This window comes from Bubalus kerabau, chromosome 5, assembly GCF_029407905.1.
Source record: "Bubalus kerabau isolate K-KA32 ecotype Philippines breed swamp buffalo chromosome 5, PCC_UOA_SB_1v2, whole genome shotgun sequence".
Lineage (NCBI taxonomy): Eukaryota > Metazoa > Chordata > Mammalia > Artiodactyla > Bovidae > Bubalus > Bubalus kerabau.
The window spans coordinates 114233966-114341236 of record NC_073628.1 but is presented as its reverse complement, the minus strand read 5'-3'; the positions used below and the strand labels follow the sequence as shown (position 1 = coordinate 114341236).

The window sequence follows — 107271 nt, the reverse complement described above, 5'->3', positions numbered from 1 at the left end:
AGCAAGATGGTGGAGGAGTAGGTGAACGTGGAGTACATCTCTCTCCATGGATACATCAGGAATATACCTTCAGACACAGAAGTACATGCAGAACACCAGCTGAGAACAGACAGCAGTACCTGACCAGCAGAAGAGAATATATAGAACCATGCAAAACTCGGTAGGACTAAAGAACTAGGGGGAAAAACAGGAGTGTTAGTAGGACCGGACCTGCCCTTGGTGGGTGGGGGAGCTGAAGCAGGCGTCAGATCCCCACATCAGGGCAATTGTCTGAGTCAGAGGAGAAATATTTAAGGCTGAGAGTGAAACAACTGATCTGTGGCAGCCTAAATGGAATGAGAATCAGACAGTCCTTGCCGCAGCCATGCATACCCTGGACAGGTATGCAGGTTCCTTGGAAGGCGCAGCGGCTGGGAGCTGGAGTTTAGGGATTGTGGAGCAATCCCAGGCTGAGGGCTGCTGTTGACTGCAGAGAGATGGATCGAGAGGATGAGAGGGAGGAGACTGTGGTGGGAAATGCCTGTGGAGGAAAGCCAGGCAGCCATGGAAGCAAGGTGATACTACTGAGTCACATGTAGGGGGTGGAGCTATCACCATAGCCTCTCTCTCCCCGCACACTAGCTTCAGGCAGCTGAACAACAGAGAGGCTGGCCCATCAAAGGCCTGACGCACTGAACTACAGAGTAGGGTGCCAGCCAGGGGGCGCCCTCTAGGTGCCTGATGTGCTGAACAACAGAGAAGGACTCCAGGCAAGGGAGCCCTCTAAGTGCCTGAATGGGTGGAGCTACAGAGAAAGACTGATCAAAGAGGTCTTCTGATTGCCAGCTGCAAGAGGCTCAAAAAGAGACTGACAGGGCCATAACTCCTGTGGCAGAGGGAATCCGTGTCCCTTCACACTTGGAACTGCCAGGGTCCCCGCAAGCCAAGCAGCTGCGTCACCTTCATCTCAACTCTCACTGGGGCAGAGCTGCCATGGGCAAAAATAGTGGTGTCTATGTGCGCCGGGTCGCTTCTGTCATGTCCGGACTTTTTGCGACCCTATAGACAAGCGCGGGTGGCTGCGACGGCATACAAGCACGGCCGAAAGGAGCTACCCCACGTCCGAGGTCAGTGGCGGTGGCCGAGAGTGCCAGGCTGCAACAGCGCAGCAGCAGCTGAGAGGAGCTACCCCACGTCTGAGGTCAGGGGCAGCGGCCACGAGGAGCTACCCGACGTCCAAGGAGCGGTGGCTGCGCGGGTGCAGGAGGGCCTAGAGAAGCTATTCCACGTTCAAGGTCAGGAGGGGCAGCGGTGAGGAGATACCCCTCGTCCAAGGTAAGGAGCAGTGGCTGCACTTTGCTTGAGCAGCCATGAAGAGATACCCCACATCCAAGGTAAGAGAAACCCAATTAAGACGGTAGGTGTTGCAAGCGGGCATCAGAGGGCAGACACACTGAAACCATAATCACAGAAAATGGACCACAGACTCTTGTCTAACTCAGTGAAACTAAGCCATGCCCTGTGGGGCCACCCAAGACAGGTGGGTCATGGTGGAGAGGTCTGACAGAATGTGGCCCACTGGAGAAGGGAATGGCAAACCACTTCAGTATTCTTGCCTTGAGAACCCCATGAACAGTATGAAAAGGCAAAATGATAGAATACTGAAAGAGGAACTCCCCAGGTCAGTAGGTGCCCAATATGCTACTGGAGATCAGTGGAGAAATAACTCCAGAAAGAATGAAGGGATGGAGCCAAAGCAAAAAGAATACCCAGCTGTGGATGTGACTGGTGATAGAAGCAAGGTCTGATGCTATAAAGAGCAATATTGCATAGGAACCTGGAATGTTAGGTCCATGAATCAGGGCAAATTGGAAGTGGTCAAAGGAGATGACAAGAGTGAACATCGACATTGTAGGAATCAGCGAACTAAAATGGACTGGAATGGGTGAATTTAACTCAGATGAGCATTATATCTACTACTGCGGGCAGGAATCCCTCAGAAGAAATGGAGTAGCCATCATGGTCAACAAAAGAGTCCGAAATGCAATACTTGGATGCAATCTCAAAAACGGCAGAATGATCTCTGTTCATTTCCCAGGCAAACCATTCAATATCACAGTAATCCAAGTCTATGCCCCAACCAGTAACGCTGAAGAAGCTGAAGTTGAACGGTTCTATGAAGACCCACAAGACCTTTTAGAACTAACACTCAAAAAAGATGTCCTTTTCATTATAGGGGACTGGAATGCAAAAGTAGGAAGTCAAGAAACATCTGGAGTAACAGGCACATTTGGCCTTGGAATATGGAATGAAGCAGGGCAAAGGCTAATAGAGTTTTGCCAAGAGAATGCACTGGTTATAGCAAACACCCTCTTCCAACAACACAAGAGAAGACTCTACACATGGACATCACCAGATAGTCAACACTGAAATCAGATTGATTATATTCTTTGCAGCCAAATATGGAGAAGCTCTATACAGTCAACAAAAACAAGACCAGGAGCTGACTGTGGTTCAGATCATGAACTCCTTATTGCCAAATTCAGACTGAAATTGAAGAAAGTAAGGAAAGCCACTAGACCATTCAGGTATGACCTAAATCAAATCCCTTATGATTATACAGTGGAAGTGAGAAATAGATTTAAGGGACTAGATCTGATAGAGTGCCTGATGAACTATGGACGGAGGTTCGTGACATTGTACAGGAGACAGGGATCAAGACCATCCCCATGGAAAAGAAATGCAAAAAAGCAAAATGGCTGTCTGGGGAGGCCTTACAAATAGCTGTGAAAAGAAGAGAAGCGACAAGCAAAGGAGAAAAGGACAGATATAAACATCTGAATGCAGAGTTCCAAAGAATAGCAAGAAGAGATAAGAAAGCCTTCCTCAGTGATCAGTGCAAAGAAATAGAGGAAAACAACAGAATGGGAAAGACTAGATATCTCTTCAAGAAATTTAGAGATACCAGGGGGACATTTCATGCAAAGATGGGCTCGATAAAGGACAGAAATGGTATGGACCTAACAGAAGCAGAAGATATTAAGAAGAGGTGGCAAGAATCCACAGAAGAACTGTAGAAAAAAGATCATCACGACCAAGATAATCACGATGGTGTGATCACTGACCTAGAGCCAGACATCCTGGAATGTGAAGTCAAGTGGGCCTTAGAAAAAGCTTCGCTACGAACAAAGCTAGTGGAGGTCATGGAATTCCAGTTGAGCCCTTTCAAATCCTGAAAGATGATGCTGTGAAAGTGCTGCACTCAATATGCCAGCAAATTTGGAAAACTCAGCAGTGGCCACAGGACTGGAAAAGGTCAGTTTTCCTTCCAATCCCAAAGAAAGGCAATGCCAAAGAATGCTCAAACTACCGCACAATTGCACTCATCTCACACGCTAGTAAAGTAATGCTCAAAATTCTCCTAGCCAGGCTTCAGCAATACATGAACTGTGAACTTCCAGATGTTCAAGCTGGTTTTAGAAAAGGCAGAGGAACCAGAGATCAAATTGCCATCTGCTGGATCATTGAAAAAGCAAGGAAGTTCCAGAAAAACATCTATTTCTGCTTTATTGACTATGCCAAAGCCTTTGACTGTGTGGATCACAATAAACTGGAAAATTCTTCAAGAGATGGGAATACCAGACCACCTGACCTATCTCTTGAGAAACCTATATGCAGGTCAGGAAGCAACAGTTAGAACTGGACATGGAACAACAGACTGGTTCCAAATAGGAAAAGGAGTATGTCAAGGCTATATATTGTCACCCTGCTTATTTAACTTCTATGCAGAGTACATCATGAGAAACACTGGTCTGGAAGAAGCACAAGCTGGAATCAAGATTGCAGGGAGAAATATCAATAACCTCAGATATGCAGATGACACCACCCTTATGGCAGAAAGTGAAGAGGAACTCAAAAGCCTCTTGATGAAAGTGAAAGAGGAGAGAGAAAAAGTTGGCTTAAAGCTCAGCATTCAGAAAACGAAGATCATGGCTTCTGGTCCCATCACTTCATGGGAAATAGATGGGGAAACAGTGGAAACAGTGTCAGACTTTATTTTTTTGGGCTTCGAAATCACTGCAGGTAATGACTGCAGCCATGAAATTAAAAGACGCTTACTCCTTGGAAGGAAAGTTATGACCAACCTAGATAGTATATTCAAAAGCAGAGACATTACTTTGCCAACAAAATCTGTCTAGTCAAGGCTATGGTTTTTCCTGTGGTCATGTATGGATGTGAGAGTTGGAATGTGAAGAGAGCTGAGTGCCGAAGAATTGATTCTTTTGAACTGTGGTGTTGGAGAAGACTCTTGAGAGTCCCTTGGCTTGCAAGGACATCCAACCAGTCCATTGTGAAGGAGATCAGCCCTGGGATTTCTTTGGAAGGAACGATGCTAAAGCTGAAACTCCAGTACTTTGGCCACCTCATGCGAAGTGTTGACTCATTGGAAAAAACTCTGAGGCTGGGAGGGTTTGGGGGCAGGAGGAGAAGGGGACGACAGAGGATGAGATGGCTGGATGGCATCACTGACTGGATGGACGTGAGTCTGAGTGAACTCTGGGAGTTGGTGATGGACAGGGAGGCCTAGTGTGCTGCGATTCATGGGGTCGCAAAGAGTCGGACACGACTGAGTGACTGAACTGAACTGAACTGAGACTGTGGTCTGCCAGACTTCTCTGTCAAGAGTTGGTGGTGGGCGGTAGGGGGGTGGGGGAGACGTTCTCCAGGCAAGAACACTGGAGCACATTGGCCAATATTGGTTGCCATACCCTTCTAGAGCACTATATTTCCTGTGCCCTAGCCACCAACTCCCCTGAGTACCTGGTGCTGCCAGAACCCCTGCTACTCAATCAGCTGCATCACCTCCACACCTGGCCCTCACAGGGGCAAACCCAAGTCCTCCAGGGCAGCCTCAGGAGCAAACTTCATTGGAGGACCCACACGTATAGGTGGAAGTAAAACCACAGTTGAAACCCAGGGGTAGTGTGGCTAAGGAAGAAGGTCCAAAACCTTCCCACCACTGTACAAGCTGCAGATTAAATCCACACAATCAACTAGGCAGACTGTCTATGGAATATATAAAAGATCATTGAGAACTCCTACAAAAGAAAATGCAGTAGTTCTGATAGCTGTGAACTTTGGAGGCAAGAACACACAGGAGTAGGACCAGATTAGAATCTGAGCTGCTCCCACAACAGGTCCAGAGATCAGCACAGTATTGGAGGGCATCCTAGGAAGTTAAGGTGGACTGTGACTCCCAGCGAGGGAAAGGACTCTGACAGCAACGACTCAAGAAAAACATTTATTATTCTTACGTTTTGACTTGTTCTGTGGATTCTTCTGGATGTTTTTCCTCCCCCCGCCCCGCTATTGTAGTTGTCAGTTTTATTGGCACTATGAAATTTAATTAAGATTTTGAGCTTTTTTTTTTCCTTGGTCACATTTTTTATTGTTTTTATAAACCTCTGCCTCTACGCTGGGCTTTTGCAGTTCTGTGGAGTTTTCCTTTATTTATTTATTTTTTCTTTTCTTTTTTTAATTTTAATTTTTTAAATCTATTATTATCTTTTCTGCATTTATTCCTTTGTTTGCTTTTCCTACAGTTCTTTGCCCCTTGAAGTTAATCTTTAATGTATATAAATATTCTTCTACCTCTATTTAACTTAGCATATCTATCTTTCTTTCCTTTCCTCTCAACATATTTGTTAGTTTTATTTTCATTACTTTATTCCCTACTTGGAACCTTGCTTTATTTTTGTGTTCCAGTTTGTGCTTTAATTAGTTTTGTTTTGGTAGATATAATTTTGGTTTCCTTTGTTCGCTGGGTTAATCTATTGTACTTTATTTTTGTTGGACTGATTTGATTTTGCTTATGTGTGTATATGTGTATATTTGGTCACAATTTTTATTGTTGTTATAAACCTCTGCCTCTATATTGGGCTTTTGCAATTCTCTGGGGTTTTCCTTTTCTTCCCCTGTTTTCTTTCTTCTTCCTTTTTTTTTTTCTTCCCCTTTTCTCTTTTATATAATTTTAATTTTTTTAAACCTATTATATTTTTTCTCCATTTATTCCCCTTTTGCCTTTCAGACTGTTCATTTCCCCTTGCAGTAATCTTTAATGTATATAAATCTTCTTCATCTACCTCTATTTAACTTTGCATATCTATTCTTTCTTTCTTTCTTTTCTTTTTTTTTCCTTTCCTCTCAAAATATTTGTTAGTTTTGTTTCATTGCTTTATTCCCCACTTGGCACCTTGCTTTAATTTTGTTTCCAGTTTGTGCGTTAGTTTTGTTCCTAACTGGTAAGTAATTTTTGATTTCCTTTGTTCCCTGGTTCAGTCTTTTGTACTTTATTTTTGTTGGATTCTTTTGACTTTGCTCATAGGTATATGAAAGTGAAAGTGAAGTCACTCAGTCGTGTCCGACTCTTTGCGACCCCATGGACTGTAGCCTATGAGGCTCCTCAGTTCATGGAATTTTCCAGGCAAGAGTACTGGAGTGGGTTGCCATTTCCTTCTCCATGGGATCTTCCTGACCTAGGGATCGAACCCAGGTCTCCCGCATTGTGGGCAGACACTTTACTGTCTGAGTCACCAGGGAAGTCCTCTCTAGGTATATATGTATATGTATATATTCCATTATTTTAATTATTATTTGCCTGATTTTTTAACTGCCATTTGTCTGGGGTTCATCTTTGGCTTCTTGTTTTGGGATATTTATTTTAATCTCACTTAATGCCATAACAAACCATGTATGGAATCTTCACTCCTGACCAGAGATCAAGCCCTGAGCCTTTGGAGTGGGAACACTGACTCCAAGACCCTAGACTGCCAAAGAACTAACCCACAGTTCACTTCAGTCGCTCAGTCGTGTCTGACTCTTTGCGACCCCATGAATTGCAGCATACCAGGACTCCCCTGTCCATCACCAACTCCCGAAGTTTACCCAAACTCATGTCCATCGAGTCGGTGATGCCATCCAGCCATCTCATCCTCTGTTGTCCCCTTCTCCTCCTGCCCCCAATCCCTCCCAGCATCAGGGTCTTTTCTAATGAGTCAACTCTTCGCATGAGGTGGCCAAAGTATTGGAGTTTCAAAGTTATGACAAACTTAGATAGCATATTAAAAAGCAGAGACATTACTTTGCCAACAAAGGTCCATCTAGTCAAGGCTATGGTTTTTCCAGTGGTCATGTATGGATGTGAGAGTTGGACTGTGAAGAACTAAACCCTAGGGAGTATCAAATAGTGAGAACTCACACAAAGTAAACCACTTGAATATAAGACCTGGCATCACCCAACCACCAGTAGCACCCTGTGCAGGATGCCTCAACTAAATAACAAAGAAAACAAAAATACAAACCTAATCATCAGCAGAAAGGATTACCACCTCACTCAGCCTTGCCCAGGAAAAACAAATAAAAAAGCTCAGCACAAGTCTCACCCTATACCAAGCTTATACAAACCACTGGACCAACCTCAGAAGGGCAGAAACCAAAAGGAATAAAGAATTCAACCTTGAAGCCTGGGAAAAGATACCTCAAACACAATAAATTTTATATATATATATATATATATATATATATATATATATAATGAAAAGGCAGAGAAATACAACACAAATGAAGGAACAAACTAGAAACACAGAAGTCCAAATTAATGAAGAGGAAATAGGCAAACTACCTAAAAAAGAATTCAGAATAATGATAGTAAAGATGAACAAAAACCTTGCAACAAAATGGAGAAAATGCAAGAATCAGTTAACAAAGATCTAGAAGAATTAAAGAATAAACTTACAGGAACAAACAGTACAGTTACTAAAATTAAAAATACTCTAGAAGGAATCAATAGCAGACTATCTGAAGCAGAAGAATGAATTAGTGAGCTGGAAGATAAAATGGTAGAAATAACTTCTGAAGAGCAGAATAAAGTAAAAAGAATGAAAAGAACTGAGGATAGTCTCAGAGACCTCTGGGACAGTATCAAACATACCAACATTTGAATGATAGGGGTCCCAAAAGAAGAAGAGAAAAAGAAAGGATATGAGAAATTTTTTGAAGAGATTGTAGTTGAAAATTTTCCCAACATGGAAAAGGAAATAGTCAATCAAGTCCAAGAGGCACAAAGAGTCCCATACAGGATAAACCCAAGGAGAAACACGCCAAGACACATACTAATCAAACTAACAAAGACTAAGCAGAAAGAATGTTAAAAGCAGCAAGGGAGAAGCAACAAGTAACATACAAGGGAAACCCCATATGCTTAACAGCTGATCTTTCAGCAGAAACTGCAGGCCAGAACGGAACGGCAGGATATATTTAAAGTACTGAAAGAGAAAAACTTAAAACCAAGATTACTATACCCAGCAAGGATCTCATTCAAAATTAATGGAGGAATAAAAAGATTTTTAGACAAGCAAAAGTTAAGAGAATTCAGTAGCGTCAAACCAGCTTTTCAACAAATGTTAGAGGGACGTATATAGTCAAGAAATACAAGAGAAGAAAAAGATCTACAAATTCAACCCCAAACAACTAAGAAAATGGCAACAGGAACATAGGTATCAATAATTAAATGTAAATGGATTAAATGTTCCAACCAAAAGACAGACTTGTTGAATGGATACAAAAACAAGACCCATATATATGCTTTCTACAAGAAACCCACTTCAGACCTAAGGACAGATATAGAATGAAAGTGAGAGGATGGAAAAATATAGTGCATGCAAATGGGAAGCAAAAGAAAGCTGGAGTAGCAATCCTCATATCAGACAAAATAGACCTTAAAGAATATTACAAGAGATAAAGAAGGACAATACATAATTATCAAGGGGTCAATCCAAGAGGAAGACATAACAATTGTAAATATCTATGCATCCAACATAGGAGCACCTCAATACATAAGACAAATACTAACAGACTTAAAAGGAGAAATTGACAGAATAATAGTAGGAGACTTTAACACCCCACTCACACCAATGGACAGATCATCAAAACACAAAATTAATAAGGAAACACAAGTCTTAAATGATGCATTAGATGAGATGGATCTCATTGATATCTTTAGGACATTCCATCCAAATGCAGAAGAATAAACCTTCTTCTCAAGTGCACTTGGAGCATTCTCCAGGATAGACTACATCTTGGGTCACAAATCACACCTCAGTAAATTTAAGAAAATTGAAATCATATCAAGCATCTTCTCTGAGCACAGCACTATGAGACTAGATATCAATTACAAGAAAAAAACTGTAAGAAACACGAACACATGGAGATTAAACAACACATTTCTAAATAACCAACAGGTTATTGAAGAAATCAAAAGGGAAATAAAAAAATTTCTAGAAACAAATGACTATGAAAACACGATAACTCAAAACCTATGGGATGCAGCAAAAGCAGTTCTAAGAGGGAAGTTTATAACAATACAATCCTACCTCAAGAAACAGGAAAAACATTCAATAGACAACCTAACTTTACACCTAAAACAACTGGAAAAAGAAGAACAAACAACACCCAAAATTAGTAGAAGGAAAGAAACCTTAAAGATCTGAGCAGAAATAAATGAAAAGAAATGAAAGAAACAATAGTAAAGATTAATAAAACTAAAAACTCGTTCTTTGAGAAGGTAAACAAAATTGACAAACCTTTAGCCAGACTCATCAAGAAAAAAAGAGAGAAGAATCAAATCAACAAAGTTAGAAATAAAAAAGGAGAGGTTACAACAGACAATGAAGAAATTCAAAGGATTGTAAGAGACTATTATGAACAACAATATGGCAATAAAATGGATAACCTGGAAGAAACAGATGGATTCTTAAAAAAGTTCAATCTTCCAAGACTGAACCAGGAAGAAATAGAAATTATGAGCAACCCAATTACAAGCACTGAAATTGAAGCTGTGATCAAAACCTCCCAAAAAACAAAAGCCCAGGATCAGATAGCTTCACAGGAGAATTCTATCAAACATTTATAGAAGAGCTAATGCCTATCCTTCTAAAACTCTTCCAAAAATTTGCAGAGGAAGGAACACTTCCAAACTCATTCTAAAGGCCACCCTCACCCTGATACCAAAACCAGACAAAGACAACACACAAAAAGAAAACTACAGGCCAATATCACTGATAAACATAGATACAAAAATCCTCAACAAAATTTTGGCAAACAGAATTCAGCAACACATCAAAAAGCTCATACTCCATGATCAAGTTGGGTTTATTCCAGGGATGCAAGGACTTTTCAATATACACAAATCAATCAATGTGATATATCATATTAACAAATTGAAAGATAAAAACTATGTGATAATCTCAATAGATGCAGAAAAAGCCTTTGACAAATTCAGCACCAATTTATGATTAAAATATTCAAAAAATGGGCATAGAAGGAACCTAGCTCAACATAGTAAAGGCCATATATGATAAGCCTACAGCAAATATTATTCTCAATGGTGAAAAAGTGAAAGCATTCCCCCTAAGATCAGGAACAAGACAAGGGTGTCCACTTTCACCACTATTATTCAACATAGTTCTGTAAGTCCTAGCTACAGCAATCAGAGAACAAAAAGAAATAAAAGGAATCCAGATCAGAAAAGAAGTAAAGCTCTCACTGTTTGCAGATGATGTGATATATAGAAAACCCTAAAGATAGTATCAGAAAATTACTAGAGCTAATCAATGAATTTAGCAAAGTTGCAGGAAAATCAATACACAGAAATCACTTGCACTTCTATATACAATGAAAAATCAGAAAGAGAAATTAAGGAATCAATCCCATTTACCATTGTAACAAAAAGAATTAAATATTAAGGAGTAAACTTACCTAAGGAGACAAAAGAACTGTGCACAGAAAATTATAAGACACTAATGAAAGAAATAAAAAACAACATAAACAGATGGGGAAATATTCCATGTTCCTGGGTAGGAAGAATCAATATTGTGAAAATGACTATACTACCAAATGTAACCTACAAAGTCAATGCAATCCCTATCAGATTACCAGTAGCATTTTTCACAGAACTAGAACAAAAAATTTCACAATTCATATGGAAACACAAAACACCCAGAATAGCCAAAGCAGTCTTGAGAAAGAAGAATGGAGCTGGAGGAATCAACCTTCCTGACTTCAGATTATACTACAAAGCTACAGTCATCAAGACAGTATGGTACTGGCACAAAAACAGAAATGTAGACCAATGGAATAAGATAGAAAGCCCTGAAATAAACCCATGCACCTATGGGTACCTTATTTTTGATGGAGGAGGCAAGAATATACAATGGGGCAAAGACAGCCTCTTCAGTAAATGGTGCTGGGAAAACTGGAGAACTACATGTAAAAGAATGAAATTAAAACACTTCCTAACACCATACACAGAAATAAACTCAAAATGGATTAAAGACCTAAATGTAAGACCAGAAACTATAAAACTCTTAGAGGAAAACAGAGGCAGAACACCAGACATAAATCAAAGCAAGATCCTCTATGACTCACCTCCTAGAGTAACAGAAATAAAAACAAAAGTAAACAGGTGGGACCTGATTAAACCTAAAAGCTTTTTCACAGCAAGGGAAACTATAAGCAAGGTGAGAAGACAACCATCAGAATGGGAGAAAATAATAGCAAATGAAACAACTGACAGAGGATTAATTTCCAAAATATACAAGCAGCTCATACAGCTCAATACCAGAAAAACAAACAACCCAATCAAAAAGTGGGAAAAAGACCTAAACAGACATTTCTCCTAGGAAGACATACAGATGGCTAACAAACACATGGAAAGATGCTCAATATCACTCATTAGAGAAATGCAAATCAAATCTACAAAGATATCACCTCATTCTGGTCAGAATGGCCATCATCAAAAAGTCTACAAACAATAAATGCTGGAGAGGGTGCAGAGAAGAGGGAATGCTCTTGTACTGATTGTGGGAATGTAAATTGATACAACCACTATGGAAGACAGTTTGGAAATTCCTTAAACAACTAGGAATAAAACCACCATATGACCCAGCAATCCCACTCCTACGCATATACCCTGAGGAAATAAAAATTGAAAAAGGCACATGTATCCCATTGTTCATTGCAGCACTATTTACAATAGCTAGAACATGGAAGCAGCCTAGATGTCCATTGACAGATGAATGGATAAAGAAGTCGTGGTACATATACACAATAGAATATTACTCAGCCGTAAAAAGGAATGCATTTGAGTCAGTTCTAATGAGGTGGATGAATCTAGAACCTATTATACAGAGTGAAGTGAGTCAGAAAGAGAAAAATAAATATCATATTCTAATATACATGGATTCTAGAAAAATGGTCCTGAAGAATTTATTTATAGAGCAGCAATGGAGAAACAGACATAGAGAATAGACTTATGGGCATGGGGAGAGGGGAGCAGAGGGTGAGATCTATGGAAAGAGTAACATTTAAACTTACATTACCATATGTAAAACAGATAGCCAGAGAGAATTTGCTGTATAGCTCAGGAAACTCAAACAGGGGCTCTGGATCATCCCAGAGCGGTGGAATGGGGAGGGAGATGGGAGGGACGTTCAAAAGAGAGGGGATATATGTATATCTATGGTTGATTTATATTGAGGTTTGACAGAAAGCAACAAAATTCTGTAAAACAATTATCCTTCAATAAAAAATATATTAAAAAAAAAGAGAACTGGGTTTTGGCAGTGGAGGGGAATGTGACTGGGACAGAAGATAAAGTTTTCTGCATATTCAGACAACCAAAAGATGTCAGGTATGCAGTTTTATACTTTTCTGGTGCTCAGAGGGGAGGTGTGGCCTAGAGATAGAGGTTTGGAAGTCATTTGCATGGAGGTGACCATGAAGCCTACAGTGTTGCTGAGACTGTCTGTTAGAGCATGTAGAGAAAGAAGGGAAGAGAGTTTGTGAAAGTCGCTCAGTTGTATCCGACTCTTTGTGACTCCATGGACTATACAGTCCATGGAATTCTCCAGGCCACAATACTGGAGTGGGTAGCCTTTCCCTTCTCTAGGGAATCTTCCCAACCCAGGGATTGAACTTAGGTTTCCTGCATTGCAGGTGGATTCTTTACCAGCTGAGCCACCAGGGAAGCCCCAAAATACTGGAGTGGGTAGCCTATTCCTTCTCCAGTGGACATTCCCAATCCAGGAATTGAACTGGGATCTACTGCATTGCTGGCGGATCCTTTTCCAACTGAGCTACCAGGGAAGCTACCATGGAAAAGAGAGAAAGGAAGAGTTTAGACTGATCTTAAAAATCCTTCCTTTCAGTAGAATTATAGACTATTTTGTGACTATGCTTTGACCACTAACATAGACTTAGAGGTAGTTTGGTGCTTTAATGTAAATCACAAGTGTTTATAAGGAAGGCTATATTGCACAGTGGATAAAAGACCATTCTCTTGATGGAGGGCTTGTGTCTAGGACTCCATTTCCAGCTGTTTGACTAGAGGCTAGACTAATCTTTTTCCTTTTCTCATGTAAAAAAATTAGGGTAATTTTTTTTTCCCCCTACTGTGCATGGTGCATAGTTCACGTCAGGGTCAAGTGAGATAATGTATATGAAAGTGCTTTGCAAGTTGTTATTTCCATAATAGATTACAAGGTTGCCTGGTAGCAATGTATTCAAATTCATTTCAGCATTGAAGCAAAATTTATATTTTTTCAGCCTGTAACCAGGCTGGGGCTTCCCAGGTGGCACTAGTGGTAAAGAACCTGCCTGCCAATGCAGGAGAAGTAAGAGACTTGGGTTCGATCCCTGGGTCTGGAAGAACCCCTGGAGGAGGGCATGGCAACCCACTCCAGTATTCTTGCCTGGAAACTCCCATGTATAGAGGAGCCTGGCAGGCTGTAGTCCGTAGGGTTGCACAGAGTCGGACATGACTCAAGTGACTTAGCACACATCTTGGGCTGACTTGAAGCAAAAGAATTGCTTGATTTTTTTAAAATTTATTTTTTATTGACGTATTTTTGAATTATAATGTGTTAATTACTGCTATACAGCAAAGTGACTCAGTTAGATATAATATATATATATATATATATATATATATACACATACACATATACATATGCACACATTCTTTTTCATATTCTTTTCCATGAAGCCATGAAATTAAAAGACGCTTACTCCTTGGAAGGAAAGTTATGACCAACCTAGATAGCATATTCAAAAGCAGAGACATTACTTTGCCAACAAAGGTTCATCTAGTCAAGGCTGTGGTTTTTCCTGTGGTCATGTATGGATGTGAGAGTTCGACTGTGAAGAAGGCTGAGCGCCAAAGAATTGATGCTTTTGAACTGTGGTATTGGAGAAGACTCTTGAGAGTTCCTTGGGCTGCAAGGAGATCCAACCAGTCCATTCTGAAGGAGATCAGCCCTTGGATTTCTTTGGAAGGAATGATGCTAAAGCTGAAACTTCAGTACTTTGGCCACCTCATGCGAAGACTTGACTAATTGGAAAAGACTCTGATGCTGGGAGGGATTGGGGGCAAGAGGAGAAGGGGACTACGGAGGATGAGATGGCTGGATGGCATCACTGACTCGATGGAGGTAAGTCTGAGTGAACTCCGGGAGTTGGTGATGGACAGGGAGGCCTGGCGTGCTGCAATTCATGGGGTCACAAAGAGTCAGACACGACTGAGTGACTGATCTGATCTAATCTGATCTGATTGAATATAGTTCCCTATGCTATACAGTTGGAAGAATTGCTTGATTTTTAAAGAGTATCTCTCAAATATTTCAACATTTGATTTTATCTGAAGCCATTGTACTCTTTTATACAGAACAATGGACAAAGTGATGAGGGCCCGATGATCTGATATACCTCAGACATACAGAGCCAGACAGGATCCAGAGGACACCTAAATTGATCCAGAGGGTCAAAAGAGTCCTTTGTGAGGGATGATAAAAGAATTAGGGCTTTTCATTCTGGGAAGACCCAGGCTGAGAGGGGAATATAATTGAAATTTATAAAATAATGAAAATCATAGGATAAAAATATGAACTTATGAAATCCCAGAGCACAAGAACTAGGGACAACTTTATATTTTAAAGAAATAGTTTTAGGGCGAAGTAAAAATAGCACTTCCTTCCACAGAAATAGTGAGTATATGGAACTTCATACTTTAAAGGTTGGCCAGGACCAAACCAACAAGTATAAGAGAAAGACATATTGTTGGATGGTAGAGTCATAGGAGATTATAAAATGAAATTAAAACCATTGGGTAAATCTTTCTAATTTTGGAGGATGACAACATGGAGACTGGCCATTAAGCTTTCCTGTCCCTATCTGGCATTTTGTCCAAATCAGGGTTCCTGAGTGAATATGCCAGAAAGGACAGAGTTCAGAGGGCATGGCTGCAAGTTTTACCTCCTTGACCTTAGGGACTTACTTCTTTATAATGTACCCTGGTTTCCTCAAGTGGGGAAAAAAAAGAGGTAATGTCAGCATTAAAACCTGCCTGACTATTGTGAGAGATTCAAATGAAAGCCTGTTTCTGGAAGTGCTTATTTATTTATTTTAAAATATTTATCTATTTGACTGTTTCAGGTCTTAGCCACAGTATGCAGAATCTTCATTGTGGTTCATGGGCTCTCTAGTTTTGACATGTGGGCTCTCTAGCTGTGGCATGATGGTTCTGGGGCAATTTCATTCTAGTGTGTGTGGGCTCAATAGTTGTGGTGCATGGGCTCAGTTGCTCTGCAGCATGTGGGATCTTAGTTCCTTGACCTGGGATCAAACCTGCATCTCCTGCATTGCAAGGTGGATTCTTAACCACTGGACCACTAGGGAGGTCCCTGGAAGTGGTTTATAGTTGATAAGAAGATGTTATCTATATGAACTTAAAAAGTTCTGCTTTTATTGTAGCATTTCTAGTTTTCTGTCCACTAGGTGGGTTGACCTTCATCTTGCCTTGCCTGATCCTGGTTGGCCTCCTTGGGGAGCAATATTTCCCAGTTCAGAGCAAAGGAAAGGACTGAGGGCTGGGAATAATCCCGCATCCTCTCAGGAGGTGGAAAGAATGCAGATATATCTTCTCTCATCCCCCTTTCCTCCCTGGCAAGATGAGGAAGTAAAAGCTAGGGAGAAATTTGCAAGCATCTCTTCTCCTTTATATGTTCTGAGTGATAAAATGTCGCCTAAAAAGCCAGTCTCTGGATAGCTTTGAGGGTTCTTTTGAATCTTGGGAAAACTACAGAAGGCCAATATAGGGGGCAGATGAGAAAAACCACGGGGACTGGTTTCTCATGGTTTCCTGTAGGTTTAGGATTTAACGGATAGAGAAAAATTAGGACTCAAATTTCCTTTAAAGATGGTCATTGCAGTTCACTATGGCTGGAAAGCTGATGGACATCTGGAGGGAGAGAGCACGTCTTGTCTGGAAGGTCATCTGAATTTTGGGTGTGTCCCTTGGGAATCTGACTTAGAGCAGGTAAGGCAACAGCAGGAAGATACACTGATAACAAATAACTTATCTCCTTCATAGCAAATATGGACTGCTTCACCAGGCTTCCAAGCATTCCACCATCCACCCTGCCCTGACCTCATTTCCCATGAGGTATAGTGGGAAGGGAATGGCCCATGAGTCAGGCAGCCCTAGATTTGAATTTTGGCTTCACCACGAATTACCTGAGTGTGCCTTAGTCTCCAATTCACAAAATGGTGATAATAGAAACTCCACTTGTCTCTGAGTTGCAGTGAGGAGCAAGTGGGATTATATTTGTGGAGCACTTAGCATAGTGCCTGGCACATCATAGTCCCTAAATCAATGTCAGCTTTTGTCACTATCCGGTACCCTGGACTCTAAGGAAACCGATCGCTGGAGACTGCAGCTGTGTGAAAGCAGGGGCCAGGAGGCACTTTGCTCACTGTTGTGTCTGCACACACAGTGCCCGAAGAAACACATCTTTTCACTCCAAGAAACTGTCGTTCCCTTCAGTGCAAGTTGTGCCCATTCTGAGCTCAGCTGAAGTCTTGTTTGCTCAGTGAAACCAGCTTATATTGACCTTGCCTCCTGGTACCTCCCATGGCACACAATTCAGCTCTCAGGTAGCCAAGGATTTGCACAGTTGCCTTGTTGCCAGGTGGCTCAGGGGAAAGAATCCACCTGCCAATGCCAGAGGCACCAGAGTTGTGGATTCAATCCCTACATTGGGAAGCTCCTCTAGAGGAGGGCATGGCAACCCACTCTGGTATTCTTGCCTGGAAAATCCCATGGACAGAGGAGCCTGGTGGGCTACAGTCCAAGGGATTGCAAAGAGTTGGACATGACTGAGCATGCATGCACTTGTACTGTATGTGGTAGTGTTATCTTTCAGTGATATTCAGCATTTAGGGGGTTAGAGACCCAGCCTGAGAGTAAATTCCTTAGACTCAGAACCTGCCTCTGATACTCTTTCCCCTGCATGGAACCCAGGGGTGGAAAGTGACCATCGTATCGCAGACCTGAGGGAAACTGTTCTTAGGTGCTCCTTTCGACACATGACACAGTGGGATGCTTTGCAGAAACCTCTCACTCTGAGGTCCTGGGAAACAGAGTCTGTGGCACTTAGAGCTTCCTCATTCCTGGTCTCTTTGAGTTGAAGGGACAGCTGTGCAAAGGATGTTATATTTTTGTTGATTTGTCTCAAAAAACACAAAGCAGCATTCAGAATATCTTTCATAAGACCAACATTCACGTATCAATTGGAGCCACTTTTGTAACATAAGGTGATAGCTTAAAACATTCCCCTTCTTTTCCTTTTGTTCTGAAGCTGCAAAAGCCAGTGCTAGAAGCTGGGAACCAGGCCCACTGAGTTTCTCTCTCCCTTTCTTCTTGGAATAAAGGATCAAGGGTAGTGTCTTTTTGAAGGGAGAGCAGGCATGGGGAAGTGGCACCCACACCTGGATGTTTCCTGCTGTTAGTCTGCTCCAGTCTCAAGTCCACTTTCTGATGTAGATTCCTGGGCACCCTTCTCAGTTCTCATGGAGCCAGGGACCACTGTGACCCACCAGGGACCCCTCCCTGCAAGTCAGCATCAATAACCTATTGAATAACTATTCAATAACCTGTTGAATAGTTCCCTTTTGACTCGAGCTTGTAACATTTCTTATTATTTTTTTTTTCATTTTTTATCCTGTCCTTTTCTTTAAAGGTTATATTTTTAAGTTAAAAATAAGCACAAGGAGACCTTGTGATCCTCTTCTCACTGACCCAGATATTTTAAGTGCTGGAGGACTGACTGCAGCATCTCATCTGGGGATATGGGCTGGCTCTCAGGAGCCAATTAGCTAAAGGTAATAGTAAAATATTAATCCTATTTCCGACACATACGACCCTCTCCTGTTTTCCCTGTACCTGCTGCTGATAAGTCACTTCAGTCATGTCCGACTCTGTGCAACCCCATAGACGGCAGCCCACCAGGCTCCCCCGTCCCTGGGATTCTCCAGGCAAGAACACTGGAGTGGGTTGCCATTTCCTTCTCCAATGCATGAAAGTGAAAAGTGAAAGTGAAGTCACTCAGTCGTGTCCGACTCTTAGCGACCCCATGGACTGCAGCCTACTAGGCTCCTCCATCCATGGGATTTTCCAGGCAAGAGTACTGGAGTGGGTGCCATTCCCTGAACCTATCCAACCCTATTCATTCTTCAGTGTGTTGTAGAAAAAGCCATGGACTTGAGGATAAAAGATTTGCATCAACTCCTGACTTAAAGTTACAAACTGTCTGACCTTGGGCGAGTCATGACGTTGTGTCTGGGAACCTTGGTTTTTTTGCCTGTGAAAGAGGAACATTGATCATGGAGTGAGAATCAGGGGCTTAGGGTCCGGCCTGGTGACTGGGGTACACAGAACAGCCTCCAAAGAAATACTTACCAAACTCCAGAAAGCCCCATTTGAGTAATCCTGGAATCATGAATCCCTCCTATTTTTGGGTTTCTGTGTTATTGAGTCTATCTGCACCATACAAGTTAACAGTTAACTAACAGTGACTTTAAAACATGGCTCTAGTTTCTTCACATTCCCAGTTGGTGGATGGATAGGTTCTTTGCAGAGCTGCGCTGTGCATTTTTCCCCCTTGTGTTGTTGTTACAATAATAGGCACTTAATCCTTGATCATTGACTGATGGAGTACATTACTTTTTCAACTAAATTTGGGTTCTTAGCACAATGCAGGTTATTTTCCTCATCTTTATCCCTCCTTCACTGCTTGCTGCTAATAGTGAGGTAGCAGGAAGTCTTTGAGGCTTTCATTATCTTGTCACTTTGTAGCTTCTCATCAAATATATGCTCTATGTATATTCAAAGATACTGCTGACCTGCCGTGAACACAAAATTGAATTGTTTATCCACTAGGAGGATGGGTTTTCCCCGAATCGGCTTTGTTTTCACACTTAGGCAGGGTTAAGGAGGGTCCATCGAGCTGGAAGTGTGCCTGGTGAGGCTGCCCATTCCCCTGTTCTGACCCCGAGGTTTATAAAGAAGGCCTGAAGCTGACCCTCTTAGGCGATGATAGGCGAGCAGTGAATTTAATAGAAGCCCCAACAGCCTGTGGTCTTTGGATAAGAACACTATTCAGGCTGTAACATCACCTCCATGGATTGCCTCTTATGGGTTGAACTGTGTCCTTCTCCTCTCCCCAAAAGGAATGCTGAAACCCTAGACCTTAATTGGAAATAGAATCTTCATCAGTTCAGCTCAGTCGTTCAGTTGTGCCTGACTCTGCGATCCCGTGGACTGCAGCATGCCAGCATCACCAACTCCTGGAGCTTGCTTAAACTCATGTTCATCGAGTCGGTGATGCCATTAAACCATCTCATCCTCTGTCTTCCCCTTCTCCTCCCGCCTTCAATCTTTCCCAGCATCAAGGTCTTTTCCAATGAGTCAGTTTTTCGCATAAGGTGGCCAAAGTATTGGAGCTTCAGCTTCAGCATCAGTCCTTCCAATGAATATTCAGGACTGATTTCCTTTAGGATCGACTGGTTTGATCTTCTTTCAGTCCAAGGGACTCTCAAGTGTCTTCTCCAGCATCACAGTTCAAAAGCATCAATTTTTTGGTGCTCAGCTTTCTTTATAGTCCAGCTCTCACATCCATACATGACTACTGGAAAAACCATAGCTTTGACTAGATGGACCTTTGCTGGCTAAGTAATGTTTCTGTTTTTTTATATGCTGTCTAGATTTGTCAAAGCTTTTCTTCCAAGGAGCAAGCATCTTTTTATTTCATGGCTGCAGTCACCATCTGCAGTGATTTGGAGCCCAAGAAGATAAAGTCTGTCATAGATATAATCTTCTAGTTATAGATATGATCAAGATGAGGTCATACTGGATTAGTGCATGTGTGCTAAGTTGCTTCAGCCCTTTCTGACTGTTTGTGACTCCATGGACTATAGCCTGCCAGGCTCCTCTGTCCATGGGATTCTTCAGGCAAGAATACTGGAGTGGGTTGCCGTGCCCTCCTCCAGGGGATCTTCCTGACCCAGGGATCGAACCCTCATCTCTTATGTATCCTGCACTGGCAGGAGGGTTCTTTGCCACTAGCGCCACCAGGGAAGCCCATACTGATCACAGTGGACTCTAATCCAGTGACTGATATCTTTTTATTTATTTATTTAGAAATAATTTTCCTTTTTCCTTTTTTTTTGGCCCTGCTGTGTGGCTTGTTTTCAGACTGGGGATTGAACCTAGGCTCTTGGCAATGAAAGCACCTAACCTAAGCACAGAACCACTGGCAGATTCTCCAGTGACTGATGTCTTTATAAGTAGGAGGGACTTGGACACACACAGAGGGAAGACAGTCATGTAAAGATGGAGTCAATCATTGGGGTGATGCAGCCGTAAGCCAAGGGATGCCAAGGATTGCTTAGAGTCATCAGAAGCAAGGACAAGGCAGAAAGGATTTCCCCCATGGGGCCTTCAGAGGGAGCATGGTTTTGCTGATTTTCGACTCCCAGCTCCCTATGAGAGAATAAGGCTCTGTTGTTTGTGGTAATTTGTTATGGCAGCCCTAGGAAATGAATCCACTGCCTGAGAGTCTAAAGAAAATGCAAAAGAGAGGTTCTAATTAGAATCGATTACCCCTCTTCCCTGAAAGGCATTGGTACTAATCCATCATGCCTTCCCTTGTCATTACTTCAGTGCAAGACTCCCAGACCCCCTTCCTTACACATCTTTGTACATCTCCTTATTTGACTCCCATCCTCCTGACTCCCAAACCGTCTCCTATGTCCTCAGCCTCTTCTCTGAATGTCCTATCACCTTTTTGCTTGGATACCTGACTCACTCTTGCGGATGAGGGGACACCCCTCAGGTGTCCCAGGGCCTGATTATGGGATTGGTGTCTGCTTTGCTCCTCATGGCCACTCCCAGACCTATTTGAAAGACAGGCCCTTGAATCTCTAGAAACCTCCGCACTGTAGTCCTCCACCAACCTGCCGGCACCCCCTGATCCAGGGATGCTTCAACCCCTGCCGGCTCACTTCCACCCTCATCTGTCCTCACTCTTGGTGGATGGCCTGCTTAGATCAGTCAGCCCCAGTGCTGACTGCACTCTAAAATTATGCAAGAAGCTTAAAAAAAAAAAGCGCAGGCACCACTCCCCCTCCTCCCAGTCGATTGAACTGGAATCTTTGGGGGTTGGAGGTCTGTGTAGGTTTTAAGAGCTCCCAGTCATTCTAGTATGTGAAGGTTTGAGACCATCAGTAGAGGTGACCCAAGTATTATTCTGGCTTCTCGAGTCCTTAAACTTCCTTACTTTGAACAATCCTTTTCTCCTCTCCGACACCCACCCAGTAACACTGGTGTTTGTCATTACTAGTACCTGTCCCCACTCAAAAATGTTGGTTTCTGGCATTTCACTGTGACTGCCACTTCCTCACTTCCAGCTTACTCCCTTTAGAACCCCAGTGCCAACCATCCTTTGACCTCGCCAGGTCCAGCAGGCCATCATCTCTACCTCTTTCCACTTGTCTGTTATGCCCCCTGGCCTTGCCTTCCACCTCCCCAGTGTGAGTCCATGGCCCAGCTCAACTCTGCTGCCTCTCTACCCTTCTGCTGCCTGCACCTGGTAGACCCCAGGATCTGATAACCCTCTACTCACCCGTTCATGTCTGCATCCAAGCGCCAGATCTCAGAAAGTGACTGAGTGAAAACACACAGCCCCTGACTGGTCTTAATTTTATGAACACAGGACTCAAGTGGATTTGGCAGTACTACCTCGTTTCCTTAGTTCATTCATTTCCCTTTCCTTTGAGAAGCTCTTTTACACCTTCTCTCTCCAGACCAGCTCACGGCAGGAGCCTTTTCACACCTCCAACAGGTCAGTCTTGTTCCTGCCTCACGTGTAATCACAGTGCACTCTGCTTCCATTCTTTCTCCAGATCTTGCCTGGAGCACCCCTCACTGAACTGTCTCTCCTCAGGGAAGTATTCTCGGACTCTTCTGCCTAAAGGAGCCCATCTCAATCCTGACACTCTCTATTCTCCATCGCTTTCTTATTTTCTTCAGGGCACTGACTGCTGTCTGTTTTATTACATGATGGATTGATTTTTGTTTGCTTGTCTGCCTCCCTTATCAGCATGTAGGCTTCATGAAGACAGTTTCCTTCTGGTTTGCCTAGGTCATGGCTAGATCCCCAACACCGGAGACAGAGCCTGGCACACACTAAGCTCTCCAGTGACTGAAGACATGAATGAACGAACGAACAATAACAACAAAAGGATCTTTGTTGTCTGTTTTTTTATTTTGAAAAATTTTTATTGGAGTGTATTTGGTTTACAATGTTGTGTTAGTTTCAGGTGTACAGCAAAGTGAATCAGTTATACACATGCACATATCACTCTTTTTTTAGATTCTTTTCCCATACAGGTCATTATAGAATATTGAATAGAGTTCCCTGTGTTATACAATAGGTTCTTATTAGTTATCTATTTTACACATAGTAGTGTATGCATGTCAATCCCAATCTCCCAATTTACAACCCCCCCCTCCCGCCACCCTGCCCCCATCGCCTGGTAACCATGTTTGTTTTCTCCATCTCTGTGTTGTGTTTTTGAACTGCTGACTTGGGAGGCAGTATAAACAATGAAGAAATGTTTGTAGGCCTGGATTCAAAGTCTGGGTTATCCTTGCTGGCTGTGGGACTTTTGAGCAAACTGCTCATTCTCTGTGAGTTTTAGCTTTCTCATTTGTAAAGAAAGGAGCAGACCTTCTGCGTCAGTGACACATGGAGACATGGGTATCTGGGGAGAGTGGCACGCTGGGAGAAGGCATGGGAACTCCCTGTGCCTTCCTACACACCTCGTTCTGTGCATCTCTCCTATCTGGCTATTACCAAGTTCACCCCCTTCCCCGCAAAAATCAAGGTGGATCATGGACCTAACTGTGAAAGCTGAAACTGTGAAGCTTCTAGAAGAAAACATTGGAGAATATATTCATAACTTTGGGGGCAGGCAAATATTTCTTTCATGAGATCCCCAAAGCACTAACTTTAAAAGAAAGAAAAATTGATACATTGGACTTCATCAAAATTAAAAGTTTCTGCTTATTAAAAGACAGTTAAGAGGGAGGAGGGATAAATTAGGAGCTTGGAATTATATATATTTGTATATATCTGAATCACTTAGCTGTACACCAGAAACTAACACAACATAAGAAATCAACATAGTAAACCACAACATAATAAATACATAGTACATATACAACCTAGGAAATCTCAACTATCATAACGTAGTAAGTCAACTATACTTCGATAAAAAAGACCTTAAAAAAAGACAGTTAAATGAAAAGGCAAGCCATAGACTGGGAGAAAATATTCCTAATAAATATCTCTAACAAAGGACTCAGATCCAGAATTAGAACTCCTATGAATCAATAATAAAAAGAAAAAAAATAAAGCTTAAAATGGGCAAAAAAAAAAAAGAAAGAAATAAGAGCAATAATAGGAACTACTCCTTAAGGCAGCTGCATGGATTGTGTAAAATTAATCTAAATGCTTTTAGCTGTAATAATTTAATATCTATTCACAACAACCCCTGAGGGAGTTACTATTAACCCCATTTTACAGATGAGAAAACTGAGGCCCAGAGCTATTCAATGACTTACCTGATATCAATGGGGCTAGAAAGTGGCAGAGCCAGGACCGCAGCTTGGTAGTATGGCTTTAGAGCCCACACACATAACCCTTGTAATATACTGCTTCTCCTCAAAAACGCTTTGCTTAATCTCTCCTGGGAAGTTTAAGATGTTTTCCCTTCTCATAACTTGGCCTTGGACATGAGTTTGAGCAAACTCCAGGAGATAGTGAAGGACAGGGAAGCCTGGCGGTCTGTAGTTCATGGGGTTCCAAAGACTCGGACATGACTTAGCAACTGAACAACAGCGACTTAGCCTTATGGTGGGTAAACGCTGAGACTGGACTGTCGTTAGAAGTAATTTAATTTAAGGGATGGAGCGTAAACTTCTTTCAAGAGGAAACATTTGTGCATATTGTGGTCTGCTTTCTGTTGTGGTTCACGAACATCTGAGTTGATTCCTTGAATCTGCTAGTGAAACTGTGAAGTTGGTGCCTGTGAGAAACCATGTATTTGGGAACATAGCAGTCATTGCATTTTCTCCTTTTTATTCAGTTGTTTGGTTACATATACACACGTCTATACCGTTTCAATTTACTGGAGATGTCTGAGCCAAGGAAAATGCTAGTTTGTGAAAATATGGGTATACGTTTTGCATATTTTCCTAATGTGTCTCTTTTTCAGTGAGGGAAGTGTGTGGAAAATGAGACTGCTAGATGGTCTTTGGATCAGGGTCACAATAGCCTGAGCAGTAGATGTGTTCTCAAACAAGAAACCTCGTATTTTGAATATTCTTTCCTATCTCTTTTTGCATTGATTCCTTTTCTTCTCATCCTTGAAATTACCTTAGATTTATTTTCCTCTCCTCATCTCTTGTAGCTGACATCACACATATGGCATTTATTTACATCTGCTTTTTACAGATTTCTGTTTGTATCCTTCATTTGTCTAGGTGAGTGATTATTAACAAGATAACAGAGCCTAAACTAATCATAAGACAAGATGGCAAATGCAGGTCATATTTAAGTATTCTTTGCATAAATCTAAGAGGTGTTCTTTGCATATAAAGCAAGAGTATGGTAATTATGGGTGTCTTCACTAGTTATGACAAATCAGGTTATGTATGATCTATTCTTAATATTTGCAGCACAGTGTTGTGAGATGATCTCTGAGAGCCAGAGCCCTAAGTTCTACTGTGTGACCTTGGGCAAGTTATTTAACCTCTCTCATCTCTAATTATTTCTATCTAAAATGATGAGGTGAATCCAAGATCGTTTTAGGTTAAAGTTTTTTGGCCTCTATTTTGTAATTGAAAGTAAGGAACAACATTTATTTTTAAAACGTTATTTTCAAAATATTTCTATAATTAAACTATTTTATCTAAATCAGGTCTTTTTCTCATTTAAGTTTAAAATTGAGAGCTTCACCCATTCCAGAGTAATGAATATATATACACAATATATACTTTCTGATTCATACACACATCTACTTAATACATAGTCTTTATGGTGATGGGACATCTTGAATTTTCTATGATCGTACCAATTAAAAAAAAACAACTCTGTGGTGTTTCCATATACGTAATTTTACATCCAAGTACATCCATATACCTCATTTCATTCTAATTCAGAAACTGTGGCCAGTGAGCACATAGTGACCTTGCCTGTAGTTTAATTATGTAAAATATGTTGGTTGTTTGGTCACTGGTCAATAAGAGCTTATTTCTCAATTTCTGGCTTTGTTGCTGAAAGCAGGGATTGACTGGTCAATTCCAACTCCCCTTTCCTCAGGCGGCATTTTCCCAAATGATTCCTGAGTCACCCCGAGAGGAATAATCTGCGGCAGTATGGGTTACAGCTCTGTCACAGCTCTGTGTGTGCACATGCCATAGAGCCCCCCTCACTGCACCGCACAGCACAGGAAGGTGTGAAGGTGTGACTCCCCTCTGCTCTCCGTCTCAAAGGAGAGGAGGGCCATGTGAGGTCTGGGCTACAATAGTGTTTTACATTTCTCTTTGGCATGGCTTGTCTGCTCCAGATAAGCGCAAGAACATCTTCAGAATTCTTGAGTGTATTTGGAACATGAAGGAAAAAACCCAAATCTATTTAAAATTCAGCAGAGGGCCTCAGAAACAGAAGTGCTCAGGCAAGTTACCGCTTGTCAATAATTTTTACATAACAGAAGCAGTTTTATTGCTTGTTCTGATTATATAAAGACATTTTTTCTTTGAGAAAGATTGAAATACATGTAAAATTATAGAGAATAAAATAAAAATCATCTGGAAGCCCACCACCCTAAGATATCTAATTAACACTTTTGTTAACTTCCACACACTTCTTAAGTATACATGCCATTCACATACAGATACTTTTATATACATGGGATGTAATAAATGCTGTTTATTGTGAAGCCTTTAAAAAAATCACATCCATTCCTGGTCGTTGTCTTTGTATCGCCTCCCCCTCAAACAAAGCAAGTATTATTAACTGCTGGGTATATACCTTTTGTATACTTTTATCTATATAGATACATAGTTATATATAATCACATAGTATAATATATATGCATATATAATGGCATATGGGATAATATTATACTTTTCACTCAATTATATGTCATAGAAACCCCAAACAGAATAACATTATACCTTTTTTATTTTGGCTCATTAATGTTTCATAGAAACCCCTTCAAATCAACCCCTTCAAATCCCTTCAAATTATATCTCTAATTCATTATTTGTCATTAGATACCTGAATATTCTACAACTTAAATGTCTCATAATCCATTAAAAAATCTCTCTATTTATGAGCATTTACTTTTTCAGTTTTCTGCCATTCCAAGCTCGTGATTTTTTTCAGCTCAGGCTCATAATTTTTTAACTTTCTAAAATCTGTGATGCTGTCTACAAGTCTAAATTTTACTTTTTTCACTTGAATTTTTTGGTCAGTTATTAACTTGCTGTCATGATGTTTAGAAAGTCATCATAATATTTAGGTTTCTTTTGGAATTCTCATTTAGATACATGAAAGGGTCTGCGATTTCTTTCTGTAATTCTGTTGTAAAAGAGGTAGTGACCTCTTTTACCCAGACCTTCTCAACATGGTGGTTAGATCATGTTTCCAGCCTCAGGATCTACATACAAATAATTCCGTCTGGAAACTGTTGCTGAAGCAGAAAGGTTCTGGGCAGCTGACGTGGCAACACAGCTTACAGTGTCTGCCAGTTGTGAGGAACAGCAGGCTGTCATGTTGGGATATAGCAGAAGCAGCAGCAGCAACTCCTGATTTAGGGGCAAAAGATGTAAGTACTTACTTTGACCATTAACCAATTAACACAAAGCAAACTCAAACTGAAGAAGGCTAAGAGGGAATACAGTTCCCACTAGAGACCCCTTTAGAAGATTCATTTGAGAAACATTTGGTCTTAACCAGAGTAGAAAGTTTTCAAGCCGGCACATGGTTTTCAGCAGAAGGGGAACTCACAGGGTCTTGTTTGAAAAAAACAAGCTTTAACTGTGGCTAACGTCCCTTTCAAGTCTTAACTCCTCCAAGGACCTGCATACTCTGGCAGGGGCTGTCCCCTGTGGGATAGAGTGCATTGCTAATGTGCAAAAAGGACATGTGATTTCAGCAAAGATAAAAATTTTAGGCAGGTTTGGTTATGGGAAGATCAAAGGAGGCTTAGCACTTACAGTGTTTGAGGGAGGGAGAGAGCCTGTTAAATATTTAAGGTGGATTCAAGCTGGTGAAAGCTAACTTAGAGGCAGTGGTGGAAACTTCTATTCTCAAGCTATATAGATGACCAGGTGCGTGGGGCCTGCCAATCCAATGACAAATGAAACCCTGGCATGGATCCTTTCCTTGAGCTTCTTTTCCTGAGACTGCCACCCTGGAAATCATGTCTGGAGTTCCTGGTATTTTCAGAGTTTCTAAACCATATGTTTATGTGTTGGTGATTTTTTTTTTTTTTCCTGTGGAGATCTTTTACTCTGATGTTCAGCTCTTTATAAAACCTCACAAAGGATCAGCAGTGGCCCACCCTAAGTGTGGTTAACTTACTAACAGGTATTCCTGATGGTTACCTCTATGCTGGGGGCACCTAAGTGAACAAGATGAAAGAGGTCTCTGGTCCAATAATGTTTGCTGCCCAGCAAGAAAAGCAGATGTTATGAGAAGAGGGATGAACAGTGGGTGGGGAGTCAGGAGACCTGAATTCTGGGCAAACCATATGGCACTCTGGGCTGCAGTTTCTGTGCTATAAAATGAATGGGTGGGAGGGATAACTCTGTCAGTAAATGATTCCTTATCTACTGTGAGTTTTCCCCTTTCTGAACAGCTTTTTACCCAGCATTGAATTTGCTCCATGTCTTATTTGGGAATGAGTACTTTATTTATGAAATAGATTTCACATGTCATCATCTAGGCTTTATCAAATTGTGATTTTATTTTTTAAAATAATTTTATTGATTTATTTATTGGCTGTATTGGGTCTTCTTTGCTGCGTGGGCTTTCTCTAGCTGCAGCAAGTGGGGCTACTCTCTAGCTGTGATGTATCCGCTTCTCATGGTGGTGGCTTCTCTTGCCGAGCAGGGGCTCTAGGGTGTGCCGGCTCAGTAGGTGTGGCTCCTGGGCTCTAGAGCAGAGACTCAACAGCTGGGGCACACAGGCTTAGTTGTTCTGTGGCATGTGACGTCTTCCTGGATCAGGGATCAAACCCGTGTTTCCTGCATTGGCAGGCGAATTCTTTACCACTGAGCCACTAGGAAGCCCAAATTGTGATTTTCTGTGACCTAAACCTGAAGGATCCTTTTTGGATGGGTGCACATATGGTATGATATTGGTAGGAGGATAGATTGTTTCTGAAAAAGATGTCTTAAAGGTAGCGATTCCATACAGACTCATCTTAAATATCTATTTCCAAGTGGTTATCGATTGGAACTTTTCTAACTGCTGCTGATTTTCAGGAGCAAAGACGCAAGAGCCTGGCACTAAGGAAAATGAAATTTCTTAAAATAGGTGTGACCCACAGGCTACAGCTTGACAGAAATTAAATTGAATCAAGAATAAGTCAGGCTGTGCTTCCAATAGAATAGGAGAAAAAAAAAAAACTACAAGTGACTGTGTGTTACGTCCTCAGCTTCCCGAAACCCAGCACCATCAGCTCAGTCATTTTTAGCTTTGGAAATTGTGGGCGTCTCATTAACATGTTTTAATAGAATCTGAAGGATAAGATCAATTTATTTAACATAATTAGTATGCATATTTAGCCTTGCCTAGCACCTACCCGGGCATTTATACATCCCTTGCTGCCTCCAGCCTTTCTAAATGGCAGAAGTGTACTTCCTGACCCAAGTAATCTTCTCCTGGGCTATGAGCTCCATCCCTCTATGGCCTCCTAAGGAACCACATCCATCACTCATTTCCCTTGTTCCCCCATCTCTTTAGCTTCTCTTTTACACTGGCTTTCCACTCCACCATAGGGAAAAGCATGTTCAAGTGTCTCCCATTTTATACCAACCAAGCAGCCAGCCAATAAACAACCCTCTTTAATGTTCTACCCCTTTTCTCACCATTCCACGAACCCTATGGAATCCCATGGATACTTTCAAGTTCCTATGTAACTTGATCTCTTACTGTTTTTATTCTCTTTACCTCTTCCTATGTCTTATGCCCTGGTTTCCTTGATGCTGTTCCAATTCCTCCTTCTTAGTCTTCATGAACTTCTCTTTCTTTGCCTTTTACCTTTAATTCTTCATCTTATTTTTTATTTTAAAGTCTGTGCTGTTCCTTGACTATGTCATTCATGTCCATGGTTTTCATTATGACTTGTGTGCTGATAACACATAAATCAAAACATATACAAATCTTCAGGAAAGAAGCAACATATAAACAAATAAATACCACCCACCACACATTTGAATCCCTGCAGACTTTTCTCAGGAGCTTGTGACTCATATTCACTGTCCAAAACAAGTATGTTGGTATATACACTCCCCTGAAAGGGCATTATCTTCCTGTCTAAGTGAATATGGTGAGAGCCATATTCACCAGAGCCTGTCCAGCTGGGCCTCCCCTCCATGCCTTTGAACTTACTGATTCCTCTTCTGGAACCACCCCCACGCCTCAATTCACCCGATTAAGTCCTAATTATCCAATAAGGTTTAATGAGTTTTTTCCTTCCTCCTAGGAAGATTTGGTTGAGTTGGTTGCCCTTCTGTGATCATATAAGAAGCTATGTAACATTTATCACTTTTATCTAAGGTGATTATTTTGTTTGCCTTTCCAGTCGATCGTGAAAACCTAAAAAGCAGAATTATATCCCTATTCCTGTGTCCCTAACGTCTACAACAGCATGAGGCACATACTAGTTATCCAAGAAACTATTGCCGATTGAATGAATGGTGGGCCAATGGCTGCCCGTGGCTCCAGGTTGCTATTTTATCATCTTAGTCAATCCAGTGGGAAGACTTAACAAGCATAAGCTCTGGGAGCATGCTTTGTGGACTTGTCCCTGGACATGTGCTAACTGCCAAATGAATCACTTCAGGCAGGGAGCTGCAGGACTTGTCATGTATGAATTTTGTGTCCATTCTTAGAACAGGGATGGAATCAGTCCTACCCATGCTATATAAACTGAGAGGGGGCAGGGAAGCTCATCATAGAAAAACTAATGGCTTATTACCAGAAGCTGGAGGAAAGGAGGCAGGCAGGCAGTAGTAGCACATGTCCACCACACTGTGTGCAATCTGGATGCTAGGGACAGCTGGGGCTGCCCTCTGCTCCGCATGCTGGCGGAGGCAGCTAGGACAGTCTCCAGTCTCAGCCCTCATCACTGCTGTCTTTATCCACTCAAGCTGCTGTGATGTGGTACCATAGACTGGCTAGCTTATAAACTACAGCAATTTATTTCTCATGGTTTTGGAGGCTGTCAAGCTGAAGGCCAAGGTGCTGGCAGGCTCAGTGTATGGGGAGGGCCTGCTTCCTGGTTCATAGATAGCCATCTTCTCACTTCTCACATCTTCTCACCTGTGTCTTCACAAGGGGCATAGGATCTCTCTGGGGTCTTTTTTAATAAGGACACTAATTCCATTTATGAGGACTCTGCTCTCCTGACCTAATCACCCCTCCTCCAAAGTCTCCACAAATACATCAGTCTGGGGACTAGGTTTCAACATACAAATTTCGGAGGGATACAAAAATTCAGTCTTAGCAACTCTAGTTTTGTATTCTAGGCTCCAACCACACTGAACGTAAAACCTACTGATAATGTGCTAAACGCACAGGTCCTCCTTCATCTCTGAGCCCTTATCATATCCATCCTCTTGCTGGGAACACCTGCTCTCTTGCTCTCCCTTCCCTGCTTCCAGGCTAACAGACTCACATCCTTCCTTCCTGGATGTGAGTCTTCCTTCACGTGGCCTTCACTGAGACATCTTTCTTTGCTGGGAAGACTTCTCTGACCAGGTTTGGCACCTCTGGTGTGTGCTTCATCTGTTTCTTACTGCCATCCTCTCCTAGCACTGATCGCTGGCGTTATTACTACTTGTCTGTTATAAACTCCAAGAGGATAAGGAACAAACTCACCTTGGTTACTTCCTGTGGCCTGCACTTAACACCTAAGACAGTGCGTGGCACACAGTAGGCACTCAGTAAATACATGATAAATGAAGTACTCAGCTCCTCACCCATTTCTTGGTTGTTAAATAGGAATTGGGATTTTTTTGGGTTTCTTCTACATAGTCCTGGGCTTAGCAGCTTTATTAGAGAAACTGTGGAGAGCCAGCTCGTACAGGAGAAAATATTCTTATTACAGTGAATAATGAATCATATGTGTCTAAAATATTATTTACTGAATGAAGGAAATAATTTTTAAAAATGCTCCCAGGGTGAGGCTGTATACCCCAGTCACGTTCATTCAGTGACATCATCCCTCTAATGAATGTCATTTGGACCAGTGCTAGGACATGGTGTCACAGTGTCATGATGTCATGGATCATAGAGAGTATTCATCCTTAGTGAAAAAGGAAGTATTCTTAGGAGGTTTGTACAGAAGCTATGTTGCAGAAGCAATGTTGAGCAAGGCAGTAAGTATTTTCTCAGCATGCAGAGAATCTATAACATCCATATATGGACAGCTCCCAGAAAATAATGAACTTTGGCCATCTCCCTTTTTATGACTACAGACATTTATTCTTAGAAAAGAAACTTCTCAATCAGCTTGTCGTGTCCTTCAGTGTCCTCCAGAAACTGAAGTCTGAGCTTTGTTTTTTGGCATTATAAGCAGCTCCTATGGAAATTGTCCTGGTGTGCTAAATTCAGCATTAGAACAGCACTCCTGGGGATCTTGGCTTTATCTGCAGTCACTTATTCCAGGCCGAGAGAACAAGAATGTGAGTGCCGCTAAAATACGTGTGTGCACTCATGCTGTGCACACATGGGCTATTTCTATATGTGGAACAGTGGGCAGAGGAGTAGAACCAGCAAAGTGGTATGCACCTTTACTGACTGACAAATGAGACAAGGAGGAAATACAGAAGTTAATCTTTGAGTTTCTATTTTTATGAATATATATTCCCATATATATGTCAAGTTCAATGAGCCTATTTACAATGACTGATAACTTTGAAGTTTATGGAATGGGTATTTAAATAACTGCAATTTTGTATTAAATATGCTTGCATGCATGCTAAATTGCTTCAGTTGTGTCTGACTCTTTGCCACCCCACAGACTGTAGCCCACCAGACTCCTCTATCCATGGGATTCTCCAGGCAAGAATACTAGAGTGGATTGCCATGTCCTCCTCCAGAGATCCTCCCAACTCAGGGATCACACCTGTGTCTCATATCTCCTGCATTGGCAGGTGGATTCGTTACCACTAACACCACCTGGGAAGCCCTGTATTAAATATATCACATGGTTTTTACTAACCAGTATGCTTTTCTGAACAAGCCTTGACTAGAAGTCCTGTAATTGATTTTTTGCCACTTGATGACTGACACTGCATGAGTTTGGTGAAATCTCTTACCTTTTCTGGACTCACTTTCATTGCCCCTAAATGGACAAACTCTGCCAATACAACTGGGTGATATAAATAAAGAACCAAGGATGCCTGTCTCGGGGGAAGACAAGCTATGAATGCAGTGGATTATGACGATGAGAGACAGATCAGGAGAAAAATTAAAAGCAATAACCTAAGATTAGATTTGAAGCCAATAATAAAGACCAGCTAAGATAAAAGCTATGAACTACTATGATAAGAGAACCTAAGAACTTACACCCTGAACAGCCCAGAAGGGATCTCTCCTGTTATGATCTTTTACACAACACTGGCAACAAGCACTGGTGAACACTTCCTATGTGCAGGCACCGTGCCAAGTGCTTTTCCTAGCTCGTGCATTCATCTGGCATCAAATATTCATTGAGCACCTCCTACATGCCGTGAACTGTACATTGTTTTACTCATCCTACAACAACCTTGTGAAGATATCTATTATAATACAATCACTTAACAAATAAGAACACTCAGGTTAAGTAACCTATTTGAAGTCTTACAGTTAGTCAGGGGAGGCTCTGGCACTCGAATCCAATTCACACTGCAAAGCCTGAGCCCTTAACCATCATATTGTATGCCGCCATTTAGATGGAAACACCTTTAACAGCAGGTAAGGAACCTGGAATACAGAGAGGCAGAGATTAATGGCAAACCTCTATTTAACAGGCACTGTGGTGTTTTGCCATATTTGATTTCAGTCTATCTGCATCACAGCCCTTTAAGGTACTTTTTCAGTGCAGTTCAGTTCAGTCGCTCAGTCCTGTCTGACTCTTTGCGACCCCATTTCCTGCTGCACTCCAGGCTTCCGTGTCCATCACCAACTCCCGGAGTTTACTCAAACTCATGTCCATTGAGTCGGTGATGCCATCCAACCATCTCATCCCCTGTCGTCCCCTTCTCCTCTCACCTTCAATCTTGTATCAGAGTCTTTCCAAATGAGTCAGTTCTTTGCATCAGATGGCCAAAGTATTGGAGTTTCAGCTTTAACATCAGACCTTCCAATGAATATTCAGGACTGATGGACGGGGAGGCCTGGTGTGCTGCCGTTCATGGGGTCACAAAGAGTTGGACACAACTGAGCAATTGAACTGAACTGAACTGATTTCCTTTAGGATGGACTGGTTGGATCTCCTTGGAGTCCAAGGGACTCTCAAGGGTCTTCTCCAACACCACAGTTCAAAACCATCAATTCTTCAGTGCTCAGCTTTCTTTATAGTCCAACTCTCACATCCAGACATGACTACTGGAAAAACCATAGCCTTGACTAGACGGACATTGTTTGGCAAAGTAATGTCTCTGCTTTTTATTATGCTGTCTAGGTTGGTCATAGCTTTTATTCCAAGGAGCAACTGTCTTTTAACTGCATGGCTGCAGTCACCATCTGCAGTGATTTTGGAGCCCCCCAAAATAAAGTCTGTCACTGTTTTTACTGTTTCCCCATCCATTTGCCATGAAGTGATGGGACCAGATGCTATGATCTTAGTTTTCTGAATGTTGAGTGTTAGGCTAGCTTTTTCACTCTCCACTTTCACTTTCATCAAGAGGCTCTTTAGTTCTTTGCTTTCTGCCATAAGGGTGGTATCATCTGCATATCTGAGGTGATTGATATTTCTCCCGGCAATTTCAGCTTGATTGATTCCAGCTTGTGCTTCATCCAGCCCAGCGTTTCTAATGATGTTCTCTGCATATAAGTTAAATAAGCAGGGTGACAATATACAGCTTTGATGTACTCCTTTCCCTATTTGGAACCAGTCTGTTGTTCCATGTCCAGTTCTAACTGTTGCTTCCTGACCTGAATACAGATTCTCAAGAGGCAGGCCAGGTGGTCTGGTATTCCCATCTCTTGAAGAATTTTCCACAGTTTATTGTGATTCACACAGTCAAAGGTTTTGGCATAGTCAATAAAGCAGAAATAGATGTTTTTCTAGAACTCTCTTGCTTTTTTGATGATCCAGCGGTTTTGGCAATTTGATCTCTGGTTCCTCTGCCTTTTCTAAAACCAGCTTGAACATCTGGAAGTTCATGGTTCACATACTGCTGAAGCCTGGCTTGGAGAATTTTGAGCATTACTTTACTAGCGTGTGAGATGAGTGCCTCTTGAGAAACCTATATGCAGGTCAGGAAGCAACAGTTAGAACTGGACATGGAACAACAGACTGGTTCCAAATAGGAAAAGGAGTTCGTCAAGGCTGTATATTGTCACCCTGTTTATTTAACTTATATGCAGAGTACATCGTGAGAAACGCTGGACTGGAAGAAACACAAGCTGGAATCAAGATTGCCGGGAGAAATATCAATAACCTCAGATATGCAGATGACACTACCCTTATGGCAGAAAGTGAAGAGGAACTACAAAGCCTCTTGATGAAAGTGAAAGTGGAGAGTGAAAAAGTTGGCTTAAAGCTCAACATTCAGAAAACGAAGATCATGGCATCCGGTCCCATCACTGCTTGGGAAATAGATGGGGAAACAGTGGAAACAGTGTCAGACTTTATTTTTCTGGGCTCGAAAATCACTGCAGATAGTGACTGCAGCCATGAAATTAAAAGATGCTTACTCCTTGTAAGGAAAGTTATGACCAACCTACATAGCATATTCAAAAGCAGAGACATTACTTTGCCAACAAAGGTCCGTCTAGTCAAGGCTATGGTTTTTCCTGTGGTCATGTATGGATGTGAGAGTTGGACTGTGAAGAAGGCTGAGCGCCGAAGAATTGATGCTTTTGAACTCTGGTGTTGGAGAAGACTCTTGAGCGTCCCTTGGACTGCAAGGAGATCCAACCAGTCCATTCTGAAGGAGATCAGCCCTGGGATTTCTTTGGAAGGAATGATGCTAAAGCTGAAACTCCAGTACTTTGGCCACTTCATGCGAAGAGTTGACTAATTGGAAAAGACTCTGATGCTGGGAGGGATTGGGGGCAGGAGGAGAAGGGGACGACAGACGATGAGATGGCTGGATGGCATCACTGACTCGATGGACGTGAGTCTCAGTGAACTCCAGGAGTTGGTGATGGACAGGGAGGCCTGGCGTGCTGTGATTCATGGGGTCGCAAAGAGTCGGACACGACTGAGAAACTGATCTGATCTGATCTGATCTGAGTGCAATTGTGTGGTAGTTTGAGCATTCTTTGAGATTGCCTTTCTTTGGTACTTTTTAGACTTTATTTTAAAAATGAGGAGACTGGGACCGATAAAGTTGGAATGATGGTTTTCCAAAGGCACATGGCTGAGAAGTGACGATGTTAAAACTAAATCCAGATTTTAATTCCTATTTCCTTTCTCCTGTGCCTTTGTTACTTCCCAAAGTGATTGAGGGAAGGAAATTGCACAAGGAAACATAAATGGGATTGGGGCTGTGAAACCTGGAGAGAAGAAGAAGGGTAAGTGGCATGACATTTCCCCCTATTTGAAGAGTTTAAGTGATTTTGAGTCACATATGTGTGTTACCATCAAGGAGGAGTATCTTTATTTTTGAAAATATTTATTTATTTGGCTGCATCAACTCTTAGTTGCAGAGGATTAGTAGTTGCAGATTGTGGCCTTAGTTGCCCTGTGGCATGTGGGATCTTAGTTCCCCAACAAGAGATTGAACCCACGTCCCCTGCATTGGAAGGCAGATTTTTAACCACTGGATCACCAGGGAAGCCCAAAGGGAGAATATCTTAACTCTAAAATATTGAGGTGTGTTTCTGTAAGGAGTCTGAGGACTTACCAACTGGAGAACAAACACTTCCTGCCCTAGGTAAAGCAAGAGAGTCACTGGCCGCCTAGGTACCCTATAGAGTCTTATGTAAGAGATAATTTTTATCCATCAGTGGAAAGCTAGGATTGCTTCAGGTCTGGAAGTCAAAGAGCTGTATGCCTTGGCCTGAGTCTCTGGCTTAGACACTGCATCACCTGCATGGATGGATTCCTTCCAGAGATTCTTCCCAGCTCATCAGTTATGTGTCCAAATGTCTGCTCTTGTTCAAACATTTCCATCAAATGGCAGGGAGTGACTCCCGGGGATGCAAGGTATGTGTATGTGAACATGTGTCTGTGTGGGATGTGTGTGTACCTGTCGCGGTGCAAGTATGAAATTTTTTTTGAAGTTTTTCCTGTTTTGTTGTAAAAAGTAATACAGATTTGAGTTTTATTCCATTATATTCCATATTATAATATTTTTGTTTGTTAAAAATTAAGGTAATATTTTAATTTGCTTATAAAATAAAATTAGTGCTGATCCTGTGGCACCCTGACAGTGGCTACAAGTTGTCCAGTGTGAGAAGCATAGGACTGCATTGTCATGAAGTTTCTCATTCTGATGTTCTTACCTTACCCCATTGTTTTATGTCATACATAGTTGTGTAATATAGCCTCTCAATTTTTCCCTGATCTCATGGTTCAGTGGGGACACTGGGTCAAATGTGGAGGAGGAGCTGTGGATTTCAGAGCAGTAATGGATAACCACTTAATTCCTGACTGATGACTGACTGATGACTTGTACCAAACGCTTCCTGAGTACTTCATAGCATTTTCAGGGAAATGGTAACAGTTAACATTTATTGAGCATTTAGTATACGTCACGTTTGTAGTTTTTTAATCTAAAAGTGTACCCTTAAATGATAGCTCTCTGAGAAAGGTTCTGTTATTATTGTTCCCATCTTATAGAGCAAGAAAAGGAGATATAGAATAACTTGCCCAAGTTCACACAGCTAGTAGATAGTGGAGCTGAAATTCACACTCTGCTTTATCCTGCCTATTTCCAGCTGGCTTTGGGGGCTTGGAGGACTCTCCCAGCATATATAGCCTTTTATTTCATTTAGCAGGTGTGTGAGTCATCTTTGCCTGATGGAAGCTTGACTTGGGGTTAAAAGTCAGAGCAGTATCCATCTGCCACCCCACTCATCCAGGTTCAGGGGGCATCGATAAAAAGGGAAGGGTGAGGAGAGGAGAGAGTGAGGCCCCGTCTCCTTCACTTCTAGGGTAAGAGCAACAGTTCCAGGATTGGCACGGGTAGCTCATGCTGCCTGTGCCAGGGTAATTGTCTCTGGCCCTTACACCGGGTTTTCCTGGCACGTGTCCTTGCTGATAATGGAACTGCTGACAGGCATGTGCTGCTATGCCTCTCACCTGCCACCCAACCCTCCTGAAGAAGGAGGTTAAACCCTTGGTTGCCAATCCCTGGCTGAGGCCATGAACTCTGTATCTCTACGGCAGGCTCCAGGGGCTGGCTTTGCTGGAGTCTACAGCTGCTCTGCGCTGAACCTTCCCCTCCCTGCCCCACCCCCGACTCCTTGCTGGAGCCAGAGCTATGAGATGCTAGCTGACTAAAAAGCGCTTCATTGTATCAGATGTTTTTGGAAAGTCTGGGGTCGGCATTATCCAGTCATTCCCCTTTAACTGAAGTTTTACATTTTGAATCATGATTGAATGTTTTTCTTTTGCTGTCGTATTGGAGAGGCCTCTTATGTATTTCTAGGCACCTCACTTAAACAAGGTATGCAGAGAATTTGTGTTTCTGTCTCATTTATGCCCTATATGGCACCCCTTCAACCACTCTTCAGTCAGTTCCCTTAACTCACTGCCTTAACATTCCCTTTTACTTTCCCTAAGAACTCTCTGTCAGAGTTTAGTTCTATACTCAGGCAGGGAAAACTACTGGATACAATCTGCAGCCAAGACTGTTGCTGCTATACATTTCAGAGGTCCATTCATTTATAGGTAAAGTCTTTATTGTGCTCTTGTCACACACCAGATGCTGTGCTAGGCCCAGTGGTCATAGCATGGACAAAACCACAGATGCTCAATATCCTCATGGAGCTTCAAATCCATCTAAGGGTCCAGTAATAGCTGCATTTCCTGCCTACTGGTTCCTCTGAGGACATGTTCCTGTTTAAAGCCCACTCCTGTTTTCCATATTGGCCAATCCAAACCATCACCACATTTCTCAAGTTTATCAATATAAGCTCACTTTGATCTCTAGCAGTCTACTCTGCAGAGAAGTCTCAGTAAATACTCAGTCCCTTTTTGAACAGACTTGTCTCCATCCAAGCCTATCTTCACCACCTTTATCTCTTTCTTGGAGGGAGAAATGCCCTTTCTTTAAGCTAGGCTTAACTTTTACTTCTATACTTCCATATGATCAGCCTCTTTTGAGATTTAGTCCTTCAGTAATTGTATTTCATTTCTGTATCTCCAATCTCCATATGAATCAGCATATAACCTTTTTCATCTTGTCCATGCTAAGCCAGTTCTTCAATTCTGAGTGCTTCATAGTAGTCCTGGCTATTGTCCCCTCTTCTTCATACCCAGGCTTCTCAAAAGAATAATTCTTACTGTCTCCTTTTACTTAATTTCCATTTGCAGCACAAGTGATTTCTGTGTCTAATTCCTCACACCATTGACTATAGTTCCAAGGAAATTGTGTCGTGATCATCAAACCTGCTTATTGGTAAAACCAGTGTAGGGAGAATACTTTCACTGTTGCCTCTTTCAATGTCTCTCCTACATTTGGCATTGTCGATGACTCTCCCATTTCTGAAGCCATCACCTTCCCTGGCTTCTGGGACACCATTCTCTCCTGGCTTTTGGCCCACCTTCATTATTGTCTTTCACAGGCTCCTCTTTCTGTGTGCAGCTTTTCAATATCTACTGCTTCAATGAACTGAAAACTTCTTTAGGGAAAGGATTATGTTATTAATCTCAGTGTCCCCAGTGCAAGTGACAATGCTGGGCATGGAGTGGGTGTTCAACAAAGATTTGTTTTGTGAACGTATGACTTCCAGAATCATCTTTCCAGAAGAGCAGACTGAGCACAGCCAAGCAATCTTGGAAGCTTTGGGGACTCACTGCTCCATTTTAGCAACTTGGGTAAATAATTAATTACTGCTATGACGGTACCACGTTTGGATATAGTATTTATTAAAAGCCATGTTAGTTGATTTTGTCTTTAAAAATAAGTTTATTGTAGGAAAAGTTAGAAAACATGAACAGCCAGAAGAAAAAAATAAAATCATCCATAGACCCATTACCCAGACAAATAATTACCGGTCATCTGTTTGCATAAGGCCTCTCAGTTCGTTTCCTAAATTTTTACTTTCAGTAAAGAAATGGGGTCAAGCCTGGAGAGTATCTCAGCTACTGAGCTGGCCTTTGCAAGGCTCACCAGTCATTAAATCCTAGTGCTCAGGGATTCATGGCAAACCTGACCTGGATCTAGGTGGGTGTTCACATCTAGCAGCACTGTTATGGTGGGAAGAGATTAGCTGCATTATTAGCAGTGATGATGCTTTTGTTAGATAGATGTCAAACTAGGATATTTGCACCTGGCTGAAGCAAGATCCTCTAGTGGTCTGGTATCTGGAGAGGAAGGCAGAGAAAGGAAATTCACAACAATTAGTAATTGACCAGGCTCCAGTTCCAGGGCTGAACTTCCCTGGTGGCTCAGATGGTAAATCGTCTGCCTGCAATGCAGGAGACCTGGGTTTGATCCCTGGGTCAGGAATATCCTTTGGAGAAGGAAATGGCAACCCATTCCAGTACTCTTGCCTGCAAAATCCCATGGACGGAGGAGCCTGGTAGGCTACAGTTCATTGGGTTGCAAAGAGTTGGACACGACTGAGCGAATTCACTTTCACTTTTCTTTCCAGTTCCAGTGGACAGTTGGCGTACAGAATAGAAATTGGGCAAGAGGACAGGACACTTGGGGAAGGGAAAAATGTTAAGACTAAACTGTTTCAGCATATGAGAGCCTATGAGATCATGTGAGGGAACTGCAATCAGGACTTGAGGTGACAAGACCAATTTTAGCCCAACTCCTTTCGGGGATGAGCTGCTAAGGTACTGTCAAACTGAGTGAATTTTGTTAGAAACCAGGAAGACTTGAGCTGCCAGGTTGAAAGACTTAGTAACTGTTGATTTATGGGGCTAGGGAAGGCAGGGACTGATATATCCCAAACCTTTTGGAGTGCTGAAACCCCATACAATCTGTTTCATTTCATGACCCATATAACTGTGGTATGCCATATGTCTATATAAAATAATTAAAGCTAATTAAAATTAATTTTGGTTGGTGAGTATATGAAGAGTTTCATAATAACTCTTGAGATGACTGGAGATGCTTTGGGACGTCACAAAAGGAGCATTTGTAATAATGGGGCTAGATGTTTAACCCAGACGCGTGAGATGAAGGCTAGAAACAGAACGACAATTCTGTGGTTGAAAGAACACTGGAATAGGAGTTAGGAGTTGTATCCACTGCGCCGGGAAAGTGATTATCTGAAAACAACAACAACCTGGTTTTGCAGCACTTGCCCGTTTCTGTGCTGTAAATACCCCCACTGTGGTGGACTTCAAATTATCAACAGTTTTACTGTTGGCTCACATAATTCTTGGATAATTAATAATCACACTTCGGTAAGCCCAATGCAAGACAAGTCCAGTACATCTAGATCATCTTAACTGAGCTTCTAGCTAGCTTTGTGATGTTGACTAAATCACTTTATCTCTCTGGATCTGGTTTTATCACCAACCAAATGAAGTTGCTAAAATAACCTGTAAGGTCTTCCAAAGTTAACATTTCAGTGACAGAGCTGTGACGGAGCAGTGTTATAGGGCAGGGCTGTGCTGTGCTGTGCTTAGTCGCTCAGTCATGTCCAACTCTTTGCGACCCCATGGATTGTAGCCCTCCAGGCCACCTCTGTCCTTGGGGATTCTCCAGACAAGAATACTGGAGTGGGTTGCCATGCCCTCCTCCAGGGAATCTTCCCAACCCAGGGATCTAACCCAGGTCTCTCACATTGCAGGAAGATTCTTTACTGTCTGAGCCACTAGGGAAGCCCAAGAATACTGGAGTGGGTAGCCTAGCCCTTCTCCAGAGGATCTTCTTGACCCAGGAATTGAACTGGGGTCTCCTGCATTGCAGGCAGATGCTTTACCAGCTGAGCTACCAGGGGAGCCCTCGGGGGCAGGGCTAACATGTTATAAGCCAAAAGAGTTATATCAGATCTTCATGAATGTTATTGTGAGATATTGGGACACATAATTTGACATGTGAGTCTGTGTTGTAATCAACCATGTTCTGATTCCTGTGGTTATTGTGTGTGTCCTTTTCCAGTACCTCTTCCCTGGAGGATTAAAAATAACAGTGAGGTTATTAGTGAGCCAAGCCTCAAAGCCCACCAGGGGGGTAAGAAACCACGATAGGAGTCAGAGAATTCTACATTCAGCTGTCATGGCCTCGGAGTCAGTTGAAGGGCTGTGGCAAAAGCTTTTTCTTAAAAAATTAATTAATTAAGTGGGCTCTGTCAGGTCTTAGTTTCAGCGTGTAGGATCTTCCATGTGGCGCAGACTCCCTAGTTGTGGCACTCAGGTCCAGATTGTGTGGCCTCAGTTGCTCCGTGACCTGTGGGATCTTAGTTCCCTAACCAGGAATTGAGCCCTTGTTCCCTGCCTTGCAAGATGGCTTCTTAACCATTGGACCACCATGGAAGTTCTCTGTGTCATAATCTTACAGCTTAGGTACCTTAGCCTATCTGATCATGAGATCAACCATGGACCATTAGTCCAGGCCTTCCCTGGACTAATAAACAGCATGACAGGTTAATTTGCTCAAAGATTTTTGAAGACAAGGACTGTGTCCTTCATATTTATGTGTGTCAAATCCTGACACATAATAAGGACTCAGTAAATGTTTGTTAAAAGAAAGGATAAACATCTGAGCCTTTTTAGAGCAAATTCCGAGTTTGATTTGTATTTTCTCCCAGCTCTATTGAGATGTAATTGATGTATAACACTGTACACATTTAAGGTAGACAGCATGATGATTTGCTAAATTTTAAAATATTAATTCACAAGTAGACATGAGCTTCTTTGTGTTCACCTGAAGAAATTTATTTTTCAAACAAGAGAAATTATTTTCTTGTTGTAATAGAAACTTTTCAGTGCCTTCAATTCAGTATTGAGCATTTAAATTTGCCTTCCATCTGGATAACACAATTGATGCGCAGTCAGAATCCAATGGCGAGAAATTCAAATGAGAAAAACCTAAACCAGGCATTTACTACCCACCAGTGAATACTCTGGGCTTCTCCGGTGGCTCAGAAGGTAAAGAATTGGCCTTCAATGCAGGAGACCTGGGTTCGATCCCTGGGTTGGGAAGATCCCATGAAGAAGGAAATGGCAACCCACTCCAGTATTCTTGCCTGGAGAATCCCATGAACAGAGGGGCTGGGTGGGCTACAGTCCATGGAGTCACAAAGAGTCGGACATGAGTGACCAGCTAACACACACAGTGTGTACTCTGCCTACCTCAGCCAGTAGACTTAGCTCATCTCCTTTGAAATGAAAAGATAACACTTATTTATAAAGCATACATAATTATATATCATTCAGTTCAGTTCAGTCACTTGGTCGTGTCCGACTCTTTGCAACCCCATGAATCACAGCACGCCAGGCCTCCCTGTCCATCACCAACTCCTGGAGTCCACTCAGACTCACGTCCATGGAGTCAGTGATGCTATCCAGGCATCTCATCCTCTGTCGTCCCCTTCTCCTCCTGCCCCCAATCCCTCCCAGCATCAGAGTCTTTTCCAATGAGTCAACTCTTTGCATGAGGTGGCCAAAGTACTGGACTTTCAGCTTTAGCATCATTCCTTCCAAAGAACACCCAGGACGGATCTCCTTTAGAATGGACTGGTTGGATCTCCTTGCAGTCCAAGAGACTCTCAAGAGTCTTCTCCAACACCACAGTTCAAATGCATCAATTCTTCGGTGCTCAGCTTTCGTTATAGTCCAACTCTCACATCCATACATGACCACTGGAAAAACCATAGCCTTGACTAGACGAAGCTTTGTTAGCAAAGTAATGTCTCTGCTTTTGAATATGCTGTCTAGGTTGGTCATAACTTTCCTTCCAAGGAGTAAGCGTCTTTTAATTTCATGGCTGCAGTCCCCATCTGCAGTGATTTTGGAGCCATACCTCATTTTATATCGATTCACTTTATTGTGTTGTTTTACAACCGGAAATCTTGGGCCAAAGCTGCATTGAGCAAGTCTCATGGCACCACCTTCCCAATAGCACTTGCTCACTTTGAGTCTCCACGTCACATTTTGGTAATTCTGGCAATATTTCTCTTGTTTTCTTTTTCATTTTGTACGCTGGCAGTATTTTAGGTTTTTCCATTGTGATCATATTTGTTATGGTGATCTGTGATCAGTGATGTTTGGTATTACTATTGTAATTGTTTTGGCAACTTTTAGCAATAGAGTATTTTACATTTATTTATTTGTTTGTCTTTGGCTGTGTCACCACCTAGTTGTGGGCTCAGTAGTTGTGGGTTTAATTGCCCTGTGGCATGTGGGATCTTAGCCACATGATCTGTGGGATCAACCAGGGATCAAATCTGTGTCCCCTGCATTGGAAGGCAAATTCTTAACTACTGGGTCACCAGAGAAGTCCCCAGGGATTTTAAAATTAAGGTATATACATTAAAAAAAATTGTTATTTATTTACGTTTGGCTGCACTGGGTCTTTTTTGCTGCACGTGGGCTTGCTCTAGTTGCAGCGAGCAGGCTTCTCAATGCAGTGGCTTCTCTTGTTGCAGAGCATGGGCTCTAGGGTGCAGGGTCAGTGGTTGTGGCTCATGGGCTTAGTTGTCCCATGGCCTGTAGGATCTTCCAGACCAGGGATCAAACCTGTGTCCCCTGCATTGGCAGGTGGATTCCCAACCACTGGACCACCATGGAAGTCCTACATTTTTTATATTTTTTTAGACATACAGCTATTGCACACAATAGATGACAGTATCATGTACAACATAACTTTTATATGCACTGGGAAACCAACAGATTCATATGACTCACTATTTCTGTGGTCTGGAATTGAACTCGCAATATCTCTGAAGTCAGCCTGTGGTCCTCATGATGACCCTCCTAAGTTAAGTATTCTTATTCCTCTTTCAGGGGATCTTCCTGACCCAGGGTTCAAACCCATGTCTCCTGAGTCTCCTGCATTGGCAGGCGGATTCCTTACCACTGAGCCACCTGGGAAAACCCACCTTGTTATTCCTCTTTCAGAGAAGAAACAGAGGTTGAGCAATAGAGCGTCCCGTGGCCCAGACAGGAGTTAACAACCCATAGGTGGCACTCTTCTCCCCAGGCCAGGCTGCCTCCGGGCTCTCTGCACTTCCTCTCCTTCGGGTCTCTGTCCTTTGTTTGCTGTGCAGGTTTGGATCTTTCACATGTGCAGGAACCTGGCTCAGCCCACTACCAGGCAAACAGAAGCAGCAGCCTCTGACTGGGTTCTGGGCAAACACACCAAGCCAAGTCTGGACAAAGGAGGGAGCTGGGCTGTACTTTGCCCTCGTGAATCAGCCCATGGAGACTGGGCAGTTGCAAAGGTAGCTGACAGGCTGTAGATCTGAGAGCCGGGTAAGTCTTGGGAGATGTGGCACCTGGACTTTGACAGTGTCTAGGAGGGGAGAAGACACCCCTGGAGCGTGCGAAGGGAAGGTGGCGGCTGTCAGAGCAGGTGTGTGGGGACTCGAGCGCCCTTGTAGGCTTTGTCTTGGCTGTGCTTGCTGTGCTGTCAAATTAGGAAAGGCAATATTGACCTTAGTGGGGCCAGGGAAGGTCATTTATGTGGATGTGTGAGTATGACTTGTCCCTGTGCATGTAATGCTTTCATTTGGAGTATCTTAAGTGCTTTTCATTTGGGGTCCTTAATTGTAACCTGAGCCTTAAGAAGCTGGAATTGGTATCTTGGCCACAGAAATCAACTGGAGTTGACTTTGGCGAAGGGAGTGGGTAATGTGTCTTTGCTGTCAGAGAAGGGCTGTCTAGTGAAAATATCTGGGGATGAGGTGGCAGAGGCTTTCGTCTTCTTTTTTTTTAAATAGATTTCTTTCTTTCTTTTTTTTTTTTTTTTTGCTGTGGACCATTTTTAAAGTTTTTATTTATAAATTTGTTTCAGTGTTGTTCCTGTTTTATGTTTTGTTTTTCTGGCCATAAGGCATGTGGGATCTTAGCTTCCTGACCAGGGATTGAACCCACACCCCCTGCATTGGAAGGTGAAGTCTTAACCACTGGACTACCAGGGAAATCCTGAGGCTTTCTTCTTGTTGAGCTGCCTTGTGTCCAAATGCTTTCAAATCCCATAGGCCCCCTTCAGGAAGGACTCAGGTAGCCTTTCACTGTGTCTGGGGCATTTGGCCTTTGCTGAGATTTGCTGGAAAAGGCTCTCATTACACCTGACTTTTTCAAGGATGTAAGCTGACATGGGAAGGAAGGTGCAAGTTTAGCTGTGATTGTTCTGGACGTAGAAGGCACTTCTGCACCTTGTTCTTCTGGAGCATTCTGCTTACAGCTCTCTGCTCATAGCTGTGGACCCTGGCTCCACGGCATTGGAGCAGAGTGACATCTTGATTTCAACACACACACCCTTTGACCTTTGCTTCTGATATTTATTATTATATTGAGCTGGGAGTTTCAGGAGTGGGAGCAAGTTGTGGATCCGACCCGAACTTTTCAACCTAACGTAGTTCCCAAGGGAGAAGGAGCATGGGGTCTGATGGAGCCGTGTATCCTCCTGACACAGGAGACTCCTGAGCAGCTGTAAGGGGTGATGGGTGCTTTCCTTTGAAGGCAGCTGGGTGCCGGTGCTGCTCTGTGATACAAGCAGAGAAGCTTGGAAGGTAACTCTTTGTCGGGAGCTATATCCCAGTTTGAAGAATAAGTGGGGAAAACCAGTTTGATCCTGGGGAGACTTCCAGGTTTTAAAATCTCCGGGCAGGAAGATTACCGAGACACGGCTCTCTAGTTTGTCACAGAAGCAATCCCAAACCCTGTGTCTCCTCACCTCCACTGGAGGAGGGGCAGGCATGGGCAAGTTATAGAGCATAGTTCTCTAAGACTTTAAGGATTTAGAAAAGATGTCTCTTGAAGCCACTCTAAGCTGCTGCTGCTTCTTTTTAAACATCTATTTATTTGGCCACGTTGGGTCTTGGCTGTGGCACGTGGGATCTTTGTTGCAGGCGCGGGCTCCAGAACAAGCAGGCTTCAGTAGTTCTGGCATGTAGGCTTAGTTTCCCCGAGGCATGTGGGTTCTTTCTGGACTAGGGATCAAGCCTGTGTCCCCTGCATCAGCAGGAGGATTCTTCACCACTGCACCACCAGGGAAGTTCCTAAGCTTCTTTTTATTTAGGAAATCTTTTTAGCTACTCACCCTACACTAATCTCTATCTCTGATGACACTGTTTATTGAACCACTACTGTATCCCAGGCATAGTGTTCAGCACTTTGCATAAGTATCCCTAACGCTGACAGTGACCCTGTCAGCTAATTATTCCTTATTTTATGGGTAAGGAAATTAAGGCTGGAAAAATTTAACTCGCTAATAAGTGGCAAAGTCAAGATTTTTTTTTTAATTGGAAAATAATGTATTTATTTGTTTTTTTTTTTTTTTTTTGGTTTTGCTGGGTCTTTGTTGCTGCATGCCGGCTTTCTCTAGTTTTGGAGCATTTATCATCCATGGGCTTCTCATTGCGGTGGCTTCCCCTGTTGTGGAGCACAGGCTGTAGGTGTACAGGCTTCAGTAGTTCCAACATGTGGGCTCTAAGGCATGTGGGCTTCAGTAGTTGTGGCATAGGGGCTCGTTAGTTGTGGCTCTTGGGCCCTAGAGTACAAGGGCTCCGGTAATTGTGGTGTGTGGACTCAGTAGTTGTAACTCACAGGCTTTAGCTACTCCTCGGTATGTGAGATCCTCCTGGTGTGCTAAGTAACTTCAGTTGTGTCCAACTCTTTGTGATCCAATGGGCTGTATAGCCCACCAGGTTTCTCTGTCCATTGCATTTCCTAGGCAAGAATACTGGCATGGATTGCCATGCCCTTCTCCAGGGGGTCTTCCCGACCCAGGGATTGAACCCGAGTCTCTTTTGTTTCCAGCACTGGCAGGCAGATTCTTATCCACTTTACCACCAGGGAAGCTCCGAGTTAGGATCTGAACTGGGTCTAGCTCTGTCTAAAGCCCACTTTATTTCTAAGACAGCACAGGGCCTCCTGAATGACTGTTTGTTGGTGGAATAGGTGAGCACACATGTCTTTAATTGGAATACTTTGATTGTGTTTTGGAGCTTCATATATTGTTGGTCTTTCTCCCAGGCCTCCGACATCTATTGTTGCTCCAAATATACTTTAAAATTTTTATAACAACCTCAATATAATTGTCTAGCCTGTTATTTATTCCAAGTATCCGCTTGCGGTTTTTTCAGATGTCTCTGTCTCAGTGCCTGTGTGGTTTGTTTTAGACAGAAGATTTTTGAGGACCATGGGTGCTTCTTTCACAAAACCTAATTAAGCATCATGCTTGGATACAGGCCTAAAATGATAATTTGTTTTCTTTTTGTTTTGTCTGACGGAAAGATAAAATAACTACACAGCCGACTCAAAACACTAGAGAAATTCAGAAGATCTAGGATGGAACCTTGGATTCCCCAGTGGCTGCCTCAGCCATCGGGGAGGCCCCCAGCACCATCAAAGGATCCAGACCGAGGGCTTCGGAGAGATAGATACTATCAGCCTATTCCTTACTCTTGGCACAATGGAGAGAGGGTCCATCAAAGGCAAGACATGGGCAGGAGCCCCCAGCCACAGCAGGACCCCAGGGCAGACCACCAGGAGCCTCACTATTCAGCCAGATCTGGGGAATGGCATCCACCTGTGTCCGGGGTTGACTATTACGAAGGCGGTTATCCCAGTCAATTGTATTCAAGGTACGAGTTTAGAGCTTGGACTTGATCCAGCTCTCCCAAATGCTTGTGAACAGATCGTTCTTTTCCGTCTTCCTTGTCCTTTTATTTCTCTTCTTCCTTTTCCTCCTCTTCCTACATTGACTTAGCTAAACCCTTTCCTCTCCCAGCCTAGATTGTGGTGACTGAAAATATAGTTTATTTCCCTTTGTTAGTCCCTAGGGGTGCTTCTTAAGAAGCCATCATAACACAATTGGGTGTTGGGGGCAGAGGAGAGAGTAGAAAGAATGGTGAAATTCAAGACGGCAGATGAGACCCTCTTACTCTGGCATCACAAAAAGCAGGATTTGTAGACTATGGAAAAGCTTTTCCTATGGATGTCTATAAAAAGCTCCTTATCCTCTTTGATGACTCTGACCCAGGGTTAGCACCAAACCCACCAGCAACATAAGAGTCCTAGTGCCTAGAACAGCACCTACAGTGTGATGCCTACACAAAAAATATATACCTTGAGTGAATGATCGGGAACTTAAAAAAATCAGAGAGCAGATAGAAGCTTGGCGTCTCCAAGTTCAGAATGAAAAGGTCTCTGTGAGATAATTCTGGGAGAATCTGAAGTTTCTACTTCTGGCCTTCATATTTTATGGAATGTTGCAAGCCATCTATTTTTCACTTTAGCTTTTTTAGGTGAGATGATATTTTCCTACTTCCAGGTTTAAGGTTGAAATTATGACAGTTATTATAAAGAATTCTGTCCCTATGAAATAGTAAAGAATTATTAATTGATAAAAATAGTGTTGAATTCTTGAAGGAAGGTCTGTTAAGGGTAGAGGCAATAACAGCAAGCAGATTTAAGATGGTCCAGTTTGACTTTTCCATCTCATTTCCATCTATAATATGCATGGGAATTCCAGTGGTGTATTGGGTACTTTACACAGTTAACTTGGGAAGGGGGTTCCTAAGGTGATATCAGGGCAGGGTTTTCTTAGATAATATTTCATGTTGTTGGATGTGTGTATTTGAGGAGTAAGAGGGATCATGAGGAAGGAGAAGAGACACTCGGCTATGGTTTTACTGTAAAAATTGCAGCCTTGTTCTGACACAATGATTCTATTCCTGCTCCGATTCTAGATTTTCGGTTGTAGGATGAACCATAGCTTTAGAGCAGATTCTAGACAGGTGTCACAGTTTTGTCCTCTGGAGGTGTTTTGTCTGTCAAGTCCTTCATTTTTTTCTTTTTCTTTCTTTTTAAATCATTTATTTATTTGACTGTGCCGGGTCTTAGTTGTGGCACTTAGGATATCTGATCTTCGTTGCAGTGTGTGGAATCTCTAGTTGGAGCATGTGGGACTCATTCACTGACCCGGATCAAACCCAGGTTCCCTGCACTAGGGTTGTGAAGTCTTAGCCACCAGACCACCAGGAAAGTTGCTCTCCATTGGTTTTTCTTTTTGCTATGCTTATCCTTGAATGAGTGGCCTTTTTTGTGATTCTTTAGGTGGAGCATTGAGGATCTCTATCAGAGCTATTACTCTCCAGCCCTAAGGGAAGAATATGCTTATGGAAGTTATTACTACCATGGACATCCACAGCAGCTTCAGGAAGAAAGAGGTATGGAATAATCTCTAAGAAGCCTTTGGGATGGTACCACTGGTCTGACAGGGCAGAGGCCAAAAGGGCCATGCTCAGAGCCTCATCCTAGGCCTCCACCCCCACCTGCTTATTTCTTGGTCAGATGCTGCTGCTGCTGCTGCTAAGTCACTTCAGTCGTGTCCGACTCTGTGCGACCCCATAGACGGCAGCCCACCAGGCTGCCCCGTCCCTGGGATTCTCCAGGCAAGAGTACTGAAGTGGGTTGCCATTGCCTTCTCCGCTTGGTCAGATGAGGCCACAGCAAACACACTGCTGCTAGACGTCTTGAGAAGAGATATAAAAGAGTCATTTCTCTTTGTACATGTAGGTGTAGTTGATGGTACTGAAACTATTATTATATTATTAGTGTTATGGATAGTTTGTACTTCATCCATTTTTTTTTCTATTCCTCATTATAACCAAGGTTATAGTCTCTCCCTGGTCAAGTAACAGTGAAGTCAGCTCTTAACAGTGGGGTCATCAAGTGTGTGGCTTGCCTGTAATGAGCCTGAGCATCACAGGGTGGCAGATTTGCACAAAAAGGAATTTATACCCTATACCAACAGTAAGGATTTAGGTATGTGTTAATGGCAGCTTCTGACCTGCTAGTAAAGAGAAAAATCTGTTTCAGTACTGAAAACACATACACACACACATACAAACACACACACACACACACACACACACACACACGATCCCCACTGTTGTACTATCCTATACAGTCATGCTCCTTGGTTCAGAGAAGACTGAGATTCATCTTACAAACTTGTTGGCTTTCACTTACCAACTTTATCCAATTTGACAAATACAGTCAGCCCTCCAAATTTGCAGGTCTGCCTCCAACTGATCATTGAAAATATTTGAAAAAAAGAAAATTCCAAAACTTAAAACTTGAATTTGTTGCTTGTTGGCAACTATTTACATAGCACCTATGTTGTATTTACAACTATTTGCATAGCATTTATATGGTATTATTAGTTTTAGAAGTCATCTAGAGATGATTTGAAGTTTATGGAGGATGTGCATAATTATATGCAAATATTACACCATTTTATTAATATATAAGGGACTTTAACTTTCTCAGGTCCTGAAACCAATCCCCTAAAGCATTCAGAAGGATGACTGTATGTCTTTATACCTGCCATGCTCCACTAACCCAGCTGCACAACTTGCTAGAATCTCCGAACTTTGAGGAGTAGGAAGTGACCTGTCTTCGTTTTGTTTTCTCTGAGGGTGCAGTGCCAAGGCAAGGGAGTCCTTATATCTGGCAGGAAGATCATCGAGATCAAAAGTACCTCAATGATCATCAACATGAAAACCAGAATAGCCCGTTTGGAACAAATAAGGAGACCCAGTTCCAGTAAGTGTGAAAGGAGAGGCTGGTTCAACATGATTCAGCCAAACTCAGACTACGTTTGGCAAACTTGATGTCATCTGGTACTGGTCCCTCATCTTTAGAAGCCTGTCTGCTTTTGTTCTGGCCACAAGGATGGACCTCAGGCTGGCCCGAGCCATCTGTTTGCATGGACCCTGGAAGGAGGGGTTCTTCATTCTGAGCGGCAGTTCCCCAAACCTGCCTAAGTCCCCAAACCTGTGAGGTTACTTGAGGTCCATCTTGAAGGAAGGCCTTAATTCTATGTTGGCCTTGGAATAGATGTGGCCTTGCAGAAGTTCTCATGATTGCATGCTGCCTGGGGATGGGGTGCTTCTCCTCTGCTCATTCCTGTGCCCTAAGAATGGTCTCTCCCCTGGGATGAGAAGAGCAGGGAAGAGCATTTTGTACATGTACCTGTCTGGTACCCTTAGGCCTTTCCCCTGCCTGAAACTCACCAACCTGCCTGCTCTGATTTAAGTCATTCTGGGATGTCAGGCCACAGAGATCCAGCCTTCTCTGCAGAGTTAGGGGCTACTTCTAGGAACTGTGCTATGAACCCCGGGCGTTCCTGTTTTTCTGGTTTAATAGACTGTGGCAGCACAAGGGAGGACAAGGCTTTTCCCTGCGGCACACGGGCCAACCCGACACCTGCCCACACTTTGCGGCAGAGCAGCCTCCAGTACAGAGCAGCTCAGCCTTGCTGGCCTGCCCTGGATCCCCTCTCACATGCTCCTGTCATCTTGCTGCAGATCTAAGAGTCGGAATCCTTATAAAGACAGTCCTGCTTCTAACTCTGGACAGGAGAGGCCCGGGGACCTGTTCATGGAGAGTCCGCTAACTGGGGCACAGAAAAACAAGGTAAGCTGAAGTGACACAGGGCAGGTGGCCTGTGAGAGTGCATCACAGCTGACATCATCAGCAGTGGCAGGGCAGGGCCCTGGGGGTGGGGGTCCCTAGTGCCAGCAGTCTAAGGGGTACCATTCCTCCCCTCTTGGCAGAGCCTCCATGCCCATGTCCTCCTTTCCCTGATTCCTGTTTCAGTCTTCTGGGTCTGGGGCCCTTATTGAGCCCTTTTGCATTTTTTTTTTTGCCAAGTTAGCTGTCAGGAAATATCACCCAAGTCACTCCAAGGTGGGAAAGAAAAGAAGTGTTACTGGTACCCCAGTGGACTAGCAATTTGGTTTACTCAGGAAGTGGGAAGTTGCTAGCATCTTTTAATTTGGGTATGAAAAGCAGAATTTGAAACCTTTCTTGACTCTTCCATTTCTCTCTTCTGAAATCTTACTGGGTGTACCAGTTGGGCTATGAAATGGAGCTCTTGAATTTGTTAAACTTTCAATTTTGGAATAACTTTAGATTTATGGAAAAGTTACAAGAGACAAGGTCTTAATTTTTGACAGTCTTGTATTAATCTTCTATCCCTGATTAGATTTGTATGATTATGGGGGAACAGTTTCTTCTGTATACCTAATACTTGACAGGGCCGGGCACCTATTAGGACTAACAGTAACAACAACACAATAACAGCGGTCATATATGAGTACAGTACTTTACAGTGTGGACAAAGAGCTTTTGTATCTGTTGTTTGTATCTGTTTTACAATCCTCCCAGAATATAAGTTCTGTGAATTTCTTTTTAAAAAAATATTTATTTATTTGGCTGTACTAGGTCTTAGTTGTGGCATGCATCTTCATTGCAACATGCAGGATTTTTTTTAGTTGCAGCATGTGGAATCTTTTAGTTGTGGTGTGCAAATTTTCAGCTGCATAATGTTGGATCTAGTTCCCTGACCAGGGATTGAACCTGGGCCCCCTGTATTGGGAGCACAGAGTCTTAGCCCCTGAACCACCAGAGAAGTCCTTTTGTACCTGTATCCTTAGGGAAAGCATTGCACCTGGAGCATAATAAGTGCTCATTAAACAGTTGGTGAATGAATGCAAGAGGTAAGTACTTGAACTATATAGGGTAGGTATGATTATCTACATTATAAATGAAGGTACTGAGCTTAGAGAGTCTACATCACTTGTTCAAGGTCACAGAGCCTGGTATTAACAAAGCTGGAATTTGAATTAAAACCCCCTGACCCCAGGACCTGCACTCTACCCACAGCCAAAATGAATCCTTTAGCGAGAATTCTCAGTTGAATGATCCCTTCTTTTCCTTTCAATATGTCCACATTCATTAGATTTATTTGAAAGTTTGAATTTTGTTGCTTTGAAGAAACACTTTGGAGGACTGTCTCTCTGAAAGTGCCTCTGATTCTTCCCATGTGTTCTTGTTGTTTTTAACTTCCAGCCATCACTGATGGAGGAGTCCAACCTTCTCTGGCAGCATGAGTCTGGTCTCACCTCCAGCAGCTACGAGCTCAGTCAGTACATGGCAGATGCTTCCGAGCTCTGTGACCCCATGACTTCAGCCGTCTGGAGCCCAGTTCAGGCTGGTGGGTACTGACGTGATTAAAGGAGTTGGCTGAGTCTGATGAGAAGAGGGCTGGGTGGCACATTTCTTGGAAGGTCAACTTTACCTGGTATTTCCAAGAGTAGATCCCTTGTCTGCCTCATTTGCATATGTAGGTCCCCTGGCAGAGTGGCTAGCTTTGGCTCCATTCCCCATCTTTTCTTTGGTACTGAAGAATGCATCATAGCTGATTCTTGGAAAGGAACATGGCCCATGGCCATCATCAGGTTGGGAGAGGAGGCCCTCAGAGGTACTGTAAGTAACAAGGGAAGAAAGTAAAGACTAGAGTCAGTTCGGGAAAGTCAAGGCAGGCCACAAAGGTCTGGATGTAGGAGATTTGCCCTGAGTACTGGGGCTATGAGAGCCAGTCCCCAACCTGTCACCCTTAGGAGAGTCTAGCCCTGGCACATTATCATTTGGACTAAACCATCAATTCCTTGCATTATATTCTTCTTTTTTCTTTTTAAAATTAATTTTTTATTGGAGTATAGTTGATTTACAATGTTGTTATTTTCCGCTGTACAGCAAAGTGAATCAGCCATATATATATACATATATCCCCTCTTTTTTGGATTTCCTTCCCATTTAGGTCGCCGTACAGCACTGAGTTGAGTTTCCTGTGCTATGCAGTTGTTTCTCTTAGTTTTCTATTTTATACCTGATAGTGTATAGATGGAAATCCCAATCTATCCATTTATCCCATGCTCCTTTCCCCACTTGGTGTCCATACTATGTCTGTGTCTCTCTTTCTGCTTTGCAAATAGGTTCATCTGTACCATTTTTCTAGATTCTACATATATGCCTTCATATATGATGTTTCTTTTTCTCTTTCTGACTTATTTCACTCTGCAAGAAAGTCTCTAGGTCCATCCGCATCTCTGCAAATGGCACAATTTTGTTCCTTTTTATGGCTGAGTAATATTCCATTGTGTATATGTGCCATATCTTCTTTATCCATTCCTCTGTCAATGAACATTTAGGTTGCTTCCATGTCTGGGCTATTGTAAATAGTGCTGCAATAAACATCAGGGTGCATGTATCTTTTGGAATTATGGTTTTCTCCAGGTATATGCCCATGAGTGGGGTTGCTGGGTCATATGGTAGTTCTATTTTTAGTTTTTTAAGGAACCTCTACACTGTTCTCCATAGTGACTGAACCAATCCACTTTCCTACAAACATTATAAGAGGGTTCCCATTTCTTCACACTCTCTCCAGCATTTTTTGTTTGTAGGTTTTTTGATAATGGCCATTCAGACCAGTGTGAGGTGATATCTCATTGTAGTTTTGATTTGCATTTTTCTAGTAATTAGTGATGTTGAGCATTTTTCATGTGCCTCTTGGCCATCTGTATGTTTTCTTTGGAGAAATGTCTATTTAGGTCTTTTGTTCATTTTTTTGATTGGATTATTTGTTATTTTGATATTGAGCTACATGAGCTGTTTATATATTTTGGAGATTAGTCCCTTGTGTGTTGCTTCATTTGCAAATATTTTCTCCCATTCTGTTATTTTTTTTGGTCTTGTTTATGGTTTCCTTTGCTGTGCAAAAACTTTTAAGTTTAATTAGGTCCCACTTGTTTACTTTTGTTTTTATTTTCATTATTCTAGGAGATGGGTCAAAAGATCTTGCTGTGATTTACATCAGAGTGTTCTGCCTGTTTTCATCTAAAAGTTTTATAGTGTCAGCCATACATTTAGGTCTTTAACCCATTTTCTGTTTATTTTTGTGTATATAGTGTTAGGGAGTGTTCTAATTTCATTCTTTTACATGGGTTGTTCAGTTTTCCCAGCATCACTATTGAAGATGTTATCTTTTCTCCATTACCAAATATTGGGTAACCATAGATGTGTGGGTTTATTGCTGGGTTTTTTACCCCATTCCATTGATCTATATTTCTGTGTTTGTGCCAGTACCATGCTGTCTTATTACTGTAGCTTTGTAGTATAGTCTAAAGTTAGGAAGTCTGGTTCTTCCAGCTCTGCTTTTCTTTCTCAAGACTGTTTTGGCTATTCAGGGTCTTTTGTGCTTCCACACAAATTATAAAATCTTCTGTTCTAATTCTGTGAAAAATGGCATTGGTTATTTTATAGGGATTGCATTGAATCTGTGGATTGCTTTGGGTAGTACAGTCTTTTCACAGTATTGATTCTTCCAGCCCAAGAATATGGTATATCTGTCTATCTCTTTGTGTTGTCTTTGAAATCTTTCGTCAGTATCTTATAGTTTTCTGAGTACAGGTCTTTTGCCTCTTTAGGAAGGTTTATCCCTAGATATTTATTATTTTTGTTGCAATGGTAAATAGAATTGTTTCCTTAATTTCTCTTTCTGATCTTCCAATGTTATCATACAGGAATGTTAAAGATTTCTGTGCATTAATTTTGTATACTGCAACTTTAGCAAATTCATTGATTAGCACCAGTAGTTTTCTGGTGGCCTCTTTAGGATTGTCTATGTTTAGTATCATGTCATTTGCAAACAGGATATTTCTACTTCTTTTCCAATTTGGATTCCTTTTATTTCTTTTCCTTCTCTTTTTGCCATGGCTAGGATTTCTAAAACTATGTTGAATGATAGTGATGAGTGCAGGCATCCTAGTCTTGTTCCTGATCTTAGAGGAAATGCTTTCAGTTTTTCATCATTGAGAATGATATTTACTGTGGGTTTGTCAGGTATGGCCTTTATTATGTTGAAGTAGGTTCCCTCTATGCCCACTTTCTTGAGAATTTTTTTTTTATCATAAATGGGTGTTGAATTTTGTCAAAAGTTTTTTCTGTATCTATTGAGATGGTTGTATGGTTTTTATTCTTTAATTTGTTAATATGGTACATCACATTGATTGATTTGCATATACTGAAGAATCCTTGCATCCCTGGGATAAATCCCACTTGATCATGGTGTATAATCCTTGTAATATGTTGTTGGATTTGGCATTATAGTCTGACATATTCTTAAAGGCCTAAATCTGACTTAGAGCATGTATTTCTTCTAATTATGTAACCCACCCAGAACCTTATCTTGGTCCCAGGTGAAATTTGCAAAGAAATATGTCTGTGGAATATTTCTTACATAAAGCAAAGTAGTGGTAGTAATGCTAACAGTGTCCACCTGTATTGGTTGGTCAGAGGACATCTCAGCAGCTGGTCCCAAGGAACCCATGAAGTTCTATGTCCCTCACATGCCTGTGAGTTTTGGGCCAGGAGGTCAGCTGGTGTGTGTGAGTCCCAGCTCTCCCAGTGATGGACAGACAGCCCTTGTTGAACTGCACAGCATGGAGGTAAACAAGATTCTGTGTCCCCTGAATGTCAGCATGTTACTCCCTGCTTCCCTTGCCTGAGCCCTGGCATCTCCAGGAATAGAGTGCTCCTGGAGGGGCCTGAGCCATGTACCCTGTGGATTGGTGTGTGTGTGTGTGTGTGTGTGTGAAGGAATGTGTGGGGCTCTTCTCTGAAAGAAGTAATACTAGACTGATGTTTTACCTGTGATGCTGTTGGCTCATGTCCAGCAACTAGAGAGCTCATTTTTGTCTTTCTGCTTTCTCCATGAGGCATTGAGCCGCATCCTAGGACCAGCTCTGGGTTCTGATACTGGACTCAACTGAGGCATGGGGCACTGGGGGCACATAGTCTTGAAGACCAAACTTGAGTTTTTTGTTCCAGGTTATTCTGAATGATTCTGAGGAACAAGAAGAGATGAGGACTTTCTCAGGACCACTGATCAGGTAAATCACCATAAAAGTTGCCAAATAAGGGCTTTTGAAATCTATAAAATCTTCCTGCCCAAATCAGCATTTTGGGGATTTGGGCTTGGCTTTCTTGAAAGAAATTATCTGTCTCCATTGGAATGGAATCTTTGTGCTACAAGTTGGAGCCAGATATGGCTTGAGCCATTTTGACAAGCAATTTGAGTGTTGAAAGACAGAAAAAGGTTTAAAAATCTGAAGTCAGTTCTATTTTACAAAGGCTATGTGGTAGGAGGTTTTAATGTTCTGGGTACTTAATAATACTTAAACTGGTAGAAAAGTGGAGCACAGCCTGGGAAATCATAGGCAAGTTGCTCATATGGAAAACATTTTTCTGGAGAGATGTATAACCCAGTCAGCGTGAGTTCCTAGACAGTGTACAAGTCTGCCCTCTGCAGGATTGAGCTAGAACTGCTTTTACATTCCTAGTCATGTTTCTGATAAATACTGAGGATGTTCTTTGTTGTGGAGAGAAGAGTTCAGGCTGGTGTCAGAGGTGAGATAATGCATTCTAAAGCCCTTTAAATATCATCACAACTATACAGATGTGTCCTTATCCTGAAGCTTCATCCACCAAGAAAATCCCCGGGGTATTTTGACAGTTCCTTCAAGTAAAAATGAATTGTCTCCATTTTTACACACAGGGGTAGCAATGTGGCCTAGAGTACCGAGTTGGGTGTTTGGACACCTAGGGTACTGATCCCTATTTGACTGACTTCATTAAATAATCTCAAGCAAATAATAATTCCTGTTTATGGAGCACTTTATATATGCTACACAATTGGCTAATTCCTGTTTGTATGAGGTAGACTTTAAAACAGTGTTTTAATAGAAGTATAGTTGATTTACAATGCTGTGTTAGATTCACGTGTACAGCAAAATGATTCAGTTATGTATAAATCTGTTCCTTTTCAGATTCTTTTCCATTATAGGTTATTATAAGACATTGAGTTAGAGGTAGACTTTTAAAGAAATTTTATTTTGTTTGTTTATTTTAGCTGCACTGGGTCTTCATTGCTCCACACGGGCTTTCTCTAGTTGTGGCGAGCGGGGGCTACTCTGTTGCAGTGCATTGGCTTCTCACTGTGGTGGCTTCTCTCGTTGTGAGCACAGGCTCTAGGCATGCAGGCTTCAGTAGTTGTGGGCACAGGCTCTAGGCATGCAGGCTTCAGTAGTTGTGGGCACAGGCTCTAGGCATGCAGGCTTCAGTAGTTGTGGGCACAGGCTCTAGGCATGCAGGCTTCAGTAGTTGCAGCACACAGGCTCAGTAGCTGCAGAGCCAAGGTCAGTAGTTATGGCACATGAGTTAGTTGCTCCACAGCATGTGGAATCTTACCAGACTAGGGATTGAACCTGTGTCCCTTGTATCGGCAGGTAGATTCTTATCCACTGTACCACCAGGGAAGCCCTGGAGGTAGACATTTTAATCACCCCTGTTTTATCAGAAAGAGCAGAGGCTCAGAGGATAAGCAACTTGTGTAGGCTGAGAAGTTTAGAAGGGAGCTTCCCTGGTGGCTCAGAGGTTAAAGCATCTGCCTGCAACGTGGGAGACCTAGGTTCAATCCCTGGGTCGGGAAGATCCCCTGGAGAAGGAAATGGCAACCCACTCCAGTATTCTTGCCTGGAGAATCCCATGGACGGAGGAGCCTGGTGGGCTACAGTCCACCGGGTTGCAAAGAGTTGGACACGAAGGCTGGATTTAAATCCAGGGTTGTCTGATCTCAAAGTCTGTGCTCGAACCTGCCACCCAAATAGTCATTTCAGGTCTCTGGGCCTCAGTTTCTTCCTCTGCAAAATAGAGACCGTGGATGAGAGAATCTCTGAGGTCCCTTCCTGTTCTATATGGAAACAACTGTCCTGTAACTACAGACTCACTGTCCCCATCCTGGGTTGTCCTGTTTCTACTACTATCTCAGTCCCAGCCCAGGCACCGCCCTCACGCTGTAGGAGGGGCTTGTGGTCCTGCCTGGGGGAGGAGTCTGTCCCTCACTCTTTGCTCCTTGAAATCTTTCCCTAGGGAAGATGTGCACAAGGTGGACATCATGACGTTTTGCCAGCAGAAAGCAGCACAGAGCCACAAATCTGAGACACCGGGGAGCAGAGACTTGGCTCTACTCTGGCAGCTGTTGGTTCTCCTTTGTCGGCAGAATGGGGTCAGTATCACCGCGGCCGGAGGATGGGCAGGTGCAGGCTTGACTGAAATTTAAATTTTCCTGGGAGAGAGAAGATTCGTCTTGGGGCATAATTATAAAAGTTAACATTAAAGAAGCAACAAATGGCCTCAAGAAAAGAAACTGCTGAGGTCAATGCCAGAGTGCAAACGCTGTAACTTTCCCCTGCCCTTCTCCACTGCTGCTGCTGCTGCTGCTGCTAAGTCGTTTCAGTCGTGTCCGACTATGTGCGACCCCCATACACGGCAGCCCACCAGGCTCCCCCTTCCCTGGGATTCTCCAGGCAAGAACACTGGAGTGGGTTGCCATTTCCTTCTCCAATGCAGGAAAGTGAAAAGTGAAAGTGAAGTCGCTCAGTCGTGTCCGACTCTTAGCGACCCCATGGACTGCCGCCTACCAGGCTCCTCTCCCCATGGGATTTTCCAGGCAAGAGTACTGGAGTGGGGTGCCATTGCCTTCTCCACTAGCCTCTGGTTATTGCTCAGTTCTTGGGTTACCGCACCAAGCATATAATACACCTATGAGAGTGTGCATATTTCTGGTCATCTTTGTGGCTCCTGACAGGCAGAAAATAGCCATGAGAATGAAGGTGGAGTTTCAACTACCACAATGCAAAAGGGACTGTCTTGTGTTTACATGTGGGTCTCCTCCTGAAGCGGGCGGGTGCTCTGGTGCCCCGCCTTCTGCAGTCTTGGGTACCAGCATGGCGACGAATGGGAATGGGATTCTCTTTGCCTTGCAGTCCATGGTGGGGTCTGACATCGCTGAGCTGCTGATGCAGGACTGCAAGAAGCTGGAGAAGTACAAGCGGCAGCCGCCTGTCGCCAATCTCATCAACCTGACGGATGAGGACTGGCCAGTGCTGAGCTCGGGGACCCGGGACCTGCTCACCGGGGAGATTCCTCCCAGCGTGGAGACGCCTGCGCAGATCGTGGAGAAATTCACTAAGTTGCTCTACTATGGAAGGAAGAAGGCAAGTGCCGCGCCCACTCCTGCTTAAAATAGTCCGGGCAGCCCTATAGCTCACCCCTCCCCAATGATATGAGTGACATATACTTATTTTATAACAGTAAGTTCAGAAAGGTACAAAGGAAAAAAAAAACCATCTAAAGTCCTACCATTAAAAGATAATACCTGTTAACATTTTGGTATATGTACTTCTAGTATTTTCTATGCATATGTATCAATATTAAAAGTTAAATTACATATACAAGTTTTCTTTTTTTTTCCCTTAAGACTATATGGTGAAACCCTCTCATGGCATTAAACTGTGCCACTAAAAACTAGATTATATTCTATTATATGAATGTATCGTATTTTATGCACAATTCACTGCTGTTGACTGTATAGGCCATGTAACTTTTGCCATTCTCTGTTAACTCAGTGGGTAAAGAATCCACCTGCAATGCAGGAGACCAGGGTTACACCCCTGGGTGGGGAAGATCCTCCGAAGAAGGAAATGGCAACCCACTCTAGTATTCTTGCCTGGAAAATCCCATGGACAGAGGAGCCTGGTGGGCTACAGTCCATGGGGCTGCAAGAGCCAGACACGACTTATCCGCTGAACCACCACCACCGTAATTATACAATTCAAAAATCTTGTTATATAAATCTTTGGATGATCTTTTTATTATTTTTTAAGATAGATTCCTAGAAGTGGAACTACTGGGTTAAAGAATATGTACTTTTAAAAGGCTCTTCACTAAATTAGTTTCCAGGAAGTTTGTTTACAAATGATACCTCCATCAACTATATCTAAAATATACATGTCAATACTGAATACTTTAATTCCACTGATGAAGTGATGTCTTCTGTATTTTTTGATATGTAAGTTAGACTTTGACATTTTTATGTTATTTATTAAATTTTAAATAGAAGTATATTTGACAAATGAAATGGCAAGATGAAGTGTACAATGTGATTTGATACATGGTGTGAAAGGATTCCCCTCACTGAGTTATTAACATATACATCACCTCACACATGTCCTTATTATTTTATACCCTAATTTTGAAGTTGAGCTCACATTTTACAAAAGTCTGAAGTGAAGTGAAGTGAAAGTCACTCAGTTGTGTCCGACTCTTTGCTACCCTCCATGGACTGTAGCTCACCAGCCTCCTCTATCCATGGGATTTCCCAGGCAAGAATACTGGATTGAGTTGCATTTCAGTAAACTTAAATATTTGCATAAATGGTTGAAATCAATTCGAATCAATTAAAAATCAAAAGATAAAAGGGATATAATGGGAGAAATAATGCTGTTCCCTGCTCCCTCCCAGCCACAAGATTTTTCCTCTCTGAAATATATGGAGGTATTTCCTCCATATATAATTATTTCCTCCCTCTTTGCCCTCATAGCATATTACATATCATGTCTTCACCTTCCTTTTGTCATTTAATAAAATCTTATAGGAAACACTCAATATTGGCATTGGTAAATTTTTTTTCCGTAAAGGAACAGATAGTAAATATTTTAGGCTTTGCTCAGGGACAGAGGAGCCTAGTGGGCTGCCGTCTATGGGGTCAAACAGAGTCGGACACGACTGAAGCGACTTAGCAGCAGCAGCAGCAGCTACTTAGTTCTGCTGTTATTGTGTGAAAACAGCCATGGATAATCTGAAAATAAATGGGTGTGGCTGTGTTTCAATAAAATTTTATTTATGGATGTAGAAATTTGAATATATCACTTTCATGTGTAATGAAGCATTATTCTTTTTTTTTGATCTTTTTTCAATTATTTAAAAGTGTAAAAACTTTTCGTAGCTTGTAGGATGTACCAAAACAGCAGTGGGCTGAATTGGGTCTTTGGGCCACATTTTGGTGACTCTTGTTTCTTATTAAATACAAATACCTTCCTCATTATTACTTACAGCTACATGGGTTTATATAGGTGAATTATAATCAATTCAATTGAACTTCTGTAGATTGACACTTAGATCATTTCTAGTCTTTTGCAATTACAAATAATGCTGCAATGAATAACATTGTCATTTTGCCCTGGGGAGAGGATATATGTAAGGAAAGTTTGTAGAAGTGGAAGCTTTGGATCAAAGGGTATGTGGTTTGTAATTTTGATAGATATTTACAAACTGACTTTTTAGAGGTTGTACTGATTACTCTACCAATATAGAGAGTGCCTGCTTCCCCCCACTCTCACCAACCCAGTGTGTTTCTTTTTGATATGTGCCAGTGTGAGAGGTGAAAAAAATATATAGTAGTTATTTGCATTTTTCTTATTATAAATGAAGCTGAATATCCTTTAATCTGTGGATATTTTTGTCACAGATTTTCCACATTTTTCTGTGGAGCTTTGATACCCATATATTGATTTGTAGGAGCTCTTTACTTTTTTAGGATTTTCTGTCTGAAATCACTTTTTTGGAGTGATATATAGAAAGGCTTTTCCTGCTTCAAAATTAATTTATGAAAATAAAGTTGAAATACTTTTGTGACTTCACCTTTACCTTTAAATCTTTAATTGTGTGTGTCTTTGTATGTGATGTTATCTTTTAAATGAGAGATAGACATGATACTCAGTGAAAATGGGATCAACTTGTAGCATATATGTGTGTGTGTATAGTCATTATATATTTAATATATATATATTCACTATATAGTAGGCACTGCTATTTCTTGTCTGGAGAATCCCAGGGATGGGGGAGCCTGGTGGGCTGCCATCTACGGGGTCGCATAGAGTCGGACACGACTGAAGTGACATAGCAGCAGCAGCAGCAGCAGCAGCTATTTCACCAGTGATTCACTTACTCAATAAACATTTATGTAGCAGCCACTTCTAAGTCATCAAACCCAGTAGGGGGATACAGAGATAAATCAGTGATGATCTCTTTCTTAAGAATAAGTAATGACTATAACAACAACAATAATAAAAGAAAATATTTGAAAAATACTTTCTATGTGCCAGATACTCACCCATCAGCTTATATGCATTATCTCATTTATCTTCATAGAAACCCTCTAGTTTAGGTTCTATTCTTATTCTACGTATTTACAAATGAGGAAAGTTAGTAATAAAGCAAGGTTTAGATTTAGGAAGCCTGGTACCTGAGCTTGGGCTTGTAACCACCCACAACATCATCTGTCATACTATGACCCAAAGGTAGCAAGGGTAGATAGAGCCCTGTGGGAGTTCAGGGAGATCTGTGAGGAGCTGGACTCCACAATATTTTTAAAATCTTATATTAACATTTGACTAGGGTCTTAATTCTGGCATTGTGCACGATTGATAGCCTCCATATAAGTTTTCAATTCATCACTTATTCTTAAATTATATTTTGGGGGATGCAGATTTTTGACTAAAGTAGTATTCCCCACCAATCAAAATGGTTGTCTGAGGAGGCCTTACAAAGAGCTTAGAAAAGAAGAGAAGCAAAAGGCAAAGGAGAAAGGGAAAGATACACCCAACTGAATACAGACTTCCAAAGAATAGCAAGAGATAAGAAAGCTTACCAGTCTTTAGTAAATCCTCCTAAAAAATACTACTATGAAATAGTTTAATGTACAAAAATATCTATCTTCTTTTCCCCAAAAATAACATTTTCTTTTTTTTTAAGATTTCACCTGGGTTTCTTTTTTTTAAATTGAAGTATAGTTGATATATAATGTTGTGTTAATTTTTGTTGTACAGCAGAGTGATGCAGTTATACATATAGATACACTTTTTTTATTTTTTAAATATTAAAATTTAAATATTTTAATTTTAAAATATTTTTAAATATTTAAAAATTTAAATATTAAAACAATATTTTTAAAATATTGTTTTCTATTATGTTTTATTACAAGATTTTGAATATAGTTCCTGGTGCTATACAGTAGGGACTTGTTTCAAAAAGAGCAATCTTAATGTCATTTTTACTTCTACTATGAGGCTGAATTTCCTAACTGTGATTGTTTAAACTTATTCTCTCTTCAAATATGATAATGTGGAAGATGTTGGGATAATCAAATACATTTTCATTTGGAGGTGGAAATATGTCATTAGTAATCTCCTGTCCAAAAATCAAATTATTTTGGGGACAGTAAGGAAATTGTGTGGTCAGTTACAAAGTTGTGTCTGATTCTTTTGTGACTCCATGGACTATAGTAGCCCACCAGGCTCCCCTGTCCATGGGATTTTTCCAGGCAAGAATACTAGAGTGGGTTGCCATTTCGTCCTCCAGGGGATCTTCCTGACTCAGGGATCAAACCAGCGTCTCCTGTGTCTCCTGCATTGGCAGGTGGCTTCTTTACTATTCAACCTCACATATAAATTAAACTCTTACTAAATAGTTTTGAAAATTAAATGAAGAGATAAATATATGTATGTGTATGTTTTTAAATTTGCAGCTTTTGACCCATGTCACCAAATTAATGGCATCATTACTTTGACATATGAAGTTGACTAGTTAACTAACAAGCACTTGATATTTAGTAAGTAGTTAGTTATGGTGTTAGGAGGGGTAGAATAATGGCTATGTATACTGGCTTAAACATAATAGCAGCCTTTTTCTCTTCATGTGATAGTACTGGGCAGGTGAACAGAAGATGGGGCAGCCCTCCTCCGTAAGTAACCCAAGGGCTCAGCTGTATGAGGCTCTACCATCTTCAACATAGAGTTTCTAAGGCTCCTGGGTATCACTGCATTCCAGCCAGATGGGGAAAAGGCCATGGAGGACCGAGCATGGGGAGTTCTATGGGCCAGACCCAGAGGCTGCATGCATTGCTTCCATTCCCATCTGATAACCTAGAACTCAGTCACACCTCAGTGCCAGGGAGGTGGGAAATACAGTCCAGCTCTTGGCCCAGGAAGGAGAGCATGGATTTGGGTGAGGAACTAGGTGTCTCTGCCACAGTTGTTAATAAACAGTTCCTCTACTATGCCCTGTGAACACCATCTTACAACTCATCTTTAGAGACGCAGTCCTTGGTGTGAAATGCCTCTCATTCTTGGTGCTTAGGCTCATGAAAGTATCATGTGACATTTTCTCAAGAGATAAAGGTAACCATGTTTGTGGGGAGCTAATGAAATCATGTAATAGGGTTCTGATAACATGAAGGTTAGAGAAATGGACAATGGAGAGAGAAATACCTGCCAGCTGAAGCTGGTTCCCTACTCTTTCTTTCTCAGATTCACATGGGAGGCTCTGCGAGTCTTCCTGGAAGCCTGGCCTCTACCTGCTCAGGGGGCAGCGGCGCCCAAGCAGAGTTGCTGGTTGTGTTAGAGGAAGGTGAGCAGAGGTACTGAAGGTGATGTCTGTGTTCTCAGGAAGCCTTGGAGTGGGCCATGAAGAACCATTTGTGGGGCCATGCTTTGTTCCTCTCCAGCAAGATGGACCCAAGGACCCACAGCTGGGTCATGAGTGGGTGAGTCGGGGACTTGCTCAGGGAGAGCCCAATGGAGTGGAGAGACCTCCCCTCCAAATGTGGGGATGAGGGTAGGGAGAAATACAAGACGCACTGAAGAGCCCCACCCTCCAATCGTCTTTCCAATTCTAAGTCGGGTGTAGTATTTCTCTTCTCCAGATCCTTATAACCTAGGCATGGATACATTCTTTTTAGCTGCTGAGTTGAACAAAACATTTTACTGACATTTTCTCAGGGTCAGAGCATTCAGAGATTAAACAGGATTCTGCATTGCAGTAGCCTTCTCTCATTGGAAGAGAGAAGTTCCTAGAACTCCAGAGAGTTCCATCAGTGAGGGGGTGGATCACTTAAGGATGACTGACAGAGCCTTAGGACTGAGAGGTAGTAACTCACTGCTTAGTCCTGCAGCGGGGTGTGGGTGCTGGGAAGTAGGGAGGGATACAGAGAAGCAGGACTGTGAGCTGTGGTAGAAAGGAGTTTATCGGGCTGGAGATTAGATACGGAAGACTTCATCTAATGGGAGATGTCAAGACTGAAGGGATGCCCTCGGTCATAGTTTGCACTGGCATACCAGGACCTGGGTGCCAGGGGGCACTGGGAAGAAGGCTCAAACCAGAATGGGATAGGAATGGAGGCGTGAATACCTAGCCAGGAGTTTAGAACAGGGGCGATGAAACAGTTAAGGAGACTCAGGATCAAATGGAGGTGGTGGGTGTAGCGGGTGCTGGGGTCATCCCTTCAGGCTGCAGTTAGCATCCGCGGGTGGTTGGGGACAGATGTGTGGCAGGATTGGGGTGGGGTGGGGTGGGGGGCCTCCCATAAGGAGCAGGCTGGGGTCAGTCAGTGAGAAGGATGTTAACTCAAAATTTATCTTCTCGTGTTGATTAAAGCCTTGAAGCTACCTTCTCAGCTCATTGTTCTTTAGTCGCTCAGTCATGTCTGACTCCTCTGTCCATGGCATTTCTCAGGCAAGAATACTGGAGTGGGTTGCCATTTCTTTCTCCAGGGGGTCTTCTGACACAGGGATTGAACCTGAGTCTCTTGCATTTGGCAGGCAGATTCTTTGCTGCTGAGCCACCAGGGAAACCTTATCTTTTATTTAAGCAAAGTGAAGTTGCTCAGTCATGTCTGACTCTTTGTGACCCCATGGACCGTAACCTACCAGGCTCCTCCATCCATGGGATTTTTCAGGCAAGAGTACTGGAGTGGGTTGCCATTTCCTTCTCCAGGGGATCTTCCCAACCCAGGGATTGAACCTGGGTCTCCTGCACTGCAGGTAGGCTCTTTACCATCTGAGCCACCAGGGAAGCCATCTTATATTTAAATTGGCCGTAAATCCTGCTGGGCAGAGTTGGATAAGAAGATGGACACCCCCACTTTAAGTTGGGTCTGTGGGGCTCACATCTATCCCACTGCCTGGGAGTCTGTTCTTCACCATGGTCCCTGCTGAGTCTCTTTATTACTCTGACCCTCAGTCTTCCCAGTAAATGGTGACCACCATGTTCTTCATTATGTTCAGGGGCCAGAATAGTGAGGAGCACTGAACTTCTATGAGGAGAAGCACTCCCAGCTCTGGAGGAAGGATGCTTTTAAAGACAGCATTCTGAGGGATAAATTTCCTTTAGGTTTTGGAAGCGAGCATCCCACAACCCTGAGCTGTAGTGTACATCTCTGCTACGGATTTCCGCCTTGGGCCGTTGATGTTTGATGGGGCCCAGTGAATCGTGAAATCTCTCTCTCACTGAGTATGCTTAAATCTCAAATCAGCCATAGAGCTTATTATATCCTTGTTAAGCAGATCCCACGGCTTGTCATCAGCAGGATCATTTCTGGTCCCGGCTCTACGCCTCTTCAGTTACTGAAAATGACTATTTAGTACTTGTGAGCAAAGGCACGAGAGACCCGGGTTAGCAAGAAGCCCCCAAAACCAGCACTGAGAACTGTAGGCCAGGCCTGGAGGAGGACTGCCTCGGGACAGTGGGTCTTGAGGGTGGCTGGGGAGGAGGGGTCTGGAAAGAAGAGGTTCAGGTTTACCGTTGGGCTCTCAGGGTTCATTGACTTATGCGTGGCTCATCTCCGTGATGGATGAAGGTCTATAAAAATGGTTTGCTCAAGAGTTAGGGTGTCAGTGCTGAAGTGCAGAAGGTCTCCCCGGGTGGTAAGGTCTGTTTGGGGTGTGTGGTGGGAGGGGTGTCCTAAAGTGGGATGGAGCTGAGCCATAACCGAAAAGCGGAGAGAAACTCAAGTTTCAACAGAAGCCACTGCAAGGCAATGGGTTAAAGGTGCTCTTGATTGGGTCCCCACTGATGGTCGGTCCCCTCTCTCTGCAGCTTCACCAGCACACTGGCGCTCAACGATCCACTGCAGACTCTCTTCCAGCTCATGTCGGGGAGGATCCCACAGGCAGCCACGGTACCCTTTGTAACAGGAGCCCGGCATCCTAAGGGTTTAGTGTGTGGGGACTGCTCAGGGACGAAGTGATGGCTTTAGAGATGACAAATAAAATAACTGTCCCTTAATCACCTCCCATGTGCCTGGCCCTGTGCTAAGTACTGTGATGGATATTATTTCATTTAATGTGTGGAGGTAGGAATTATTATCCCTGTTTTGCAGTCATGAAAACTGAGATGCAAAAGTGTAAAATGACCCAAGATCACAGAGCTAGGGGCAGAGGAGTCAAGATCGGTACAGGTCTGTCTGATTCCGAAGATCTTGCTCTTTCCACAAATCCACAGCTACCTGCTGAGTGAAGAATAGTGAGTGAAGCTGAGGCTGCTCTCCCTGCTTACCACCACCAGGCTTCCTTTCTTCCCCACCACTGCACGGGACCCTTCAAAGAGGGACACTTTAGATTCTACAGGTCGTCAGCGTGAGATGTGGTTCAAGAGAACCCTGAGGCCACCTTGATAGTTTTCCCATTGTAAGAGACTTGATCTTTTTGTCCCAAGGTATTCCTTCCTTATTCTCGAAGTCCAATAATTTTAGTAAGATATATCTTGTTGACCATCTGTGTCGGTTTTTGGGGGAATAGAGCACGCTCTTTTAATATGTGCATCCATCTCTTACAGTTCAGGAAAAATTTCTTGAATTATATCCTTCAGTATTTGTTTTGTTCTCTTATATTGGTTTTCTTTTCAGGAACTCCCTCTATATGTAAAATATAATAGTATATATATATATATATACACACACACATATATATATATATATATGATTCTTTCTTTTCTTCTTTTTTGCTGTGTCCCTCGTGTGTGTCTCTTACTATGTTTTCATCAGTGACTCTTGCTTGCTATGCTCTTTGAAATTTTGTCATTAAAAAATATATATATATTTGTTTATTCGACTATTTCTGGTCTTAGTTGTGGTGCTTGCGTTCTTTGTTGTGGGAATGTGGGCTTCTCTCTGGTTATGGTGTGCGGGCTCCAGAGCACGTAGGCTCAGCAATTGTGGTGTCTAGGCTTATTTGCCCCATGGCATGTGGGATCTTGATTCTCTGACCAGGTATAGAACCCACATTCCCTGCATTGGAAGGTAGATTCTTAACCACTGGACCACCAGGGAAGTCCCCTCCATTTTTGTCTTTATTTCTTTGATTTTCCTGTCCCTTCTCTCCTGAGCTTTGCAGGTCACATTTGCCTCCTCCTGTTCTCCACCATCTCTTTCCTCTGCTCCTATAACTTAGCTTTAGGCCTTTGCTTCATAAAAGAAATTGTTTCATTATTTTACTTACATTCATGATGAAATATTTGGTGACCATTCTTTGTTTTGTGGTATCATTTTTTTTTTGGTGAATATTCTCTCTACCTTCTTCCCTCCTTTTATCTTGATGGTATATTTGTACAAATTCTGTATTTGTTCCTTCACAGGCTTCAAGCCTTCCTTGTACCAGTTATTTACATGAGGTTTGAGCTGGGGAGATGCCAGGGCCATGTTCCAGGCCAGCTGGCATTTCCACACAACCTAGTATTTTCTGTGAGCATCTTTGCTTCTCCCCAGCCAGTGGAGATGGCTGTGGGATCCCCTCTCTCTGCCTCCCGAACCCACCTCTGCTCAATCTCTTTTGGAAGCCTTTTCTTGTATTTAGAGGCTTGGGTTTTTGCTGACATTTAGTTTTAATGAAAACACACTCACATTTTTGCTTTTTTGTCCTTCTTATTGCTTGTGGACAATTTCAAGAAAAGAAAAGAGAAATACTGACTTTCATGCCCCTTTGTCAAACGAACTGGCTATATTAGAACATGGGATGCACCTCACAGTTCTGCCGAATGCCTGTGCTCTGCAGTGAAATCCTACCATGTCACAAAACGCTAAATGCAGGGAGTGATGTAATCAGCATATGGTCCACTGGGTCTCAGTGCACTGGTAGAGTTTGCTAAATGATCCCTGCTTTGGGGTGAGAAAACCAAGGAGCCAGAAGTGATATGACAGTGTGGTATTTGACACCCGTGTTGGAGAGTTTCCTAGCATCATAGCAGCCAGTAGAAGGCTAGACTTTGGTCCTTAGAATAAGAGGTGTAGTGGACGAAGCATGGAGTCTGGAAAACAGAGATGTGGGCTTCTGTCACAGACTTAACCTAGGCTCTGCTCCTCAGAGTCTAGCTGTGTGAAATGGGTCTTGTTACTTAGTCTCAGAGTCTCAGCTTTTCATCTTTGTGGGCATTTTGATGCCTAACAGAGCTATTGTAAAAATTAAAGGAGAGAGAATATCTGAACGTATTAATGACCATACTTGGCCCATTGAAGTTAGTTAATAAGTGTTCTTTCTCTCTCCCCACCTCCATAGACCTGCTTTACAGTGATTTCTGCTCCCCCTGCACCCCCCAAATCACCTGGGGAGGAGACAGAAGAATTGCTTCTAAGTTTTTGTTCTTTTAGCAAGAGCTTTTCTGTTGCTGGTTCCCTTAGTTCCAGCCAGAAAGAGCCTGGCTCACACGTTAAAATGGGGATAATAATAGTACTTAATGCATGTGATTGTTCATAGGAGAAATGCTTAGCACAGGCTGCGGCCCAGGGTCAGAGTGCAATAAGTGAGAACTGCTATTATTTTTGTGATTTATTATCATCATTCCTCTCATTCACACTGCTTTGCCCAGATAAACAAAGAGTATCTATAAAATGGAGCTGGAGAAAGCATCTTTTGTTCTGTGGGATAATTACAAATACAATAGCAAATAATTGTGAATTGTTTTGACCTCAGATCTTAGCTATTACTGTCAATCTCCTGTTCTGTCCATTCTGTGTAACAAATTGGAGGACAGACTGGTCTGCAAATCACCTCCTTTCCTCTGCTGTGCTTCCGTGTGTGCGCGTATTTACACCTACATGTAATTTATAAAGTGCATACCGAGTGCAATTTTATTTTATTGTCAACAGTAATCCCGTCAGGTAGACATTATGATCTCGATTTAAGAAATGAAGAAACAAAGCTTCAAAGGCATTGGGAAACTTGCTCCAGAGGCAGGGCCCCTGTTGAATCCAGAGCCTGTGACATTGTTTTGCTATTTCCTCTGCCCTGAAATTCCCCGTCATTCAGGAGAAGGACGGCCCATCCGTTCCCCTGGGGCTTCCACCCGCGTCCACTTCTCTGACTGCCCTCTACCGCCCCCTCGTGGAGCTCTGCTGCCCCTGCATCGTCACTAGCGACGGTGCTGGCTGGGCGCCTTGGCCTGTTTCTCACTCCTCAAGAGGCGATAGGAATTAGATTTCACAGAGTTGTGCGAAGATTAAAGAAGGTCATGTGTAGAAGAGGACTCGGTAAAAACAGACATTAGCCATTTGGTCAAATATTAAGGAGCTCAGCGTTCCCCTGTTTTCTTACAGGTTAATATGGAGTCCTCTCATGAACCAAGGGTTTGTGATCCTCCTTCTTCCATGGAAATATCAATATTTTTTTAAAAAAATTTTGTCCCCAGCTATTGAGATTAGGGGCATCAGGATGAAATTTGAAAATTAGTGACTAGTAGTGTGATTTTATTTTTATCTACCTCCCAATATTGGAGAAGGAAATGGGAACCCACTCCAGTATTCTTGCCAGGAGAATCCCATGGACAGAGGAGCCTGGCAAGCTACAGTCCATGGGGTTGCAAGAGTCAGACATGACTTAGCGACTAAACCACCAAGGACCACCTCCCAATATTCCTGTGTATGTGTGTATGTAGTGTGTCTGCCTACCCATCCTTCTAAGAATTTTGCTTTTTTAAAAAAAGAAAACTCAGAATCAATGAGTGGCCGCACTTCAGGCAGCCAAATAGGCATTCCTGGCAAATCAGAAAATAGACAACAGCCTTCCTTAACCTATGCTCTGGCCGGGACTGTATTACTCAGCCAATGTTGCATTTTTCTGCTGCTTTTCAGTGCTGTGGGGACAAGCAGTGGGGAGACTGGAGGCCACACTTGGCAGTGATTCTGTCGAATCAGGGTGGGGACCCGGAGCTGTGCCAGCGCACGATTGTCGCCATGGGGGACACCCTGGGTAAGCAGAGACCAGCTCCGTCCCCTCCTCGCCTCTGTCTCCAGGCCAGCTTTAAACACCCCGTGCTTAGACTTAGGTTCCGTGTAGGGCCCGAGTCTATGCCTCAGGCATTCCTTTGACCCAGGAGCCTCAGTGTTTTGGGGACAGAAAATCCAGGGAGAGGAGTGTCCTTGTCTTTCCGTTTCCCAGATTTCTGCTGCGAGCAAGTGCAGGCCAGGCCCCTGAGACTCCGGGGTCCCACCGCTGCAGGAGGCTGCCCTGAGTGGTTGCTTCCTGTGCCCGGGTCAGAGTCCCCAGCGGATGGAGTTAACACCTGGAGCATCTCCCTTACTGTTGTCAGTCCCCCAGTGACCCAGCTCAACCAGATAGGAAATTCTATTTTTGCCTGAGCTCCCCTGGGTAACTGTAGCCTTTATTTCTATCATCTCTTTGTGAATGTGGCCTTTTAAACACTTAGGGGCTGTTGGATGTTGCAGATCAGTGGTTCTCAGATTGGGTCAAGGGACAGAATATTTAGAAAATCATTGCTTTGTGGCACTTCGTGAAGTACTGCTCTGCTAAACTTAAAATAGCTACAGGTAAAGTTGTGCCCAGTCAAATGACAAGTTATTCAGCACCTGAGTAGAAAGAACTAACTTTTGTTGAACCTTCTTGGGTGCCAAGCTAATTACTTTGCCTACTTGAATTAACTCAGTGTTGAACTAATGAAAAAGGTATGGGAGAACACTTAAAAACTGGGAACAATTTGGTAATGAATGTGATTTTTATGAGCACTGGGAAAAGTCTTCTATTCTTTGATTTTTGCAGGGGGAGGCATTAATGCCCCAAGAAGCCTAGTTTAAAAACCGCTGCTTCCAACGGTCTGTTTCTCTGCTCAGGTGTAGGCATTTCTTACCTATTTCTCCCCTTCCAGAAGGACTAAAATGCTTAGAAAAGTCCTCATCAAAAGTCCATTAGGGGGAATGTGAAATAGTGCCTTCTTCTAGCTGGAGAAGTGAAATGTAATGTCGGAGGGCAAAAATGGGGTGGGAGAGGGAGTGGGGTTTGGGGTCTGTGGCTCGTGTCATGGAGAGCTTGTTCTTTTATTCCCGTGAAGCTGTCTGCTCCGACCTCAGAGCCGCTCTCAAGCCCTCTCCCCTCCCACCCGGATGGTGGGTCCCTCCCTTGGTGGGCGTGTTCCCTGACCCAGGCCTGTTCTCCGCCTACAGCTGGGAAGGGGCTGGTGGAGGCTGCTCACTTCTGCTACCTCATGGCCCACGTGCCCTTCGGCTACTACACCGTGAAGACAGACTACTTGGCCTTGCTGGGCAGTAGCCACAGGTATGCCAGTCTTCTGGGGGACAGAGAGTGGGGGGGACGTCTTCCGGGGGATTGGGTTAGCCCTAGCTGGGTTTCATGGCTTCCTTTTTCCATGGTCTCTTGTGAATTTTCAGCTGCTGCTGATGGTTTTTCAGCACAGGTAGGCTCTGGGCTGAGAGATGCCAGGAAGAGTGCAGCATCACACCGCCAGGGGTCCTCAGGCCCAGACCTTGCTCCCGGAAGCTGCGAGCTGGGGCCCGTGGGTTGTATTGTGCCTCTCTGGCCACTCGGTGGCGCCCTGGCTCCATGACCAGAGACTGACTCTTGGAAAATGCTAATACGAGCGCTGTGGCTTGAGGCTCTGCGTTAGGCAGCCGTGGACCTATTCTCAGAACCGGCCTTGGGCAAAATCTGCAAGTGGAAGAAGTTTGTGTTTCGCCCCCACAGCTTACACTGACTTGACATACAAGCTACTCAAAAGTCAGGCCTGTCACATATTCCCTGCTGGCCATAACATTAGACTTCTCACAAAGAAGGACCTTGATAAGCCCCTAGACAGTGAATAAATGGATGAAAAGACCAGGTTGCTCCCTAGCCACCCTCCACATTCTGAATCTTTCTCTTTCTCTGAGTGATAGTTAAGATTTCCTAAGCTCTTACATTGTACTAGCTGTTTTATTTGCACCATTTCCTTTAATCATTACACATGTACCCTGTGAAGAAAGTGTATTTTTAAGCTTCACTTTATAGAGGAGGGAAACTGAGGCACAGAGGGGTGGAGTAACAGGTCTAAGATTGTACAGCTAAAGTGCAGTCAGGTTGGACTTGGAATCCAGACTGTCAGGCTTTTCTTTGTAGAAATGCATCGTCTCACGACCTGTCTGTCAAGGTCACGGTCTCTGATAGCACATAGTTAATTTGTCAAAGAAGCCTGTCTGGGCCAGATGTGACAAATAAGCGAAATGGGTTATGCAGCGTCCCCAACCCTTTTGGCACCAGGGACTGGTTTCGTGGAAGACAATTTTTTCCACAGATTTGGATTGGTGGGGGAAAAAAGAAAACCTTTTATGGTTTCGGTATGATTTAAGTGCGTTATATTTATTGTGCATTCTATTTCTGTTGTATTGCATCAGCTCCACCTCAGATCTCCAGGCGTTAGATCCCGGAGGTTGGAGACCCCTGGGTTAAGGTCCCCCTCCTGTGTACTGTATGAGGATGTTTCTGGAGATCCAGGGGATCTCCAGACCCCTGGGGAAGCCCCAGGGGAAGCCCCAGTGATTATGGTTTCAGCCCCCACGACAGCTGTTTTGGGGCCCGTGCAGACTCTGAGGGCCCCCCAGATCTCATTCACTCAGTCTGCTTTCTCACTGGAATGAGTGTCCAGTGTAGGGACCGTCATTTGATTTTTGGCTCTGCGGTGCTAGCCTCTCTCTGCAGGGCCTTCTTTCTTCAGTGCTCCTGGAGCATCACATGGCTCCCTCTTTCCTGCTCTTCTGCTCAGGCTGGGGTGACCTCTCCCAGACACCCACTCTGGGCTCTCAGGGCACTAAAGCTGGTGCTCAGCATGCTTACGGGGGGGATGCAGTGCCCCTCTGAGCTGGGCATGAGAGCATCTTGCCTTAAGTGACCCTTCAGGAGAGATGGCAGGAACCGCCCCCACTCCCTGAAGTCCCCCTGCTTGGCCCCACCTTCCCCCAGAGCCTTTGGGGGCACAGATTCTCCTACTTCTCTTGGAGCTGCCCCAGGGATCAGCCCAGGACAGAAACTCTGCCGTGAATGGATGCAGCTGGTGTTTGGCTATGTATGAGTGAAATCCGTCCCCCACCTGCCCCGACCTCAACTCTTTTATTGTTATTCCCTGGTTTTAGTCAAGAGTTTTTGAAATTTGCAACAACTGAGGCTATCCAGAGGACGGAAATCTTCGAGTACTGTCAGATGCTGGGCCATCCCCGATCCTTCATCCCTTCTTTCCAGGTAACTGAATGCTCACGAGGCCCTGTCTGCATCTGACGGCTGTGGGCGGCTGGATTCTCAGCCTTGCTCTCTGGCAGGTAGTGGCTGGGCTAAGTCATCCACTGGGCTTCTCCTCATGAGCTGGAGTGTGGGAAGGGTTAGGATTTCTTTCTAGGTCCCCTCAAGGTCTGCGTTTTTAAGACAGGAAAGCAAAACCTGGCAGCAGCCTCTGTGCTGCAGGCTCCTGCCTCCCTCCTGACAAAGGAGAATCGGGCAGGCGCCCCTGGGCCCCGCTCTTGTCTGCAGCTCCTTCCGCTCTTCTGTCTCCAAATGGCTCCATCTTCTTCTTGGCTCCATGGCCATCCTGCCAGGAGCGGCCCCTGGCTGCTCACTGTTCCTACTCTCCTCTGACCTGCCGCTCCCATCTCTCTTGGATGCCTCCATCTTTAACTCTGGAATTCCTCCCTGCTCTGTCCTTCCTTCTTCCTCTCAGGGCTGCAGGTGTGCAGGCAGCATCCATGTCCAGGTTCTAACCTGTCAACCTCTCTACTCGATGCCCTGGTGTCCCCTTTGATCCCCAGAGACTTCTTCAGTGATTGTAGTGAGAGAGTATCTGGTGGCAACAACACACACACACACACACAGACCACCACCACCACCACCACCAAACATAAAACGAAGCCTTGGAGATGAATGGATTACTGTCTATAGGGCAGTGACCCAGTTAGTATCTTCTGTAAGGTTTTACTGAAGACCCATCTTTTCCAGCGCAGCCCTGCCCAATGGGCTCCTTTGTGTCCATGCAGTCTCTTTCTCTTCTGTAGTCATCCCACCTCTCAGCTGTCTTTGGACTGATAGCAGTGAGACCAGCTGTTTTTAGGGAATGAGTTTTGCACACCTGGTGTGGTGCTATGATCCTCTGACTGAGTCATCTCTAATTCTGTGAGGTTCCAAGGAGTTACACGCTATTGGCTCACATCTCTTGGGTACCATTTGCTCTAGGGACTTTACATGGATTATCTCATTGAATCTTTGAAACCACCAAGGGGGAGATCGTAGTATCATCCTCGTATTAGAGTGAGGAAACTGAGGTGCAGAGAGGAGGTGGGGGAACTAGCTTCATGCTCCATACCAGCATAGAGCTGGGGTTTGAACTTGGGTCTGCCTATTCCCAGCCCCTCTGTACTCCATCTGGCTCTGTCCCTCATGCTTCTCTGAGCCCTTACCTGTATCTGTCTGTACTCTCCCTCTTAGGCTTGAAGCCCCTGGCACCGGAGGCATTTTTTTTTCTTCTTTTACCTGTGCCCCTGGTGCCTGGTCCTCTGCCCCCCACACACCAGCCTTCCCAGAGATACAGGCTGCCTGATAAGAAGTGGAGAGGCTGGTGGATTTCCATGGTGACCAGCGCCTAGGGAGACTAAGCTGATGTGCCTTCCACCCTGTTCTCTGCAATGACGGAACTGCAGGCTGGGTTTGGAACTGTGCCTATACACAGATAGAATGCCCTAAATGTTGCAAGGCCCTCTTTAATATTTGGGCCCAGAGTTAGCGGAAGTTGGCAGTCCACTGACTTCCAAGAAGTCTTATCTGCACTTCTCTCTTTCTGGCCCTGCTCCTCTTCGCAGGTGTATAAGCTCCTTTATGCGTCCCGTCTGGCAGATTATGGCCTCACGTCCCAGGCCTTGCATTACTGCGAAGCGATTGGCACAGCCCTCCTGAGCCACGGAGAGAGCAGTCACCCTGTGCTATTAGTGGAACTCATCAAGGTGAGCTTCTCAAAGGGCTCTCTGCAGGTGTGTTATCTTCAGTGTTCAGAGAAAGCTATTGTAAAGCGGCTCAGAGCCCCATTTCATCTTCTTTGAACATGCTATAAAATTGGAGCCCCTGGCTGTCTTTGACCACATATGCATGCCCAGATGTGATAAGCACAGGCCTGACACTGCATAAAGAAGGATGCTATGGGTGGGAGGGGCGGAGGGCGGGAGTGGGTTTGAAATAGGGGGACTGGAAACCAGGCGTGTGCTGTGCAAGGAAGTCATTCTTGCATCTGCCTTTTTGGTACAGTAAAAATGCATGTTATGGCAAACCATTCTAATTATAAAAGCTGGGCTTAGAAAATATATTTTAGTGATTAAAATGGGAAATGATCCTTATTAAAATGCTTTTAAATGCATGGAATATTTTATCACATGTGAGATACATTCAAAAAAGAGAAAACAAAAACATCAACTTTTAGTTCCTGGGAAAGAAAACAATCAGGCAAATAGTTGTTCCAATTAATTGAAGAAAAATCCATTAGCTGAGAGTAAAAAGGCAGCCTACCGTCACTTTTTGCTTTGCTTTAAATGCGGCCCAAGTGTTGGATTCTGTAGCCAGTAAAATCTGTGCTACTGAGTGCCCTTAATGGCACATTTCTGCCAACAGGATGATGGTTGTAGGCAGCTCAGGAGCCAGAAGGGAGGAGTCGGAAAGTGTGGGGACTTTATGATGGGATGTTGTTGTTTGGTCATTGAGTTGTGTCCTACTCTTTGCGACCCCATGGACTGTAGCCCATCAGGCTCCTCTGTCCATGCAATTTCCCAGGCAAGGATACTGGAGTGGGTTGCCATTCTCCCCTCCAGGGGATCTTCCTGACCCCGGGATCAAACCTGCGTCTCCTGCATTGGCAGGCAGATTCTTTACCGCCGAGCCACCAGAAAAGCAATGATTGCATAGTCTTGCAACATAAGCAGTCCTTCGACCGGCAGCATGGGCTTCACCTTGTGGGGGGCTTGTTAGCAATGCTGGATCTCAGGCCCCACAGACTTCTGGGATCGGAATTAGCATTTTAACAAAATCCCAGGTGGTTCCTACCAGCTCTGAAGTTTGAGAAGCGCTGCTCCTGAGAACAGCTTTGCAGAGACATAGAGCAGAGTAGCAGTTTCTCCTCATATTTTATTTAGTATCCAACACCAGGATGGTTTAACTGTTTATGTTGCGATTTGAGGAAGGTATCTGCTGAATTTGCTATTCAGCAGTTCTTTGTAATCTGATTTACAAGTGAGCAAAGGCTTCCTATCTTCTTTTTTCTTACTGCTTCTCCTCATGGTCCATTTCTCCTACTTTTCTCCCTCCTTCTCCCTCTCTTACCATCTGGAAACCGGGCACAGCTGGCAGAGAGACTGAAGCTGTCAGATCCTCTGGTTTTAGAACGCCGCCGCCACCGAGGAGACAGGGACCTGGAGCCGGACTGGCTGGTGCACCTTCGGGGGCATCATAGGGAGTTGCAGGTGAGGGGGGGACGGTCAGCGGGGTGGGCCTCTGCTCCTGTCTTGGCTCCTCTAGACACAGGGTAGGCAGGCACTGACCTCGGCAAGTCCCCAACACCATGGAGGGCTGTGGTGTCCTCTGTCCCCAAGGAAGCACAGCCTGATGGGGGAAGGGGTAGCACTCAGCTTCCACCCACCCCCCACCCCCACCCAGCCCCCTCCGCTAACGCGCTTTCCTCCTGGGTGGAGACATTTTCCTGTGTTCTCCTGTGTGACGGTGGGACCCTCTCCCGAGTCACCCGGCCACCCTTCTCCGAGGTCCCGGAAAATACATGTTATGACCATCAAAGCTCCCGTCTCTCTCTGTGAGGAACAGTGGCTCACCATGGCCCGGTGTCACTTTCATGTAATGTAGGGCAAATGCTGAAAAGACTTCCGGACCTTTCCTTTTTTTTTTTTGTTCTGTCAATTGCAAAAGCGGCTGGTAGTAATTGTCACAGTAATTGGAACAGGGCCTCCTCCATTTCCTTTCTTCCTCTGTCTCTGAGAAAGGGGCAGGTGGATTCATTTTTTTTTTAAGACACATGCGGCCCTTGCTTCCCCCGTGTGCTGTGGGCCCTGGGGCCCGTGGTTTAGTTCCCTCTTCTTGCCCCTTCCTGTGGGAGAGGAGGATGCCCTGGCCTCTGCCTGCTGTCTCCGAGCAGAGTTGGGAGGTAGGAAGACCCGTGGGCTCCCAACCCCTCACAGCCCCCACACTCACCTGAGGCTCCCTTATCACATCAGTGCCGAAGTGTCTTGACTTCATTCAAATCATGTTTCCTTGTTTTCATTTTCCTTTGTGTCACCTAAGAGGATTTTACTTGATCTTAATAGCGAAAGGAAGCAGGAGACGTTGAGGGTCCTCCGTCTGCTCAAGCAGTTATTTCGGAAGCCAGAAAAACTCCAGGTAACTAAACTAATGAACTGAGTGTGTAAATAATCGACTCTTGGGATCTGATTATAGGAGATAACCTAACAAAAAACTTTCCCCCTTCCTTGCGTGGAGTGCCTTCCTCGCCCGTGTCAGTCTGACCTGTGGTCCAGGCTTCTCTCTGCACAGCCCCGCCCGCCACAGCCTTCCCCGACACTACTGTTTCCGCATTGTTAGAGGTTTTGTTTCACATTCAGGCTTTAATCTTGTTGTTGCTGTGTTGTTATATAGTTGCTTCACTTGTGTCAGTACCATCTCCCCAGGTGGATGCGTTTCTTGATGCCTGAGGTGGCGGATCATCTGTATTTCATGTTAGCGGTGGGTACATCGGAAGTGCCTATGGTGTTTGAGCATCAGCTGCCGCACACGTGAAATAGGCTTCAAAGCGTTTTCAACAGATCCCTCCTTTTCCCTTAGGATGCTTCAATTGTTGGGCTGGGCAGACATTATTATCCCAGTTAACTCCATGCTGTTTCCCCAAATAGCACTCACTGGTGGGGTGAGGACGAGGTCTCACGGCTTTGCTTCCAGCTGGTTCCCAGGCTTTTGTACCTCCTTTAGGAATGATTAAGGGGATAGCAAGTATGGGCAGGCCTTGGTCTCTGTTTCCCAGCTTTGCTGCTGTGCCCCAGAATTGGTGAGGGGAGAGGGATGCAGGCGAGCAGGCTGGGTGCTCCTGAGTGGTCACTTCCCCTGGGAAATAGCCGTGTCTCCTGTCACCCTATCAAGCGGGTAGGTCAGCTGACCTTACTAGTCCCATAATTTGGGCCAACCATTGTCCACGTCCACAGTCCACACCTTGGTCTGTCTCGTCAGCAACACAGCGGAGCCAGAAAGAATGTCACCAAGTCCCCTTCCTGGGCCAAAGCTCTTATCTTTCAAAACAAAGCCATCATTTCTGTAGTCTGATTTGGGTTTTACATTGAAACTTTCTAAATTCCAAGTACCCCAGTCCATTAGTAAATCCATAAAAAAGTTTATCTAAAAGCTAAAAAGTGTGGAGTTAGACTAAATGGTAATTTCTGCCATTCCAACCCCCTGGTTTAAAGAGCTCAGAGATCATACAAGCTATAAGGGAGATAGTTTTGAACACTCTAAGTCATAAGCAGTGGGGTGTGTTACAATCGCTGCTGCGTTATACTTGTCACATTGATGGTGCCGCGTCAACTGGCCTGTCCTCGTCACTGCTTTCCAAAGAGCAGGCTTGTTCCTGGTGTTTAGTCCACACAAAGGCCACATTATAGGTCTCACCTCTTCTTCTTTGTCCTGTGTCCCTAGAAAACACTATCTATCAAGATCTTTCTGAACCTCAAGGCAACTCAGAAGCCTATGGTGACCGCTCAGCTCTGTGGCCAACTCTGGAGCAGTCAGGCCCGGCCCAGCTCGGCCCACAGCAGCCCGGCTCCTACCCAACAGGTGGCAATTCCGGGCAGATGGGTGTCCCAGTGCCTCTCTACTCGGTTCCTGAGACCCATCTTCTGGGGACCAGTGGCAGCGTGGCAGTGACAGGGGCTCCTGGAGGAACAGCCTGGGAGGAAGCCCAGCAGATACACCTGCCCCCTGGTAAGAGCTGCCAGCGAGCCTTGGGTGGGCAGGTGTGGAGGGGAGCAGGCAGAGGAGGGCGGTGCGGGGGCCAGTGTGAGGTGTGGGGTGGGAGCTTGTGAAGCCCTGGGTGGTGGGTGTGCATGTGATTGAGGGCTTCCGGGTGTCAGACCTGGGCTGGTAGCTTCGCGTTCATCTGAGGGAGACGGCTCTCTCCCATTCCAGCCCCGCTCTCTGCTGGGACAAACACAGCACAGCCTCCAGCAGCCACTGTGGCCCTCTCTTTGGATTCCATAGTTTCCAGGAGAGAGGCGGTAGAAGGCAAGACAGTGCCCCTGTGCCTCCAGCTGAAGTTTAGGCCAGGTCCTCTTTCTGAAGTCAGCTGTGTCAGGGGCTGCGGGCAGAGGCTCGTGCTTCTGTCCATCAGGTCTTGGACAACAGGGGCCGAGTGTGGGTGAGCACTGCTGAGTGATACCAGGGAAGTGCTGGAAGCCAAACAGAAGGGTCATATCTTAGACCTTCTAAGACAAGGTCCCATCCAAGATGGGAGGCTCACACGTAGGGGAAGCCTGGGAGGATCCCTGTGATCCAGCCTGACGTGGCTCTCATTTCCAGGGTTCCCGTGGAATGATCTTGGTTTGGGGTGGAGGTTGGGTGAGTGGCATGTTCTGGGGTGGCTGGAATTGAGAGGCTTATGCAAATGGACCTCATATTTATTCTGATCCACTGGGGGCTATGTGCCCAGAGCTCCAGCCACTTGGCAATTAGGAAAGCTGACTGTGGATAGAAGGGAAAGACCCAAGTTCACATCCTGATTTCTGTTGTGTTTTGTGCCATAGGAGAGAACTCAGTGTCTCCAGAAACCCTCCAGCATCCTGATGGGCAGAAGGCTGTTTCCAGACCCCAGGTGAGAGGACAGAGTCCCCAGATGACAGCACCCACTCTGAGCTGTGGATTCCCTCCAGTTGCCCCAGTTGCTCAGCCACATGCAGGCACCTCCCTGTGCCCTGCACCAGCCCTTCCTTCCACATCGCCCCTTGTTTCTTTCTACACCAGATCCTGAGAGGTGGAGAGGAGGTTCGTTCTTGTTCATTTCACTCCTGCCAACCTGTGTCTGTGGGGGCAGGACTGGGTTTACCTCTGGTCTCGCACATCAGCCCCCTCCAATGCCCTCTTCTTACTGATGCACTGAACACTTGCTGTGCTCTGCGCCATCAGGGAAGACTCTTGATATTTCTATCTTCAACATTTTTACCTTGCTTTATTTCTGAAAAGGACCTATGGCAGCTGTATCTCTTCTCTTCAGGTCTTGGAGGTAACCATGTCTAGTTAATCATCTATTCAGCTGTTGAATGAATGAATCCCTCCACTAGTAACAGGCATTGCTGGTCCAGATTTAAGATTCTCTCTAGCTTTGCCTGGTTGAAAGTGATGTCATAGAACTATCTTGAGTAGTAACTAAGCTACAGATCTTAAAACATGTTTTTCGCCCTAAATTAGTGCTTTATTGTTATACAAAATCTGAAAAACAAAGAGAAGATGTCATAAAAGTGTCAAACAGCCATCACTCAGAATCTCATAGCCAAATAGTTTATTTTCTTCCTATATTTTCTCTATGTACACATTTCTCATGCTATCTAAAAGCAGAGCCTTCCTATGAAACCTTTTGTAAGTCTCAGTGATGTGAAGGGAAGAAGCAATTACCTCAGTACACATCTTGCTAACAATGCACAAAATGAATCAAGATGAAGCACAGATGCTCAGAGACACGGTTCAAAGCCACGTGAGATGCTGAGTGTAGATTCCAGTAAAGGAGTTTAGTGGGGCCAGTCTTGCTGCTTGGGATACAAGCTCCCTCTAAAATGGCTCCTACAAAACAAACGCTGAATGCTTTTTTCGCTTTCTGACTTTTTTTGGTAAAACTGAAAGTCCTCTTTGGATTTTTTTGTTTGTTAGTGAAAATAGGTACTAATGTCAGTCTTGGTAAAAGCAAAGTTTTATGATACAAACTTTCAAAAAGTGGAGACCGTCTATGTGGGTGTATATATAGATGTGTATATGGACTTCCCAGTGGTGCTAGTGCTAAAGAACGTGCCTGCCAATGCGGGAGACGTAAGAAATGCGTGTTGAATCACTGGGTTGGGAAGATCCCTGGGTTGGGAAGATGCCTGGAGGAGGATATGGCAACCCACTCCAGTATCCTTGCCTGGAAAATTCAATGGACAGAGGAGCCTGGCAGGCTACAGTCCATAGGGTTGCAAAAATTCGGACATGACCAAAGCGACTTAGCCCACGTGTGTAAATATGTATATATATAGACACATACATGTGTTTTTAAATGGTTGAGAACATATGTAGATGAAGCTTTATTTTCTATTTTTAATACTATAAAATGAGATTTTCCATGTCATTCTTAAATATGATTTTTAGTATTGGTGAGATAAATTCACTGTATGGAAACATCATTGCTCATGCATTTATTCATTCACAAATATGGAGATCCTGCAGCGTCCCTGGTCCTGTTATCGAGGCTGTGGATTCATAAGGAACTAGACAAAGCCTACCTTCACAGGGCTTCTGTTCAGTAGCTAGCTAAGTTGCTTCAGTCGTGTCCAACTCTGTGTGACCCCATAGATGGCAGGCCACCAGGCTCCCCCGTCCCTGGGATTCTCCAGGCAAGAACATTGAAGTGGGTTGCCATTTCCTTCTCCAATGCATGAAAGTGAAAAGTGAAAGTGAAGTCGCTCAGTTGTGTCCAACTCTTCGCGACTCCATGGGCTGCAGCCTACCAGGCTCCTCCGCCCATGGATTTTCCAGGCAAGAGTACTGGAGTGGGGTGCCATTGCGAGGCGACTGCAAATACACCACTGTATGCTTGAGGGATGTTCCTTTAGATGGTGTGGGAGGGAGTGAGTCTCTGAGCTCAGCATGGAGGGTGGACATAAGCCAGGTGAATATTTAGGGAACAAGTGTTCAAGGCAGAGGGCATAGCAAGAGCAAAGACCCTGTAATAAGATGACCTGGTACAACTGAGGGAGAGTATGGGCTGTATCTAGAGAGAGGGATGAGGGAACTCCGTGGTGGTCCAGTGGTTAGGACTTTGCACTTTCATTACTGAGGGCTTGGGGTCAGTCCCTGGTTGGGGAACTAAGATCCTGCAAGCTGTTCAGTGTGGTCAAAAAAGTAAAAAAAAAAAAAAAAAAAAAAAAAAAATTGAGGAGAGGGCTAAGAAGCCAGACCAGAGAGACAGAGAAAGGCAGGATCATAGAGGGCCTGGTAGGCCCTGGAAGGAGCTCAGATTTTAATTCGTCTTTACTATTTTTTTAAACGCTTCAAGTGTCTCTCTCTTCCTTTTCTTTTCTACTCTTTCTCCTTATTCCTCCCTTCCCTTCCCTTCAATATGTAAAACACAGACATTCTAATGTATAAGCCCTTGTGTATTTCTTGAATTACTCAGTTAGGAGAGAAATTCCTAGAAGGAAAGTCAGACAGCTTGGGTTTGAATCCTTGCTCTGCCCTTAACTAGCTGTGTGACCTTATACAGGTTGCTTAACTTTGCTGTGTGTTAGTTTTCTCATTTGTTAAATGGGATGATAATAACAGTACCTACTAACAAGATAGTTGTAAGGATTAAATGACTCGCTGTATATAAAATGCTCAGAATACTACTTGGTACACAGTAAGTTCTATACTCATTAGAATAAAAAATGAAACTTTTTCTGTATTTGCCAAAGTCTTTTTTCTAAAGGTTATACCAATTATCTTTTTCTGAGAGTGCAAATTGTAAATACAACACAAAAAGACAAATACCATATGATTCCACTTATACAAGGCGCCTAGAATAGGCAAACTCATAGAGACAGAAAGCGTAGAGGTTCTCAGGGGCCAGAGGGAAGAAGGAAAAATGGGGAGTTAGTGTTAATGGGAACAGAGTTTCTGTTGAGGTTAATGAAAATTTCTGAAAATGGAAAGCGGTGATGGTTATGCAACATCATGAATATTCTAATACACTGAACTGTACACTTTAAGTGGTTAAATGTGTAAATTTTATGAAATGTATTGGGTTGGCCAAAACATTCATTTGGATTTTTCCATAAGATGTTACAGACAAACCTGAGCAAACCTTTTGGGCAACCCGATATATTCTACCACACACACAAAATTAATACAAAGGGATGTTGGTGTATTTTACTCCCCCCGGTACAGTTGCTCACAGTTCATCTTGAGCAAGTCAGCTAGGGAGTGAGGTATAGGATAAATTAGATTTGGTGGTTGTCACCTTCCCTGATTTTTGCTGTTAGGGGTTCCCTGAAGGGTGTTTCCTGGCTCTCTTCGTCTCCAGTGGAAGCATTCCATGCCCCTGCTCCAGGCCTTGGCATAGTTCTGGAAACCCGATGCTCTTGGGGACTCGTAGCACAGTGGCCAAAACCCTGTAGGATTAAGGATAATCTGAAGATGGAGACTGGGCTCTGCTCTTGTCCTGAGACGTTCAGCAAGTTACTCCTCGTGGCAAAATTGTGGTTCCCCTTCAGTCATATTAGATCCTGTAAGGCTGCTGCTGCTGCTGCTGCTGCTAAGTCGCATCAGTCGTGTCCGACTCTGTGCGACCCCATAGATGGCAGCCTACCAGGCTCCCCCATCCCTGGGATTCTCCAGGCAAGAACACTGGAGTGGGTTTCCATTGCCTTTTCCAATGCATGAAAGTGAAGAGTGAAAGTGAAGTCGCTCAGTCGTGTCCGACTCTTAGTGACCCCATGGACTGCAGCCCACCAGGCTCCTCCGTCCATGTAAGGCTATCCCTGCTGATTTATCGAGCAGGTCAGGTGAGGGAGTACATGTAAATGTGCCTTTGTAACCTGTCAAGTGCTATAAAGATGTTACTTCTCTTTTCTCTAATTCCAGGTGCCACTGATTCCCAGAGCTCGAAGTATTTCCGAGAGTTCCACCGTATCAGTCAAGGAGGATGAGGAGGAGTCCTCCGAGAAGGCAGATAAAAAATCTTCTCAAAATACCGTCCAGAGAGAAAAGCTCAGAAACGTGAAGGAGAACACAAAGGTGGAGGGGCCTTTTCTTCCAGATGGTGGTGCAGAGCTGGGGAGCTGGGGGGTCTTTTCTTCCAGATGGTGATGCAGTGCTGGGGAGCCGGGCTCTTGTGGGGTCCCCTCCTCTCCTGTCTCACCACCGTCACGGTGAGGGGGGGTTAATCTCCACCCTACAGACCACAGAATTCCCCCTCTTTTCCAGAGCTCAGGGTTTGGCTGGTTCAGCTGGTTCCGCTCAAAGCCCACCCACAACGCATCCCCCTCTGGAGATGAAGACTCATCCGACAGCCCGGACTCTGAGGTGCCCTCGGATGGAAGGTTGCGGGGGGCTGGGCAGGGAAGCTCCCTCTTCTGTGGCCCCTTCTGAGGAAGTTTCCTCAACTCCAGGAGCGCCTGGAGCTGGCCTCTCCACCCTGGTCTGGATGAAACTGGTTTTGTGATGGGAGGTTGTGGGAGACAGATTGGTCCAGTGAGGGGAGAGGCAGATGACAAAAGGCCTTAAAAGTTAGGATGTAGAATTTTAACTTTCGAGAGCCGGCAGTGACTTGGCTTATTGAGCAGAGGAGTGGTATAAAGAGTGGAGTGTGGTGGAGAGGAGGCCAGCCCTGGTTGAGGGTGGAGGCCGCCATGTGGGTGCTGCAGGAATGCAAGCAGGTAGCATGGACGTGTGGACCATCAGCGCCACCCTCCTTTCTCCACTAAGCAGGAGATGCCCAGGGCAGCGTCTCCACCTCAGCCCAGCCCAAGCCTCTCACTGACACCTTCCCCAGATCCCCAGTCTCTGCTGGGTGCCAGTGCCTTCTCCAGGGACACAGGTATGCCAACCTCCTATCCTCTGGGCCCGCTGTGGTCCTCTCAGCGGTTTCCAGGGTTTGGTGGGGAGCCTTCTGGGAGTGGGGACTCCTCTGTCCTGAGTAGTTGGAACACCCCCCAACTCATTGCTTCCTAGGTGGAGATGAAGTCCGAGGGTCAGCATCTGGTGCAGGGACAGCTGAGGGCCTGGGGAGTGGAGGCTTGTCGGGACCTGAGGTGAGCAGCCCACCTGTGTGTGGACTGAACTTTCATGGGGGCTGGAGGTGCTGCCCCATGAGGGCCTGACTTGTGGAGAGTATGGATAAAGCTTCTGTAGTAGTTTGCTAGGGCTGCCAGAACAAGGTGTCATAGACTGTGCTATTTAAACACCAGACGAGTATCTCCTCACAATTCTGGAGGCTGGAGAGCTGAGATGGAGGTGTCCGCAAAGTAGGTTTCTCCTTGGCTTGTAGATGGCCATGTTCTCCCTGTTATGTGGTCTTTCCCTGGTGTGTGTCTATGTCCAAATTTCCCCTTCTTACAAGAACACCGGTCATAATGGGTTAGGGCCCACTCTAATCACCTTTTTTAAAAAAATTTAATTTCTATTGAGTATGGGGCTTCCCTGGTGGCTCAGATTGTAAAGAATCTGCCTGCAACGCAGGAGAGAAGGGTTTGGTCCCTGGGTCAGGAAGATCCCCTGGAGAAGGGAATGGCCAACCATTCCATTATTCTTGCCTGGATAGCTTTACAATGTTGTATTGGTTTCTGCTGTACAGCAATGTGAATCAGCCATAAGTATACCTATATCTGTTCTTTTTTTGGATTTCCTTCCCGTTTAGGTCACCATGGAGCACCAAATACAGTTCCCTGAGCTGTGCAGTAGTTAATCACCTCTTTAAAGACCCTGTCTCTGAATGCATTCTGAGGTCTCTGGGTTAGGACTTCAAGACAAGAAGTCTGGGGCAGGAACATGAGTTAGCCCACCACTGCTTCCTTATGTGATGTCTAGAGAGTGGCCTTGGGACTTCCCTGGGAGTCCAGTGGTTAAGACTCTGTGGTTCCAGTGCAGGGGGCACAGGTTCAATCCCTGGTTGAGGAACCAAGATCCCACATGTCACAAGGCACAGCCAAAAAGAAAAAAAAATGAAATGAAAAAAGGGAATGTCCTCTTTCCCTGACCCCAGTAGGAGCTAGAGTTCACCAGTATCCCTTGCAAGGATTGTGATAAAGCCTTGATGAATTATCCAGTATGGATTTCATGCCAGTTGCTAGGAAAACAATTTTATTTCTTGGGGCCTGGTTATGGCACTCTTGTAGTATTTTAGGCTTTTCAAGGAATATGAGGTTACTTTTTATGATGCTATTAGTACATTTTTTGTGGCCTTTTCTTCTCACACAGCAGCACCTGAGCCTCTGCAAAGCTCCCTCAGGCTCCGGGGTGGCTGTGCCCACTGGAACTGTTTTTTTGCTCAGGATTCCCTGAGCTGTATCACATTTGCATCTTTCTTTTAAATTTTTTTTAAAAATTTATTTATTATTTGTTTATTTTGACTACGCTGGGTCTTTGCTGCTATGTGAGCTTTTCTCTAGTTGCAGTGAGTAGGGGCTCCTCTCTGGCTGCAGTGCATGGGCTTCTCATCGCAGTGGCTTCCCTTCTTGAAGAGCACAGGCTCTAGGCGTGTAGGGTCAGTCAGTGTGGTGCATAGGCTTAGTTGCTGTGAAATCTTCCTGGAGCAGGGATGGAACCTGTGTCCCCTGCATTGGCAGGTGGGTTCCCATCCACTGCATCACCAGGGACTGCATCTCTTGACCAAAGTTGATTTTCAGGGGAGCCCCTGACAGTCTAGAATCCAGGAAGTGGTGACTAAGAGGATTTCCTATTATTTTCCATCACAGGGTGTTTCCACTGAGCTCTACGTCAATGCTGGTGTTCTGCTTCCCCCACCCTCTGTGAAAGGGAGTGTTCCTCTCTACAACCCATCTCAGGTTCCCCAGGTAAGGAGGTCCTGAGGGAGAGGGGTTCGGAGCATGGTTCTGAGTGAAGGAGACCCTGGTTTATAACTTACTGATAACAACTTACTATGCCTGAGTTCTTCAGCAATGACTAACCTCTGTAAGTCTCCGTTTCTGTATCTGTAAAATAGGGTTAGTAGTAACTACTTCACTGGATAGTTATGAGGATTAAATCAGGCAGTCTGAAAATGCTCAGTCAGTGTCACTATTATTAATATTGCTCTTGACCTTTCATAAGTCTTAAGACTCAAGAGAGACAATTTGTGTCGGTGTTAATTGTGTGGTTGCACCAGAGCAGTGTCCTGAGGGTGAGGGGATCATTGCAAACTTTGGTTGAAACTAAACTCCCTGCTTCTGCATGATCTGAGGCAGACTGCTTGCTCGGACGTGTTATTGGCTTCTCTTCTTCATAAAATCAAATTTCTTTCTCCTTATTTAAGAGGTAAAGGTGTTGTGTGAAAGTGAATAATGAGAATACCACATGGGAAGCCAAATGCTCCTGAAGGGTTCTAGACTTTCAGGATGCCTAAGCTCAATCCAGCCAGTCAGCCCTCAGCAGAGTCATGCTTGAGGTTATAACCTCGTGCTGTGCTTGTCTTTTTCCAGCTCTCCACGGTTACCAGCCTGACCCGGCCAAATCGCCTAGCTCAGCGCCGCTATCCAACCCAGTCATGATGAGAAGGACCACCCATCCCAGGCTGGTCTCCCTGAAGCACAACTGTTATGTTGTTCTTGTTTCTTAATTTCCCAGCCCCTCTGCCATATTTGGGCCCCAAAGAGGGTTCTGCTAGCCAGTTGCTTCCACTGGGTATGGAGGAAGCAAAGAGACAGGGTCTCCCAGGACGCAGCTCAGTTCAATCTCTTAAGATTAGCTTCACAGTGATGGTGGAAATGACTTTATCAGGTGGAAAAGCTGGGTATATCATCAGTCTGGAGGGGAGTGGAATGCCATGGTGGCAGCATTAAGGATGCGGCTGTAGATCCTTGGAAAAATCAGGGCTTAAGAATTCCTCTGCGGGAATCGAAGATAACAGCACTGGACTCTGCAGCAGCAATTACTGGGGGAGAGGCACTCAGAGCAATATTCTAGATTAACTTTGGCTCCTTCCACAGCCTTAGTTACAGACCAATTCATGGCTCGAGTTAGCAAAGGATTTTTGAATCTTGAAAACTCGATCATTGTTTCCTGTCATCATTCTCTCTTGGGTGACATTTCGGCAGTTTCCTTCTTGGTTTTGGTTTGTGCACATTTTTTTTTTTTAATGTGGTTCAGATTAATTATATTTCTCTCACTTTCTTAGCTGGTCCTATTTTTTCACATTCTGGCATCTGGCTATCAAGTTAGATTGCTGTAGGCATCATATTGTCATGGTAACTACCGAACCTAATGATGCAAATGGATGGAACATCAGTGTAATAAAGGACAGAAAATGTTCCCTAAAAATTCACCCCTTGCATAAGAGGAGGATCGAGTGTCTGAGATTGTTAATACTTCCCTTCCTCCCTCAGGCCTTTGCAAATTGATGTTCAGAGGGTCAGAGGAGCCTGAGGGAGGAGGGGGCCCTCTCGGAAATTTCCATTTCTCCTTTCATACCCCCAATAGGAATGACTCTTGCTGTTTGTCAGATTTGTTGAAAATCGCTCCTCACAAAGAACATTTCTTTGCATGTGTAATTGTACATACAGGTTTTGTACTTTAATGTACTACAGTTCTGATGTTGATAGCGATTAAACCAGATAATTTTATAGCAGTTGCTTGTCTCTGGCTGATTTTTGCAGAGGGAGAGTACACACTGCGTGGTCTCTTCCCTGAGGTCTTTCTAATAATGGTTTCATTGGGTGATAAGGTGCAGACAGCTGGAAGAAGCCCTTAATTAATGAAGAATCTAGGGACTGATCCTCTTAACTTGTCTACCATTATTTTTACAATTAAAAAAAAAAAAAGAACAAACCCGCCTCTCATGAAAGTTAGTTACTCCGTTACCTAAATGTTGCACATTCTGTCCTCTAAGAAGTTTGTTCATCTCTCAGATTAAATTAGGAAATGTCTGTTAAGTGTTTTGCCTCTAGAAGGCCCTCAGTGAGTGCTGTTCCTTGTCTTCCTAAAGACCGAAGCCCCTTCAGTTTGGTGTGCTGACACCCAGTGGCAGAACAGTGTCAGTCATTTGTGAGTTTCAGAGGCACCAAATTGTTGAGACTTGATTCCTGGCTCATCCACAGTTCACCTTGTAATCTTGGACAGGGTAATCTAATTGTTCTTGTCTTCAATTCCCTCTTCTATAAAATGAGGATACTAATTACTATTGCAATTATTATAATTACAATAGTAATTATAATAGTACTACCACATAGGACCCTGGAGGAGGGCATGGCAACCCACTCCAGTATTCTTCCTTGGAGAATCTCCATGGACTCCAGGCTCCAGGAGAGGAGCCTGGCAGCCTGCAGTCTATGGGGTCGAAAAGAGCTGGACATGACTAAGCACATGAGGCATCACATACGGCAGAAGAATTGAGTCAATCTCTTAAAAAAGTACCTAGTACATGCTACACATTATATGTGTGTGTTTCTAAAAAATTATCAGTGTACAATCTAATAAGTAAAATCGCCTTAATCTTGTTGCCTACCAGATTAAACTGGATTTTTATTCACTTAAAAATTTTACTGAAGTATAGTTGATTTACAGTGTTGTGTTAATTTCTAGTGTACAGCAGAGTGATTCAGGTATATATATGTGTGTGTGTTTATACACACACCTGGTTTTTCATCTTCTTTTCTGTATAGTTTATCACAGGATATTGAATTCCCTGTGCTGTACTGTAGGGCCTTATTGTCTATCCCTTCTCTGTATGATAGCTTGCATCTGCTAATCCCAAATTTCTAATCCATTTCTCCCCTCCCCCCTCCCCTTGGCAATCACAAGTCTGTTCTCTATGTTTGTGAGTCTGTTTCTCTTTCATAGATAAGTTCATTTGTGTTATATTTAAATTCCACACATCAGTGATATCATATGGTATTTCTTTTTCTGATTTACTTCACTTAGTATGATAATCTCTAGGTCCATCCATGTTGTTCCAAGTGGCATTATTTTGTTCTTTTTTATGGCTGAATCATATTCCATTGTATATATGTACCACATCTTCCTTATTCATTCATTTAGGTTGTTTCTATGTCTTGCTATTGTCAATAGTGAACACTGGGGTGCATGAATCTTTTTGAATTATAGTTTTCTTTGGATATATGCCCAGGATTGCAGGATCATATGGCAACTCTATTTCTAGTTTTTTGAGGAACCTCTATACTGTTTTCCGTAGTGGCTGCATCAACTTACATTCCCATCGACAGTGTAGGAGGATTCCCTTTTCTCCACACCCTTTCTAGTTTTGGTTGTTTGTAGGATTTTTAATGGTGGCCGTGCTGACCTGTATGAAGGTGATACCTCATTGTAGTTTTGATTTGCATTTCTTTAATAATTAGTGATGTTGAGAATCTTTTCATGTGCCTGTAGGCCATCCGTATGAGATTTTTCCTTCTTGATGCAGATATGTAATGGGAAGAATAAATTTAAATTAGTTTTCAATAGGTGTTCTTATGACGAAGCTGGTTTCTCTCCGTGCATCCCGGCTGCAACCAATGTTAGGCCATGTGGCTTAGTGCCCCCAGGAACAATGACACAGGGGAAGTCCTATCTCATAAAAAGAAACACTGTAGAGGAAGAGAGTGAGGACCTAAGAGGAAGGCAAAGATGCCTGTGTTTTTTCACTTCTGCCTCCTGTTGGGATTATTCATGGAAAACCAGTGACTACAGTGTCAACAAAGTAGGCCTTGAGCTTAGTTACTTTCCAGGCAAAGGAAGTAGTGCGTGCAGCAGCGGACACATTTTCTGAGGGGAAGATCAGAGGGTTTTATGCAGTGGAAAGGGAGGAGGCCGTGGCACTTATGCTAATTCATGTTTGGAAGCTTGTACTCCAGCAAAGTCAGAATGCATCCATTCATTGGTGTGTGGTTGGTTAAAACAAGTCCTGCTGTTCATTGGTAAGGAAGGAACCCTCAGTTGAGTGCAGTAAGGGTCTGATGAACTGGGGTCACTCAGAGGTCTTAGTAGTTTATCAGCTTTTATTAGTGGTGGTGATGGTGGTGAGGTTGCTAAAGGTCATGATTGTTTTAGAGCTCTAGCGGTTAAAACCAGTTGTGAAACAAAGCAAATGCAACTGTAAGAACAAGATATTTTTTCCCTCCTATATAGATAAAAGCTTGGGGATATAGAACAGGCTGTGCTAGAAATATGCTGCCAGGAACAGGGAGCCTGAGAACACTGGGGCTTGTGGCCTGTTTCCTCACCTACAGCTCCTGGGAGGCTGCAGGCCTCTGCAGGCCAAGGAGAAGCTGGCTTTCGCTTGGGAGCTGTAGCATCCTGGCCTTGGGGATGACCATGGTCTGAGGCAGAGCCTCCGGGTCCCTGCAACCTGGTGCCCATGGGACTCTTGGAGGCAATGATTGTGCAGCAAAGGTCACAAGGGACCCGTTGTGCCCCAGCAGATGCCAAGTCAGGACTGGATCAGACCAGCCACCTGCAGGGAGAAGGGCTGGCTGTGTCAGCCGCAGACCTTCTTTTTCATTTTGGAGAGAAGAAATAAACAGATCTTTCTCTCTTTTAAAAAAAGACTTACCCAAAGACACTCTTTAAAAGGGAAGAGACTGAGATATTATTAATTGGCAAGTTTGTTTTTGCCCCACACTCCTCAATGGGGTGTGAACTTGGAGGAAGAATAGTTATAGGAAATAAAGGCGCTACATTTTCCTTAAAAAACAGAGTGGTAATGTGCAAATTTGCAATCCTGCTATATACATATAATTTAATATTTATATGGAAACATTTAAACCTAATGTTCAGTAATTTGGAAGAGAATAAACCGTTAAATTCCATTTAAGTGTCTTTATCACATATCACCATTCCTGCCTTCTGTCTAATCCACTTATGTGGCTATAAAACTGCAAACAAGCCTTGCTTCCTCAGTCACCTATACAGCCTCCTCTTTCGCCCTAACTTAAGCTTCAGGTTGTTCAGGATCAAAGCCTCTGCTAGCTTTTTTTTTTCACCCTAGAAATCACCTTTCTCTTTGGTTTCTTCCTCTGAGCTACCAAGAATAGCAGAAGACTGCCTCCACCTCTTTACTAAAATCAGAATATTTTCTTCCCAAGAGAAAATATGTAAAACACTCCTGAGCTTGGAAAGAATAATAGGTGTGTAGTTTGGGTCTCTCCACTCACAGGGGTTTTTTTGTCACTTTCTCCACTAAGAGAGTGAAATGAAAGTGGCCTTTTCCCCTCTTGTTTTTGCCATCTTAAGCTGGAAATTGCATATGGTGTGGTCTGAATATAACAGGATGTTAGGTACTTTGCTGAGTTTGCCTCAAACACAACCCCCAACAGTGCCTTCTCTCATGAGGTACTTAATCCAGGTACCATTCATTCAGATCCTTCAGAAGTGATTTCTTAATGAGATTTAAAGTTATTTTGAATGAGGATTTAGAGCATGTTCAACAATTTTCATTGCAGTCCCACTTAGTAGAGGAGTCTGCTTCCCATACTCTTTCTTTTCATGTATATCTCTAGGTAATGGTACTTCACAGGAACTAGGTCAATAGCAGCGTAACTCAAACTTGACTGACCCATGCAAACTGCTTGTTATTTTAATGTGAGATGCTTTTCTGGTCTTTATCCAACTTAGAGCCGATTCAGTGTCCCATTTTTAAAGAATCTCTAGAGAGGAGGATTCCATGGCTTCTCTTGAGGTTTCAGTGTAGAGTTTCACACTCTCAAACATTAGGAAGGTATTCCTAGTACTTTATACCCAAATTGCTCATGTGGCTCTTTAAGACTCTCAGCTGGTCCTCAGCGGAGATGGAAAACAGCTGCTCACCACCACCTGTGCTTGGAACTCTTCCACGCTTTGGAAACCCATTAAATCATGTCTCAGCTTGTGAAATGAAGGCTCACAAAAAGGGTTTTTTTTGACCAGAGTTGGGGATTAAATCCGCTAAATGTTTGGAATCTTTTGGTAGCTATGATGACCAGACATTCTGCATTGCAATAACAATAGATATGTATTTATTGAGTACTTATGTAATAGGAGTGGAGTGAGCATGCAGCCGTTGGTCTGTAATTCTTATCAGGAGACCTTGAGCGTGGCCAACAGTCAGCCTCCCAGTGGTCCTTGTGGCAGAGAGTGCAGATTAAGGCCTTCTTCCCGGGGCCCTCTAGGCCCTCCAGCCTCTGGGCCGGTGGATGAGCTGGGCAGCCTGGGGACAGGCTGAGGGCGGGGTCTTGAAGAGCTCCAGAGTCCTCACCGTGGCCGGGCACAGGCCTGGAAGCAGCAGCGAACCTTTCCCGCAAACCCACAGTCCATGGAGGCCTCAGCAAGTGGAGTGTACGGACACAGACTTTAAGGTAACAGCTTTAACCGGTTTCTCTCCAAGTTTCAAAAGTTGGTCCAGCTTAGATCAATTGTCACCTGGGAAGTGGCCAGAGGTCAGGGTTAAGTTGTAAGGACATTGTACTTCAGAGTATCTCTCTGGTTGGGGCTGTTCTCAAAGAGGGGCCATTGTGAGCTGGTATTTGCTACAACGTGTATTCCTATTGGTTCTATACAAAGGATTCTCTCCAGTTCAGATGAAAAGCCTGAGGTGCCAGCTGGGCCCTGGGCATCTGGCTCCCACAGTGATGGTGGCTGGGCAGGGTCTGGGGACCTGGCCCTGAGGGTCCTGCCAGTTCACCACCCATCTTCAGCCAGGCCTGGGCACTGGCGGGAGGACCAAGACTGGTGCTGGACGAATTCTCCTGGGTGGATAAGTGGCCCATGCAGGGACCCCTCCTTGTAGCTAAGGCCTGGACCTCAAACCCTGACATTTTGATATTGTTTGGCCTCACTGTGGGTCAGGCACAGTTACTTGCATTTGATAACACTTTGTGTCAGACACTATGCCATACACTCTGTGTGTGTGTATGTATGTGCTTAGTCATGTCCTGTATAGTAGTATTGCAACGCTTTATTAATGGGGAACCTGAAAACTCAAGAGAGAGTTTAAGCAATTTGTCCAAGGTCACTTGGCTCGTAAGGATGGAGCTGGGATTAGACTCCAGGTAGTCTGGCCTCAGAATCTGGGCTTTGAGCTACATTGTCCCTGGACATATATACATTTATTTGTTCACTTATTCATCAAATATTAATTGAATGATGTGTCAGACATTGTATTGCTTTCCCATCAAGAGGGTCTTCTCTCTAAAAATACTCATAGTCTAGTGAGGGAGACAGACACATGAACACAGAAATTGCTGCTTAATGTCAGAACAGTTGTACTTAAAAATATATTCAAAAAACTTAATTACCTTGATATCTTTAATAATAAGGAGTTTCATCTATTTATATAATTTAAGAGCTAATATAATATGTAACATGTTCAAATGGTACCATCTATTGTCGGTTAAGATCAGGGTGAAGTTTACTGCTAGTAGGTAGAATAGTAAATTCAAACTTTTGGGCTCAAGTGTAAAGTGGCATTAAGCTGCAGGGGGCAAGCATGAAGCCTGAAGGAACAAGGGTCGTGGTGCACTATGATGACAAGGACAGGGAACAGTGGCATCGGAAAGGAGGATGGTCTGATTTAGATGTGCCAGACTGCCATCACAGAACACCTGCTTGCTTCCTCCTGCCTTTTCCAGGATCCTGAAGCTGAAACAGACCGACTATTGCAGTGGAACTCTCTTAGGGAAGGGTCCAAGGTGAGGAGTGCATGTGATGTGTGTGTGTGTCTCTTTTTACCTTTTTTTCTAGACTTTTATTTCCTTGTCACAGTTGCTGCCTATCTGGAAGACAGCCCCTCCTTTAAGCATCTTCCAAGTGGCTGATAGTATGTAGATATTCATGGAGTCCTATTTACCAGAATAGGATATGACAGATCCTAGGTCAATAAATCCAGACTTAGGGCTAGAAAACTGTAGCTAGGATGTTATGTTCCCCCAGTGTGGCTTCTTAGAAATCTGGACTTTTAAAAAACTTGTCTCTGAGTTCTAAAAGTCCATTTTGGAACATAGAGGATGATGATCACTGTTTATTTTTCACTGTCCTTGTGTTCTACAATCATGATTTGAGATCACAAGGAGATCTCATTGTCCTGGAGTAGACATAATCTGAGTTGAGGGCTATAAGAATTTATTTCTAATACTTCTCTGAATATTTGGATGAATACTCATGAATTGAGAACAAATCAGAGCCTTACACGTGTGACTTCTTTATGTAATTTTTCAGCTGCTTTTCCTTGAAGACAACAACATACCAGCCCCAACCTCACAGATGGTGTTAGTCATCCTGATAATGCACCTCAGTTAATATCTCAAGTCAGGATCCAGCTACACTTACTTGCTTTGTGCAACAGGTACTTGAACAACAAGCTGTAGATACATTGACGTTTGCTAAATCAAATTAGTTTTTAAATGTACTGGAGTGGCTTGCTATTTGAAGGTAATTGATGTTAAAACCCTAAAATAAAAAAAATGGTTTGCAAAGAAAATGTTCACTTCAAATGAATCACTCAGTTTATAGAGGCTGACTTTGTGGTCTTGGGGGAAGATACCACAGTAGGAGAAGACTTCCAGTTCTAGGCTCACATCTCCCACTAGCTAAACTGGTGATTTTAAGTAAATTAATTGAATCTCTCAGTGTCCCCAAACTTCTCAGCTAAAAACTTGGATTTGCTCATTCAACAAATAAATTAGGACCTCTCATGGAATGGATGGGCTTCCCTTGTGGCTCAGTCAGTAAATAATCTGCCTGCAGTGCAGGAGACCCAGGTTTGATCCCTGGGTCAGGAAGATTCCCTGGAGAAGGAAATGGCAATCCACTCCAATATTGTTGGAAAATCTCATGGACAGAAGAGCCTGGTGGGCTGCAGTCCATTGGGTCTCAAAGAGTCGGGCACGACTGGGCGGCTGACACTTACTTACTTACACTTATGGAATGGATAGGTGAAAAAAAGGACTAGCTCAAAGAGCTCATGGATGGGATGGGAAACCAAGTGAACAAGTATATTTCAAGGTAGCGATTGCTCCAGGAGGTAGCAGTGTGCTGCCGAGGGCCCTGATACTGCCTGCCAGGGAAGGAGGTGACTGGAAGGTTCTCGAGGGGGTAACTATCGATGCAAAGACCATGGACTGGAGAGGTTAGTCAGTTTTCCTGTGTGTAGTGTTCAGTCACTCGGTCATGCTCGACTCTTTGCGACCCCATGGACTGCAGCCCATCAGGCCCCTCTGTCCATGGGATTTTCCAGGCAAGAATACTGGAGTGGGTGGCCACTTTCTCCTCCAGTGATTGAACTTGCAACTTGTGCATCACCTGCATTGGCAGGCGGATGCTTTACCACTAGTGCCGCCTGGGAAGCCTTTAATTAAAGTTTTGATTTCCAGGCTGATGGTCTTTTCCTTTGACTATGAGAACGTAATTTAAAATACAAAGCTGTTTTATTAGTACATCGAGAGTGTGTCTGTAGTAATAAAAACATCAATAATAATAACTAAGATTTTGTGCTAGGTGTTGTTACTTGAGTTCATATGTTTACATTCATTAAATTCTCTTAACATAAAGGAAGCAGGTATTTGGAAGAAATTAAACATGGAGTTCAAATAACTTGGACAGCACTGCACAGCTAACGATGGAGCTCAGAAAGCTAGGTGCTGGGTGCTTCATGTATGTTGTCTTATTTAATCATTAAGATAACTCAAAGCAGGTGGCTTTATTTAGCCTCACTTCACACTTGAGAAAATGCGGGCACAGAGAATTTAGGTAACTTTCCCAAGATCACACAGTATTTTGGGGTGGGGGGCGGGGATTTGAACCTATGCAGTCTGGCCCCAGAGCCTAGACCCTTACCTTCTGTTCACTTAGTTTAAAGTGGTTGAATCTGTCCTGCAAACTTGAGCAGGACCACTGAACGTTATCCCCAGTCTGACACTTCTGTCTCATCAAGGGTGAATCTCTGTTCCTCTGTTTTCCATCTGTAACTGAGGAACACTACTCATGATCTTAAGTGTTTAGGCATATGTCTGTTTTTTTCATTAGACTTGTGACTTTACAGGGCCAGGGCTAATACAACTTACCTTTATATTTCCAGAACCTTTCATAGTGCCTATGTCTAATAAGGGCTCAGTATTCAAAGTAGACCTGAATGAATATTTCCTCGTTATGAGTACTTGAAAACTGTAAGAAAATATTTACAAATTATTTCTGGCCTAGAGGTTGCCATGAAGGATCATCCTATTGTTAGAATTTGACCCATCTCCGGGAAGATCCCCTGGAGAAGAGAAAGGCTACCCACACCAGTGTTCTTTCCTGGAGAATCCTACGAACAGAGGAGCCTGGCAGGCTACAGTCCGTGGGGTCCAAAGAGTTGGACACAACTGAGCAACTAACACTCACTGCATCTTTTGGAGTCGAGACGGGTCTCAGTACATAGGAAACACTCAAAAAAAAAAATCCATAAATAAATGATAGCTTAGTAAGGGAGGCAAGGGGTGCAAATCAGAATTATCACAACTTTTGGGAAACTGTCCGTGGAAGAGGTGATAGAGATCGCTGGGAGGGGGAGCCCAGGCTCCTTGCAGAGACTCCCAGCAGACAGCCTTCATGGCAGCTGATGGAAGGGAGGTACCTGGTTGAGGTCAAGGCGCCTGGTATTCTGCACTGACAGCTCCTCATTTGACCCTCAGGGGTGCTTATTTCTGGCAGAAGCATTATTTGGTTTTAGAAGGCACTTCACCCCCTTTACAACCTGTGTAATTGCTATTGGAATGCTTTGCCCTGGTAGTGTCTTAATTAGGTCAAATTTTATACCAAGGGCTTTACCTTAATGCTACATTTGCAATTCTAAGACCCCACCCCTACTCTTGGCACTGCCAGGAAACACTCACATTTTCTAGATGTGGCAACATCCTGACCCGGAGCTTGTTTTTGCATTCTTGCATGCAAATGCAGCATGGGGTTGGGAGGGGGCGCGGAGGGTGGGTAGGTGGGACGGGAGCCAGGCGAAAGGAGATGTGTGTGTCAGGAGAATCAACTAAATGCTTCTAGAAGGGAAAGCCCATTTCTAAGTTGCCCTGCTCCAAGTGCTGCCTGGATGGAGATTGTTTGGATAATTGCAGGATCTGAGGCTGTTCATGTTTAGTTAAATTATATAGTCTTGCTCTCTGTGGGTTTTACAAAAAGCCACCTTTTTATTATCTGCCTTTCATCAAGCAGAACACACCCCTAGAGTTACACCCTTCCTCTCCCCTCCACGCCACACCAATAATGAGAAGGAAGCCATCTGCCAAGAAAACAAACACAATATAAAAATTACACAAATACATAATCCCCAACCCAGAAGGGAAGGAGCAGCTGCCACCTGGTCCAAACAGAAAACAGCTTAATATTTATACAGAAGAGAAGGTCCCCCAACAGGCCATAATTCCTCTGTGGGGTGGGGGCAGATGAGGGGAAGTCAGGGATGGGAATCACCTCCAAGGTCTGGGTCTAAGTAGGGACACGCTGGGAATCAGTTCATTAAGCTCAGTGTTGCTGTCCCCTGTACAGGGTGCATTCAGGCAGCACCTGGGGAGGCCACCAATCTGTCACTGGAAAGGAATTGGAGGGGGGAGAAAGGAGGTAATTGGAAATGAGGATCGCTGGGGACTTTTCCTCCAGCAGGAAGTGTCGCTAGAGAAATATGGAGCAGGGCCATCCCCAAGGTAAGGTAAACGCGAGGCTTTTACCCTTGGCCTTGGGGAGCGGTGCCTGGGAGAGATGAAAATCTCTGCCATCACATTTCAGACTAGCCTCTTTCCTTACTCCCGATGTGCTCCCGGGTTGGGGGAGAATTTTACTCCCCTCGCCTGAGAAGTGCACTTTCCAACATTTCAGTCAACTCAGGGCTTGCACTGATTTATATATAACTTGTATCTAATTCCTTAATCAAATGCTCTCTGACTGAATAGAAATGCAGTTATTAGAAACTGTGCAGTTGCATGCAAGCAAGGCAATCTTCCGTTTTATTGATAAATCAGAATGTTGAGACAATGCTGACAGTTCTTTCTAAGGAAGAGGCAGTTTACAGAGCTGTGTAAATCAGAAGTGCCCTTAAACTGTGGTTGGGGAGACATGATATGGCAAAATGTCTACCAATAAAGTGGAGGATTACAGCAAATTACCCAGTTTATACATGCAGGCGAAGCTTCGTTTCTCGTGCCATGTTTGAGCACCAGTAAAGCTTGCAAATGTGATGGGAGCCACTATTTCTGCCTCTGTGCAGCTGTTTATCAGCAGCTTTTTAACACATTTTCACATATTAATGAGGTGGCATAGCAGTTCCAGAATTAGAACAGTGGGATACATCTTTGTCCGCCTTATCTGAAGATATGCCTGCTGTCAGCATCACTGCCAGGGTGTGTACCACGGAAGATGGAAGTTTCGGAGGATGAAGAGGGTGCATGTAACCTCTGCTTCCCTGTGCCTCCAACCCCCTCTTCTCTGATTGTACCTACATTGGCCCTGGCACTGCTGTTTTCGGGTCTTGCTGCACTTTGCAGCTCTATCTTTTTGTTTCATTTTTTAAATTTAATTGAAGTATGATGATCATATTACATTAGTTTCCAGTAGAAAGCAGAGATTCAATATTTTCATAATTATAAAATGATCACCATGATCAGTCTAGTTACCACCAGTCACCATACAAAGTTATTTTAATATTATTGAGTGTATTCCCCATGCAGTACATTTACATCCCTGTAACTTATTTATTTTATAACTTGAAGGCCATACCTCTTAATCTCCTTCACCTGTTTTACTCATCTTCATGCCCCCTCAACCATGGCAATCACCGGTTTGTGCTCTGTAAGTCTGCTCCTGTTATATTCTGTTTTCTTTTTTAGATTCCACATACAAGTGAAATCAGATGGTATCAATATTTATCTTTTTCTATGTGATTTAATTTACTTAGCAAAAGGCCATCTAGGTCCATCCAGGCTCTTGCAAATGGCGAGACTTCATTCTTTTTTATGATGAGTGATATTCCATTGCATAACTGTATCTATATCCTGTGTGCTTTATCCAGTCTATTGATACTTAGGTTGCTTTCAAATATTGGCTATTGTAAATAATGGTGTGATGAATATTGTTTCATGATGGCTTGAAAATTCTTCTTTGCTTCTCCATTTTCTAAAATAATCCCTAATGTTTAGTCAGTGGTGGTGGTGGTGGTTTAGTCTCTAAGGCATGTCTGACTTTTGTGGCCCCATGAACTGTAGCCCATCGGTTTCTCTGTCCATGGGATTTCCCAGGCAAGAATACTGGAGTGGGTAGCCATTTCCTTCTCCAGGGGATCTTCCCCACCCAGGGATCAAACCCACATTTCTGGCATTGTAGGCAGCCTCCTGCGTTGCCGGCAGATTCTTTATCACCGAGCCACCAGGGCGGCCCTGTTTAGTAGGTACTCTGTAAATAATGAACAAATGAATGAGCGGGTTGGTGGATGGATGAAAGTCTTTGTTTTCTCAGAGACTAACCTCTGCAGGCAGCCTACCTGTCATGGTTTCAAGGAGCAAAACAGGTGTGAGGCGTGGTTTTCCTTGAATTTGCCTACAAATAGTAAAGTGGCAAATGAGATCTCCGAACTAAGAGCCATCAGAGAATTTACAGAGCATTTAACCTGGAGATTTCCAAACACAGCTGGAGCCAGAACACTGCAAACTTTTCACCAGTTTTGTTGGCCTTTACTTGGCAAAACAAAAAGATCCTAAGCCCCTGCATTTTGGGAGGATGAAGAGGGGAAGTTTAATTAGTCTGTGAGATCCCAAAATCTCGAGCCATGGTTTAACTTATCTCTGTCTTGAAAAAAAAATTCACTGAAACCACCCTATTGTTTTTTATTTATTATTTTTTAAATTGAAGATAATTGCTTTACAGAATTTTGTTGTTTTCTGTCAAACATCAACATGAATCAGCCATAGGTGTACATATGTCCCCTCTCTTTTAAACCTCCCTCCCATCTCCCTCCCCATCCTACCCCTCTAGGTAGATACAGAGCCCCTGTTTGAGTTCCCTGAGACATACAGAAAATTTCCATTGGCTATCTATTTTACATACGGTAATATAAGTTTCCATGTTACTGTCTCCATACATCTCACCTTCTCCTCCCCTCTTCCCAGGTCCATAGGTCTGTTCTCTATGTCTATTTCTCAATTGCTGCCTTGCAAATAAATTCATCAGTACCATCTTTGTAGATTACATATGTATTAATGTTTTTTTATTTTTTATTTTTTAAATTTTATTTTTAAATTTTACATAATTGTATTAGTTTTGCCAAATATCAAAATGAATCCACCACAGGTTAGTATATGGTCTTTATCTTACTCTTTCTGACTTACTTCACTCTGTATAATAGGCTCTAGTTTCATCCACCTCATTAGAACTGACTCAGTTGTGTTTCTTTTTATGGCTGAGTAATATTCCATTTGGAGAAGGCAATGGCACCCCACTCCAGTACTCTTGCCTGGAAAATCCCATGGGTGGAGGAGCCTGGTAAGCTGCAATCCATGGGGTTGTGAAGAGTCGGACACGACTGAGCGACTTCACTTTCACTTTTCACTTTCATGCATTGGAGAAGGAAATGGCAACCCACTCTAGTGTTCTTGCCTGGAGAATCCGAGGGACAGGGGAGCCTGGTGGGCTGCCTCCTATGGGTTCGCACAGAGTCGGACACAACTGAAGTGATTTAGCAGCAGCAATATTCCATTGTGTATATGTACCACAACTTATATTTCTATTCATCTAGTAGTGGACATGTTCAAGCTGGTTTTAGAAAAGGCAGAGGAACCAGAGATCAAATTGCCAACATCTGCTGGATCATAGAAAAAGCAAGAGAGTTCCAGAAAAACATCTATTTCTGCTTTATTGACTATGCCAAAGCCTTTGACTGTGTGGATCACAATAAACTGGAAAATTCTGAAAGAGATGGGAATACCAGACCACCTGATCTGCCTCTTGAGAAACCTGTATGCAGGTCAGGAAGCAACAGTTAGAACTGGACATGGAACAACAGACTGGTTCCAAATAGGAAAAGGAGTTCGTCAAGGCTGTATATTGTCACCCTGTTTATTTAACTTATATGCAGAGTACATCATGAGAAACGCTGGACTGGAAGAAACACAAACTGGAATCAAGATTGCTGGGAGAAATATCAATAACCTCAGATATGCAGATGGCACCACCCTTATGGCAGAAAGTGAAGAGGAACTCAAAAGCCTCTTGATGAAAGTGAAAGTGGAGAGTGAAAAAGTTGGCTTAAAGCTCAACATTCAGAAAATGAAGATCATGGCATCTGGTCCCACCACTTCATGGGAAATAGATGGGGAAACAGTGGAAACAGTGTCAGACTTTATTTTTCTGGGCTCCAAAATCACTGGAGATGGTGACTGCAGCCATGAAATTAAAAGACGCTTACTCCTTGGAAGGAAAGTTATGACCAACCTAGACAGCATATTCAAAAGCAGAGACATTACTTTGCCAACAAAGGTTCATCTAGTCAAGGCTATGGTTTTTCCTGTAGTCATGTATGGATGTGAGAGTTGGACTGTGAAGAAGGCTGAGTGCCGAAGAATTGATGCTTTTGAACTGTGGTGCTGGAGAAGACTCCTGAGAGTCCCTTGGACTACAAGGAGATCCAACCAGTCCATTCTGAAGGAGATCAGCCCTGGGATTTCTTTTGAAAGAATGATTGTAAAGCTGAAACTCCAGTACTTTGGCCACCTCATGCCAAGAGTTGACTCATTGGAAAAGACTCTGATACTGGGAGGGATTGGGGGCAGGAGGAGAAGGGGATGACAGAGGATGAGATGGCTGGATGGCATCACTGACTGGATGGACATGAGTCTGAGTGAACTCTGGGAGTTGGTGATGGACAGGGAGGCCTGGCGTGCTGCGATTCATGGGGTCGCAAAGAGTCGGACACGACTGAGCGACTGATCTGATCTGAGGCTGCTTCCATGTTCTAGCTATTGTAAATAGTGCTACAATAAACATTGGGATACATGTGTCATTTTCAATTTTGGTCTCCTCAGGGTATATATCTAGGAGTGGGATTGCTGGGTCATATGGTACTGAAACCACCCTATTGGTTTTAAGTGAGACACTGGCCTGCTTAAAAGAATTAGCTCATTTCAGCAAATGATAAGCTGCCTGAAGCCCTGGAGGCTCCTCTCTGTCTTGACTCTTCAGAGCAGGGGTCCAGGCTGGGCCACATGAGTCATGCAGGGATGCCATCACTAGGCGACAGGAGACTTTTTACATCCAGGTCAGTCCCTGTAACAGGAGCACAGAAGCCAACACACTGATTTGTAATACATTTCCTTCTGCTCCAGAAGTAGTTGCTCTCTCTTTAGGTGGAACATATATGTGTTTCAATCATGTAAATACATGTAAATTCTGAGCTACAAGAATTCTGGTTGGTATGAAAAAAAAAAAGACTCTGCACAGACACATCTGCTCAATCACATCTCCTTTATCTGAATCCCTGGAGCTCATACTGTCTATGCCACACAGCACAACAGCCCTTCGTTTTTACATTGTCTTCTGTGCTGTTAAGTATTCACAATCTTAGCTCTCCTAAAGAATGGAAACACTCTATTTGAATCCTGTTATTCATTGATAAACTTTTTTTTGTCAACAGTCTTCTTTTTGGAAGTGTTGGCTGCTCACAGTTCTACATACGTTGGAGAGATCAGAGATTCTGTCAACCTGGTTTCCAGCCCTGGCCCTGTGACTGATGGATGACAAGTGTACCAGTGAGAACTGAAACTCGCAGCACCTGGATCCCTGTCGCTAAGAGGGAAGAACAGTACTGACCTACCTCGTGCAGTGAAGTGTCATATGCATTAACTGTCTAATGATGCTAAAGCTCTTTGAGCATGTAAACGTGGAACATTATCATTATGGTTAATACTAGTCTCCAGGTTGTAAGTTTTTTCTTTCCTCAAAGAGAAGCAGAAAGATTATTTAAAGAAATACTGAATAGAAGGCTACAGTTTGTTCTTAAGTCATGATTGACTTTGATCAGAATGGTGTAAACAGTGAGTATGCGGTCTTGAAGTCCTTAAGATAATTATTTCTACTTCAGGGCATGAAGACTTCTCTTTTTCCTCCTCCCATCAAGGGAAAAAGAAAGAAAGAAAAAACTTGGACAGCTAATGCTCTTAAAATATAAGATGATTTGTCAGGTCTGGAAATAGTGTTTCCTAAAACCCTTGCTACAAAAGAGGCCCAACTGAGTAGACAGAGCTGGACTCAGTCTTAAACATCTTGCTATGGAAAGACTCAGAAG

General features: G+C 43.6%; 1 protein-coding gene and 1 long non-coding RNA gene across 3 annotated transcripts; both read left to right on the top strand.

Moving 5' to 3' along the window:
- The first annotated feature begins 48499 nt into the window (after positions 1-48499).
- On the top strand, positions 48500-91620 carry SEC16B (SEC16 homolog B, endoplasmic reticulum export factor). Its single transcript, XM_055582751.1, has 25 exons — positions 48500-48824; positions 50299-50411; positions 51672-51792; positions 52557-52665; positions 54103-54247; positions 57388-57539; positions 57922-57983; positions 60022-60157; positions 60918-61148; positions 66438-66535; positions 68866-68947; positions 72890-73007; positions 74216-74327; positions 76175-76280; positions 77885-78025; positions 79409-79528; positions 80381-80453; positions 81756-82040; positions 82859-82926; positions 86922-87074; positions 87264-87362; positions 87768-87876; positions 88011-88090; positions 89753-89851; positions 90476-91620. The coding sequence occupies exons 1-25, from the start codon at positions 48529-48531 to the stop codon at positions 90542-90544; spliced, it is 3177 nt and encodes a 1058-aa protein (XP_055438726.1). The 5' UTR covers positions 48500-48528; the 3' UTR covers positions 90545-91620.
- Positions 91621-94957: 3337 nt separating this feature from the next.
- Positions 94958-106895, top strand: LOC129653266 (uncharacterized). 2 transcript variants are annotated; one of them, XR_008715031.1, is made up of 4 exons: positions 94958-96319; positions 97592-97651; positions 98178-98304; positions 106621-106895. It is a non-coding gene; the product is annotated as an uncharacterized LOC129653266 (long non-coding RNA). The 2 variants fall into 2 exon arrangements; XR_008715030.1 differs by lacking the exon at positions 98178-98304 and having other exon boundaries at positions 95007-96319.
- The last annotated feature ends 376 nt before the right edge of the window (positions 106896-107271 follow it).

Coding starts and splice junctions, on each gene's coding strand:
- SEC16B (XM_055582751.1), top strand. CDS start 48,529: ATGGAACCTTGGATTCCCCAGTGGCTGCCTCAGCCATCGGGGAGGCCC. Junction 73,008..74,215: donor CGCCATGGGGGACACCCTGG/GTAAGCAGAGAC, acceptor CTCCGCCTACAG/CTGGGAAGGGGCTGGTGGAG. Junction 87,877..88,010: donor TGCCTTCTCCAGGGACACAG/GTATGCCAACCT, acceptor ATTGCTTCCTAG/GTGGAGATGAAGTCCGAGGG.